This window comes from Serinus canaria, chromosome 1A (assembly GCF_022539315.1).
Source record: "Serinus canaria isolate serCan28SL12 chromosome 1A, serCan2020, whole genome shotgun sequence".
Lineage (NCBI taxonomy): Eukaryota > Metazoa > Chordata > Aves > Passeriformes > Fringillidae > Serinus > Serinus canaria.
The window spans coordinates 50843593-50987771 of record NC_066314.1 but is presented as its reverse complement, the minus strand read 5'-3'; the positions used below and the strand labels follow the sequence as shown (position 1 = coordinate 50987771).

Here is a 144179-nt window from a genome sequence, read left to right as displayed (position 1 = left end):
AAATCCAAAACACAGCACCATTACAGCTGGTATGAAGAAAATTAATTCTAAACCAGCACAAACAGGTATTTGAATATATGGCTTTACTTCTTAGTGTCAGAACACTTCCCCATTCTCCCAGTAGGTAGTCTTAGGTCATGATATAGCAACTCTTCTGATGGCCCAGGTATAATGAACATATTTAAGTCTTTTACTAGAAGGCAACACATTCTCTCATTGAAAGAGACCTGCATTTTTTCTTTGAATCTCTTTCAATTTGTCAACAGATAGTCACAGAGTGTTCTTGAATAGTGGAAGTGACAGGCTGTGATTGCTAACTCTTGGGTTGTGTTGCATGTGCCTGAAGCCTCAGTATGTCTGTTTTGGCAGACAAATTGTTCCATCCTTCCTTTTATCATGCTGATGACTGATAAGAAATAATGCATTTGGTTTAGTGGCAGCTGTTTGATCTTTCAATGAGCAAGGCTACTAAATTTAACACCTTTTGGCACAGCCTGAATTTGTTCTCATGCAGTCTAAGATAAATGAAATAGAACTGATAATTTCAGTCTTGAATTTCTTTGACCTGCAAGACTCCCACTATTGCAGTCATATCTCAAAAGAAGTTAATATCTTTTTGGTAAAATGGTAGTCTGACCATCTACTCTGTCTCAACCACTTTAAGACAAGTGTCAAGGCTTAATTTTACTGTTTCTTTATTGTGTTCCACTTAGAAAATGCTAAATGAGAAGGACAAAAACGAAATTGAGTAAGAACAAATGCCTTATTCGTTAGTGGAAAAAATAAGTGGCTTAAAGTGATTTAAACTCTTAACATTTTTCACCTTTGAAACAGTAATAAACTAATTCTTTCCACACCCAAGGTTCACGAACACACATACAAACACTCACATGGATTGTGTTGCCCAATTTGAAGCATCTCTACCACTTCAGCCAAGAGATGAGATACTCAACCTTCCTAGGGGACTGCTTCCAGCATCCACAGCCCTTTCAAAGGATCTGGGTCTAGTCAGACCAACCAAGCCTGGAAAATAACAGCACAGGCCAAGGCTTGCCAGGGAATATCCTGCTTGCCCATTTATTGTCATAGCCATGCTCTAGATCTTGAATATTTCTGAGCATACTTAGAACACTAGATGTAGCCCTAATATAACAGCAAGTAGAATTTCTTGAACAAAGTCGAGATTCAAGCAGAAAAAAATTAAGAGGGAATGTTGACATTTCTTGCATTCTGAAGTATGTAATTTCTCCTTTGGGAAGTAGGGCTTAAAAGCATTGAGTACCTTCATTCTACCTATGGAAAATTAAGGTATTAGGTGACTAAAAGCCATGCTGGGGCAAGGTCCATGTGGCCCATGAAAGGCTTCAAGGTTCTTAGCACATTTTCTTTACCTTTCTTACTCCTTCCATGCAAATTAAATTATTTGTTTAATGAAGAAACACAACTAATCACAGCTATTAAAAATGGATTAACATAGGCATGCTCTCTTTAAATGTTAAAAAGGGATGGGGCTCTCCAGAGCAGTCCTCCAGAGCATGAAAATAAAATGTCAAGACTTGAAATTTTATCTTAGCTCCAGTTACAGGAAGGAAGCACCAATATTTCAAGGTGCTTTGCAGAACTTCTGGGTAACAGGCAAACACCTGTCACTTAAATTTTGATGCTTTAATATTATGTATTTGAAATAATCAACTCTACTCACAAATCTTTGGGAGACTCCCTTTATCCTTCTGAGATCTTTGAAATACTGAAGAGCAACACCATCAGAATAATTCTTGTTGGATATCTAATTCCAGGCTACATTGAAATTGATATCAATTCATGTCTCCCCTCTAAAGTGGCTGTCAAGTTCATTGGCAAAGACAGATGAAACTTGCATTGCTTATGTTTATATGACATCGTATAGGATAAAGTTTCACACATCTGAACATGAGATCTTCATTTGGGAAAGAAAGGAATGTGTTCCATGCCAAATGATTCCTCTTCAGTGCAAGTCTCGACTTTTATAGGAGAGACCACTTTGATTTGCTGAGTATATAAATAACTGTAAGTTATTCTATCAGTCTTTTTGGCTATCTCATTCCATTTCCATTTCATGTGAGATCAAGATAACAACCTTTTTATTTTGTGAAGGCCACTGAGCAATTGCTAAAGAGAAATGGTCTTCTGTTTGCTGTCAGACTGACCAAGCTGACAATCAAAGCTTACAGTGTGAAAGCAAAAGACTTTATGGACACATTTCTATTCAGTCCTCTCTTCATAGCACTAGGAAGCCTTTTAGCTGGATTTCAGAGTGACCAAGGGAGTTGATTTTTTAAAATTGTATTTCCTTTCCCTGTGGATAAGGAAAGACAATCATGTGTTCAGTAACCTGATAGTCTCATCCGAGTCCTGGGTTTAGATCCAAGTTGTATTTTAAATTTGTTACAACTTGAGTCAGGAGATCTCTTCTCATTTGTGCTGTTCCTTCTTCTGTAAGTCAGGTAAGGGAGTGCTTATGAAAATAAACAGTATGTAAGGAGAATTAAAGCTAGCTACTTACTGTGCACTGTTTTGGTATTTCACTTTTTGAGGCTACTGGGTTTTTTTACATATCCACACATATTGGGTGTCCAGTGTGACTCATGAAACTGTCACATTTCTGGCCAACAAAACTTCCAGAGAAAAATGAGAAGTGATGACTTTGTTTTCACTTGGTACAAAGAAGGAAAACACTGTAAGGCTTGTTGAACAAAAGACAATATAGGAGCTGTCTTCATGAATACTGAGCATTTTGAAAGTGCTGCTTTTTACCCTTTCCCTCTTGCCTCAGTAAAGAACTTTAGGAAAAAGTAGAACATATTTTGAACATGTGACAGTAGTTGTTTTCAGGCTTACACCTTTGATGGGGCTATTAGAAAGCATGTGGCTACACAGATTTACCTAGCTTGTTCTGGGGTTTACATTCCTTACGTTAGTGGGTCATGTGTGCTGCCAATAACCTCAGCTGGGAAAATGGGCTTTTGTCTGAAAAGTGAAATAATTTCTTTGACCTGATACAGTTATTTTATGCTTGACCATCACTCAGTCAATTTTCCCAGCATGGAGTTATTGTGATTATGCTTGTCATTGAAGGTGAGTAAGTGGAGTAGGGTGAACCATGCCAGTGGGAAAGTGGGGCTCTAAGAGGAGAGGGTACAGTCAGAAGATGACACCTTTCCAATATTTAAAAATATCCCAGATTATCTGAAAGTCAAAACTAATTTCTCTGCTTGTCATATTTGAACACCAAAACTTGGAAGAGATTTTTATCTCTAGAGTGCATTTTGGAGTTACTGGATCATCATGGTTAGCTGACAAGGGGTGAAGAAGTGGGGGAGTTGATTAGGGAGGTTACCCAGTGAGAAGGAAGGAAAGCCAGAAGGAAGCAGGCTGTTTGGTGAGATGGAGGAGTGTGTTTCATAAAGCCAGTTTGCAACAATGGATGCCTGTGAGAGATGCAGTAAATGTGCTGTTGTTTTTCTACACATATGATACTTACCTCCCTCCTGCTGTCTTTGGAAACAGTTTTGTAGGCAGGAATAAGGCAAAAACACTCTGTACCTTACTTCAGCACATGAAGCTGATTTTCTCCTTGATGGCATTGAAAGTTCATTATGAATTCAGCTTTCTACTCTCAGAGCATGCATAAGTGAAATGACAAATTCACCACAACCACTGGGTATGAATAAGGTCTGGATAATGCTTTACAATCCCTCTAGTTCTGCAGCTGGCATAAGAAAAGAGGGACTTCACTGCATGCTACCATTAGAGAAAATTTAACTTCTAAACCCAAGGTGGGCCAGCTTAGATTTTTACCGTTTTATCAGCCTTCTTCTTGTTTCTTTTTTGTAGCCCTTACATGTTGGAAGGTGCACAAGTAACCACTGGTAGAAGTATGGACCAATAAACAAATTACTTAGGGTGGAAATAGAATGGAGAAGGCAGTTTTCTATACTTCCTGACTACTTTGGACATTTTCTGGGGGAAGAAAACAAGGAAAACAGAATGTAACTGTAGATCTGAATTTTGAAATGAATGTTTAGAACTTGTACCTCCTGGGCTTTTTGTCTATTTTTGCCAAGGATCGCTTTTGTGATGTGTGGGCTATATTTTTAGTTTTAAACTCCCAGGTGATTAATAGAATGGTCACAGTCCTTGCCTCTGCCCTCAGTTCTCCCGGTGCCTGCTCCTTGAAATGCCAGAAGACTTGTTGTTAGCAGGCAGAGACAAATGCCCTACAAGGACCACAGCAAATGAGCACTGTAGCATACATGGATCATCTGTGTAGTTAACACTTGCTAGAGGAATAGACTAGAGATGAATGACTTAACAGGAGGTTGGAAAACCTACTGCTGACTATAAACTACAGTCCTTTCAACTTCTACAACTTTTAAGGTAAAAAGGCCAATGTTTTAAAGTTATTCTTTCAATTTGTGATCAGTTACAGAAGAAGCTGGGAGAGGCCAGCATACTGTGAGAGAAATTTTGGTGAAGATTTAAGCCTGGTCCTGTATTGAAAGCTAAACAGTTACAACTGATGTTCTAACTGATAGTGAGTGAGAGCACTTATAAAGCAAAGCCCCCTTTCTGTATTACAGCCTCCTCTGAATTTAACCCTCTTTTGAATACTTTGTTCTGTAGCTATAGTTGCCATGCTGAACCCTACAATCCAACTCTGAAAATTTTGGGAGGTTTCTTGCATCCCCTGCTGAACTATAAATGAGCTAAAATGTAGGTCAGTCTAATTTAAAATTATGCCTGTATAAAAAGTTGTTGCCTGCTGGATGAAACAAATTAAATGACTGCTTTGGTACACTCCTGGATAGACTCTGAACTGTGCCTCTAATACCACATGTTGTTTGAGGTTTTATGTTAATCTTCACATAATTTGCATGATAGCTAATGCTTTCTCCAAAGGTCAGCACTAAGGAACTTTAATGTTTCCAAGTCCTATCTTATAGAGGAGCGTTGTTATCTTGAAAGAAAACATTGCAGGACCATAATGAAACAACTTGTGGTGTAACTTTCTTGTCTATTTAAGCTTAGATTTTTGTGGGAGAAAATATTTGAAAACACTACCTTCCACCAACCTCCCATAGTCCCAACAGAATAATTCATTCAAACATGCAACAAATAGGAAGAACTAAAAATCTATTACTTTATCAAAGTATCTTTTTTCCCATTTCTCTCAGACAATGGTGTTAGAAAGAGATGGCAGGAAGGGAAGGCTGTGTCCTATTTATGCTTATTGATGTGCTATTTGCCACAAAAATGGTGCCCCAAATTTCAAAAAGCTACATCCCCACTGATAAAAACAGAATTGACTCCATCATCTGCTTCTATGAACAATTTATATTAGCAAAAGCATGTTGTTTTTTTTCTCTTGTTCATACCCTCTATTCTTTTCCTGGCTCTCCCAAACACAGCTTCTGAAATGCTAAATCATATTCCCCAGAATGAGTCTATCTTTCCTTTTTTACACTGCCTGGAAGTACTTTGGACTAGTCCGGGCAAGACCTTGAGCAGCCTGATCCAAGATGGTCCTGCTTTAAGTACAGACTGGAACCAGATGACCTCTGGAAGTCTCTTCAAATGTAAGTTATTCTGTGATTCTAGTAACATTATTACTGTGGTTTGGTATTTAGAGTAGCTTAACTAATGGTCAGCTATGATCAGCGCAGGAAAACTCTGACTCCAGGTCTGCATGACACAGCCCAGCTTCCACCTTTCAGACCTGGACCTCACATGTAAATCTTTTACCTTTTGAAAAATCAGCTCTTGTACTGTCTCAGTGAATTCACAAATGAAACCTAGCTCTCAAACACCAGTCCTTGCTGCAACAGGTACCAACTCAGAAAGAGTATCTCCACACTGTTTTTCTTCATGTTCTCTTCTTCATTGGGCATTGTCAGAAAGAAGACAGAAAACTTGTGAAAAATGTCTATGCTTTTTGAACCTGCTTGTAAAAAGGCCCACACCAGAAAGGTGCTGCTTTATAATGTGTCATGTTTGCTCTAGCTCCTAACAGCTTTAGAAATAGGCAATTGTATAGATTTCAAATCTGCGTGAGAAATCAGAGTGAGCTATTGGCAACAGCATCCAGACCTGCTTACACTGTTAAGCCACAGGCTGCTCATAAGAAGATGAAAGATAAGTCTGATATGGAAGCATTGGTATTGACTTCCACTCCAGGGAGAGAAATCATTGTTGGGCCTCCTGCATCTTTCCCATGTGCCATGAAAAGGAGCAACATGCTGGCAAACCACTGTGGTTCTCATACTTTGGAAGAACACACTTCTAAGTCTGTGCTCCTCTTCACACCTTATTTTCTCTTCTCCTAACTCAGTCACGCTCTGTTTTTCTTCCTGCTAAAGTCCTGACCTAAAGTCCTTCCAACTGTGGCTGGGACTCAGGTAGCTGCTCTGTGCATAGAAAGATGTACAAGAAGATGTGAAGCATGCAAGAAGCTTTCAGAGTTGGTGTCAACATGTAGGTCTGCCTGAAAGAAAAGCAATGCTGTGCATTAACTGATCCACAAATCAGATCTGAGGAGTTTTCTCCAGTAACTGATACTCTTCAGACCAGACAAAGGGAACACAAAACACTCTGGTTAAAAGTGAGAGAGCTTCTTCTCTAAAGCCATGCAAACTGTGACATATGATGCACAGTGCCTTACAGGAAGACAGGTGGTCACTGAAGTGGTCCATTCCAGAGGGAACTAGCTGAAGTAGTATTGCTCTGAACAGCCCACCTGGAAAAGCCTGCAGCTGGAGTCATCCCCTGAAATGTGACCTGTTTTTATGTTGCAGTGCTGGCTAGCACAGGCCAAAATCATGTCAACATGTATTCTGAATTAAAGGACTAGTAATAATGTAATAATGTGCAATAACTTGCATTTGTGCCCTAACACAATCAAATAATAGAGCACACAACTTGCAATAAATAGAAATAAACATTCTACCAGGCCCTCTGGCCATATCCAAACAAAGAAACAAATCTACTGCAGTTAAAATATAATGCTGTTTCTAAAGACTTCTTTTGGCTAAGGTTTTTACCCTCAGAGGTCTAAAAAAGAAGGTTACTCCAGCCAGCTCTAATCTCTCCTGTTGCAGGCAGCTCAACCCTGACTCATAGTTTTTTCCTGAATTACTAATCCTGACAAGATAGCTTTCCTAGGTCTGTTGTCCCCAGCATTTTCTGCATGAATAGCTCATTTGTGCTTGCTGATAAATTTGTTCTATGTTGCAAGGGGGGCATTGTGAGAAAAGAGAATATCCATAGACAAAAACATAAACTACAGTGTTTTCTTGGCTTTAATCCAAATGGATGAGGCTGCTGGAAACCTTCTCTGAATAATCACTTACCAGATGACTATCAGTGCCTGCAGCTAGGTCACTGCTGGAAAAAATCACAGAGGCAAGTCTCCAACTTGCTGTGTAAAAGGTACTGAAAACAGTTCAGGCTGAGTTCTTCTACTCGCAATGTCTCTAAATACCAGGCACAGGAACTCCACTCTTGCAGTTAAGAAGTGACCCATCTTAGAGGAAAGACAGGGTTTCAAGTACTTATTTGCAGCTCCAACTTTAATTCTACTGTTTGGATAGCAGGGAGTTAAATGACATTTGCTCAGACATGTGAAGGGCAGCTCATCTTGACAGGGAATGTCTGTGATATCTAGGAAATGCAGTGTGTTGATCTGATTTTGCTTTTTAACAGGATGGAGAAAAAGATAGACAATGGATCATCAAATATATCCTTTGTTTTATTTTGTTTTCTTTCAAGAGAAAATCTTTGATCATGAAATGGAGATTCCTGCAAGGCAGAAACAGAAAAAAAGTTGGGTTTTTTTGCCTTTCAATAGGCTGTATTGAACTGGAAAAGCCGACAAGTTTTGGGATTTGGTCTGTTTGTTGGGTTTCTTTTCTTTTTGTTGAGAAATGTGTTCTGTTACCATTATGGGAACTGAGCTGCTGAAAAGCAAGTATTAGAAATCAGGGTAATGGGGCATCACGGTTTTTGCTGTGCTGGTTGAAGCTCTGAAGAAAGGCTAGAAATGAACACCAATTTATGGAGGAATTTCACTTGACCTCTTTGCTTGAGTACTTTGTGAATTGAGCTCAATTTCCTTCAGCCTTAAATATGTTTTATGACATGGATATTTTTCCTTTTTCCATGGCACAAAATAGCTCTTTCTTACAAGTTAATTGCCTAGGATGAGGTCAGTTGAAAAAAAAAAAAATCATGCTGAGAACAGGTTGCATTTTCTGTCTTCTTTTCATGTAAGTTCAGTGAATTTTAATTTTTGGCAAGTTTTTGCTGTTGCACAGCAACATTTCACACACAAAACAGCCACAAATTCTACATAAATATAATGCTAATAAACGAGGAGTGAAGAGAACTAATAAGTGATCAAGTTTACTTTGTAGAATAAGTTGCCTTTCTGGTTGTATTTTGTTGCTGTCTAATTCTTTATCATGCTATGTCAATTACATTTTAAAATCCTTTAAATTTAAGTATGGAATGTAACTGTAGACATAACTTTGAGATTCCCTCCCTAAAGGTGCACAGCAGCACCATCCTGGCACTCCAGCTAGCATCTCAGAATGTGTTTTGAATCTTAATTAATGTCAGATAATTGGAAATACCAAGGGCAGCTTGTCTGTGACAGGGATGGGTGAGTGTCCTGTAGAGACATCGGGCCATAAGGTCAGTGCACACATGCCTCCAGTTATGTTCCTGATCACTGCAGAGTACTTGCACACTTGATAAAATTATAAGCAATGTCAGAAGCCATCAGGAGATACTTAAATCCTTTGTCTCCTTCTAGAGAACTTGTGCATTTGGCTGTCTGACAATGTCCTGAAGTCAGAACTGTCACAGTCCATCTGCAGTGCACCAGTGGGGATCAAATAATTTCCTAGCCACTGATCCTTCACCAGTGACCTTGTATGGCTTCTACTCAGTACCAGGAGAGCAGCAGTCCCACCCTGTTCTCAAACAGGCACTTCTCAGTTTCCTCCTGAGCCTAAGTGTGAAATTAGGCTGCATGCCTGGCATTTGCTATGCTTCTCTTGTTGGCATGGCCCAATGACTAGAACCTTTATTTATCCTTCTCTTTTTTTCTTTTGTGACTTGTTTTCCTCTGATGCTATGCTTACATCTTCCTCAGAGCAATTATGGTCACTACAAAAGCAACATCTGAACCTGTAATAGGACAACCCTGTAAAAAATCTGAGCCATGAGCTCCTGGCCTGTGCTGTTCCATAGGACTGTCATGTTCCAAATGCAGAATGAAGCATTATCTTCTACTAAACTTCAGGAAACTTCTGTCTGACCATTTTCCTGCAGTTTATCAAGAATGACAACTCTGCAGTCTAGTGTTTCAAGTGCTGTACACAACTCACCATCAGCTGCAAACTCAGCAAAATTTATTCTGACCCATTACTGGGGTCATTAATGAAAATAATAGAAAGTATCTGCCCTGCTATTGACCCTCACAGCTGGTAACTGACAGTCAACTGCTCAAAACTGTTCAGTTTTGAACAGCTGACACCTAAATTGAACTCAGCAGTCTGGGTAGTTTCTCACACATTTTTTAAGTCATGCATTAAAACCATATTTCTTTATAAAGATGGTATTTCAAACTGTCAAATGTCTCACTGAAGTCAAGGTGAGCAACCAGTAGTTCTCTCCCCTCATCCATAATCAAAGAAAGCAACCAGTTTTGTTGGGACAGCTTGTCCTTGGTAAATCTGTGCTGGCTGTTCCCAGGGACCTTGTTGTTCCTATTTCTGGGTATACCTTCCAGAATAGTCTTCTCCATAATCTTTTTAGAGACTGAGGACAGACCTGCAGTTCCAGGTATACAAGGTTTTTCCTTGTTTTAAAAAAAAAAAAAAAAATCTTCTTTCCTTTCTGTAATCTTAAGGAACTTCTTAGATCACTGTGACCTCGCAAAGAGATAAAGAGTAGCCTGCTCAGCAGCCTTGGAAGTACCCCATCAGGATCCACAGACTGTGTATGTTTACTTTGCTTAAGGGGTCCTTGTCTCAGTCTTCCTCTGCTATGGATAATGTTATTTCCCCACCTTCCTCCCCAGTCTCTGCCCTAGGCGTGATTGTCTGGGAAGTCTCAGGCAAAAATCTGAGAGTAAAATAGGGCTCTCCAGATACAATGACCATTTCAATTTCAATTTTAGGCAAGATTTGACCTTCCCCATCCTCCATACATGCTGCTCTTCTGTATTCTTCCTGGATTGTTTGACCCTATTTTCACCTTCTGAATGCTTCCTTTTCTGGTTTGGGCTCAGTCAGAAATTCCCACTGCAGCCAGGCCACCCTCCTGACACACTTGCTCATTTTCCTGTGAATTGGAATGAACCAGTCTTGGACTTCAAGAAATTGTCTTGGAAGACCAGCCAACTGTGCCAGGGCCCTTTGCCTTGGAATGCTGCCTCCCAGGGAATCCTTGTGTCAGTTCCCTGAACAAGCTGAACTTTGCTTTCATGTAGAGCAGGTTGGTTATGTTGCTTCTGGCTCTCATTTATTGGGAACTTGCATTCTACCATATTATAATCACTGCAGCTTTCATCATAAAACTGCTTTTTCTTCCTGATCATTTTTGCTCTACCCATCTTTTCTGTTGGCTTGTCCAACATATCCATGAATAAATTATCCTTACCAGTTCTGGAAATTTCCGGATTGTTTGTGTCCAACCATGTTGCTCTCCAAGCATGTGCTGGGTTGCTCCCCAGATAGTCAGCCCCTGCCTGCATTGTTCCAAGAGGTTTTTGCCCTACTGATGCAGGGCTTCGCCATGGTCCCCACTGGCTTATTCCTCCACCCTGCATTATCCCTTCTGAAAAGCAAATACTTTTGCTTCAGAGGTACATGGAATGCTCTATTAGCCGTGGCTACTGCCTTTCTCCACATGCCCTGCTCTCAGTCTCCCTCTAAAAAAGTTGAAATGGAGATAACAAAGCAATTCCCTATGTTCTGATTACATATGACCTCATTAGCACATTTCTTCCTGCAAAAGAAAATTCTCTTGAGACAAAGAAATCTACTTCTGGAACAAATAAGTCGTTATTTTATTTTAAAATGCAGTGTAGGGAAGGGGATTTAATTTTAGGAATTTTTTACTATTCAGTGGTTTTCTGAGTGAAAAAGAAAAGAAAAGAAAAACAGCAAAATTACAAGAAAAATAGAACAAGAAGAAAAATTGCTGTATTCCAAAGCCAGTGAAAATTAGACTAAGCCAAATGGAAATCATAATTCTTCTATTTCCCTGGTTGCTCAGACATGGGTAATAGGCTTGACAAAGCATCAGGAAGAACAGGGGCCAAGCTGTGCTGTGTTTAGAAGAATCAAAAGGCTGTTCAGAAGATTTCAGCACACCTCAGAGGAGAAAAGTCTGAAGTTTATCTGCAGCTTATTCCTTACGAGAAGGATAAAGGTGAGCAAAACTCATACAATGCAAAGACACTTTTTCAGCTTTGGAGAGGAAGCTAAGGCAATCGAGCAGTCTGGCTAGGTATGCTTTGTTTCTTTTGAGATCACATAGTGTGCTTTAAGCCAGAAGTACATGGCAAAATTAAAAGCATTAGCACGACAACGAGCTTTAAAAGCTGTAAAATGTGGGCTCAGTCAGGTGACAGTGAAACACAGAGCATGTAATAGCATGCAAAACAGATGTGAGAAAACACACTGTGAATACAATTCTCTTCCAGAAGGTGCCTGCCAGAAATTATATTGGCAGAAATTGCCAGGTCTTTCATAGTTCTTGCATGCTTCCAGCAGAGGAGCTGACAGGCCCAGAAAGTTAAGGTATTTCACATTCTTTTTGAGAGAAAGCCCAGGCTGAGAACTTTGCTATCAAGAGGATCTGAATCCCAGGGCCTCATTACTGATGTATCTTTAACTTCAGGAGTAGAGGGCCAGTATTTTAGTGTCATATACCATCCTTCCACTACTTCCAAGGTTATTTCACAATGGAATAGCACTGTATTTGTTCACACTTCTCATGAAAGTGTGCTGCAAATATCAAAGGGCACAGAAATTATCCAGTGTCAGGAAAAAACAAACTTACACAGTGGGAATCTTAAGGAGGTGAGCAACTGTTCACCAGAAAAGCAAAGGTCTAGAAGTAGCTTTTGGCTTGGGAAATCCCTGCATATCTTGTTGCACAAAACAGGAGTGATACACTGAGGGAAGGATAATGGTTTACCCAGTTTCTCTGTTCTTTCCTTCACATGCCACAGGATGACAGCGAGTACCTGTGGGTTAGTCAAGGACATGTTCCTAGGATCATTGCAAAAGGGCATTCATGCATGTAAAGACGTTATCATGATGGAGCTAAGTAGAAAGTATCCTCTGAAACAGATTCGTTTTGGAGGTTGAAAGTAACCTTGCCATTTTCTAGCAATGAGGTCAGCTAAACATTAAAGTAGCTTACTGAGCAAAGAAGTTAGATTGCCTTTGCTTGGGCTCCTTCAAGTCAGATTTGATACATTTCAAAAAGATGTTCTATTTGTTTGGGATTTTTTTTCTAACTGACTTTGAGGAGAGAAAATTAATTTCTCAGTATTTCAGAGGTCAGAATAATTGGTCAAGGGAGTAGCACTTCAGTGCCTAAAGGACGGGAACTTAAGGTCCATGACAGCTCATTTAGATTTTTTTTAAATAGCCAGCTTATTATTGTTAATATGGGCTTAGTCAGGAACTGATACAGTACAGTTCACGCAGTGAAACAGTGACTTGCAGCTGGGCCTGGACAGAAGATAGAGTTTGGGACACCAGAGCCACACAGACCACATCTGTAATATTCCTTGTCATGCTCTATAACACCACATCCTGGACCCCTTTCTGATCTATTGTTCTCTAATGTCTTCTACCATTTCAGTTTTGAGTTCTCCTCCTCTTCTGACCCTGTACACCTGAGAGACTTTACACAAACTACTTTGTTTAATTCAGGTCCTTTATGGTATTTTAAGAAGGCAGTTCCTCACAACTGTTCTGTCAGAGGGAGCGGAAGCCTACTGTTTCAAATATATCACCATTTGAGTATGAAACAAACGGTTGTCTTGGTATAAGAAAAATTGCAGGAGTTTGCAAATGAGTTGCTGAAAATTTATGAGGAGGAGAAAAGAGGAAGAAAACATAGATACTGTCTTTCAATTCATGCCTTCCTTCCCTTTCTCTCTTTCCTCCTCTTCTTGCTTTTTCCCTTTTGGATTATCTGATGTATAAACAGCTTTTACTATGAACTTTGCTGAGAATATTAATGTTATCCTTGCACTTTGCTTGACACATAGCAGCCTTCCAAAAGGAAAGACTGCAGCACTCACAGGAAACTGTAGGGGTTCTTGGGCTTGCCTTTACGTTTGAAGTCCTGACCCATGTTGTTGTAGCATGTCACTTGTGAGTACTTTTATTTAATTAGCAGACAATTCATGTTTGGAAGTGATTTCAGAGGTGAAGTCCCATGCAGAGGGCATTATGTTGGTCTGTTCGTACCGTGTGATAAAGGTACCAGAAACTGCAGCAAGGTCTGCAGTGGAGAGAAAAGGTCACTTTTTCCTTACCAGCAGCACAAGAAACTGCTGCTACCTGGGAATCTGATGAGTCTGCTAAACTGCAAATAGAAATATAAGAAAAGCCAGCTGAACACCCTGAAGCAGTTTTCCTTGTAGACCCTTCACAAAATTCCAGTAGCTAAAAAGAAGTTTAATTAAACCACATCCCTAAAGAAGAAGATATTTGCCAGCAGTGGAGGGTCTGCTGTGACCCAGCTGCTCCTGGCTATGCAATGGCCTCCAGAGGATCTGCCACCAAATCCTTGGCCATGTTCTTTAACTACAGGCTGAGCTTTTCTGAATTACTATGAACATTGCCAAAATTCTCTTTTATTCCATTGCCTCTTCACAGTGTGAGCTCAGTTTGAGGTGAACAGGAAAACCAGCCTCTCAAATAGAAGAAATCTAAACAGAGAAATCCAGGGTCTGCTGTTCTACAGAAGGTGCAATTTCTAACTTACCTGTCTTGTTTCTCAAATTACACCCAGACTCCTATGGCATCCACTGCAAAGAAGTGTTGCTGGAGTAAAGCCAGGCAGTGCTAGGTTTGATGCCACTGAGGGCTGGCTCCAGCTGCCAGGTGCTGGCTGCAGCCACACTGCAGAGCACCTGCATGGAACCTTTCTGCCTGTGCTGCTGCCTGGCTGCACCACAGCATTTCAGAGAAGACTCACATTGCACTTTGTCACCCCTGTGACAAGGCAGTATTACCCACTCGTACTGAACCTACTTTTGGTCCTTTTGACAATGTTCTATTTGCTTTTTGGACCTGGTAGACTTTCATGTGTTTCTTCATTGTCCTGGGGGAAAGCAAACCTCACCTGCCCAATTCATCATAGATGGTATCTGGATAATTTGTCTGCAGACCAGAACAAGACTTCTGTCAGAAATGGGCTACCAGATCAGTGAAATTAGATGTCACACAGCCTCATTTCCCACCTTCCCCCATCCAGTTTATTCTGAACAGATAACCTGCAAGAAAATAGACTTTTACAATAATTCCTGAATTTCATTTCACTTTTGAATAAGCTGGACTGCAGCTCCATCTCCAGACATTCACCCAGACTTGTCAGCATGGAATATCTTGGCTCAGAGCAGATAATTCTGTGATGGAAGATGTGGTGGAAAAATGCAGAGCAAATCTGAAGGAGGAATAATTTTGGGGAACCAAACTATAATCCCCTTTCGGTATTTCTCAGATCCAAATTCCAGATGTGCATAATTTGCGTCAAAAGAAGGAAGCAGCCAGAGAAAGGAAGAAATAAATAATTTACAGTAATAAACAGCAATCACTGCACATCTTAAATATACTTCCTCCTTCACACTGTCACAGAGAGGATTTATTCAAAACCAATTCAAGGCCTAAGACAAATTCTTATTTATCAGTCTAAGGGCTTTCCCTGCTTTACCTCCCCCTTCCAGGCTGGAACAAAAGTCTCCTTGGTAGGGAACTGCTGTTTATATCCAACCTGTGCTAGGCATCATTCTTTAAATCCGTGCTTGCACAAAGAATCTCCACAGTCTGAAACCCTGAACTCTGTGTTTATCCTAAACACACACATTCAACTATTTGCATGGAGAAATCCTTTGGAAGACAATAGCCACAGGTGATGTTGAGCTTTGGAATGGATGGGCAAGGGAGAAGCTATACAGTTTAAATGCATGCTGTTTTCTCCTGTAGTTTCTGAGTGCTATAAAAATGTTTGGTGCATACTTGAATGGATATGTGCAATGCTGTTCTGTAGTATACCTTGAGCTAGAAGAGAGCTAGAGGGCCATTAGATATGGTAACAGAGTGCTGTCTCAGCTGTAGACTTCAGCTGAATTTCCTAGTACTCTTTGAGAGAATCACCACTTCAGATACAATGTACAGTTTTCATCTAGAGGTTTTCTTCCACTGCTTTTTTTTCAACCTTTTTTCTTTGCTTTCCTTCCTTCTCTCTCCCTCATGGAAAAAGACACATTTGTCTCTGTCTAAAATTAAGATATTGTCTGTGTGATTCCTTCCTCTCTCCCTGCTTGAAATCTGCATTTCCAAATTAGGACTGGCATGATTTAATTAAGAGAGACCTAAGAGAGAGAGAAAGCTCCAGAGAAAGGCTAGAGTAGGACTAACTGGAGGAGAACTGTGATGTTTTTTCAATCCTGCTCAGGCGTAATCTTAAAGACATGAAGCAGCACACATGCCTACTCAAACAAGTTGTTAGCAAACTAATTGTGCATTACAAGACAGCAGAGCCACACTGTGCTCATTATACTCTGCTTAAAGATGGGTTTAGTGTAGTCAGAAGGCAAATCAAACATGCCTAGACATAAGGCTGGATGGGGAAGATTGCCTCTTTCCTTTTAAGAGGCAGAGGATAAGTCATTTGCTTTAGCATAGTCTGTCCTCATGAAAGACTGAATTCAGAGCCTAAATGGCCTATCTGCTCAACTCAAAGGGGCCTTTGAATGAGAGACTCCTTTTCTGAGTTCTCAAGAAGAGAAGGTGAAGAGGGACTTGCTCAATCAATCCATTCCTCTGCCTAGATAGAATGGCAGGCAACAAATGGCTAAAGGCATGTGGTCATTCTGGTAATGGATATTTGCCAAAAAAAAAAAAATACCCAACAACTTTGAGGTGAACAGAAGTCAGAGATTGTTTGAAGATTATCCACGGAGAGCTTCCATAGTTATTAAACATAGACTGAACATGTATGGGAAGTGGAGAACTGGATTGTCCATGCATATGGTTAGAACACATGTATGAATATTTATCCTAAGAGACTGAATGACAGGTATTTTATCTCAGAAGGTACTTCTGTACTAACACAATAGCCCAAATTGATGAAAGACTCAAACCATTTTGTCCATGAACAGCAGACTTCATGTCCAGCCTTGGTGATACAGCTAGTCTGCTCATTTCAAATGGATAAAATTAATTTTGTAGATTTGCATGACCTTATACTAAAACTACATCAGCCATAACAGGTTCCAGAATTTCTTTGAGAAAAAGAAAAATTAAATTTAAAATAAAAAGTTAATTTAATTTAAAAGAAAAATTAAATTTAACATAGCTGTTTTGCAAGCATTTGGTACATAAGATGCAGTCTTCCCCATTCTAGGTAGCATAGTGATCCTACATGAGGATGTTCATACTCAAAGAGTTAAGCTTTAGTTTGTTAAATACAACCCTGAAAGAACTAGGAATTTTACCATAACCTGTGACTCCCTTAGATATCTTCCTTCTGTACATTCTTTGGTATATGTGTACTACTTTTGCAGTATACTCTAGAGGCTACAAAAATCCCAATGAGTATTATTGTAAACTGTATTATAATGTGTGATTTGTCCCTTAAATGAAGGCATTTAATGCTGTCTTAGCCATTCTATGGCATGAAAAATTTTTTGGTTTTTAATCAGAATTTTCTCTATCCAGCTATCTACAGCCTCACAGCATTGAAATTTATGTAGGATTCTTTTACATAAAGTGCTCCATGCAAACACCTGTGCTTACAAAGGCATTCGCATTCTGCTTTCTTTATACTTGTGGACCGAGCATGTGCAACAACTAGAAATCTTAAACTGTAGATTCCCTGTCTGTACATGTACTGCTAGGCAGTTTAGGACCATGACTACTCTAGACAAACCTTGTCAGAGACAGTGAGATGGACTGGGAATAGGATTGCTGGGAAGGGTGTGAGCAGGACTGTGTTCATTGGTGTTCCTTCACAGCCTTCCCTTGGTACCTCAGATGGCCACTGATGAGAGGCATTCCTCTCCTTTAGCCTGACCATTTAAAGCTACATTATGCATGTCACTGACTGATTTCTCATGTCTGCTCCCGTGTCCTAGGGTGATGCTATGATGCTTGTATCTCCATTCGTGTGTTCTGTTTATGCTATGTTCTGTGCCTTCAAGACTGGCTCTGAAGAGTGAATGTTTTGTTTTGGTTTTCAGCCGCTCCCCCAGGGCTGGCAGGACACAGACGGGGCAGTACATAGTGCTGCTTTTGCTTTTTGCCTGGCTTTTCACTTTGCTCTTGCTCTTGCTCCTGCTCTGCTCTTGCATTTTGCTTCTGCTCATTAGTTAGTTTAGCTAAGCAGTCCGAATTTTCTCCTGGACTGTTTTTTGTTTCCCTTTTTTGGAACTACTCTAACCTGCTCCCGACTGGAACCTGGGAAACACCAAGAGTTTGCACCTTGTGGCTGCAGCAGCTACCGCCGGCACTAGACGGACTGATAACAGAGCAACCACCCCCAAGAGAGACTTTTTGATTTGTCATATTTTTTAGAGTGGTGAAAGAGTGTTGTCATCTGGTATTGTTCATGTTGTGTGCTGGGGGTTGCTGTGCCTGTTAAATAAACAGGTTCTTTCTGCTTCTCTCTAAGGAATCTTTCCCAAACAGGTTGGGGGTAGGGGCAATGTGGGTTTGCTTTCTGGAAGGGCCCCCTTTTGGAGGTTTTCTCCCAAATTTGCCCTAAACCAGGACATCCAGACAAGCTCCAAACTGCTTAAATATGGAAGGCTACAAGAGAGACTGTCCTGAACCATTGCTTCTGCAGCTTCCAATGCAACCTGGTGCTCCATAGAGCTGGGAAGTGCTCATGGCTTCACGGTCTGTTGTGTAAGTGCGAGCAGTCTGTACACAAAGACTGGACTTGCACTCACTGTGTTCTGCTCCACTGAACAGCATTCCCCAGTCTCTGTTGCTGTCACCATGCATTGAATAGGCAGAGGAGGCTGCTATTGAGGAGGAGGATTATAAAAACTTGACAACAGAATTGCTGTCCTACCTGATTCCCAGCCCCCAGCACATAGCTGAGCATGAATCAAGGGTCAGTCCATTACAAAGCTGTTCCCTTGCACAGCCCCTCACAACTGATGGAGGATATCTTACTTGTCAGTACAAATGCTCAGAGAGCCCATATGATTGATGCACATGGCCTAAAAAGATTCAGTACATTTTTTTGGTCCATTACATCATTATCTTTCAGAAGTTCCCATCAGATAAAAATTTCAGAAAATAGGATATGTTTTGTTCTTTCCTCTTCCCCTCAGATGATTTTCTGGCATAAATGTCAGCTCAGTTGCACTAAACAAAAAGCCAAGGGAAAAAAAACCAACAAACAAACAAACAAACCACCCCCCAAAAAGGGACCCAGGCTGTTGTTTAGTCTTCTCTAGTCTCTTTCTTGCTGGCAGAGAACCATAAGGCTTTCTTTACAGAACAGGTTATAGACAAATGTGCAGTGTGACTAAATATGGAAAGAGATTGTCATCTTGGTTACCAGCAGTCCTAGAAGCCCTAGAATTTGTATAACAGCATATGGTAAGACTATTTTCCCTCACAAGACTCGGTTCATCATCACCATGATCCTGTTAACAGAAACCTCATTACACCTGTGTAATTTCACCAGACTCCTGGAGACTGTCCTGTTGCATGGCTGCTGGTCCAGCTAGAGATTTTATTTTTACTGATGATCTCTGGGACCTCCAAGCCTTGATAAAACTTCAATGGTGCTCACTTACTCTGAACATGCACATCTCCAGTTCCCTACAGCAGACTTGAGCCCAGAAGAGAATGCTCCCAGTGTTAGATATCTTTACTGCAGTCCCAAGGTACAGTAAGCAAAGCCCAGTTTCTTTCCCCATCCCTCTTTATTTTCTCTTTCCAGACAGTGCTGCTCAAAACTTTCCAGCTGAGGTTCTTCACCTCTGTAGAAACAAGTGCACCTGCTCCCTTGAGAGAGTTATCCTGCATCAGTTCAGGCTAGAAGGACAGCTTTTGGTGGGCCCTAGAGACAGCAACCACCATATTCTGGGTACACTGCATGCAGCATGATTAGAGCCATCTCCTTGATCTTCAAGAGACAGAAGAGCAGCTTGAGTTACTTTATCTGACACGATATATCTGCTCCAGCAATTTGACCATTAATCACTTTTTAGCAACATGAGTTTAAATAGTTTGCACTGAAACATAGTCTTTTCATGCGACTGTGACTCCTGGTTTGGTTTTGGGGTTTTTTTCATAAAGCACGGTAGTGCAAAAATATGCCAAAACAGTAGCCTGTTGAAAAAGGCTACTGAAAACCAGCCAATCTGCATTTAAATTTCATATTACCAAACTACACTTTATATTCTGGGTTATCATGTGCTAGTATCTAGTTTCTTAAAATCTAGGCATTACAATTTTGAGACATCAAGCAAACATGTCAAAGAGTTCAGAATCATTAGGTCCTGCAGATACTTTTAAGGAGAGACAGGGTTTATAGGACAAGAAGCTTAGCACAATATGAGAGTCTTGACATAAATATTTCTTTAAAATATTGTGCTTATCCAGTAAGGGACAGATTTTTCCTGAATGGTTGTGAGGGGGATTGTAACTAGATGAGCTTTTAGGTCCCTTCCAATCCCAGCCATTCTATGACACTATGATTAGCTCAGTCAAACAGCCAGGACACAATGGCTTTGTGTTCTGTGCTAGACACCTGGGTGCAGTGGCAGTACGCACAGATGGGACAAAAAGTGTTTGAAGAGGACATAAGGAAACTCAGCAGCAATTGAATGAGGAAACAGCCAAAATGCAAGTGCAGATTGTTCTTGATGCCATTCTAAACACTCCTTTCTTCTCAGGGAAGGAGGAGGCTGTGCAGAATCCTCCATGCTGAGCAGCTAAATGAATTTTTCCTCATGAAAGTTGGGGGGAATGAGGCTGCCACTGACTCCCATCCTCAGCTATGGAGTGTAATTGTGCCCAAGGCCAGGCAGCTGCTGCCTCCTGCCTCTAAATGGAAAGAAGCAGTGCTCGTATTTTTAAGGAGGATTTTGACTGAAGCAAACTAGAGCAGTTGCAAAATATATAAATAGAGTTAAATGAGAAGGCTCTTGATTCTGTTCTTCACATTGGAAGGAGACGGAAAAGCTGAGAGTCAGCCAGCCAGCTGCAGCTCAGTCTTGCTTTGAAAATACTTACTGGGGCAGGAGAAATTGGAATTAGCTGGAGACAGGAAGGTTAAAAACCTTGAGAAGACCAGGAACTAATTGCTATTGGGGAAAGGGAGGATCCATGTCCCGTTTCTTCTCAGTTTCAGTCATCCACAGGGACTGCCCATCCCTCCTTCTGCTCTGAGGTTTGACCAAGTAGTGCCATCAGGATACCATGCTGTCCTGGTTCAGGGCAAATTTGGGAGAGAACCCCCAAAGGGCTCCTCTAGGAAAGCAGATTCAGTCACCCCTCCCCACAACTGGTCCGGAAGAAAATACCTCCTTGGAGAAAAGTGGAAAAAAACTGTTTATTAAACAATAAAACCTAAACAATATTAAACAATAAAACCCCTTGCTGCTCCAAAAGAGATGACAAACCCAGAAAGTCCCCTCCCCAGATTCCAGTTCAGCTCACTCAGTCCCTTATCAGTCCCTCGGGCGCTGGAAATGCCGTGGCCCAAGCCCGGCCTGGTGGCCACCAATGCGAGCTGCCGGTGCTCTGCTGGGTGTTCAGTCCAGAGCAGGTGTGAACAGGTCCAAAGAAAGGGAAAAAAAGAAAAAAAATCACAGTCCAGGGAACTTCTTTGCCTCAGCTAGCTAAACTAGCTAAAAGCAAAAAAGAGAGCTCTGTCCTGTCGTCTGTTCATCTGCAGACAACGCAGTCCAGGAGCAGGAATGTGTAGGAGAGAGTTCAGTGTCTGAAAACAAACTGCGCGCCTCCTCTCCCCCCCTCAATCCTTGGAGCAAGTCTTAAAGGTGCAAAACTTACTATTCAGCATAAACGGAACAAGACGATTGGGGATAAAAGCATCATATAGTCAACCCAGGACACATGCTTGTCCTTACTGACCAGGTTAGCAGTCACCATGAACAAAAGCCTATCCCGAAAAGTGCCACTCCGCTCAGTAATGCTCTGTTTAAACTATTCTTACAAAATGTGTATGTAAAATACTAACATTTTGTCTGTGCTGTATCACCTTGTGCTGTGTGTCCATGCTAAAGAGGCTTCGAAGCACTCTGGGAATGGGATATCTGTGCCTTATCCAATGTTTTCTTAACTCCATGGCTCATTTGTCATGCCTGGTCGATCTGCCTTCCACTCAGGATGGACTCTGCCTCTTCCTGCTCTCTTCAATTCTTCACTAACACAAACAGAGAAATGCAACCCTGAGGCCATGGTAAAGCATTTATAACACTGACCCTAAACCAGAAGTGTCCTGAGTTGGTGAAAGACTTCCTTTAAAAGAATGTATAGGGAAATGATGTCTGCTATGGCTTAGTAAAAAGTAAACCAATAATCATTTAATATCTGGTGATATGTAAGTATAACTGTACAACCTCTTCTTCTCTTATTTATCAGTACTGTTGAATGAGCAATCAGATTTATCATTGAACTCCTATATTAAGTTAACACAATGCAAACTCTTTAGTAAATGGTTTTAAATAAAATATTAATACCTTCCAGCAAAGTGACCTGCCCTGATAATTACAGATATTGGCCTATCGGCACATAAGTTATTTGCACCAACAGATGACACTCATTCATTCAAATACAAGAAACACAGCCATTTCAAACAGGAAAAGAGTAGAAAAAGTAATTGGTTTTGAATTTTCTTGGTTATTACCCAACAATTCTGAAGACCGGTTTGTTATTGTAAGAAATAGTGAGGCAGATTTGGGGTACCTAAACTCTTATGAAAATTTATTCTAAATCCTAATATTGCTAGAAGTCCCTCTCTTTCTGAAAAAAAATGTGGAACTCCTTCTGATAATCTTTTAATACCAGGTTGTTTCTTATTGCACTGAAAAATAAATAAATATGAAGGTCTACATAGCTTTTTCCCTTTGTACTTTGATATCAGATATTTCCTGAAGGTGAGGCCTATCTCATTTCTGTACTGGCAAATCAATATCTCTCCTTCCTTCACTCTTTAATTTCTGTGGCTTTTTGGTTGACCTCTGATTTTTCACCACAAAGGCTACAAATACCAAAAGGTTGTGACAAATTTCAAAAAGACACTGCTATGCCCTGTGTTTGGGACCAGAACCTGCAGCTTCTCTGTGTCTCCTCTCTCTACAGGCTCCTGGAGGGGCTGCTGGATCAATGCCCTCACTGCCAGGGCCGTGACTTCCTTCTCTATTCTGGGCTTTGAAAGCTCTGAGGGGAATGTGAACAGATTGCCAAAATTCCCTGCAGAGGCTGGGGTTACACATAAAGTGGCTTCACAGTTTTAGTTCTCTTCCCAGCATGTGTTTCATCCTGATGGATTTGTGACAACTCCTGCCAAAACAGCATTCACATTCCTTTCAATTTTCTGGGAAAATAGAAAGGAATGTGAATGCTGATCTGGCAGGATCAGCCAACCTGTCAGCCTCATCACTGTGCCTGGGAAGATCACGGAGCATATCCACTTGGAAGTTGTCTAAGGCACATGGAGAACAGGGAGGTGATTCAGGACAGCATGGTTTCTCCAAGGGCAAGTCTTGCCTGACCAGCCTAATGGCCTTCAGTGACAGAGTGGCCCAGTCAGTGGGCAAGGACTACAGATGTCATCTGTCTGCACTGCTCTATGGCCGTTTACACAGTCCCCTCCAATCTGGTCCTTCTGTCCAAAGGTAAGGAGAGACAGGGATCTGATGGATGGACTGTTGGGTGAATAAGGAATTGCCTAGGTGCTCACATTCAAAGGGAATTGGCCAAACATCCTGGTCACCACAGTTTCCTCCTGCAATATTCCTCTCTTTTTCCATATTACTGTTAGAAATGTGTACCATGACTTCATTTTTTCTACCCAGCAAACAGAAACAACTTCAGGTCACAGGAAGTAGTCCTTTGACAACCATAATCCACTCTATATGTGACAACACCTTGACTCCTTCTCATAACTTACTGGATAAAAAGAAATTCTTTTTGCCTCCAGCCATCCTGAACATGCCAGCCTTTTTGCAGGTGCAGTGGATTTTCAAATTGTCATCACAACATTTACAGAGGAAGATGCTACAGCCCCTGATTCATTTCTTTATTTACGTTCTGTGACCTTTTCCCACTCCATTTCCATGAATTCCTCTTCCCTCTTCCTGTTTTTCTCTCCAAATGACACCAGTCATCTCTCTGTGCCTTATTATGCTCAAGCTGTAACTGTTGGAAAAGCCTTTTCCCCTTGTATCTCCTACCATCTGGAACAGTTCTCTTTTCCTGTTGTTTCTTTCTGCCTCACCACTTCTCCATTTATTTTCAAATCTCATCCGAAAACATCTCTGCTCCCATGCCTGTGCCTCCTAATTTCTCTCTCCCTCTGCTATTGTGTATTATTAAACTTTGATAAATACCTTGGGATACCATCTATGTGAAACAAATTTAACTAAATAAAGCTGAAGTCTACAATCAGCAGAGCTTACCCAAATTATTTGCTTTTCCACTTGGTCTTCAGCAAACAGTAGATCCCCCCATGATGATAACAAACAGCATTATGCTGATGACCATCCAGTAATTAGAAAGAGGAGAGGTGTCTTTCAGGTTTGTGAGGAACAGAGGTGCTGCTCTCAGACAGAGCCCTTGAGGTGGCCCACAGCTCAGCAGGAGGAGTAGGAGCAACTCCTGGGAATCCTGGGGGAAAGCAAGGGAGCAGTGCAAAATGTTGTGAGATTGCAAAGCTTATTAATTATCAAGACTCACTGATTAGCTCTGCTTTCCTCAGATCTCATGTACACTTGTAAATATCCAAAGCAGACACCTGGCACAAGGTGCAGATCTGACACAAACGGCTGCAACAAAATGATCTGAGCATTGCAGCAAATCAGCTCAAGGGAAGCCAACTGAGGGGGAAAATGCAGAGCTATAACCTGCTCAGCTCAAAATTGCAGAGCCAGGAGAATTTCACAAAGGGCAGCTTGATGCAGCAATGTGGATGGTGGGGTTATTCCCTTCTGTGTATTGACTCTCCTCATCTGCTTTCCTTTAGCTGTGAACTATTAAAACAACCACCAAACAAAACAAAACAAAACAAAAACAAAAAACCAAACAAAAACAAAAAAAACCCAACCAAAAAAAACCCCCATATATTAAAAAAAAAAAAAAAACATATATTTTGGGGTCCTCAGACACTTCATGAAACAGATGTTGTTTGACAGTGGCTTTCTCACACATGTCCTGGATCCTGAAGGAATGTCTCCTGTATCCCTTGTGTTGTGCACCTACTGTGGCTTACTGATTTAGAAAAAGATAGCTTACCCAGGGGATCTGCAGAGCATGACATTAATATAAACTGATTAGAAACTACATCTCAATAATAACAACTCCTTTGAGAAAATAAAAAAATTGTTCCTGAAAAAAATGAAGAGTGAAAGAGGCTAAATTTATTGAATAAATAATTCACTATGAATTATTCACTCAGCTTTAGCACATACAGCTATTAAACTAAAATACTCACCAATATAACATATAATGCAAACAACTAACAATTAAAGTCAGCAATGGAGGAATGTTCTCCAGCAGTGGAAGACTGCTATGTAGTTTAGTCACATAAGGATGGCCATTTGCTAATATGCAAACATGTGAAGCCTAATTCATTTCAAGACAGGAAATGAAATCTTGAAATTTCAATGAGTATCAATTCAGAGAAGTTCTGGCCAATTCCTGCACTTCATGTCATCACATTTCAATTTATTACTTTCACTTTGTTTCAGAATTATTTTTTTAAATTGTATTTAATTTCTTCAGTTTCTTCTCCAGTCTCTTTGTTTCACTTGGTTTCCAGATTTTGAGATTTCAATGAGTATAATTTTTGCAAGTTGCAGTCCTTGCCACTGCACCTGATGTCATCCCAATCCATTTCATTCTATTCACTCCACTTCCAAATTCCTTTTTTTTTTAGATTGCATTTTTATTTTATCATAACTCCTTTCTAGAATGTTTATTACACTTTGTTTTCTGATTTCAAGATTTCATTTCATTTCCTAAAATGAAATCTACCAATTTCAATGAAGATCAATTCAGCAAGGTTTGGTCCATCTCTCTGCACTTCATGTCATCCCATTCCATTTCATTATTTTCACTTCTATTTGAATTTTTTTTTTCATTACATTTCATTTCAACAGTTTCTTCTCCTGTCCCTTCACTTTGTTTCCTGACCTCAAAATGTCAGTGAGTATAATTTTGGCAAATTTCAGTCCTTTTCACTGCACTCTATGTAATCCCAATCCATTTCCTCATATTCACTTCATTGCCAAATTTTCTCTTTTTTTTTCAATTGCATTTGATTTTATCATATCACCTTTCCAGAGTGTTTGTTACTCATTGTTCTCTGATTTTAAGATTTAATTTCCTTTCCTGAAATGAGGATCAATTGGGCAAGCTTTGGTCCATTTCCCTGCACTTCACATCATCCCATTCTCTTTTACTGTTTTCACATGGTTTCAAAATGTTTTGCTTTTTTTTTTTTTCTAACATTTCATTTCTTCAATTTCTTCTCCTGTCTCTTTGTTTACATTTCTTCCCTGATTTGGGGATTTCAATGGGAATAATTTTGGCAAGTTTCAGTTCTTTTCACTGCACCTCATTTCATTTCAGTACGTTTTGTTGCAGTCACTCCATTTCCAGATTTTTATTTTCAATTGCATTTGATTTGATCATATCTCCTTTTGTTAGACTTCCTTCTCCTATTTCAATATTTTATTTCCTGCAATGAAAGGGAATTCTCCACAGACAGAACCCTAACCCTAACGCTAACCCTAAAATGGCATCATTAGTGGTGGTGCCCAGGGTGTGGTTAGGGGTGCCCTAGGTGTGGAGTGACAGGAGGGGAGGGGACAGTTTGAGAGTGGGTTGGCAGCATAAGGATGTTGGTGCTTTTGGCCCATGACCTGTGAGCCTTAACCCCTGACCCTCTATCCCTGTAACACTAGCTCTGTAACCCTGAAATGGCGTCATTAGGGTGGTGCTGAGGGCAGGCTTAGGAGGGGCACTGGAGGCAGCCTGAGGGAGGGTCCGTGCTGGGGGGGTGCTGTGAGTGGAGGAGGCAGTCTGAAGAAGAGGGGTGGCAGCGTGAGGAGGGTGGTGCCATTAACCCTTGACCCTTGAGCTTTGATCCTTGACACACGACCTTAATGCCGACCTTTAACCCCTGGCCTTTGACCACAGACCCTTGACCCCAATGTCTGACCTCTTGACTTCAACCTGTGAACTGTGACCCTTTGACCTTATGACACATGACCTTCACCCCTGATGTCTGACCCTTTCACCTCTGACTTATTGACATTTAACATAATGACCTTTGACCCATAACCTCTGACCCTGTGACCTTTGAACTTCTGACCCATGACATGAGACTTTTGACATCTGCCCCCTGTGAGCTTTGACCTCCTGCCCTCTTGAGCCTTTGACCCCATGACCTTTATCTTCAACCCTGTGACCCTTTAACTTTGACCTCCTGATCGTTGACCTTCAATCCCATAACCTTTGACCTCTGACCCCATGACTTTTGGTTCTATGACCCTGTGCTTTGAACTCTGACCCCATGACCTTTGGCTTTTGACCATGTGACCCTTGACCTTTGATCCACACACTTGGAACTCCCTGACCTTTGATCTTTGGCCCCAATACCTTTGACCTATGAGCACTATGACATTTGACCTCCTGACCTCTGAAAATTTACTTCAATGGCCTTGGACCTTTGATTTCCTGACCCTTGACCTCCTGACCTTTGTCCTTTGACCCCTGACCTTCTACCCCTGACTTTTGACCTAACTGAGGTCATTTGGGCTTACTTGAGGTCTTTGTAGTCCTTGGTAATGGTTCCTGGAGGTAATTTTTTACTTTTGACCCATGACCTTTGACTTTTATTAATTGACCCTTGACCCTTGAACTATGACCCTTGACCTCTGGTCTCTGATCTATGATGTCTAACCCCTGACCAAAACCTGACATTTTTTAATTTAACAATTTCTTTTTTTCTCTCTCTCTTATTCTTCCTCTTTTAATTTAACAAAGAGAAGAAAAGAGAGAGAGAGAAAAAAAGAAAAAGAAAAGAAAAAGAAAAAGACGAAAAAGAAACACGAAAAAGAAAAAGCAAAGAAGAAAAACAGAAAGCGAAAAGAACAAGAAAAAGAAAAAGACACCTACACGTAGAAAAGAACAAGAAAAAGACAGAAAAATGAAAACAAGGAAGCAAAATGAAAGAATAAGAAAAAAGCCTCCTCGCATCCTCCTCCTCCTGTCTCTTACGTATCCTTCTCCCTGACTGTCCATTCCTAAGTCAGACTTCAGGCCGTTACTTCCTTAATGCTCCTTCTGCCTTATTATACTGCAGGAATTCCTATCTCTCGGGGTCTTCGTACTTCTCTACCTTCCATTCCTTCCTTAAGTCCTAATCTAACTTCCTTCCTTCCGGTCCTTCACTGTATCCTGCCGTCCTCCCTTCTCATTCCTTCCTTCAAATAGGAACATTAACCTTACCATGTCCTTTCCTGATCCCTCCTCACTTCCACATCTTACCTTCAGTCCTTCCATCCGATATCCTTACTGCATTCAATTAATCCGTCATGTCCCTTACTTCTAACCGCGAAACCCGCTCCTCCTGTGCCTTCCTGTCCTCCTTCCCTTCCTTCCTCTCCCTTGCCGTTCCTTCCCTTGTTCCATATGTAACTTTCTCTGTTCGCTCCCGTCCTTCAGTCTGCCCCGTATCACCCTTCTGGAGGTCCCAACAACATCTCCTTGCTCTCCTCCATCTGGTCTTCTGCATGGTGAGGGTCCTTGCCAACGTGGCCATGCCAAGATACATTGAACCCGATAGAATCCAGTGTATAATACACATTTTGGGCAGATGAGAGCACCCAGATGCCTCCCTTGTGGGGGGCCAGTTTGACCCTGTCCCTTGCAACACTGTGGCTCTGTTGCATTGTGCTGCTGTGCTCTGCCACAGGATCTGAGGACCCCTTTTGGGGAGGCCTTTGATGGGCCATGACACTCCTCTGTCCTCCATGTGAATGCAGCTTCTCCTGGGGTGAAGGGGCCCCACAGATGAGCTGGACTGCACAGCAGAGGATGGACTGCCTCTCACCAGAGGCTTCTTCAACACACACCCAAAGCCTCTCTCCCCTCCACCCTTTGGTGCGATGGTCTTGTCATGCCTTTTGCAGCTGCAGTGTCTCTGGAGCTCTGGGCTTTCTAGTCTTCTCAATCCTAACCCTAAGCATAACCCTAATCCTATCCTAAGTGGAACAAAAAAATCAGCTTTTTGCTTAGATGGCCAATACATGGATTGTGCCACAAAGAAAGGTGGGGAGGAAGCAATAATTGGGCAGTAGGATGTTCTTTTTTTCTAAATTAAATGGACTGAAACCTGCCAAAATATACTCACTGGAATCTCAAAATCAGGGAACGAAGTGAAACGAAGAGACAGGTAAAGAAAATTATTAACTGTAATTGAAAAAAAAAAAAAAAGAGAAAAAAGAAAAAAATAGAAAATTCTGAAACAAAGTGAAAACAATAAAATGGCACGGCATGACACAAAGTCCAGGGAAATGGACCAAAGCTTGCCAAATTCGTACTCATTTAAATCACAAGTTTTGATTTCCATTCATGAAATGAAGAATTTGCTTTCATGAAAGGAAGTGAAATCTTGAAATCAGAGAACAGTATCAGTTTGGCAAGGTTTGGTCTATTTCCCTGCACTTCATACTGTCCCATGCCATTTTATTGTTTGCTCTTGATTTTCGAATTGGAGTTTTTTAATGGCATTTTATTTTACCCGTTTCTTCTCCTGTCTCTTCGTTTTACATCATTCCCTGATTTCAAGATTTCAGTGAGTATAATTTTGGTCCTTTTCACTTCACCTCATTTCATCCCAATCCATGTCATTGCATTCACTTAATTTCCAAAGTTTTTATTTTTTTTCCCACTGCATTTGATTTCATCATTTCTCCTTTCCAGAGTGTTTGTTAGACTTTTTTCTCCAATTTCAAGATTTAATTTATTTTCATAAGAGGATCCTATTTACAACCATCAGCCATTCAAAGTACTGCAATTTACATAGAGGTAATACAGGTACTTTTCACTGTATAGAAAATTCTATTTGTTCTGGTCAGGCATGTTGCCCACTGCCTGCCTTCAATTCACCCTGACAGATACACAGAATCAACTCTCTCATCCATTTAATCAGCAATGAATCTCCTCCTTATTACAGAGGAGCCAACACATCCCCCCAGGTTTCACCTTCAGTCTTAGATGACAGAAGATGGTCTGACCAAAAAGGGCCATGAGATAGATAAAATGTAGACCTTCTAGGCGGAGGCTTTGACGTACTTTTATTGAACTCCTACTGTGGTGTTGACTTGTTTCAAAGTAAATTCCCTTCAGCTATCTTTAAAGCTTGTTTAAAATAATCTCTCTTTGGGCAGTAAGTGGCCATCAGACCCATCACCTTCCTGACCCCGAGCATGGCAGATGAGCAGTTGGATGACCTGAGGGCTGCCCTCCTTTAGTCCAGTTCTACCAGATGAAAAACATTATTGTTCAGAGGGAAAGCCAAAGCAGTTGGTAAATAAAACTAACTCAACCATCTTTTTTTTTGTGTGCCGGAATCTGGAGATGGTGTGAAAGTGAGCAGAGGTGCTCTGGAGCAGCCAGGTAAGCAGATCTTTGTACTCAAACTGTGTTGTTCCCCACTTAGCTTGGTTTCACTGTATCCAGAACTAACAAATGCCAATTCTGCAGAAATTTATTCCCTATAAAAATTTCAGCCTTCAGCTTCCAAGTTTATTTAGCTCAAGATGTGGTAATTGCCAGCTCATAAACAGGAAGTATACCCTCCAGTACCGATCTACTTAATTGAACTTTATTGGATAACATTGACCATAATGATAACTAAAACAGATATACAGCCCCAATAAATGAGGTTTAGTCTTCAACAGCCACGACTCTGTCTAGCAGCTTTAGTCTCAGTTTTATCCCCCCTATTCCGTACTTTACAGTCTTTTGTTCTTTTCTGCCTCTTTTCCAGATTCTGGTGCTTTCCGTGTTGATGTTACAAAAGCACTTAAGCTATCTGAAAATACAGCACTAATAAAAAGTGCCATGAATAAAGGGAACATAAGGTCTCACATCATCATTCTGGTTTCTTGCCTTGATCTCTCTGAGCACTTCACATTCCCCTTGCTGGGTATGCTTTTGCTCAGCAATCATCCTTCTCTTCAGAAATAAAAAAAAACTTTTCTTGTTGATAGACACAAAATGTTATAGCTATAAGTCAGGCTGGACCACCTCCTCTTAAAGAGAGCATCAAGCAATGACAAGGGAAATAGAGCTTGGTAACAAAGATCAGTTCCTTGTTAGTGCAGCTTTTTGTGAAACCAGAGTAACTAGGTGCTTAAATACTTTAAAACACAAATTATTTCCCCACTTCCATAAGAGGATTGTGAGGATAAATACATTGAGATCATGAAATATTCAGATACCAGAGTTAAGAGGGTCAAGTGATTGCTGTGTGTGTTTTCTTTGTTTTCATATACTGTTTTTGGGTTTTTTTTCCAGTAGTTAATATATCTTCAGCCAAGCTCTGTTAAAGGAAAATATATTTCTATTTCTATGAAAGCTTCATCCTCATTTTTTCATTTATGTTTCACAACTTAAAATATATTTTTTAATCCAATAGTGAGAACACTATTGTACCTACATATTTTCCTAAGTCATATGGGTAACCACTTCTGTCTTTAATTTCATCAGTTCTCATTAACATCTTGTGACAATGAGATCTGTCAATCACTTTGGTTTTTTGTAGAAAAAAGATTTGGGATTTAGCAGTTTTACATATTTTACCTTCCATTTTTGCAAACTATCCTTTTATCTCTGTACACAGACCTATCTTCATATCTTCTTTAATTGGCATCTTGGTATTTTCTTTACTGTAATCCAATCCACTTTGTGAAGACAACCTCTCCTTTGTTTAAGTTACATTTGCTTGTCTAATTTTATTTACAAATTCGATGTTACCATAACTTTTGAGCAAAGCTCTATTTTTATTCTGTGTACTCTGAGGAACTCTAGTCTTCCACTTGCTCATAAACACTATTAGTTTCTGAGACAAGAAAATCTTCAGGTCTCAATACATTGTTTTAGACAGAGCTACTAGAACTAAACCACTTCCAGCCAGGATACACCATTTGTGCAAAGAGCACTGTAATAGTTCCAGTAATACTTCACAGCCCCTGCTTCACACCCCATTCATGTCCAGCTCAGCTTTTATAAATCACTGATCTGTGAGGAACAGAATTCTTCACTGGATCACCCACAGGTACACTCAAACACTCTCAGTTAGGTAGGTCTACTTTATGTATCCAGCAACCTCTTCTGGCTGTCTGTGGGTTATCAGGCTCTAATGCTGAGTGAACATGTCCTCTCCTCTGCAGTTTTCATCTGCATCAGGAAAGGGTGAGCAGGACATCCTTGCTCAGAATGCACATGTGCTCTTTTCTCCATCTGCAGAATTTTGGCAAGAGGCAGTCCCTGCTGGAGATTGTCAGCTGTATATTTTGGAGCCAGACATTCAACTAGTTCCATTGTTTGCACTAAGACCACCAAAGGAAAAAAAACGAACCAAAACCACCCAACAACATAAACCTGAACTTCTGCTCAAAAGAAGCATTCACAGTCAAAAATAGATTTCATTAAAGTGAAGTAATATCCTAAATAAAGCTAATGTACTCTCCTGTTCCAATGAGCTTCATGAATAATGGATAAACAAAGCTTCATCAGCTTTAATTAATCTGGTTTCAACATTAATTTGACCTAACACAAAATTAGCAGTCAATTTAGAGCTTTGGTTAGTGAACAGGTTTGGGTTATATAAAGAGAGTGTGTTAGCAGAAAGTGTGTGAACAGCAAAGGGCAGTATTTTATTCCCTGAAGTAAAAGGCCTGGTTAATTAATACACAGCTAAGGTGGGGAATGCATCTCCCTTGCCAAAAGCTAACTTTAAGGTTTTATTTGCAAATTCAGATTGGCACAGATCTTCTTGCCTGTTCCAGAAAATTCCTGAATTTCCTTTAATGGGTATCTATCCTCTTTTTGGATAGTCTTGCACTGATGCAGAACTGCTGCTGCTGCATTTTTTCATACAGTGCCTTCTTCTGCCATCAGACAATGTGGCTTGGATCAGCCTTGGAGCTCTTCTCAGTCTCCACACCACTCAGCAAAATTCCTGTGGCTGTCCTCCCCAGCAGCTGGGGGATCCTCTGGTAGAAAGATGGCTCAGCTTTTTCCCCAGCAGTGTCTGTGGCATGGATGATCTAAGACTCTAAATCCCCTAGTTTTTTTCATGTGTTTAAAGGATTCCCCAACCAAAGAAGACTCACAGTTCACATTTAGATTAGCTTTGCCCCACAACACATGAATAGAACTGTTTCTGTGGAATAAGATTCCGTAGAATTTGGAGTTAGAAAAATTAATTTCTACCTGCTTGTGTCATGTTCCAGCTGTCCGGTGTGAAGTTCTGTTTTTCTTTGTGTTTTTATGCAGAGTAACAGTTTCTATTTGAGCTGTTGCTGTATGGTGTCCTTGAGGTAAAGGGACTGATTGCATCCTTTACATGCCTTCTTCATGCAGTCAATCTCAAACTTTGGTGATAAAGTCTGGAGAAAAGCTGAAATTCACAGAAATTAATTGCTTTAGATTACTGGTGTCATAAGTAATCACATATAAATTACTTGCTATTGCAGCTCTAAAATAAATACTTGAAAGTGATGAGCCCTTGTTTACACTGATGCTTTTGGGAAAGAATTTAAATGAGTGAAATAGTATTATACTGGGGCCAGAGGACTGCAGTAATAAGTCCATGCTTCTTCAAAATTATTTTTCTGTAATAGCACATGATTCTATTACAAGGAAATAAAAGTGACAACTTTCAATATTTAAGAATAATTGTCACACAGTGCCATGTTTTGCACATGACCCTTCTTGGTTCAAGTGCAGAAGGGGATGACAGTACAGAGCAGAGCAACAGGATTGCAATCTGAAGAGGTGTCTAGCTCCAGTGTTCCTCAAAAGTCCCTCTATAATGGGCAATTCCATAAGCCTTACTGCCAACTCAGCTACGCAGCCTTGAACCACTGTCTCATAGATGGGGAGGCTGCACTTATAATTAGATTTTGCTGAAAACAGACCATGAAGAAAAATAAATCACCTGCAAGAGACCCTGTGCTTGGTGGAAACATCCTGAATGCATTTGAAGCAGCATCTGAGTCTTGGTTGGGCTTGCTGGATGAAGAAAAAAGCATTAGGACTGGAGGAAAGCTATTAAACTGTGCAAAGTGGCAATATTTAAGGGATCCATTTCTCTGTTGATTCATTGCTGCCACTGAAAAGATGAGATTGAAAGGGAAAGAAAAACTGATGGTTTCTCCTCCATAGATTTATGGAGCAGAAGATGTGCAATTCTGATGTGCTGCTCTACTGCTCTACACACACACACACACACACACACACACACACACACACACACACACACATTTGCTTCTGGTAGAAATGATACCCTGCACTACATAATGCTTGCTTGCTGATTTGTGTGTTTACAGCTGGTCCCTGCAGATCTTCCATCTGAAGAGCAGGTCCACCATGTGCATGAGTATGGCTGAGGGGCACAGGGTATATTGGGAAGGAAAGAGGAGAAGTTAGAAAGGATTATTTTCTGAACATCAGGTTGCATATGGGGAGAGCCAGCTCCCACTAAGTGTAAATTAAATGGGCTGCTCTGTCACACAGAGCAATTAGAAGGCTATTGCAATAGCCAATGATCAGCAAGGCACAGAGGAACCCTATTCCCATCTCTAATGGAAAGCAGCATCATGCCTCTTATCCCAGAACTGTCCCTCAAAAATATCCCCCTTCCCTGGAGAAGAACCAGCATAGCAAAGGAAACAATGTGAGTAAGTGCTTGGAGGGGCTATTCTGCAATGATGGCCTTATGCAAAATATCCTTCAGCCTTGGTTAGAAAATGTCCAAGATTCACAGGACACCAGTCAGACAGGATTTGACCCTATTGACAGAAATCATCCATGTCTTCTCCTAAGAAGGAGAAGGTAATGGTACATCTAAGGATTCAGCTGATGTCTGCTGATGGTTTCACCAGGCCTGGTTTAAAGAGATCTTCAGGGCATGTTCAGTCTACTACTGTTTAACAATGTAGGTTCTTTAGCATTTTGTTAGAAAGCTGTGGAGCCAATGACCCATCCTGGACTTCCTTGGAGCTCACAGAGTTCAGTAAAAAATCACCTAGGAATCACCTTTCAACACTTTCAAACACTTTTCCTTGGAGTGAGTATCAAGGGTAAAGGAGGAGATTGTGTTGATCTATTATTTGAGAGGCTTGGAGCTACCTGGAAAAATCAGCAATCTTTTTCAAAGACCAAAGTACTTTCAAATCTGCATACTTATGATGAGTTTGCTGGAAACACCTCACTTTCAAACAGGTAGTTTTGATCCATTTTTGATGATTTATTCAAACCTGTGGCTCACTTGAGACTTTACTACTATGACATTTGACTTCTTCACCTCATCATGATCCCTGAAAAGTAATCATTAAAGATTATTGACACTAGTCAGATTGCCTTTCTTTTTAAGTGCTTGATTGGAAGCTTTTAGTCTCCCGAACAAGGTAATAACATCAGATGATCCCTTGCCACGGTCTGTGTGCAGGGTTAGCCTGCAGCTAATAAAAGATAAGCTGAGCTTTGCCTCAGTATGTGAAGGCTGAGAGATCACACATTAATTCACACTTGCCACAGGGCAGGACTATGCATGAACAATTGCCTTGACTCAACTAGTGAGCCCCACAGCCACATTTAAAAATTTAGAAAAGGACCACAGCACATTCAGAAAAGGCACTTGCTGTAAGCCTCCCCAGATAGATCCCTTTATCTTGTGTTTCAGACCTCGATCATGTGTAACTGTCTTAAATCTTTGTTGTTCACTTACCTGTGCCTAACTTGTATCTCTGTGTCAGAATCTTCCTCTGGGTGTTTGTGCCTTTTTCCAGTCTGTTAAGGGCACTCCCTCTAAACATATCTGAATGAATTGGAAGCAGTCTTTGCTGGTTTTTTTTTCAGGATAATCCTTCTCCTAATGGCAAGTGTGATTTCTTTTAGGCTTATCAAAGCTTTCTTTGCAAATGTTAAATAGCACTGATATGAACTCTATACATTAGGTAAAACTCACAAGGAAGGGAGCAGTCTTAGGGTTTGAGGTTATGTGGGTTTTTTTGGGAACATTTTGGGTCGATAAGGAGAAAGGACTGGGTTAAAGGGCTAGGTTTAAAGGACTAGGCCAAGGCTTTTTGGTGCCAAGGGGGACATTCCACTTTGTGTTCCACAGACAGGGAGGATTCTGTTGAGGGAGTTGCTCAAACTGTTCAGAAACTCCACAATGGACAATAGAAAAAAATTCCCAACCTTCTATCAACCAAAACTAATAACTTTTGTTATGCTTTTTATTAGCCTATTTAAGCAGAAGAATCCCTGAAAGTAAGGTGGCAAAGCAATAAAGATGCAGAAAAGCTAGGTAAATAGGAAACAGAAAACTAAAATGCATAAAAGGCTAATGCATTAGATGAGGTATTATGCATCATTTTTCCTTTTACCACACTTAAGGACATGTCAAATGTTTGTGCAGTTCTGCAGACACCTCCAGCTGAACAGTCTGGCAACTTCTCCTTGTCTAGGACAAAGTTTCAAAAGTAGTATGTTCCTGGACTTATGCCACCTTACTCTGATTCCTCCTGGGAGAACAAAGCAGGTGACTGACAAGGATAATAAGACCTTGGTATTAAATTCTTGCAATTTTCAGACTTTTCCTAATACAGCACTGGGTTTGCTCTCCTGTTGAGCTTCTGTGTCCGTCTCTGGGTCTTAACACTGTTACCAATAATTTGCCAGGCTTTCTGATTTTTTTGATGCTATCACTAAGACGAAAGTCACAGAATATCATCTAGTCCTAAGTGGTGAAGATGGGGGAAGAGCTGTACATGCTAATACATCAGCAGATCCAGTGCATTGTATCTCTGGGCAAGAACCTCCAGCAAACGAACAGCTCTTATGCTCTGCTGAATTACATCAGCAATGCTTTCTTGTTCATGACCTGAACATTTCTCCCAGCATAGAAAGGACATGCAGTTGTTGTTTAGGCATTCACTTCTTGTAGTTAATACAGTTGCTATTAATGGACATTTCCCAGGATGTCCTAATATACATCTCCCATTCTGTAGCTTGTTACACTGGTTGGATGTGGTGTTATTTCAGATCCAAGGCCTGAAGTCCATATCCTGCAATAAAGCATCACCCACTGTATTCCTCTGGGCCTAGCACTATGATGTTTGGTTTAGGACTGAAGATGTTAAGACTTTGCTCCTCACTAGCTCCTGTTGACTGCAATTTCAATGGTTCTTCCCTTATTTCTCCTGCCTGATATTGTCTTATGAATCCATGTGTACTGAGTCTGGCTGGGTTGGGGTAAAATTTCTTCATAGCAGGCTGTACAGTGCTGGGTTTTGGAGTTGTGATTAAAAACTTGCTGATAACACACCAGAGCCTTCAGCTATTTTTGCAGTGCTTGCACAATAGACAAGAATGCATCTTTTGCCCACTGCCTCCTTTGGAGAGTAGTCTGGATAGTTAATAAATTGTGAGGGGACACAGGCAGGACATCTGACCAAGACTGACTAAGGACATACTCCATGCAACATCATGCCATGCTCAGCAATCAAAACTCAAGGAGAAGAGGAAGAAAAGGAAAATACTTTTATGGCACTTATCCTCCAAAATTACCACTGGCATTCAAAGTCCTTGCTTTCCAGGAGGCAGCTAAACATTTGGCTGGTGCTGAGAGAAAAGTAGTGGACAAATTCCTCCTTTGCTGTGCTAGCACGTGAAACTTTGCTTCACCTACTAAACTATTTTTATCTTGATCCACAAGTCTCCTCATCTCCTCTCTATCTTCTCTCCATCCCACAGAAGACAGGAGGGAGGGAGTGGCTGTAGGAGCTTGGCTGCTGGCCAGAGTCTACCCACACCCCATGCAAATACCCGGTTTCCACAGGGAACAGCAAATTAGTTGCTCAAAGGCCATGCCCACGGCTGTTGATTGCAGTGAGCTGTCTTAAGTGCAAGCTGATATGGCCATCCCTTGACCTCCCTTTGTATTTTACACCTAGGATGATTTTTATTTCACATTTTTGTGTCCTGTCAGATACATGAGTCCATGACAGGGGAAAGTTCAAGCTCCTAGAATTATTTAAAAGAAGAGTGTTACTTCTGTTAAACTAAATATCTACTAATGGGTACAAGCTGATTTTGGTAGTCCAAACCATGTACTCCTAAATATTTCTCATATTTAACTAACACTGACCATGTCAATTGCTTTTAGTCGCTGCTGACACCAGATTTTACTGATACTAGTTGTGCAACGGTTGGTGTAGAACACGTGACAACTCTTCTTGTGGGTTTGGAGAGAGAAATGTTTGAAAAGTGATTCTACTATGCTGATGTTTTCAATGCATTGTCCCAGGTGCTTAGCATGGTCAAATAATCAGGAAAATTCAAATGCAATGATTTTCTTTTCTCTGAACTAACAGTACCCACCCACAAATTCGAGTGAGGGAATGAATGAATGAATGAATGAATGAATGAATGAATGAATGAATGAATGAATGAATGAATGAATGAATGAATGAAATACCAGACTGAAGGCTTAGAAAAGGAGCTCTTCCCTTTTAATATCAAAGCTGGAATTTAGCAAGTTGATTACATGCTTCTGCCTTTTCAGTTTTGAGTATGTACTAACTAAGGCCATTTCCTTGGAGGGCCCTGGAAGTCAGTATATGGGACACTGACTTTTTCTCTGTAAATGGCCATGAATCCCTCTCTTAGGGACATTATCTTTCCTGGTCTCTTTGATCAGTTAGACATCCCCCAGGTTTCCTGCATAATTTGCTATTTTGACTAAACCAAAAAAGCATGTTTGCAACTGTCTGTGATAAAAACTACAGCACAGTAGACCCAACTACAATTATCCTTGGTCTACTGATGTCCTTCAATTTTTCTGGGGCCATTCTGGTTGCTTTCTAAGTGTGGGGTCAACCACCAGTCTTCAGTGCTATGTAAAAACACACCTTCCCTGTGACCTGGAGAATTCCTCCAACCTTTGAGGTCAAAGTCCAAAAGAAGCTTTTGCTATTCTAGAGGCATTTCAGTCTCCTAAGCACAAAAGGGTATGTAAGGCTTTCCTAGGCTATAAACTTCAAAGTTCTCCTCCCAAGAGAGACCATGAACATTTTCAGAACTGTTATCTTGGTGCTCACTGACCAAAATGGTTTCTTTGCTTATTTTCAAATACCTTGTAATTTGTTTTGTTTTGTTTGCTTTGTTTTGTTTTGGGGGTTTTCTTTGACCTAAGAGTAGGCAAGCTTGTTATTCTTCTGTTCACCTGAGAACAACTTACCAAGATTAAGGCTACCTCCTCTTCTGGTATCTACCCCATCATATTTATGTGCTCACCTCCACGAGTTTGTCCCTGCCTGCCTGCCTGCCTTCAATGAGTTTAGCACTGCAGACTGCTGTGTGGGAAAGGCCAGTGTTTGTTTCAAGCTGCCTGGCACCAGCTTCGCAGGGCCAGGCTCCGTCTGGCTCTTGCAGTTGCCTCCACTCTGTGTTTTGGAACATGGGAGCATCTGACACACACCAATTACATCTAAGACAAATAGCCAGGGGCAGTGCTTTCTTACATGGCTCTTTCAGAACAGACAGAATAGGTTATCAGCTGACAGCCTCTCTAGGAATTTTCCGAGGGGGCTTTACATTTTACTGGGATGACATTCAGGACTATTGAATGCAGGGATCTTCCTTCATTTCATATGAATGAGGCACGTATTATGCTGTTTGGTGATAGATGAGTGAAACTACAAGTGGCTAAAAAGGGAAGATTTCCCCTACAACTCTCTTTTTAAAATATGTCATTCTAAATAAGTGATGCAGACACATTGATCCTTTTGGAGCCTTGCTGCAGTACTAAAAATATTTTGGATTGAATTTGTCTTCAGTGACTCCTGGCTTAATCATTTCTTTTTTTGCATATTTTCCAGACCTCATTGAGGAGGTTCAAACAATATAGCCCACTGGGTGTTGTGGGCTTTCTCATGGGAGAGACAGAAAGTCATTGAGGAAAAGCTTTGGTCAATATATCTCAAATGCAGAATTTTGACAAAGTTCCTAATTAGTCAAGTGCAATTTTGCCCAGAATGTATCTTTATAAGAATCTATCCCAAAGAAGAGCAGAATCTTTTAAATACTAAGCAGATGGATTTTATTAGACTATTAGAGGGATGGAGCACCTCTCCTATGAGGAAAGGCTGAGAGAGTTAGGGTTGTTCAACCTGGAGAAGAGAAAGCTTTGAGGAGACCTTATTATCACCTTCTAGTACTTGAAAGGTGCCTAAAAGAAATATGGGGATAAACTTCCTGGAAAGGCTGCTGTGATAGGACAAGGGCTAATGGTTTTAAACTGAAGGAGAGCTATTTAGATTAGATACAAGAAAGAAGTGTTTTTAAAATGAGGGTGGTAAAGCCCTGTCACAAGTTTCTTGGAGAGCTGGGAGATGCTCCATCTGTGGAAACATTCAGTCAGGTTGGATGGGGCTGAGCAACCTGATCTAGTTGAAGATATTCCTGCTTATTATAGTGGAGTTAGACTAGATGGCCTTTCAAAGGTTTCTTCCAATTCAAACCATTATATGATTCATGAATCCCTATACCTTTTTGTTTGTTTGTTTGTTTATTTGCTTTCTACTTGACTGTTTTCAATTTCTTTCTTGAGAGATATCTACCAAGTTTAGACTATTACATCTTCTTAGAACAAGAGAAGACTGTTGTACAGCTCTTACAGATATCAATTTCTCTTTTTAAATTTGTTCTTCAGCAAGAGCATGTTTTTAGATTCCTATTATTTTAATTCCAACCCTTGTTGTAGGAATTTTCCTCAAATAAATCTTTGTAGTCCAAGGTTTGTGCTCCTAGTCTGCTCTCTGGAGACTGTGTTTCCTAGTAACCAATCCCTGTACTGGGAGATCTTGCACATTTTTCACTATATCTTGAGAAGGGAAAAAATCAGTTTTATTCAATAAATAGATTCTGACAGCAAAAGTGACCTAGGCATCAAATAAGCAAGCTAGGAAAAAGTGTGCATACTATTTCTATAAAGCTGAAACAAGGAGGGTTACATGGGGTAGTTTGTTGAGGAAAAATGAAAAGAAATGTCAGTTGTTTATTGATAAATATTATAACACAGTAGTTTTCAAAAAGGACAAGATACCAGGACTCTGGTTTACAACCAGAATCCTGTTATAGTATTAGTTGAAACATATTGTTAAAGACAGTTTTGAAGGGAAACATTTTCTTAAAGTCTGAGAGTTGTTTCTCCTCTCCACCCCCTAAATATTTCTGGAAGACAAAGAATGCAATTTCAAAAGCAATTTTACATTTGACATAAGACATTGGCTCGTGGCTTTCCTTTTTCATCTCTTGAGTGTTGTGCCTGTTTTGGTAATTAGCTAGACATTCTGCTAAGAATTATAGACCCTTTTCCTTCCGGTGGAAATAGAGGCATCTGTGTCTAGGTTTTCATGTTGGGACAAGAGCTAGGATGATCATGCAAGTATATTAAACCACTGCATTTACTCCAGCTTAAGAGATTTAGCAGGTAATTTTGAGGTATGCCAAATCATTAACTATGCCCTCCACCAGAGTGCTCTGGTTTCAGCTCAGATAGAGTTACTTTTCTTCCTCGTAGCTGTCACAGTTCTGTGTTTTGGATTTCAGATGAGAATAATGTTGCTAACACACCAATGTTTTAGATGTTGCTAGGCAATATTTACTCTTCCTCAAGGACTTTTCAGCTTCCAACACCACCCCACCAGTGAGTAGGCTGGAGCACACAAGAAGCTAGGAGGAGATACAGCTAGTACAGTTGATCCTAACTGGCCCAAAAGATATTCCACACCCTATGATATCTTGCTCTGGATAAAGGGGGAAGCTGGGCAGGGACTGCTACTCAGGAACATTCTGGGCATAGTTTAGTAGGTGGTGAATAATTGCATCATCCATCACTTTTTTGTATTTAAATATATATATATATATATAATTTATTATTATTATTATTATCATCATCATCATCACTTTCTTTTTTACTCTGTTAAGCTGCCTTTAGTTCAACCAACAACTTTTACTTTTTCCCAATTCTGTCCCTCATTCCACAGGGCTGAAACAGGGAGTGAGTAAGCGGCTGTGTGGTGTTTAGCTGCCCTTCAGGTTAAACCACAACACAGAAAAAGCCATGGAAGTGTAGGTTTTGGGAAAAGAACATCTCCATTGTTTGTTTTCACAACATCTAGTTGGACAGAACTGTAGCCACAACTTGAGCTCTTACACTTACTATTATTTATAAACTCTGATAGTAGCAATGTTGTAGCTGTTTATAATTCCTTTGACAGTCTACTTTAAATGTAGACCAATAAGTTTTGTTGTAAAAGTTATATTTTAAAACTTATTTTCCCTTTTAAGTTGAAGTGTGAGTCTCTTCAATAAATGTACTTTTCAGTTCTTCAATTGAATTGCTCTTTATTATTTCTTGCACATATGTTAAAACTATGGCCGAAATGTGAGCAGTAAATCTAACAATAAAGTCTCTTAACTTTGGATTGTTTTCTAGCTATAAGGAATGTCCCTTGAAAGAAGGAGAAGTTTAATTTAATCTACCTTTGGATAACATTCTACTGATACATGTAATACAGCTAGATCACAAAAAAAAAAAAAACTCTGAGTGCTTTATACAGACAAAAAAATCGCTTGCAACCAATTCAGTTAATTCTACAGCAGGGATTCTCAGTCTGTTTTTATTATGTTCCTGTTTTGCAGCTGGATGATTGCTTCTGTTCCAGTGGGTCCTAATGATTTCCACCATAGACAGTGTTTTTGTTATAGAGGTGCTACATGAAGTAGATATATATATATTTTTAAATGAGCTCTTTGAAGGCAGAAGCTGAATTCCAACTTGAATGCAAGGCTCTTCAGTCCACTTACTGTCTTCAGCAAGGTAGGACCAGACTTGTCTTGCAATCTAACTCACACTTGTCTTCAACCAAAACAATGTGCCCTCACTTTCTCTTCCAGTTGGTAATTAGCAAAGTGCAGGGATATTGCTAGTTTCATCTGCTCCCTCCAGGGTTTCCAAATGCTGTGCTTTAAGCACCTCACCTAGACTGACTTCCCAGTTTCTTTGTCACAAGTTTAGGTCCATGAGCAGGTGAACCACTCCAAGTATTCTTACTTTCTTTTTGTAAAGTTTTTATGGTGCTTTTGGAAAGCTCATGCACAGAACTGATTCCAATTGATTTGAAAAAGAGCAAATGCTGGAGGTGAATGGAAAGGTTAATGGCAAATGACAACATATTGATTTAAATAGTGTGGCTGTGTTGCATTCTTACATGCCTTCGATTTCCAGCAGGTATGAGGAGCAGAGAGACTATCTCCATTTAGGACAGCATACTCATAAAATACGCACCAATTTTTGTAACACAAACTCATACCTCATATGCCAATGTCAGAAAATACCTGTGCAAACACTGGAAAGCACAAATGGAAGTGCTCTGTCACAGGACAGAACTGCAGTCCCTGTAAGAAGCTGATGAGAGCATAATGGGTACACTGGCTCCTGTTCTGGGCTTCTTTTTGTGAGGTGCATGCAGACAAGTTGCTTCAGAGTCTGCTTCCACGGGGATGCTCTAGGACTTCCTTATTACATGAGTTAATCAAAATTATGTAAAGGTATGAATTACAGAGTTGATTAGTTTCCTCTATCTTCAAACTCTCCTCCCCTGAAAAAATAGCATGCCAGAGGCCTGAGGGACATGAGAACCATCTATAAGCTTATTGTGACTGCTATTTTTACAACTTCCTGCATAATAGGGCTCTAACCTGTAACTGAAGTTGCTACCTAGTATAAGCAAACAAAAAAAAATGCTTTCTCTATATTCACAGCTATTAAATAAGAGGAATTATCTATCATATTCAAGAAGAGTGTGATTAGATTAAATGGCGCTGGAGGATTTCCAAAATGATATATGAAATATAATAATAAAGGACAGTTCCCTTAGCAGTGAGCTCAATTACTCTCCCCACCCCAGGAAATGTGGAACCAAATGCTGGAGATGGCTGTTGGGAGTTTCCAGGAGGTTTTGGAAGTAGGATACATGGACTAATAGAAAACCATAGAGTATAAACACAAGCTTTGGCAGCTCTCAAAACTTTAGAGTCCTTCACAGGATAGTGCTTCCTTTAGAGTCACAGGTATGGCTACTCCTGCTGACAGTGTATCCCTGGGCTGAATAGTACTACAGAGGCCATTTTTCCTGCTCATTTATGCCAGATACTAGGGATTCACCCAACTGAAAGGCCTCCTATGGAGTCCTAGAAAGCAGAAGTCAGTGAAACTCTTTTGCTTCCCAAGCACATTTCTGGCTTACAGCAAAGAATGCTTCAGACTTTCAATAGGACACTCAGGTGCATTAGCAGGTAGCAAACTGCTTTCTACTTGGGGCTCAGAGCAGAGGCAGAGCTGTGTCTTGGTTGCCTGAACAGTCTGCTTTGCTCTGCAGCCAGTTCTGCGTGCAAAGAGCTGTCATGCTTGAGCACAGCCACTGCCATCTGCTGGGTGTGTATGGCCCATTTGATGGTCTGGTGGTCACTGATCACTGATTAGAAAAACTGGCCAGAGCAAGTACTCAAGGGAGAAGGCCAAAAATGTTGCACAGGCAGCTTAAGTATGCCTGTGCTTGGAGACATCATTGTGAGACAGGCTGAGAGGTCAAAGCCATGGGACCAGGCAGGGCTCCAGGTTATTGTCTTAAGTCAGCTTTCCTGTATTTCTAAAGGTTGGTGGGTAATGATTGTGACAGCCTAATGTGTTACAGGTGCGTGAATTGCTTTTGGGTAAAAGCCAAGAAGGAGCAGCCAAAGATTATCTTAGATTTTGGCATCAGAAGCAACATTTTTAGCATTTTGCAATCCACTCCTACTTTTTGTTACACTCTCTGTTCTTCCTAAATCTATTGGGTGGAATTTGGATCCACACATGAACATGGAGTGGAGGCTCTCTTTTCAAGGGATGAGAAGTGCACTGGCAGATCCACTCGGTCACCTGGAATCATAGTTGGCAATGCAATGTGCTAAGCTCTGTTTAGCTCTAGAGAAGATTAAAGAGAAAATGAGGATGTCAGTCTCCTGCTGCCATGTGTACTTTCACTACCTGGGTGGAGCTCAGGAGCTCAGACCTTTAAATGTGACATGTCTAATTCCCCTTTGAGCATCAAACACTGAACATCTCATAGTGATGGCACCCAGCATTCCAGACCACTTCTAAAAATACCAGCTCTGTAACTTCCCTGTGCCTCAGTTTGCCCAGATGAGAAAAAGGCAGATGATGTGTGAATGATTAAGTTTAATGTATTCATTTTAATGCATATTTTTTTAAGTGCTTGGAGAACTGCAGAAGAAAGACCTTTTATTCTGTGAAAGTTCTGAATGATAGAATTACAGAAAATGTTATTTGATCTCTTAATCTCCTACTTAGGTATGAAATACCTTCTTGCAATTCCTGCAGCAATTCCATTGACACTTGGTTAGCTAGAAGGTACTTCCTAGAAAAGCTTTTGAGTGTGATTTAAAGTCTGCAGATCATCACAGACTCCACTATATTTTTTATAAATACTTTAGGGTTAAGCAGTTAATTAGTTAAGTGGAAAGTGGTTAAGGGTTAATTACCTCAATTTCATAATTCCTTAAAAATGTCCTCTTTCCAGCCTGATCTTTATTTCACCTCAGAAGTAAATTATCATGTGTTAATTCCTAAAGTTTTTTCTAAAAACTGTGTGGATTTCAAAATAGGCTATTTCTAGGTGATGAGAAATAGATCACTTAAACAGGAAATAGGGGATTTTAATGTGCTAAAGTTCAAACATACATTATAGTACATGATAAAAATATGCCTGTTGCTTATGCCAGCTACTATTCAATATGGTGAAATACTAATTAGCAAGTTGCCCACACACCTACATAAGCCTACCCTATAATCAACACCTCTCAAGCCACCAAACAGATCAATCATTTTAGTCCTCATAAGCAAATTCTTCTGCTTCACCAGCCTTGAACACTCTGAGAAAACCTATCACAGTCTGACATAACTTGATGCACCCTGGGATGTGTTTCTTTCAAAATATGTTCTACATACTTAATAAACAATGTATAATGTCCACAGTAGAGATTCAGCAGTGCATTTCCATCACAGTAGAAAACAAGAAGCAAGGGAAAGGCTGTGTGGGAGGTGTAAATAATGAGTGGTGGAGAATTATACAGTACTTGAAGACTGATTTGAACCTGTTAACTCTTTCTTTCAGACTTCTTTATATTTTGTTTTTGTGGGGTTTTTCTACTCTTACAAAGAATGTATAACTGTAGTCCAGTTTGGTTTTTTTTTTAATTTGTTTGCCACTTTTTTTAGCACCAGTATTTTTTACTTCTTTGGCCTTTTCATTTCAGCATCTTTTTAGTGGTGTTTAGCATACACATCCAAATGAACAGCTGGAAACTATTTGCAAGGGGCATACTCTTCTCCATTGCATCAAGCTATGAATCACTGGCTCCCTCATGAGTAGTTACTGGGCAGGTTCATCAATGGTGTAAATGTGTTATTTGCCTCTGTGACTGCTTACCAGTGACAGCAACAGATTCTGGGTAAGCCTGCTGTAAAGATCAATGAATCAGGAGCAGAGTTAAGAGAATTTAGCTTGAGTCCTAACAGACCAACAAGAAATAATTCAAAAAGCACTGACTCACTTTTTCCTGAGTCAAACAATGTCTTTCTTCCTATAGGCTTGAAAAAAAACAATCAATAGATCTGATTTTGAGATGTTTTTATGCTACCTGCATAACAACTTCTCACCAAGTTTCATGCAGAAATCCCAAATTATCTGGGCTGGAAAGCAGAAAGTGGATACAACCAAGTTGAAAATAAGATGGTAGTTTGGAAGACTGAGTATTGCTATCAGCTTGGAGCAATGAACAAGGGTTATGGTAAGTTCTTCACTTCAATTTTTAAATAAAGCTCAAATATTCTTCCTCAGTTCAAGTTGGAATCTTTCAAAGTAGTTCCACATCTCTAATCTGATGTCAGACTTAGTGACTTCCTAATGGTCTTATATGGTTGTGTGATTTATGAACATGTTCTCTACTGGTATTGTCCTGATATTGCTGTTCCCTGCGTAAAAATACCACATTTTTTCATCTTTCAGGTGAAATATAAGTTTATGTTCACCAAGATCAAAGCAGTGGTCAAAAAAAAAAAAAAAAGGAATGAAATATATATCATTATTATGCATGACTTTAATAACATTCTCAGACCCATTCAGACAAATCATGTTTGCCTTCACAATTCAGCATGCTCTTTGCAAAGGAGAAGTGTTCTTGGGTGACTCTTCCAATACAAGAAGACAAAAAGGAGCTTTTTGCTGGGATCCTTACAATGAGCTGTGACCAACAGGACAATGAAGCTCTAAAAACAGGAGGGCCAGTAAGAGAGTGTACCTTGACTGGGGGTCAGTGGCCATTATCTCATCAGTTTGCACACTGTCCTGCTAGACCTCTGTGGGAAAGGCTCATCTGCTTTCTGCTTGGAGATAGTCATTGCTATTTGTCTTTTGCTTCCTTTATAGACACCACATTGTAATTTTCAGTACATGATTTGGAAAAAATTGTGGATGATACCACTGCGAGATCTCATACAGGAGAAAAACAGTGTGATATGTAGGGCTGGAGTAATAAAAGCAGGAAAAGAAGGAGAAATAGTAGAAGAAAAACATTTAGTTCCTAGCAGTCTAAGTTAATAAAAGCACCAATTTGTCTGGGGTTTGGTGCCACTTAATATCAATATTAAAATTTCCAATGAAATGCTAATATTTCCCTTCCATCTCTTCTTAGCCTATCCCCCTCAGTAAATCAAGTTTTGTTAAGTAGCAAATATGATTTGAACAAAAGCTCTCAGAGACAGACTTTGTATAGAGTAAAGTTGACTCAATTTCTCAGTAATGGAGATGAAAAAGCACTTTGCTGTCTTTTTGAAACATGATAATGATGCTTCTTTGTCTTCCCCCCTGCATAAAAGCATTTAAAGTTATAAATACAGGGAATCTGTAATGGAAGCAGGATAAAAAGTTTCTTGAAAGAATTTTTTCATGGCACACAGGAGAACACAGAGATTTCTTTCTCTTGAGGGGCCTGAGTTCAAATCCACAGGTCATACTTGAGAATGGTGCTTACCACTCACTCAAACTTTACTTGCTCAAAGCAATGAGTAGCCCAAATAGTATAACTTTCTGCTTTCTCTGAGAAATTTGTCCTGGTGTAAGGAGGGACTTGCAGGCATCTTAATGGCAAGTCCAGCACAAGTCAGATGTGTTTCCTTGTGGGAAAGGCCAAACAGTCTCTGGACTGCATTAGTATCAAGGGAAGAGATTTTTCTACTCTGTTCAGCATTTGTGAGAGAATTAAGAAAATTCCAATTAGATACTGGGAAAAATAAATTCCTAATGGAATGATAGTGGTCAAAATATGGGGACAGTGGCCTAGAAGATACTGGGGTGACTGAGCAGTTGTGGAACAGTAGAGACACCCTAATGACACCCTGCTAGAAGTTCCCCATTCACTACCTTGCAGGCTTTCACAGAGTGTAGCTGGGCACATTTTTATATCCAAGGCTGAAAAGGCCAGGTAAATTAGTCATAGAGGTTTGTTGACTCAATTCAAAACTGTGGGAAAAGTGTAATCTTGCTTGACACTTGCTTTCTAGATGTCTTTCCTTCAGAAGGAACTTTTTTGATGTATTGCCTTTTGCTTTTCCTTCCTGTTTTCCCCCCAAAAATCAATGCTAAGTTTTATGATGTCCCATCAGATTAGTAAAATAAAACAAGCATGTAGGGACATTCATGAGTCTTTATACAACCAAACACCTTGATAGGCTAAAACCCAGTGAGAAAGGCTGCTGAACCCAGTTTCCTCTTTCCAACTCTTTGTAGGGAAAAGTCAGAACTGGTGCTCACACTGTTTGCCTAGAGATCAGTTCCCATGCCCAGCCTTCCTCCTAATTTGCTTGCCATTTCTGCACTGTGCCACCACAGTGATGGGGGTCTTGGCTTCCAGAGGGCTTGCATCCATCTTTATTCTGAGGATCTGCTAAAAGCTGACCCAGAGATGAAATAACCATTAAGATGCCATCGACCGCATTTTAGGAATTCACTAAATGCTGTGAATAAAGATTTAGATTTTATTGTCAGACTGCACAAACAGAGCCCTCATTGAGATATTGGAATTGATGCTGGCTGAATCTGAAATGGCTGGAAAAATAAGGAAACGTGGAAAGCCTCTGGTGTTTGTTTCAGAGATGTGAGGAGAGACCCCGGTGATAAATCATGTGTTGAAACAAATGAGAGTTAACAAAAGCCAGCAAATTGGCTCTGATTTGCCTTCCATGGGAGGATATAGATCTGTGATTCCTAAAGGGCCCAGAGGGTCTTTCACTTTATTCCTTATCTCCACCCAAGGAACTTTGTCCCAAGGGACTTATTTTACATAGGACAGATGCACATAAAAGGTTGGGAAACATTGCGTGCAATACATTAAAACAATAAAGAGGAGAGAGTATATAAAAGATAACCTGTTAAAGTTCAAAAAAACAAGAAGGATATGTAAGACATAACATCACACACTGAACTTCAACAGCTCATATGAGGAAAGTCTTGCAAGTGACTGTCTAAAGCAGGCTGTCTGTGACCCACCAGAACAAGAGGAGCAAACATCTGTGATCTCAAGATACATTGAAGCAAGGTTAATACCAAGAAATATGGCCTGGTAGCGTGTCCAGTTTTGGCTAGCTGTGATGTAGATGGGTTAATTTAAACTAGAATAGCCACAGAAACAGATTGCTAAAATACCAGGGGAACACTGAAGCCTTCTCCTGCATAAGACAGGAATCAAGCTTGGTTTATTTTGCTCTTATTTAGGGCTGATAGAGAATAGTGATTGCTGCCTAGCAATACATCATGTGGATAAACACTGCAGAAAGGGAGACTGCTGTCTGCCAAATCTAAAGGATATCAATACAGGACCAAATGGCTTTAGAGGATGGTCCCTTGTCAACAATGGGATGAAGGAAAGAAAAAAACATCATCCCTTGCTTGGTACTTGATCATTCATTCTATAAAAAGGAATGATGGCCTGCTTGCAAATGATGGATGCAGGGTAGATTAAATAATTCAGATGGCTTTCTGTCCAGCTTCCTCTCTGCTAAGGAAATCAAAGACAAACAGATGAGGCTCCCTTTGCTCTTCATGCAACAACAGTTAATTCCTTCATCTCTCCCGATGACAGAGCAAACCACATGTGCTCACTGGCTTTCTTCAAGACCTCTGAACTTTGGTTTCTTACAAAAGCCTCTTGTTGGCTTTCTAATACAAACTCTTTTGTCCTGGAGAGCTGAAGAGGAGACAAAGATCAAATGAGGTCCCAAGGGTGTAATACCATTCCCTGGGATCAGTGTTCTTTGTTTCAAGGAGTGTGTAGCAGAGCTGTGTCTCCACCAGCTTTAAAAAATGACAATGAATTAGAGTTCCATGTAAAGTCTATGTAGCATGATTAGCAGAGCCAGCCCCTGCATATGTTTGTAAGTACTACAGTATCTTCCAAAAGGAAAAATATTGGTGAATGTCAATAATGCAAGTTCAGCATAGGTATTTCACAGGCAACAAGAAAACATCTTAAAGGAAAGTAGTCATTCCAATCTAATACACTCTAAACTTATTTAACTATCAATTCCAAGACAAGAGAGAGTCACACCATAAAAACTCAGCTACCAGGCCGACAATTGCAAGCCCTAATTGCAATCTAATTTAAACCATTTAAGAGATATTTACTTTATCGTTCTCAATACAATAAGGAATAGGTACTTGACCAATTCTTTAGCCAAAATGAAGATATCTTTTTAATAAGTGTTAGGCTATTTTCTTCTCTCCTTTATTTCTCATCCATGTAAATCTAAGTTTGCTGCTGTTCTTAATGTAACTCCTGACTTGGACAAAAAAAAACAACATATAAAATTTCTCAAAGATACATCTACCTGCAATATTTATTGGATTTCCTGCCTCTGGATGGGGTAATCTGACATTTTGATGAATGGATGAAAAAGTAGCCTATTTTCACTATTTCTCTGATATTTGCCTCTGGTGAAACTCTGTGAACTAGCACTCTATCACTGCACCTGGAAAATCACAACCAAATTACTGTCTTCAGCAAGAGTCAACCTTGAGAAACCAATTTTTCTATCTAGGATAGAAATGGTTTCCTAATAGACTGATTTCCATCAGGACTTTGATTTCCATTCCTAAGCTTGTGGCTTGTATAACCAGCAGCATTTGACATACAAGAGTAATGAGGTAATCATGTTGTATGGTCATGCCAGAAGAGCATGGTCCCCTGCCTCAAAAGATATGTTGTCCAAGTTTGATAAGAAACAAAAAGTTTTTCACTTTTGAGGCATGGTTAACATTCTGTTTTCCCTAGTCATTTGTCAAAAAATAAGTATGGACCATCAGAATTCCAGAAGGATACCTTTGCATGCACAGTAATCATGAAAGGATAATATTATGTTTCTCAAAAAGGACCTGTGGACTTATGGAGCACTATATAATCTTATTCTAAAAATCTTAAAAATCTTTAGAGTCCCAAGACCCCTGAGTGTCCTGCCCTCTCGTATTACAGTCCAGTTGATGTGGATACTCAGGTGAAGAAAAAGCATAACCATGAATTGTTTTCCTTAAAGGAACAAGGAACTAAGTGAGTCTCTTTTACTGAAGTCTCCCTTTTCACTCAGTCTAAACATGGAACTGGATGGACTACACTTATTGAGTTCTAACTGCTCTTCCCCACATTAGTGGCTGAAACTAGGCTTCATGGCTGGGTACTTCTAAAAAGAGAAGAGTTTTAAGTGCCCTGCCATTGTAAGAATGCTGAGAAGGAAACCACCTTTTACAGGGATTATTTCAGGTTGATAGCAGCAGAGTCAAGCGCTGTGATTGGGAAGACTAGTTTCTGCAATGTCAATTCAGATAGATTATTACACACTTCTGCCATGTAGTCTGCATAGTGCAGAGTGTTATCTTTCAACAGAGTAAGAAAAACTGAATTTCGCAGTGGTTGAAGACTTGTGATCTTCATTCTTCAGCATAGAGAGGGAAGATAGGAAGGAGGATTGTTAAGGAAGAGAGAGCTCTGGAGATCTGGAATTCCTCCTGCCACCAGCACCAGTGACTGCTGCTCAGTTTGCTGGAGTAGAAGGTTCTGCCCACCATTATTGACCCTCCCCAGAATGGCCCACATTGCCCTTGGGGAATCTCTGGAAGAAATCAGTAAAAGAAAAGCGTTTGTCAAATATCAGTCAGGTGTGTAAGCAGTAGAAATCTTCAGACATGTTACCTTCCATTATATTTTGTGTGAATGGACAACTAGAAAGAGAAAAGAGCAATGGCTACCAGAAAGCTATGGACTATCCACTGCTGGGACCAAGGCTACCTGCACAAGGAAGAAATGTGTTGAAATCTGATGCTAAGCCTGACATGTGACACAGCTGAGAATCCAAGCAGAATTCCACAGGCTTGTAAGAAATACAGCTTCTTTCATTCTGGTGCTGACAGAAGTATTTGGTTTTGTCTTTACCAAGGCAGATATTCTATCAGCCTCAGGTGCTGGGCTTTTCAGAAGCACCATTCACTCTTGTATTATTTTCATTAAAATAGAAAGCACAGATTTAAACTATTCCAGCTGTTATTTACCTATAGAATACCAGGAAAGCAAAAATGACAGGACACACCATCCTTTTCTTGTCACAAAATGGTTCTTAAATGAGGTGGTGAAAAAAAAGGAGGAGGGAGAGGGAGAGGGAGAGGGAGAGGGAGAGGGAGAGGGAGAGGGAGAGGGAGAGGGAGAGGGAGAGGGAGAGGGAGAGGGAGAGGGAGAGGGAGAGGAGGAAAATAATAAAAATTGTGACTGTCCTGCATATTTACACACATGTGCAAGATGCTCCTTTATTCCTATTCCCACTAGGACTTTCCTTCTCATCCAATGCAGTCCCGAGACTCCTTCATTATTTAGCTTCAATTTATTATGTTTGGTTTTTATTTTTAAAAATTGCAAGAAGCAAATTGATAAGAAACAGCAATTAAATTAGCTTGTAAAGCACCAGAAATGCCCAATGCTTGTAGGCATCCTCCAGCAAATATACAATCACTAACTCTCATTTTGTGTCATATTAAACTTCATGTCTTCATGCCTGCTCAAGCTCTTCTCACCTCCAGTATAGTGTGCAAAAGCAAATGTACACACAAGCAAGCTGTGCAAACCTTGTCAGCATATACATCAATGCTCTCAACCCTCACAGGCACAAGGTGTCCTTTGTATCCTGTGCAACCTGCTTTTCAAAGCCTCATCATTTATCCTGTAAATCTGTCGCTGCTGCTTGCTCCAGAACACGCTCCCATCTGTATCCCCTTCTCTGTTAAGCACACATTTTTGAAAGTGTTTGCCTTATTGTGGAATAATGATTGGCTTGAACAGAAAATTAAAATTAACTTGCAGATATTTTCCAGGCTTCAAAATAGTACACAGGGACCAACCCATGTCTAGCAATGAGGTTTTGTGGTCTGTTATTGACCTGGAGTTTCTGGTGAGGCGTGGGATAGTTGTTGGAATTTTTGGTAGTAGTGAAATGTTTATCAGTTTTAGCCTAAGGGATTTCTAATGAAAAATTCATGCCTAAGTGCATTCCTTTTGACTTTCTGTCTTTGCATTCTTTTAGAGGGCATGTTTAGTGCTTGTTTTTGAATCCCATATAATATCTGTCCATCAGATGGTCATTACCCTTGCCTGTTCACTACCTTTTCCCATTGAGTTCATGCTCTTGCAGCATGCATGACTGGATTTTCCCCTGTATTTATGCATTAGCGTTGCAGTCATCTTCAGGCTATTGGACTTCAACATTTGAATAATATTAATTATTTATAAGCTTTAATTAAAAATTAATGCTTTGTGTGCTGTCCTGGATGCTTGCTTACAATCCTAGAGATTTGAAATGTGAAGTATATAAGTTTGAATTTTCTTAAATTTCCAAATATGCAAACTGGATGCTGGGCATGCTGACTTTGACTTAGGGAACATGGATCAGTCCAGTCTGATCTCCCTTTAACAGAAGAATGGAAAGATTTTAAATTGATTTAGGCACAATCTCAAAATTTCTAGGACCTTTGAGGAATAGTAAATTGACTAAAAGTGTCATGGGAAGGCTGGGAATCTCAGTGTCAATGACTGAATGACCACAGAGGCGGGTACGATTGATGTGTAATGAATATTTTCACCAGAAAAAAAAAAAACTAAAAAAAAAAAAAAAAAAAAAAAAAAAAAAAAAAAAAAAAAAAACCACAGAAAGGAGAGAGAAATTAGAGTTTTTCTGAGAATGACAGACTTCTGCCATCCTTTGGGGAGCAAGAGCTGGGATTGGGAATTGATGGTGCAAAATTTGTCTGCTCTGTGGGAAGCTCTTAGGGAGGGACAGAACTGTTTACAAAGTCAAATTGAAATGTTCTCCAAAACCTTGCTCTGCCTGTGTGGCACTCAAAGATTTCTTCTCCTATAAGATACAGAATGTTTTTTGCTCATCTGAGGGCTTTCAGAAACAGATGGTAAGTCCCAATGTGCCATGTAAAATTAGAGAGGAAAACTGTTTCTAGAAGAGAATATTCAGAGAAGGGAGAAAGGTCTTTATTAGTGATCTTGTCCTTCTCCTTTTTACTGTAAACCTGTGTAGGCTTCTGGGAAGGACAAGGAGTCACACAGCTCTGCATTTCTGATGAGATGGAGGGTGAGGGAGCAGTTTGACTCCGGGATCCAGGAATGTTAAGTTGTACCCAAACTACTGGTACTGGCTTGGTGAACCAGAGCAGCTCTACTCACAGGAAAAGTGTGGGGTTTGCTGGAGACTGCTGCTAGGGTTGGGTATTTTTGAGGTTTTGCTGACATACAGAGTTGTATGCATGTGACTGTTACCCCGTTCAGAGGGGTCCCAAGATGAGGGAAGAGACGACAAAGTTGACTCCATGTATCAGAAGGCTTGATTTATTATTATATGATATATAATATATAAAACTATACTAAAAGAATAGAGAGAAGGATTTCACTACTAAGCTATGCTAAGAATAGAAAAGGAATGTGTAAACTGAGGTCTTCTCAGACCGAGACCGGCCCGGACAGTACCTTGCGACAGTGTCCTCTGGGCGTCAGCAGGCTGCTCTGTGCCGCGAAGACACCCGGACATCTTGTCTCGGAGACTTTCCAAAAGGTTCTCTCTGTGGCCAGCCTCAGCTGTGAACTCTGTCCAATTTCAGGATCTTCAGTTCTTCAGCTTCTGGCTAGAAGCCACTTCTGTGGCGATGTCCCTTTATTCACTCGGGTTCACCATATGTTACCCCATTCAGAGGGGTCCCAAGATGAGGAAAGAGATGAGAAAATTGACTCTATGTATCAGAAGGCTTGATTTATTATTATATGATATATAATATATAAAAACTATACTATAAGAATAGAGAGAAGGATTTCACTACTAAGCTATGCTAAGAATAGAAAAGGAATGTGTAAACTGAGGTCTTCTCAGACTGAGACCAGCAGAACAGGTGTCCTGTGATAGGCTCTTAATTGCAAACAGTCTGACGGGGCCAATCACAGACACCCCCCCATTGCATTCCACAGCAGTAGATAAGAATTGTTTACAGTTTGTTCCTGAGGCCTCTCAGCTCTCAGGAGATGAAAGATCCTAAGTAAAGGATTTTTCATAAACCATGTCGGTGACATTTCACCCTTTTTATATTAAAAAGCAATTAAAAAGAAAAATGTTTGCAATTTCATCTGCTGGACCAAGCAGAGGAAAGAACAAACATCTGAGAGGCATTTTTTGTTATGTTTTGCCAATCAAAATATCAATCAAATGCTGGTGTAGAACCATCAGGGAAATTCTTCACCTGCATAACACCAAATTCCCATCACATCACCAAAACAATCTTAAAATAGAAGAAAATGCAAAAACAGTCCAAGGAAAGTCCATTGCTTCAAGTCCAAACAGCTGAGTTTCAGGAAAAAGTCCAAACTGAAGATGTTCTTCTTTGACGGTGCGTAAAGTCCCTTTTGTCCCGAAACAGGCTTGCAAAAACCTTTGAGCTGCTAGCTCTTTCAACCCTTTTTATTTAATTTTTAATTTTTTGGTTTTTTGAAAGAGCTGTAGCAGAGAGTGGTCCACTGAGACCCCAAACAGGCTGGTCCACCAGCCACCGTTTGCGGAGGCCCCGGCCCCCGTGGAGGGAACAGGGACCCCAGACCCGGCTCACAGAACGGAGGTCCAGTGCCCGACGGGGGAAGCAAAGCCCCCAAACCCAACAGGTGCTGGCTGGGCGACCCTGGCCCAGGGAACCGAGCCAAACGGCCCAGACCCGGCCCACGGAGCGGGCTCTGTGTTCTCTCAATCCGGCGCTCCGCTGCCGATATCCGGGCAGCCCGAGTGACCGAACGCTTCAGCCCTGCTGAACTGGTGCAGACCAGCAGCTGGGGAAGAAAAGCTTTCCAAGGGATCAACACCCCAGATCTGGGGGTGCTTTGTCCCCACAGCAGATGAGCGATGCGCATGCCACTGTGTCTCCTGCCTCTGCAACGCAAACGCAAAGGACGTTCCCTCTTTCTGCCCCTCGGTACCACCCCACCCCCTGCAGGCTGGGGACCAGAGGCAGACGGCTCAGGAACCCCCTCCCCCACGCCGCAAGGGCGCGCAGGGGGAGTCAAGCATTCCAACCCCCAGCGGGAAATCCCGAACCAGACCCGGGTCAGCCCGCGAAAAACACCGAGATTGAAAGCAAGCAGGCGGGCTGAGCCTGCGATCAGCTGCCTAGCCACACCCCTGCCACGGAGGGGCAAGCCGGAACCCCCGTCCCCTGTCCCAGCTCCTCTCTCAGGGGCAGCCTCGGGACAGCCCAAGAAGCTCGGGGGGGGGTCCAGACTGATCGCAGGGGCCGCGGTGGCCACAGCAGGCGGCTCCGATGATGGTTCCGCTGGGTGCCTCTCAAGCACAGACCCTCCTCCGGTGCCCCAGCCAGAGGCGATGCCGCCGTGGGGGTCGGTGGGGGCTGCAAAGCCAAAAGGAGCGCGTTCCCCACCGGGCTGGGGACCGCCGCCGCGTCTTCTCCGGGTACCGGAAGCTGCAACGCAGTCGCAGCCAGTGACGCCGGCGGAGCCGACATGGAAGACGGCGGGCCAGCCTTGGGGGGCGGCGCCGCAGGAGAAGCCACGGAAACGCTGACAAATTCTGCTGGAGGCGATGGGTCCACCCCCGCCGGAGGCGGACCCGCGGGAGGGGTGCAGGGACCGGCCCCTCCTCCAGGGCGGGCAGCGGCTCAGGCCGCGGCGCCAACCCACCTTCCCCCTGAGGGCAGTGAGGGGGGGCAAGCGGTTCTGCCGGCGCGTGATCCAAGGTCGCAGAAAAAAACATTTCTTCTGCTGCGGGCAAAGCTTCGCCCCCCCGCGCCCAGTCGGGGGGATGGGAAACTGCAGGCTGCGGTTTTGCACAAATTCCACTCTTCCCAGCTCCAGCGAAAAACGGCCTCTTGAAGACGCAATGTCCTCGAATGAATATTCTATCAATTTCAAAACTGAGAAGAGAGTTTTAAATGCTGGAAAACAGTAAGGAGTTCCAAATCCCTCATGGTGCAAAGCATCCTCGAACACCAAGGCCATGCAGTCCCATATGTAGGAATCAAGGGAATATAACAGATCAGGGAAAAAGCCATAATATTTTGTCCATCTGAAAAACTCATAGAAATGTCTCTTCACCATAGGGACTCCACATCGATGACCCCATTTTTGCCAGAGGTTAATAACTTCTTCATCTCCGAAAGAGAATGGAACCTCTGCCTCCGTAGGCACCCTCTGCCACATCCTAGCCCACCCTGCACGAAGGGCAGCATTTTTAGGAAGGGCAGTGTAAACAGTACCTTGCGACAGTGTCCTCTGGGCTTCAGCAGACTGCATTGTGCCGCGAAGACACCCGGACATCTTGTCTCGGAGACTTTCCAAAAGGTTCTCTCTGTGGCCAGCCTCGGCTGTGAACTCTGTCCAATTTCAGGATCTTCAGTTCTTCAGCTTCTGGCTAGAAGCCACTTCTGTGGCGATGTCCCTTTATTCACTCGGGTTCACCATATGTTACCCCGTTCAGAGGGGTCCCAAGATGAGGGAAGAGATGACAAAGTTGACTCCATGTATCAGAAGGCTTGATTTATTATTATATGATATATAATATATAAAAACTATACTAAAAGAATAGAGAGAAGGATTTCACTACTAAGCTATGCTAAGAATAGAAAAGGAATGTGTAAACTGAGGTCTTCTCAGACTCAGACCAGCAGAACAGGTGTCCTGTGATAGGCTCTTAATTGGAAACAGTCTGACGGGGCCAATCACAGACACCCCCCCGTTGCATTCCACAGCAGCAGATAAGAATTGTTTACAGTTTGTTCCTGAGGCCTCTCAGCTCTCAGGAGATGAAAGATCCTAAGTAAAGGATTTTTCATAAACCATGTCGGTGACATGTGACTGTGCACAGGTTGGGAATATCACCTGGGGAGAACTGCCAGAGCTCCAGGACAGGCCAGTATGGGCACAGTGCGCGTGATGTATGATCAGGCAAAGACTAAAGCTTCAGTCTTCTACTTCCCTTTAAAACTCTGCATGTAACTAGGCTTTACTCCTTCAAAACCAACAAAGCATTATTGGCTGTGCCACACAGTCTTTGCTGTCCTCCATAACCTGCCAATGATGCTTTGACTGGATAAAGTAAACTTTGCTGCCCAAATGGCTGTTTTGCTGCTTGGGTTGGTCAGTGCTTGTCCTTAGGCCTTTTTGACATGTTCTGGCCTGGAGGAAATTATTCTATGCAGAGATATGGATTTTTTTTCTGCTGTATGGGCTATCCTTTCAGAGCAGATGGGAAAGGTATACATAGCATTATATCTGCAGTGTTTTAAAGAAGCTGCAAGAGAGGGAAATCAGCATCAAGCCTGATTATATACAACATCTGGAGAATAAATCTCCATTAAACAAGGGTGAGGAGAGGGGAAACTAAAGGGGCAGCTAAGTCAAATAGCAGAAAAGACCTCACTTTTAATGCCTTCCTGGACAAGCTCATATAGACTAATTGGCTACCTCATGAGCTGGCTAAAATGCAAGAGCTGACACCTTTTTGTTAAGCATAATCATAGAAATATATTTTCTTCACTCTATTTTCATTATATCATGACTTAATACTTCAAGTCTAGTTTTACCTCAGGCTATATTCTCCTGCTCTCAGCCTTAAACCTAGTTGAGGGATAAGGGTCCCTAAATAATCTCTGTCTACCAGGCATAATCCTCCACTGGAAATGAAATGTTAAATTCAGAAACCAGCCAGGGGCATGGAATCACCAGAATATTGCTGGGAGAGGCAGTAAAAGCACCAAATCATACCAGATACATCTGGTAGGTTTCTATTATCATGAGGCTTTTTGTAAAGTGGCAAGCTGTTGCAGGAAGGAATTCAGGTAGCCACCATGAACTCTCTGCAGAGGATTAACCAGACCTGCTAGCATGGAGAAATGCCTTCCCTCCTGCACATCCTTGCTGCATAGAGAAAAGCAGTTAGCACAGGGAATTTGTCTTAATGCAGTTTTACACTTCAGTGTCCAATTTTGCTCAGAGAGGAGGTGCCTGGGGATTTCCAATACATCTGTTCTAAGAGGAAGGGCAGAGGGAAATCACTTTAATTAAAGTAACAGGACTACACTTTGAACCTTTACAATCTGATCAAACTGGAACAGAGGGAGGAAACTCGGGGGGAGACGCAATGGAAAGGATTTATAAAATATAAATCATAAAGCAGAGAGGAGAGAACATGACAAATGGCAGGCCAGGTGCATCTTTCCTAAGTGGTGCTGAATTTAGCCCAAATCCCTCATGCTTTTTTTCCCCTTGGCCATCTGAACAGATGTCTGTAGCCTTCAGATAAATTATAAAATATGGAGGGAGGAATTCTGCTTGGTGTTGTTGCCTTGCAAAAAATCCCAGCTGCTGGTTTTTACTGTGTTTACATCCACTGCTCAGGAACTAGAGGGAAAGAATACAGTGAGCAGCTGGTATTTGTAGGGGACAATGGGCTCTTCCATCAACACATTTACTCTTCTTTTGCCTTCCTGTTGACCTCCCAGTGAGCTATCAGCTTTACTTCCCTTCATGTTGTTTTAAATATAGGCAGCAGGGAAATAAAACGCTCTTTTTCTTATGAGTGTTCCTTTTCCTACTCCCCATGTTTACCACCCTAGGAGGAAAGTTAGATGGCAACTCATGAAAAGACTTGCAGACAGAGTGAATTCCATGCTACGCCTTTGGCTGATGCCTTCTCTAGGCTGCCCCTAGATGAATTCCTGCTCATCACTTCCATTTTAGCCTCTTAAACTTCTTTTCACTATGGTCTGCCTTTTCTGAAGACCAGGCATGGAGATTTATGAGGAAACTGGGATTAGCAAGGCCATAAACACATAACCTACCAATGCCATTAAGGATCTAAATCCCTTTGTAAAGCTGAACTTCACTGAGTCTCCTTGTTTCCTTGCTGTGCCTACTTCCTCATGCCATTGCCAGCTTCACAGTTTATGGCTGAAGGGACAAAGCCTTCAGGTCCAAGGGGGCAGGATGCTACAGTGTCATCAAGAAGGGACCACAGGGTTCACTGTTGCAGGATGACTGAGGGATGAACTGGGGCTTTGCAGAGCACTTGGGCACATTTTACTGACTGGGAGAAGAGAGACCATCATATTCTGCAAATGCAATTTAGTTCAGACATAAACCGAAGATGTTAACTTAAAATCTACAGCTTCAGTCATCTACACAGATTCCTAACCCAGTTAAGAGCTCTGCCTAAAAGCAAAATTCTCATGCACTTCATGCCTGTTCAAAAGCACAGGGAAACCACTGCACCCACCATGCAAGCTGTACAATGACACGTTGGTGTCTTGCAGCCTTGGAACAGGAAAGACAATATCTGCACCTTTCACTTGCTACAGACCTAGCAGGAGTTTTCTTTTCAGGTTTTGAGAGCAACATATCATGGCAACACATGTGGGAGTCCTTCCTGCTTATATTCTGGAAGTCCTTATTTCAGTCCCTGGTCACCATAATGTTATACCTTGCACACACACACACACAGAGTCACTCAACAGACTCCATATTTTTGAGTTCTGATTCATAAGATATAACAATTCTTTCAGCCTGGTGTCTGTGTCTGGCAGGCCGTCTGGTGAGCAGGTTGCAAGAAGAATCTTTTCCATATAACTACTTCCTAATTCTTCAAATTAGGTTTTTTTTTCCCCTACTTCACCTTGATGAAAAAATAATCTTGAGCTCCTCATGATGTCGATCTCAAATGAGCTCTAGTCTATTCATTTCTTCTGTGAAGCATTTATTAAACAGAATGTAAAGGGGAGAACACAATAATGAAGTTTTAATTGTCAAACCCTTTACCTTGTTGCTCTCCTGCACCCCAATGAAAACCAAGAAGCAGCTGATATTAGAAATACTAATTATTTTATAGATAATTAGATGCAATTAGTCATAAACGCACCTGATCTCACTTAATAATGGCAAGAGGGGGCAGTGAGAGGTGTGGGGAGAAGAAAGAACCCTTTTTAAAATGTTGAGATATGCAAAAGCAACAAGAGTAAGAAAATACACCTACAAATTAGAAGATTTGCCAGTGTCAGTCGTAGAAATTAATAAGGCTGCAGAAGAGGCAGAATTCTAGAAAAGTGATAAAATAGTTGAAACTTCAACTTTATGTAGTGAACTAAAAGAGGCTGCATTTTGGTCTGGTTTCCTATCAGAAGTTTACATCCTTGTGCTTTGTGAGTATAATCTCTTCCTCCACTCTCCAGCAAACAGAGTGCTGAATTTTAACCCACTCATTCTGACAGAGGTGACATCAAGTTTCACTGAAATAGTTTGCTCATATACAAGTGCATCTCCCTTGAAGTCGGAGGCAGAGATCCATCTGTGAATGAAAAGCCAGGCAATCCACATGGAGATGAGTCTTCGTTGGACAACTGGAAAAAAGTTTCAGGCAGACTTTGTACCTCCTTAAACTCCAAAGTCAGAGACCAAGTAAGATATCCTTACAGACATGATGCTCAGCTTGCACCAGAGCTCCCAGAACTCATTCTCTTTTCTCACTGTAGTTATCAGTGAGGAAAGAAGCACCAGCCCTCCTCCCTTTGCTCTGTGACATGCAGTGTGACCAGGAGGTGGTGGTGGGTCATCAAAGGCCACGTTCACCTCTGTGGGTGCTGTAGTGCTGCTGCCAGGGCAGGGGGCATGGCAGAAGGCTCAGGGGGAGCAGACAGGAGGCACATACTCTGTGTGGCTCCCAGACATGGCCCAGCTCTGTGACGCTACTGTTACTGCAGCAACTGCCCTCCCACATTCCATATTTGGATGTATCTTTATAAGGACAACTCTGCAGATTTTCTTTTGAGCTTCCCACCCTTTAAAGGAAGACAAAAGAAACTAGAAATTTTTATGCTATCTGGTAACAGGCTATCACCCAGGGGGGTATTGAATTGCCAGTGCTATTTCTTACAGTGAGTTCAACAACTACTGTGTATATACTTGAGACAGTACTTTATGGCCTTTTAAATCAATGTGCTCACAGATCTCTCTCAGCATCACCTATGGCACAAATTCTTTTTCTCCAATTTTCTGTAAGCTGCCATAATTAAATGGATTAGGGGAGTAAACAGTCCATCATTGACCTTCTTGAATGTAGTAGATGAAACTCTGCTATACAGCACCACATCCCATTAAAAGCCTGCCTCACTGAACACAAGCTATTTCACAGTGACGGAGTTCTTAATAACCATGCCTAAAGGGAAGTTATTATTGGAAAGAAATATCAGGCATATAAGCCATGGCAAATGCACGGATGATGTTAGGGATGGAAACTGACATCATCAGGTTGTGATCCAGGCCAGCAGACAGCAGAGCAAATATGCTGCTGGACTGCTGTGCATAATCTCAGAGTTCAGCATGTGTACCCCATGTACACCCCTGACTTATGTCCTGCAACATGCAGAAAAGAATTGAATTTCATTTCTGCCTGTAGTGCCTTTTGCCCTATACCCTTTCTTATTTATGAGTTTTAACCCAGAGCATGCCACACTACCAAAGCCTCTGTACAGTACAGAGCAGTGCCTTACATTCCTTTTTATTCCATATGCAGATGCTTTTGACAAGCCTACGTCCTGGTTTCTTTTCTTTGTACTCCTTTTACTCTTTTTTTTTTTTTTTTTGGCTTTCTAACATCAATGTGAGGCTTAGTTCAATAGCACAGCCTTGAAAAATTATCTAATTGCTTCTCTGATGGAGTTGACAGACAAAGCATTCTTTAGAAAGGTGAAATGGGCAGATTGAGTTACACCAGGAGAGGTTGCAACGATAACCCCCCAAAAATGCAAATTCTCTCTGCTATTTTTCATAGGACCCTCCTGTTCAAGCGCTTATTATTTTACTACCTTATTCACAAAAATACCAAATGTTTTCTGACTGTTAGCATGGATGATTACCATCTGACTCCCACAGTCAGACAGCAAATATTTTGTTGCTTCTTTCTTGCAAGTACTGACTTGTGGGACTTTTGAGGAAATGTGTTGCTTTTAACAAAACTCCCTTTTTGAAATATTTACATCCAGGATTAAAGCTATATTCATAGGTGGGTGAGACTATCCAAATGCGGATCAGCTCAATAACCCCATTAGTTCATCACTTATTTAGGATGTAACACAGCTACAAAATTCTGGTGAACCAAGATGGACAGGGATCTGAAATCCTCTACAAGAAATTGAAGCTTTAGATAATCCAGGATGTAAATTCCTCTTTCTACACTTATCCTCTTGTTCCTAACTCACATTAAAAAAAATATATATATATATAAACAGAGGGTAAAAATTCTCTATTACTCCCTAAAGATTGCTTACCTTAAAATCCAAAGGATGAAATTATTTCTCTTCTCATTCAGGCAATTTAAAAGCCTTTCCCACTCACTGAGCAGGTGCAGGGGGAGTCAGAAGACCACTCAGCTTTATACAGCATTTTCCTCTACTTCAAACAGTAGGTATGGAACATTCAGTTCCCTATATTTTTACTAAGTTCTTAGAAAAACAACAAGGGCTTCTGTTCCAAAGAATTCAGCATATTTGGTGAATACCCTGAATCAGCTGTCATGGCCACAAATCTGCAAATACTACAACATTCAAGTCCCAGCCTTAGACATGTAAAATGGAGCTGGGTGTTGCTCCAAATGGTTTAACGTGGAGACTGAAACATCATGCTGCCCTCAGGGAGTTTCTTGCTCAGTACAGCTGCCCATGGTCAGCCAACATGCCACACACAGCATCACAGAATGGTTTGGGCTGGAAGGGACATTAAAGATCTCCTTGTTCCAACTCCTGCTGCCAAGAGCAGAGACACCTTCCACTAGGTGATGAACAATTTAGAGTCAAATATGTTGGTGTTGTTTATCTACTGTTAATGAATAACAAGCACAGCTCTAGAATAAGGACTAATTTTCACAAAACCTTGAAATTTATCAATTCATTTTTCAGCTGAACCATTTATCCACCTGTGATGTGCTTTAAAAGAATGTATCTGTACAGTAGAACTGGACATCCTAGAAATGCAATAAGATCTTCAGATGTCTTAGTGTAAGCACAAAATAATGGAGAGTTTGAAATATATATTGTCTCCTAGTAGTTACAAAAAAATGCTGCAAGTCGAAATGAAGTATTTCTGGAAAAACAAGACTTTCAAGAAAGCACTCAAAATTCTGGGCAGCATGAGGTTATGGTCTTCCTAGTAATAGCATCTCTGCCAGTCAGTGTGGACTCTGGATCTACCTTTCTTCTGACTCAACAGTATGCCTTGGGTTAGCTAAGTCTGGTCCAACAAATAAGCCAAACCACAGCAAAATTCACAAATGCTGTGGCCCAAGATGATGAAGGGAAATGCAACATTTAGACATGATGTGGACAAACATGTACGTTTGGGAAATGGAGTGGGGCATGGAATGTGGCTGATTCTTTGGATCCTGCACAGCATCTGGGTATAAGCATGGAAAGGTCTTCAAGTGAGAGGGAGAGAGTCAAGGGAAAGGTGGAGATGAGAGGCAAAGTTAGGAGCACTTTTCTCCATGCTACTATTTTCAGCACTGCTGCAGCTAATTTGTGTTTAGATTTGATCAGCTGTCATCCCTGTGCCTTTTACATCTCCATAGAAGTCAATCACGAGCTGGCACAACTCTCTGCTCTCCCCAGGTCTGGCTGCTGCTGGAAAACATTGTTTCAGCCTAAGCATTGCAGTTCTTAGTATGCATGATTTTAATGTGAACACTCAGCAGTAATCTCATATCCTTTCTGTTGGACAGTTTTGCTTTGGCTCATCTAGTTTTGAATGTTGCTGAGTTTTATAGGGATGTTCTCAGTCAGTCTTTAATAAAATGAGTCCTTTAAAACCCAAGCATATTTGAGGTTCATCATGCCAAAATAAACATACAGTGACTTGTGAATTGCTGACATGATGCACAAAGAAGAAATTTTAAGAGATTTTATGCAAATCCCATACCAGAGTGAGTCTTATCCTAGATGAGGCGTAGATAACACCAGCAGAAGGAAAGAGAAGTGACTGGGCAGCATATCAGAGATGATGAAATATCAGTGGAAGTAGAGCTTTCAGAACCTCCATGATAATTAATTTGAAGATGGAGAAATGAAGGTCACAGACTCTTTCCAAGCTTGATTTTACAAAGAGCAACTAGCAGCAGGAAGGAATGCTGTGATTGGTGCCCACCAAAGCTGCAACCAGGTGCCAGGGTGTGTGAAGATGCTGCAGCAGAAGGATCTCATACAAGTTGGAGCACTGGCCCTCTGAATCAAACAGAGCCTGTCATGCTCAGGAAGGTGAAAAAGGGAAGCTAGAGAACTCATCAAACATCAAGTTTCTCCTCACTCCATCTCTTCCTCTAGATCATCCTTTATTTTTAATTGCCATAACTCATCTGCCATTACTTAACTGCCATTTCTCATCCCGAAGGACCAGGCATTCACACTGACTCCAGACAGAGCCCCTTTTCACAAAACATAATGGCAATGCTTTCAATTCACAAAACAGTCCCTCACACTCTTCAGTATGGACCCTGGCAGGAGGGAAGCAGGGCAGAGGTATCTGTTCTCTGTGACCTCGGAGCTCACAGTTTTCCACACAGTTCAGGAAAGTCTCTGATGTTTGCCCTGCTTCTCCTCATAGAGAGCAAGCTTCCTCTTGGAAACCAAAGATGATTGGAAGTGCTCTTCTAAAGCAAGGGGCAGGAATACAATGAACGGGAAAGGGAAACACAGTCAATCCCTTGGGTTGTGCATGCACAGGTATGGGTGTGGATGTGTGTGGGTGTGTGCTTCTTCCCTCCCTGCCCTTCCCCTTCCATCTCATTTCTTACAAAACAGGCAGGAACTGGAGACAGATAAAAGGATGTGGCTTGACTTTCTACCCCTCCCCTTTCTGTACTATAAATTCTTAAGCAGGTCCAAGAGAGAGAGTAAATTGCTTTTTCAAGTTTTATCAACAAGAGAGCAGCCCAGAAGAGTTACAGTTCAGTGCTCAAAGATTGCGTTCATATTTAGCGTGAAGCTTCCAGACCAGAAAATAATTAAATAAATTTTCTAAAAAAATTTTTTTAAAAATATATGCATATGTCAGGAGGGGTGACTCCCCGCTCCTGATGGTATAGAATTTGCATTTTGTGGATGTAACTCATATGCCTGATGCATTTCTAAGTTTCCAGTCTCATCTGAAGTAAATTGCCTTCTGTAATCAGGGTTATAATAAGATCTACCCCAGCCGGGACACAGGAGGGATGTGCTGGACCATGGAGATAGCTCCACTTAGAGCAAACTATTTCACAAGGCATTTTCCAAAAATGATAATTTGGGATTTTCAGATATGCAACATGCCCCTGAAAAGTAGTTTTTTAAGCCTGCTCTGTGGCACAGTTCCTTATTTTAGAAATATCAGATGCTATTTCATGAGTTCTAATTTTCAGTTAGTAGCAAAATTGAAAGATGGGGAATACTGAGAAAAGGACATATTTCCACATACATGTGCTAGTCTATGACAGAAAATTAGAGAAAAGGAATGCTGATAGATGATATCAGAAAACAACATGAAAGAGAACCTTTTCCTTGAAAATTAAGAATGTATATTTGCAACAATAATTTTTGTTTATTCCATTCAAATCCATTAGGTTTTGAATTACATTGCTCTTTCAGAAAAACTGACCCTCTTTTCTGAAAGCTCGGGAGAACCAGGAAGGGTCTAATCGGGTTTTGGTTTCAAAAATGAGCCTTGGGAAGAATTTTAGTCTCCCTGTGACAAATCTCCATTCAGGGGGTACAGCATGGCAATTTCTGGTTCATTCTTCTCTATCAAACTGGTTTCCCTCCCCATTAAAGTAATAGAATAGAACTTAAGAAGTCCAAAGCAAAGCATACCTCATCAGTTCTTTGAAAGAAGAGCTTTTTATAAAAGAAAACAAAAAAGCTTTGTTTATTTTTGACAAGCAGGTGTGCTGTGTTGCCAGCCACTCTTCCCACAGCTTTCTGTGGAGTGAGATGGTGAGACAGCAACAGAAGGGGCAGGCATGTTAGGGGTCAGCTCACAGCTCTGTGATGATCCTGATTATGAAGTCTGTGGTTGAACTCTCTTACTTCCTGCAGTGTATCTCCTGAAGCCAAAGGGAACTAACATGCACTAAAGCTCCCAGGAAGTTAGGATTAATAAAGTTCTCATCATCTGCTCCTGAAGTCATAGGCTTGGAATTAAACTCCAAATGTTCAGAGTCCTCCAAATTTCTGGTTTTGGCTGCTGTCATATTTAGGTTGACATTACTATGGCAATTATAATTTTAGTAGAACCATAGAATTACAGAAACTTTTAGGTTGATGAAGACCTTTACGATTATTAAGTCCAACAATAACACCACCGAGTCTGCCGCTAAACCATGTCCCTAGGTGTCACTTCTGAACAACTTTTAAATACCTCCAGGGACAGTGATTCAACCACTTCCTAGGCAGCTTGTTCCAATGCTTGGCCTTTCTTCCTTCTGGTGAAGAAATTTCCTGGTACCCAATCTAAACCTCCCCCGGTACAACTTCAGGCCAGCTTCCTCCCATCCTATCACTCATTACCTGGGAGAAGAGTGACTACCATGTGGCTACAGCCTCCTTTCAGACAGTTGTAGAAAGTGATAAGATCCCCCCTGAGCTTTCTTTTCTCCAGGCTAAACATCCCCAGCTACCACAGCTACTCCTCATGGGACTTGTGCTCCAGATCTTTCAGCAGTTCCATTGCCCTTCTCTGGTTATGCTCCAGCGCCTCAGCATCCTTCTCATTGTGAAAGGCCCCAGAGCTGAACACGGGATTTAAGGCATCAGTGCTGACTGCAGGCCTGCTCATGTTCAGTTGCTGTCGACAAGCACCCCTTTTCCTCCAGGCATCTTTCCAGCCAGGCTTCTGTGGAGCTCAGCCTGTGCCACTGCATGGGGCCATTGTGACCCAACCGCAGGACCCAGTGCTTCACATGCTACCAACAGCGTGGCAGCAACCACAACGTGTTTATCCCATTCATGCAGTGAAAAAGGGCCTGTGCAGTACTTTCATTCCTGGAACAAGGAGCACAGGCACAAATCTGCAAACTCTGATGTAAAGATCATTAACTAGCAATCCCCCCTTTCACTATAGGTGAGGCTCATTTTTACTGTGCTTTTGTCCACCTTAGTGGACACAGCAGAAGACCTGTCATTTTTGTCACTGACTACTTGTGTCAGTGCACTAATATTGCTATATAAGTGTTTAAAATAATAATTAGAATGGAATGAATAATGAATAATTTATTCAAATATATTGCAAAACTTGAAAAACTTAGTTGATGAATATATTTAATAACTCACTCTACCCCTATCTTTGTGAATAATATGTTTAAACTGGATGAGTAATTTGTTTTTAAAAAATTGTAACATTTGTTGTATAAATCATCCACTTAATATTGTTCAACCAACTCTAAATAATAGTTCATTACCAGCAAGTTCCTTCTTAAATGGTCACTCAAGGCCCAAATAATCATGTCTGAGCATTCTGGGAAGACTTTTTGCTTATAAAATACTTATTGTGATTAAATATGAACTTTCTAAATTAGGAACTAATTTTTACTTTTTAGTGGACTAACAGAAGACGAAGCAGTAGCAGAAGGGAATAAGGATGTTGTCACCGACATAGTTTATGAAAAATCCTTTACTTAGGAATTTTCCTCTCCTGAGAGCTGAGAGGTCTCAGGAACAAACTGTAAACAATTCTTATCTGCTGCTGTGGAATGCGACGGGAAAATCTCTGATTGGCCCCGTCGGACTGTTTCCAGTTAAGAGCCTATCACAATTCACCTGTTCGGCCCGTCTCGGGCTGAGAAGACTTCAGTTTACACATTCTTTGCTATTCTTAGGATAGCCTTGGTAGTGAAATCTCTAGCTTTATTCTTTTAGTATAGTTTTTATATCTTATATATCATATAATAATAAATCAAGCCTTCTGATACATGGAGTCAACTTTGTCATCTCTTCCCTCATCTTGGGACCCCAGAAAACCATGTAACAGGATGTCCCTCTTTTTCCTGAAAGCATATCAGTACACCCATCTTCAGATGGAATGAAAGCTACCACACATGAAGTAGTACAGGAGGACAGAAGTGAAATTATGCCCAAGTTCCTGTTTCCTCATCTCCAGTGTCAAACTAGAAAGAGAAACTCCAGAGAGAAAGCACTGAGCTCTACAGAAGGGATCCTGAAAGAGGGTACCTCAGGCTAGAGGGCTAGCAGTGCGTAATTGCAGAGTTAGCATCAATTCAAATCAAGAGAGCTTTCTTCAGTTGGGATATGAAGAAGGAGAACTCCAAAACAGAAGTGTCAAATAAGTAACCCTTTCACCCAAGGGTACTTCCACAGTGAGAGTCAATGAACCCACATTAAGGCCAAGAAAGCAGTAACTGTTCCTGCTGCCTGATAATCACCAAAGGTCATGAGTGAGAGAGTTTCTTGTCTATTGATCTAGTGTACTTTCCCCAACCCTGGATGCGTTTGTTCAGCTCTGATAGACTCTCAGACCCAGGACTGAGCTTCCCCAAGGAGCCATGCAGTATACTTGGTAGCATTCCAGCTTTGGATATTGAAGATAATATTTATTGCTCAGGGAGAAAGAGCTCATATTTTTTTCAACTCCTACCTGGCCTGACTTAGTTGGGTTTAGCCTTGAAGAAGAAATATATAGCAAAGTGCCCTTAAAGATTAAAATTGATTTTACTTTTTACAGCTTTGCTGTAAAGCCCCGGGCTGAAGTACAATTTGCAGTTATAATTATAGTATTTTAAACACAGAGTTCTTATTTGTAGCCTTTGTGGTTCTGGCTCAGATACCTCTGGACGTGTGACCTTAGGGGTTTAATTCAAGTTTTCTCTCCACAATCATCTCATTAAAAATTTTATCATGTAAAGATGAAGCTCACAATCCTACTTTTCTCAGTTACCTGTAAAGCCTTTTGTACAGATAAACCCAAGGGGCCAAGTACACAGCCTCTCCTAGGACTACTGGGCACTGCCATGCAAAGTGAAATTCACAGGTTGTTCTTATTCTGAGATGGTTCTTCAGGATCCTCCATGACAGGTTTATTGGTTTTGGTTGCCCACTTGTGATCACTAGTCTAAGTCTTTGACCTTTGAGCATCTATCTGAGGGAAAGTACAGGTGTCTTTTATAAGGTTTGAGAGCTGTGTGAAACTGAATATCTCAAGGCACCCAGGTCAGTACTGTGTGTGAAGACACAAGGCTGGAGTGCTGGAGCACTCTTGAGCTTTGCCTTAGTTGTCTTACCTATGGAGCAAGTTACCACATTCCAGCCTATAAGAAAACATTGTTAACTGAGGAGTTGGGGCTCCACTGTGCACCCATGTCTTGAGTTAGATGGAACCTTAACAGTCAATAGGTTAGTTGCCTGAACTGAAGATCATATTTTATTTAACATGCTCCGAGTAAGGACTGGAAGTCTCTTTATGTATCCCCACGTATACAAGGATTGTCTCTGCAGCATTTGGGGTTGAAGAAACATTCAGTCTAGCTGGTCCTGATTAATTGAGAAGGACTTGCAGAAAGAGCAATTTCTGTACCAGGCTCAGCTGGATATTTCATACAGAAAAACAAAGAACATGGATGGAAGAGGTATAAGATGTGTTAATAGCAATGCCTATGCTGGATTTATATTTATTTCCAGAGGGCTGAACAAGCAATTACAGATGGGAGAATGTGGAACAGCCATGACTCATGTTTTGGGGAAGGTTGACAAGCTTATAGGCAAGTCCTTCCAGCACTGGCAGGATGTCCATCACTACCTGGAGTCCTTGTCTCTTGCTGCAGGATACCAAGGGAATCTCACTGGCCTCAGTTGCTGCAGTTGTAACCAGTGGCAGGAGAATGGCTTTCCCTGACATTTCTTTCTCTATCTGTGAAACAGTGGGTTTAAAACAGGGACTCCACTATGAGCTCCCTTGTGAGAGTCACTGCTTTAGGACATGAAGACTGTGACCTCCTCATCTCTTGTTTTTATAAGCTCAACATTCCATCTCCCTTGCCTTAAGCCATTGCAAATGTTCTTGAAGATATCACTCATGTTTCCAAGTACTTTAAAAGGTTTAGCTCAGCTGGAACTATGCTTCTCATTTGTGTGTATATCCTGTACAACTTATCTGTTATTTGAGCACAAGAGGAATAGAACAAATTCATTGCAGGGATCAGAAAAACTCCCAGACTTCCTCCATGTGTGTGTGTCTCTGTGTGTGTGTGCACTTTCGTGTGTGTGTACATGCAGGGGCACATTTCTCTGTGGAAACTTTAATTGGACTCTCAGTCCCCTAAAAAGAAGTACAGCCAATGGATTTGTTTACAAAATTCAGCCAATGAATATTTAGTATAAGAAGAGCCAATTTCAAGCTGTGCACTTGCAAAATCAGGCAATGAACTGTACAGACATCTGCTATCTTGCCTCGATTTATACTGCAATGGAAAGCTCTGTAATGCAAAGTGATATTAAACTAGCTGGTGTAAAGTGGGCCTCAGCCTTTATCTGGCAACCTGGAATGGTCACAGTTCAACTTGGCTGGACTTCCAGGATTGCAGCCCATGAACTAAAGCATTGCAACCTCTCAGCTCCTTCTACAATGTTACTTCAATGTCATTTCACCTCACAAGGCAAAATAGGAAAGCAGTCCAATTTGCTGCATATATATACATGTTTGGGAACTTATTAAATCATTTAGGTTGTCTGCTTTTATGATATATAATCATGGCAGCTAGGCATATACAATGTTCTCATCTCAAGCACCTCTGCAATAGTAAATGTTAAATGTTTTGTTACAGTTGTATTACTGGCCTTTCCCATAATTTCAGAGAACACCTGATATGCACCAAGATTGGAAAGATTGCTTCATAAGGTTTGGTGCTTGTTTGCCTTCTATAGTACATAGTCACATTGTCAATAAATGACCAGAAGTGCTCCATGCTTCCTGTGTTTAACAAATCTGCAATTTGCTTTTTCCCCCATGTCTCTTTCTCTAGGTTGCAGAGTCCAAGTATATACTCCCTTGAGCATTTCATTTTTAGTGCAGTCAGAAAATTTGAGTTTTCTGCTATAATTTTGTTGTCTTTGAAGCCTCGTGCTCCTTGATCTTTCCTTAGCCTTACATAATAACTAACATTTCTGCATTTTTGTAGTTCATTTTTTGATCCCTCTTACTGAACATTCCCAGGCAATTGTTCCTTTAGGGTTTGTTTTGGTTTGGTTGGGGTTTTTTGTTTGGTTGGTTTTTGGTTTTAGTAGGACACAGCTTTGTATTTGTTTAATAATTCCTTCTTATTCCTTATAAAACTTCCTTATCCTTCTGCTAAGCTTAGCCTATCATTGTTTGGTCTTTCTCAAATGTTTATGGAAAGGTAGCGTTTGCTGTCACCATGCACCATGGCATCTTTGAAAAATTTCAGTGCTGTCCAAATAAAAAGATTTTTATATTGTAACCAGTGATTTTAGCTCCTTTATAACAAGGCCTCTTATTTTTTGTGTAGTTAGGATTGTTTAAAAATTCATCAGTACAATAGTAGACCTCTTGGCTCTTGCAGGAGGAATGAGGATGTTGGACATACAGAATTGCCACCCTTCCCAGCAGCTCTCTGACAGTAACCAAGTCCTGTACATTGGCGATGACTTCTCATTCCTTTTCCTTGTATTGTATTTCCATAGAAAAAGAAATTGTCATTGTCTGAACGTTCAGCCCACACATCATTCCCCACAGTGAAGTTTACTCAGTAAATGAAGACAATTGCAATCTTCTTTTATTGTTCTTTCCTGCTTTCCTGGATCCCCTTCAGTGTGTCAATCTCTATCACCGTCTTCATCAGGCAGTCTGTACTACAGCCTTAGTAATGTATTTTGCCTACATGGGACTGGATTTTGATTCATAGGGTTTCTGTTACATGCTGACAAGATTTTCTTGAGCGTTAATTTGGTTTGACTCAAAGTTTCTTTCAGGCTATGATCCATTCATCTATAGAGATCATTTTGTCTTTTCAGTATCATTTTTCAGATTAGTATTACATTGTCCATCTGCTTCTCCTTCTACAAAATCTCCAATATATCTTTTATGTATTTATATTCATTCAAATCTAAATATTCCTATCTCCCTTAACTGCTACTAATAAGGTAGTTGTATGTATAAAATTACTTTTCACTTTCTTCTATCTGTGTCATTGTGCATTTGTTTGTAACTTGGCAATTTCTAGGTTTTGTACTTTGTCTCACCTGAGAATGAAGAGTTATTCTAATGTCAGTATGTTCTCCAAACCTTGTGTTCCTCAGCACCCTCCTGGGAGAGCCCTCCTGTGCACCATCAGCAGCTGGAACTGCCCTGGACACACTTTCTCCCATCCAGACATCTCTCTAGTCTCGATGGGTTTTTTTGGTATCACTTATTTACATCATTTTCCAAACAGCATTACCTGTGCAAATCTGCCTGGCCCAGAGTTGATTACAAGAATGTGCAGGGGAAAGCTGCTAAGGAGTTCCTGCTCTTTTATCTCCCTATATATCACTGGGGATGGTGGCCACCAGCTCCTTCCCAATATTTCCCAGAACTCTAGCAAAAAGCATTGTGAGATGTGATGCTTCTCAACCAACAGGCAAACCAGGAAACAACTTTTGCTGGAACAACGAGCCCAAAGAGGGATATGTTTAATAAGCAGTATCCACAACACAGGTGCCCACTCCAGTCTCTCACATGTAACAGTTTCTTGTAATGTCACCCTCCTCACAAAACTCAAAAACAAACCTACTTCCCCTTCAGGAAGAACGTTTTCAGACCCACAGGCACACAGACCATGTATTGGGCTACTCAAACTGAAACAACTCCAAGACTTTGTAAATCATGGAAGAGACCAATTTCCCTTCCCTTCCCTTCCCTTCCCTTCCCTTCCCTTCCCTTCCCTTCCCTTCCCTTCCTTCCCTTCCCTTCCCTTCCCTTCCCTTCCCTTCCCTTCCCTTCCCTTCCCTTCCCTTCCCTTCCCTTCCCTTCCCTTCCCGTCCCTTCCCTTCCCTTCCCTTCCCTTCCCTTCCCTTCCCTTCCCTTCCCTTCCCTTCCCTTCCCTTCCCTCCCTTCCCTTCCCTTCCCTTCCTTCCCTTCCCTTCCCTTCCCTTCCCTTCCCTTCCCTTCCCTTCCCTTCCCTTCCCTTCCCTTCCCTTCCCTTCCCTTCCCTTCCCTTCCCTTCCCTTCCCTTCTTTGCCTGCTCTGCTGAGGCATTGAGTGTAAGAGCATTCCCTTTTCAGTTATTTTTTTTTAACTGAGGGGTGGGGGAAATGTCACATTTGGGAATACGAAATCTAGCAAGAAGGAGAAGAAAAGAGACAGGAAGAAAAGAATTATTCTGGTTTGTCCAAAAAGTTGCCTTAGGGGGTAAAATGGTTGTGTTGAAAAGGGTTCTGAACTGCTCTGAATTGGGAAAATTTTCATTGGCTTTACAGTTAGGCCCTTGTTGGCAGAAAGACCTCAGCTGTGGGAGTAAAAGTCCCATGTTTTTGAGGTTTCAGAAACTAACAGGATCCTCTCTTTCATCTCAAAAGGAGTGTCTCTTTTTTGTTTTACTCTCTGCACTACTGTGTAGTTTCTCCCTTTATCATCTGCTGCTCTCTGTAACAGGGAGATTCAGCACATCATTAAGAACAAGTAAACACCATTAAAAAAATTCCACCTCATTGTCACTGCATTGTTTTGAATTGGATTATTGACTCTTGAATATTTTCAGGGTTAGAGAGAAGCAGGCAGAAAGCTAGTTTTGAGCCCCTCTGGGTAAACAGTCTGCTTACAGCATCCAAAGAAATGGGTTTACTCTAACTGCATGCTCCAGCTGGGAGAAACTCAAGAGATTTTCTCAACTGTAGCTCACACTCAGATGGCCCTATTTTGGGCAAGTTGCTGCTGACTAGCCAATTTTCCACAAGCACCATAAGGAACAGGACATCACAGCACTAGAAATTCAAGGAAGGGGCTCCACAGCATCTGTAAGAACATGGTGGGAATTGAAACACTAGTCCTTTTTCTGCAACAGATAAGGGATCTCACAAAAATTCAGAGTGCAGTTGATTTGAGACTTTGAGACCATAAAATGGCTTCCTTACAAAGGAACTCCGAGATGGGACACTCTCAGCAATGCTGGGAAGATGTTGTTGTGTGAGTAGGAGGGAAAAATCACTTTAGTCAGGTAGAACCTGTGGTTCCAAGAGTAGGGGGAAGTACTTCCTCCAAGGTCTGATCTAAGGGGAAGATTCTCTAGTGTTTCCTTGAAATATTTCCCAACTCAGGGTGCACTCTCTTGGGTGAGAGGGAAGATGAGGTCTCTGTCAGACACTGCTACCAGGTTGTCCCTGGAGAGGTGACATGAGGAACACTGTGAAGAAATTAATCACTTTTATTTAAAAGTACAGAAAATAAAAACTAAGTAAATGTAAATTTGGGGGTAAAGTGGTGAGTCTATGAGTCTTTCACAGAACAAAGTTGGCTTATGAGGTCTTTTCTCACAGTTCATCTGTCCTTGAACTCAGGATATGATGGCACTTGTTCAAATAGCCATTCCCCTGCTCCTTTTGAATCAGTCTGCTTTCAGTTTTGGGTATAGAAGCTTTCTCTTCTTTTTGTATCAAGAAGCGCCATGACATCTTTTTAAAATCTGTCTTCAGCATTTTCTAGCACAGACAAGATGGGGTCACAGTTTCTTGAGAGATGATGTGCTCCTGCTGTTTATTCCCTACTTAATCCTCCAAGTGTGACATCAGTCATCTCCATGCAACTCACTGAGAGTTTCCAGGCACAGGATTATCAATGACACGGACTCCAGTGGGGAATGCACAGCAGGGCAGATGCATGGTAGAGGCAGAGAAAGAGAAACCTGTTTTCATCCAAACAAGAACTCATAATGAAGTGGTTTTTGGAAGAGAAAAAGTAGAGGCAGCAAATATGCAAAATATAGAAAATGTACCTCATATCCTGAAAAAAGGAATTGTCAGGGATCCTGGCAATTACAGTTCCATTAATTTAAATTCTATCCTTGGGGTGAAAATGAAGCAAATATGAGAGACAGGAGGAGGAAAGAGAATCACTAAACAGCTGGAGATAAAATTTTAGTAATGTAATTTCAGTAACATGACAATGAGTCCTCAGCCCAGCTGGATCCTCTAGGCGCCAGTAAAGTACAAATAATAAAAGAATAAATCTTCACAAATATAAGAGATCTTCACAGATATAAAAGGGTTTAAAATAATTAAAGCAGTTGTGCCTACTGGAAATTCAGTTGTTACACCACATTTTGGTTTTCCATAAAGTATTTGATATTGCATCTCCCATGAATGTACTTGAATAATTAATTGAGATTAGCTTCAGTAGGAGCACTGCCATGGGGTCTACAAATTGGCAGAAAGAACATTAGCAAATTGTAATGATAAATGGCAGTGTTTGGATTTGGGGGAGGTGGCTACTGGGGTGCCACAGGGATTGGTGTAATGTCCTACCTCATTTATCACCCTCATTAATTGGTCTGGAAGAAAAACAAACAGCACATTAATGATATTCACATTCAATGCTGAACTGAGGGGGAGTTTTAAATCCTTGTAGGGATTAATAAAAAGTAAAATCAAAAACATTCAGGAAAAAAGAGAGGTGCAAGGACAGAGAAATTTTTTTTCTCCTGAAGGAAGTAATGCAAGTGCTAGGTCTTACTTAGGATATTTATGGAAAAAACATTGACAAAAAACTGATTCTTTTAAGAAGCCAAGTATTCTAAAATATGTGAGAACATGTCCCCTGGAAATGCATCCAGACTTAATTACAAATCACAGGTGATGAGTTCTAACTGTATGTTAAAGATTTGAAAAAAAAAAAAAAAATACAACCTGAAAAAAAGCCCAAACTGACCCAAAATAATCGGTTTATTGAGTAACTACAGTACTGATTGATCAGTCATTAGTCAACGTATTTTATCACCAACATCATGGCAACTGTCTTGTTCTTGCGTTTTTTTCTTCTCTCTCCTATATGTGTGTTCAAACCTTAGCAATCCTGAAGGCTCTTATTATAGTTTTCCTTTATTTTTCTCTCATTTCTTTGTCTTTGTCTTTTGCCTATTTTTGATTCTCTTTTCCTGATATGATCTGCAATTACTCACTAAGAATTAGCTTCTTGGACAGGCCAATTACTTGACAGATTGCAATGTTTCCAGAAGCCAAATACACCTGTCGCTCAAGAGCCCTAAAAGAAAACTTCTTGTAAAATAGTGGTAGAAGCATAACAAGGCATTTCTGCATTTTCCTTTTGATTGTTCTTAGTATAATTTCAAACAGATTTTGATGCTAAACTTAGCACATGCTTGGGTTTTACAGGACTTTGCCTTAGTAATTGAATACTTACACTTAGGTATGACTTTCAGATTTATTTCTTACTAGTTTAAGTCATAAATGTAAATCAGAAAATATTTCTCAATGTGGTGTACTGTTTTAAAAAAGTCAAAATGGGTTTCGTTTCCTGCACAGAGACTTTGCATCATTGGCTGTTCAGGATTCCAGTGGTGCTACCACCAAAAGTTGACCAAAGCAGAAAAGAAACTAATCCATAGTCAGCATTATGTCATCAGTACCTTCCCAGAAATAGGCAGCATGTTCTCCTTGAGGGGTATAGCACTGTTTTTTAGGGGGAATCACAGTACAACACATCCAGAGGAATTTTCCATCTGTTTGACAGCTCTTCAGCACTAAAACCTCCTCTTCCTTGGCTCTTGGAAGTTTTGCATTGAAAGGTGGTAGAATAACAGAATCATCAAGATTGGAAGAGACCTTCAGTATCATCTAGTTCAACCACAAACCCAGCACAACGATAATCACCTGCAAACCAAACCCTCAAGTGCCACATCCAAGTACTCCAGGTCCTTCTGTAGCTTTATTGCCCTTTTCTGGACACCCCTCAGCACCTCCTTGCTGTGAGAGGCCCAGAACTGATCCAAGGTGCAGCCTCACCAGTGCTGAGTACAGGGAATAATCACTGCCCTGCTCCTGCTAGCCACACTGTGGTTGATCCAGGCCAGGATTCCATTGGTCTTCTTGGCCACCTGGGCACACCTGGCTCATTCAGCCACTGCTGGCCAGCACACCCTTTCTGCTGAGCAGCTCTCTAGCCATGGGGGCACTGTGGGCAATCTTGCTCAAGACACTGCAGCAGAGCAGATGAACAAAGATTCTTCTCTACATGGCTGCAAATGCAGCTGGCATCTCCTGTACTGTTCTGAGCACCACATCACTGGAAAGATACGGAAAAGCTGGAGGGCCTTCAGAGAAGAGCACAATTATTATTAGGTAGTGGAAAAGCTTGATTGATATGGAAAGATTAAAAGAGCAAACGACGCACGTCTTGGCAAAGCAACAACTAAGAGGAGATATGTTAATCATTTTAAAATAAATTCAAGGAAAATCCCAAGAGGAAGATACTTTGTGCAGGCTAAGTACAATGGGGCATTGCATAATAGGATGAACTTCAGGGAAGAAAAAGTTGTGAAGTTTGAATGTTAAGAAAAACTTCCTTTCGAGTAAGATGTGGAAGATCTCTGGAGAGACATTTCTCTAGAAGTGCTTAGACTATACTGGTCCCAGTAGAAGAGAAGAGTTCAGCAGCCATTCCACATGGATCAAAAGAGAGAACACTCTCCTGAAGTCAGATGGCCTCTTCCTAAGGCCATTTAGAGACCCTAAATGGCTAGCTGATAGTTTTTGGGAGAGAGGCATCCTCTTGTCTTTGAAGCTGCCATGGCATGTGTTATTCAGTGAGAATATCACTGGGGCTGCATGCACTGCCAGCCCGCTCACTGCTTCAGCAGGGTGCTGTATTCTAAGAGAAAGGCCATCTGTGAGATGTGTTCAGGAGATTCCTTTATTAAGAGTTGACACAAATTAGCGTGTAATAAAGAACAAAGGAAGTGGAGGTGGCATTGCCCAGTATATTACAGCAAAACTATTGAATTGCTTGTCAAAGAGAGACCTTGACTGAAATATTGCAGCAAGGACGTTTGAAAAGTGTCTGCTGGCTCACAGCTATTAGTCAGCGCTGGATTGGTAGTCATGTACAGTAAACTGCTGCACTAAAGATGTTGATTTGCCTGGAAGGGCCAAGTGGGAGGGGCTTTTTTTTCATTTATATAGAACAGATATACAGGATTGCAAGGCATCATTGTGTCAGATGTTGATCTCTGCAGGAGAAGAACTTGAAGAGCAGAGAATAGCTTTTCAATAAAAGAATCTAGGATATATTAAAACATTACTCGTTGGGTCATATGTCCATTTCTTTAGATGCAATAGTAGTAACAGCAAACTCTCTAAGCTTCTCTGCAGTTATAAAAGTATAACTCTCCTGGTTATACTTTTACCCCATGACAGATGAGGTAATTTATTTAGGGGTGGCCTTACAGGGAACGGAGGCACTGTAGCCAACTCTGCTAGGTCCCAGCACAGCTGAACTCTGCAGCCTGAGGATCCCAGTTTCCCTCTGTGCCTGAGCTCTCTCAGATCACCTTGCATTTATTCAGGCATGAGTGCAAAGGTTACTGGTTACCTCTCTGTCACTTAGTCAAGTGTCCATAACCCAGCTAAACACCATATTTTCCCAGAGAAGCTAGATATTTCCATTGTCTTTTTGTTCCTTTATTTACCTGAATATTGACTCCCTTCCTGAAATATTTACCTGAATATTTCTTCACCTTCCCTAGGCCTGTAGAATAACTGTAGTGTTAGCAATTATTTATGGGAGAGCTGCTGATGCATGTGACAAGAAATAGTGCTAATGGTGATGTCTGTTAGCCTGTAAAACAGCTCCCCCAAGTAAACTGGTGGAAGTCACATCACTTGGATGTTTTAAAACCATCCTGGACAAAGCACTGTAAAATATACCGCAGGGAGCAATCTTGGAATGGCAGCAAGATTAATAATAGATTAATAATTACTCTCTCATTCAGCCTAGAAAAAAGCCATATGAGAGTATTTAGAATACTCCAGAGATGGGCCAGTTTGGCTTGTCCTTTCAGGGATCTATATGGGCAGTGCTCCTCTGCAAACACCAGGTTAGATTTGTCTTTGGGGAGGCAGAGAGGTAGAAGAAAAGGGGAAAGAGCAAATATGAGAGCATGTGTTACAGATATTGCCCCGACCACCTTTTTTTCAGGACATTCCCCTTCACTGCCCCTGTGCTAGTCATCACTCTCACACTGCAAACCTTTACCCTAAAATTGAAACATTTATTTGCTCTGATCAGCTTCACAACCACCTGCAAGAGCCCTGAAAGTCCTGTTTTTTTCATCTTTTAGCTCCACATCCCTGTATGTCACTGCTGGTGTCCCTAGTGAACCAATGGCTGGCTACTGAGAAAAGGCTGATGTGCTCAACCCCAGAACACCACTCTGATGGTTTTGTACAGATTTGGCCAAAAATACACACCATGAAGAGGTTAACAGTTCATACAGTTACACCACAGTGCAAAGAGCACACTTTAAACGAAGGAGCAGCCAACATAAAAGTCATAGTGATTAGTCTCTGCTAACCTGACAGGGAATGATAGATTTGATAAGTGATGCTACTTTTTCACTCCCTGCTATATAACACACCTTTAAATCAGGTTAAGGCTCACCAGACAGGAGCAATCATTATAAAACATGTTTGGCTAGGCAGTGTCCTGCACTAAAATATCTTTCTGAGCCAAAAGTGGGGGTTCATTAAATTTCTACAAGAAGAGGCTGAAGGAGCTGGACTTTTCAGCCAGAAGAGGCAAGGCTGAGAGGATCTAACTACTACTACTCCACTACTACTCCAACTCTCCTCTACTACTACAACTGCAGGGATACTGTCCACTGGCTACCAAACTGGCTGGATAGCCAAGCCCAAAGAATGGAGGCGAGTGGAGTTGAATCCAGTTGACAGCCAGTCACTAGTGGTATTCTCCAGAGCTCAGTATTTGGGTCAGTCCAGTTTAATACCTTTATCAGTAATTTAGATTGGACAGTAGGAAAAATTTCTTCAGCAAAAAGATTGTTAAGACTTCCTAGGGAAGTAGTGGAGTCACCACCCCTGGAGGTATTTAAAAGAAATGTAGATTTGGCCCTTAAGAAGACATTTTTAGTGGTGGACTTGGCAGTACTGGGTTAACAGTTTGATTTGCTGATCTTGCAGGATTTTTCCAGTCTCAATGATTTATGGTTGTATGATACTAAAGAGTGTGCATGGTAAAAGGACAAGAAGCAAGGTCATCATTTGCAACAATGGAAATTTCAATTTAATATGAGGAAAGATTTTTACCATAGCTGTGGTGAAAACAACACAAGACTGGCCCAAAGGATTTGTGCAATCTGAGAGATTTTCAGTGCTCAGGTAGTAAGATCCTGAGCAACCTCATCCAATTTGGTAGTTGGCATTCCAGAAGCAAACCTTCTGATACAAATTGTTTTACTATTTTCTGATTTTGCATTTTAAAATGTGGCTGGCTATTTTGGTGTTCCGATAAAAGCTCCAAAACCCTTCTGAAAGTGTGTGTCAGGCACAGCAAACAGTGTCACTTGGGAAATTATAGCTTTCCATCTCTTCTGTGCCTCAGTTCTTCAGTTGTTGCACCATTCACAAAGCTCAGTGCTGTTGTGCTCCCCAGGTACTTGGGAGGAAGGAATTAAATACAAATGCTTTCCATAGAAGTGAAATTCTAGGTAGAAATCACAAACACATACACTCTTTAGACAATTTAAAGCAGAATTTATTATTCTATTACTTGGCTTGCTGACTTTTTGCCTGTCAAAATGGCTTTTGTTGATTCCACCTCGTCCCTGAAGACAGAAAACTAAGCTGACAAATGCCTGCCAGGCAGGCAGCACTAGCACTGTCATTTGCATTTTCTCAGTGGAAAACTGGAATTTGTCGTCAAACCTGAAATTTCTCATGACAAAATTTCAGTTATGCAAACACTGGTTTTAGGCAGGATGGTCTTTTGCTAGCTCCTAATAAGAATTTATCCTTTTCCTTTTCTCTTTCTCATCCACTTAGCCTTTAAATGATTACAGCTCTTGTTATAAACTTACCAGACAATGTAACATAACATTTATCTCCTGTCAAGGCCAGGGTATCTAGGTTTTTCCTTTAATAGCAATATTAAAAATAATGGCTCAAGTGTTCAGTTACAGCCAAGTGGAAGCTACTGCTTATTCCAGCTTCAGAGTTTGCTCTGTGACTTAAGAAAAACTACTTAAAACTGTTATTTGTAAAACGTGAATACTCTTTTCTATCCATAAGGAGAAGCAACTTCTTAGCCTGGAAGATCCAAGTTTGGTGCAGTTTGCAGCCCTGGCTGCTTCTGCCCTCTCTTCTCATGCCCTCACTGAATAAGAAGGCATCATTCAGCTGGGAAAGATAACGTAGATAGGAAGGTAAGGTCAGATTATGAGAATTTATTTTGCTCATATTTCTGCTGCAAACCAAAAGCTTGTTGCCTGAGGGTCTTACCCTTTGCTCTGTGGGGTCATTTAAACCTTGCTGAAAAAATTCCGCCTCCCTCTCAGCCCCCAAGAAACCCAGCTGCTGTTTTCCTACATCTTGGTCTCTGCTGCTTCATTTGTGATGTTGGTATAGCTGACAGTTACTTTCTTGCCTGTTAGAAAAGGACTAAGACAATAGTCTCCCTCCTGCTACCGTGCTCAGGAGTACTGGTATGAATGAAAATTTTCCCCCTACTATAACTCAGGCTGGATAATCTGACTTAGTTTCCAAGAATCCATCTCAGCAATGATCTCCTGTAGACCCCAAGAAAGCTGGTGATGCTCAGCTGGTGATACTCAGCTAGTGATGCTCAGTCTTGCTTCTCATCTTGCTAGAGTAAAGCTTGGGAATGCTCCCTAGAAGGAGGTGGTTAGGGAGGTCACCGTGGGTGTGCTCCCCTTCCAAAGCCATTCTGCAAAGACCTTGTGGTGTTTGTATTTCCCACCAAAATCTGGTTTCTATGGGAGCACTGAATTAGCCACGGGAAGGGAATGGGTTCTGGCGCAGCCCTCTTTGACTCACAGACTAAAAGGTTTCACCTGCAAGATGGGCATGGCTGGCTGAATGACAGAGTTGTCTGATAGTTCAGAGACAAACCTGAGACTCCAACTGAAATGCATTTGATGGCTGGAGTTCAGCCTCTATTAGGCAAGAATCCACATTGTAAAGTGAATCAGCTTTGCACCTGTTTTGTCCCTAGCATCTCTTGGCTAAGAAAGGCCCACCATTCTGGTAAAAGGCATTAGAAAAATATAATAATATTTTAATATTATTTTATATTTTATTAAATATTTTATAAATATTTTATAATAGTAATAGATCCTATTATAAATACTTTGATCAAAGGTCTTTCTAATTTTCTTTCTTTTTTTTCTTTATTTCTCTTTCTTTTCCTGTCCCCTCTATTGTCGCATTATTCTAGACAACTGTGTCTGATGACCTGGGGGAATTGATTGTGGTTGTAAAATGTCCATGAGGCTGGAGGGTAGGAGCCTATATAAGTACCAGATAGATAATGTGTGACATATATACATGTAAGGCTCACATGCCCTGGTGCTGGCTCACAGTAAAGACGGCATCTAAAATGATTAAGTACAGAATAGCTTTGGTCTGTGTTTCTCTTTCCAACTGCTGACTTTGCTGTGTCTCCTGGAGTCACTTGAAGATACGCACCTTCTGCAGTCCTCTCTCCTGACTCTCATCTCCCTGCTCCCACCCCTCCAGCAGCCCCTATGTGGCACTTAGACGATCTGTGTTCACGGCCCTGCTTGACCATAATCCTTTTGTACACCCTTGTTTGGGGGTTTTGTGCCACTGCCACCAGTGCATCAGCTTGCCATCTGTACAGAGAAGGAGCTTGCTCTGTGTGTGTGACTCCTAGGATAAGGGCCTACCTCCAGCTCTGAGCTGGGCTCACCTGGCTAAGCCCAGAAGCAGATCACCCCCACACCGTGCAGCAGGCTCCCATCCCACTGTGTCCCCTCTGTGGGGATGTGCCCTGAGTGACTGGTCATCACACTGACACAAACAACCCCAGCCCCTGAGGGGCTGTATGGCACATATCACACTGGTGATGTACAGCACAGCTTTTCTATTTCTGTAAAGTGGAGGTATCTCCCCTGCCCCTGCAACCAAACTGTTCATCTTGCCCTCCTTCAGAAGCTGCTCTGTGATCAAGGGAGCTTTGTGTCATGATTCACAGATGCCCAGTTGAGGCACCCAGGCTGGAATCACTGAAGAGAAAAACCTCCATTTGTTCTAAAGGCATCCCTCCAAATCTTGTCACAAGCAATCAGACAAGCTTGGCAGAAAGAGCCCTTAGTTTTGTGTTATAAACAGAAAAAAACAGTATATGATCTAAGCTCCTAACTATGCTTATATCTGTTTATTCTGATATTTCCCTCAGCACATATCATCAAAAAATATGTTAGCCAGAATATTTTTCTCTCTGACTATCTTCCTGTCTGCCTATTTTTAATTATATCAGAATTAGGAGATTGCTGCTGTGGATTATGTTTACCTGAAGAATTTGCACACTGATGACAGTATTTTCATACCTTAGCATAAGCCTTTTGGCTTAGTAAAACATTAGAGTTCTGAAATGCAATGTCCCAAAGGCAAAATACCCTGAGAAATAATGATATGTCTGCAGCAGCAACTTATCTGCACCTAGACACCTTCTAAATTTGAAGGTAATGAATTAACAAAAGCCTGAAGATGACATCTTATGTGTAACAAATGAATCTGAAACAGAAAACAGTTAATGTGTTCAAACTACTGTGGTTAAAATTTTGAACCTATTTTCTGACTGATGCTTGAGAGATTCCCTATCACAGCCTGAAGATTTGATTATCCACACAAAGAGAAAGAACTAGTCCTGGCTGTCGGTGAAGCTGTGGCCCCTTGACCCTGGCTGGACTTGAGGTGGCCACCAAGGCTGTTCTATCATTCTGGGCAGGTGAGAGAAAATAGAGCAGAAGGCTTGTGGTTTGAGATAAAGACAGGGAGAGATCACTCACCAGTAACCATCACAGGCAAAGCAGACTAACTTAGGAAAATTGATTTATTACTAGTCAAAATCAGAGTAGGGTAATGAGAAAGAAAACCAACTCTTAAAACACTTTCCCCTCATCCCAACTTCTTCCTGGTCTCAACTTCGCTGCCCATTTTCTCTACCCCTCCTCAGCTGCACAGGGAGTTAGGGCATGGCATCTGTTGTCAGTTCACCACACACAGTCCCTGTCATTCCTTCCTCCTCAGGGGGAAGAGTTCTCACACTCTTTCCCTGCTCCAGCACGCACTCCTTCCCACTGGAGACAGCCCTCCATGAACTCCACCAACATGGGTCCTTCCCATGGACTGCAGTTCTTAAACTCCAGTGCAGGTCCCTTCCATGGGGTCAGTCCTTCAGGAACAGCCTGCATGTGCAGCAAGCCAGGAAGCTTGAAGCAGACCTTGAATGTGGAAGCCCCTGCCTCTCCCTGGGAAGGAACACAGAGCTCAAACCCACTCCAGGTAAGGCAGGCACCTCCACGGTCCTTGCTGAGTCTTCAAAGCACCGAGGAGAAAGATGCCCTGTGCTGCAGCAATTCCTTGACTGGTGGCAGGGCAGCAACTGCTGAGTCAGCTCTGCCCCAAATCAACAACAGCTCAGAAGACACCAGAGCTCAGCCTGCAGCAGCTAACAGGTGATACCTGAGGATCTGCAAGAGTTCAGAGTCCAGAGGATTGCTTGGTCTGTTGGCTTTTGTTTGGATTGGTTTTTTTTTTGGTTTTTTTTTTTTTTTTACCAAAACAAAACATGATAACATACTGTTTACTATAAAAATACTAAAATTAAGAGTTCTGGCACAGTTGGTAACCCACTACGAACACTGCTGAACAGTGACTCTTGTTCTACAGCCTGCTTGTTAGAAAGGTACCACAAAACTGGACAGGGCAGTCACAAGGTGCAATTCAACGACTGGGAGTGGAGAAAGAATGAAAGAGCCTGCTGCCTTTCAGGGAAAGACTTAAGGAGCTCAATCTGTTTCAGTTAATCAAAAATAAGATTGAGAAGCGGTGTGGCTACAGGGTATAATTACCCACATGGGGAGAAAATACTGGCTACAAAAGGGATCTTTAATCTAGCAGAGAGACACATAAAAAGAACTAATTACCAGAAGGTGAAGCCCAGCAAATCTAACACAGTAATGGGCACAACTTTTTAGGAGCACAGATGATTAATCACTGGAACAAAATACCCAGGGAACCAGTGGGTTCTCCATCTCAGTGGTGAGGTTGAACGCTGCTCTGTAAGACTAAGACTTGCTTTCAGCATGAGATGCCAGATTCCCTAAGGACACTCAGAGTGGAAACCTGCGGCCCCTTTTGCACCAGAACAACAATTCTTTCACCTCACATCCACTTTACCTCAGGATCTCTTCTGCACAAAGGCCTTTAATTCCACCCAATAATGGTACTTTCTCACCTTAACTTTGCCACTTTTTCTGATGTTTCTTCCATGACCAGTTCTGGGAATAATTCTTGGATACCCAGCCTTTTATTGCTCCTGATTGTCATGCTCTCCTCACCTGGACATCTGCCCTCTTTTCCCCACACCATACTGTGACATCCCTCCACTTTTCTCCTGAGAGCCTGCTCTGTTGCATTGCATGCATCCTGAAAAAAAGCTGTGTTACCAAACAGCTGAACCAACCAGGGCAAGGAGCCACAGGACAAAATCTGTCACTCTCTGCTCTCACTTACCACCTCAGAACTTCCTGCCTACAGTGACAACTACACTTTGAGGAACACACAGATTCAGAAGGATTTCCCAGGCAGAGTTCTCCTTGTGCTACCACACACTTTGCAGCCTCTGGCCTTTGGAAAGTGTCTGCTCTGCCTCCCCCTTCCTACTCCAGCAGATGGACCCAAGGCACGGGAGTCAGGCTCACCACCAACCCGCCCTTACTGCTTCCCTGCAATATATTCCCTGCCACAGCTGGAGTGTTTGGAACCTGGCAAGTCCCTGCCACTCTGCAGACAGAAGGTTTTGCAGACTTGATGTAGTTTTGTGATGAAGTGGCCCACCTGCTGGCATTTCTAGGCCAAACAGGCTTTTGAGGGAGGCTCTATTGGTGAAGCTCATTTGCCAAGAGTGGTGCAAAGCTCCAGTCCCACCAGAATCCTCATTAAACTACTCTTTTTTGTCATCTTCATCTTGCAAGGCAACTTTATCTCTTCCTTCCAGGAGTGGACTTGGCTAATGCAATCTTTGGATTTATCAGCATTGGGGTGGATTATTAGAAAAAAAACAAAACTGGGCCTCAGTTTAAGGCTGCCACTCTATTTTGAATAAAAAAAAAAAAAAAAAAAAAAAAAAAAAGCTGCCTTCTGTTTTTCTGTTTGGCTGAAGCCTCAGAAGGCACACAGAGCTTCTTTCCTAGTCCCTTCTCTAGCTCTTCAATAGCGTCTGACATCAATTCCAAGTCCCATTTCTCAAAGAAGCTGAAAGACTGAATCCGTTCTCCAAGAAGGACCAAATTTCAATCCCATCCTTGGTGGACAGCTCCTCTGAGCCAATGCCTCTGAGAATGAGCAACAAAAGAGCTCTGATGGAAGGGAAGTAAATCTGTGTGGAAATCAAGAACACTCCCAAGCCTGGAGGTCTCTAAGGTGTCACTCAGCTTTCCTTGGAGGCAACTTGTTTGGCACCATTGACACTAACAATAGAAAAACCTTTATTCTCCACTCATGCCCTTATTCCCTCCTAAGACAACAGCCTTTCATAAGGAGTGCTGGCCCCAAAAGGGAAAATGCAGGAGAACCCCTGAATCCTGTGTTCAGGGGAATTAATGAATTTTCTTCACATGAAAATTGCTTGGAGGCTGCAGTAATGGATGCAATATAAAACTCTACATATAAGAAGGAGAACTTGACCCAGAGTTTCTAGGTCAGCTGTCAAAGCAATAAACCTAATTTCTTGCACTTGGAAATGAGTGCTGAATAAGGGAATTGCAGAGATGAGGACTGCAGCTTGTGGAAGATGAAGTCTAACCCACCCAACTTCATCTTAATTCTAACCTCAAATGCTGTTCCAGAGCTCACTCCACAAGCACTGTTACTAGACCTGCATCATTACCATTGCCCCAGGAAGATGTTGCAAATGAAGAGTTTAGGTGGAAGCCCAGGATTCTTCTGTGGCTTTCCTAACATCAAGATCCCTAAACTTACACTTTTTTTTTTCCCTCTAGAGTTGGAAGGGCTAGGGGAAGTAATGAAGGAGCAATAATTCAGTACATTAAATATACATGTATGTGTATATATATTTATAAAGAGAGAGAGAGAAAAAGAGGGTTAAGAAACTGCAAATCCATGAGCCAATCACAACTGACTTTCTCCCCTCTTCCATCTTTTTCATTTATAGTGCAAAATAGACCTTAAGCTCCAATTCCAAAGTAATCATTGCAGTAATTCCCTCTAGAAGATAATCACTATTTACTGCTTGCATTTTCATCTCAAATAGAAAATACCAAGAAGAACTGGGGTTAAAAAAATGTTTCCCCATTTTCCTCAGAATGGCATACCTGGAATGTATATTGTCATGTAAAAACTGAATTGTGTATTTCCCACTGAGTTTTCAGTAGCAACAAAGTCCAGTATTTCTGGATCCTTTGTCAGTGATACTTACATCTCCACAGTTATATGTCATGGAGCAAGGCCACAATCCAAACATTTTATCACACAATGACTGCATGTTGATGCACAGCAAGGGGAGGCTGTGGTGATGAAAAACAGAGACACCCAAAAAGAACCATCTTTGTAACAGGTGTAACATCACTGGTGATATCAGCAGCCAAACATTGGTGATAACCTACTGGAAGTTACCAGAAATCAAGCATCAGAAGATATAAAACTACATTAGGATCATGCTTGCAGATGCATTCAGGATAGCACAGGGATGTGTTTGCCATGCTAACAACACTAATCAATTAACAAACCTTCCAGGCCAAACTAGAACTGAAAAAAGAGATGCTAATCCAGTTTCTAAAGCGCAGCAGTGCACGAAGTGTGGGCTCACTCCATATGTTCTCTCCCTCCTTGCAGAGTAAACCTCAGTGTTGCTTTTGCATGTTTAATGACAGTTTTCTACAACTCGCTGAGCCTAGGAAATACTGGAGGAGCTATGAGTGATTAAATTCAACTGGAGCAAGGCCAGCTCATCTCTCCATTCTTCAAAGCTGGTGGAAAATGTGCACCAGTAAGAGGTGAGGGCAGTAAGTTCTCTGGCATAAAGAAAGCAGCCACCCTGCTGAAAGTTTGCCCCAGAGAGTCTGTCCTGCACTTGGTCATGCCTCAGCCCCTGCCAGTCTACCCAGCCTCACCCTCATCTTTCTACAATGAGACTGAATGTTCTGTACAGTAAATAAATAACCTCAGGCTATGAATCATGAGGCTATTATTCCTTCCAGGCTTTCTGTTCTAATCCAGAGCAGAAACTTTCTAATGATGCCATCAGCTGCAAGAAAGGAAGCTTGAGTTACCATAGCCTCTGGATAAAATAGTATGTGTGCAGTACACAATTGCTTGTTTGTTCAGATAAGGTGTTGTTAACAGTGAGCCCTCTGACTGCCTGTAGTAAGGCAAAATCAGTTTGATACCTGGCCCCACTGCCAGATGAGAGCCACTGGCCTGTAATGCACCCACTCTTTTCCTTCCACTTACGCCCTATGAGATTGATCACAAATGGCCCTTTGCCAATCATGAAAAATGAGCCTTATTTGTGCCCAGCACCATCCTATCACACATTTACTCCATCTCCACACACACCCCCCCCACCCATTTCCCTCCCTCCCTCCCTTCCTAGAAGATGCTATGTGGGTCAGGAATGTGACAGCTCACACATGGCTCTCCATTCCCAGCTCTGCCATATGGCTCTACAGGCCAGAACCCAGCGAGGTCATAGCAGCTGCAGCACAGAACTTTTGGGCTTGTATACTCAGACTGGCATCCAAAATCTGTGCTAAGAGCCCACAAACACTGTGGTGCATGGACAGAGGGGGCTGGTGTGTCAGAGCAGCCTGAATATGAGACTGAGCAATTTAGTGAGCACGTGCATGTGCCAGCTTTAGCACTTGGTGTGTCCTGTCTTTCGGGAGAGTAAGAGGGCTCTTCCCATCATTAAAGGAAGATGTTCCCATTCCTACTTTCCAGGGATGGAGAGTAGAAGTTTTGTCCCTATCCAGTGATGAGTTTGGGGCAATCTCTTCCTAGTGAGAAACCAAGTTTGCTTCTTTGCCTAGTGATGACAGACTCATATATCTTTTCAAACATTTGAGTAGTGTAACAACCTGCCCATCTTTTAGGCTTTCCCAACCCTTAACCAATTGTCAGACAGTAAGGAAATACTTTTGCTCTGTTGCTCTCTACTCCATTGATTGGAGCATTTGCCTCAGCAGGCAGAATGTCTGGGTTTGGCATTTTACCCTAAACAGTTGTTGAAATGTAAGGCAACCACTTCCTAGGCTGAGCTTATTAGCTTGTTCACATGAATGTGATTTGAAATCTTTCAAACTGGAGCATGCCTTGCAATGCACTGCTGCATTGAGGAGATACCCAGAGGGCAAAGGGCTGGCTCTGATCCCTCCAGGCAAGTCCATCATTACAAGAAGTGCCGCAGAAGAGCAGAGAACAGAGCATGCATGGAAATCCCAAGTGAGTGGCAGTGCTCTGATAGAAGATCCCATACGTGCTCCCAGAGCTCTTACAAAATCCTTGTTTACTACCTACCTTTCAACATCTGTTGCTAACATATTGTTTCCTGTCTTCACAATCTTTGGCAGATGCCTGCAAGAGTAGCTCAGAGTCTGGAAAGCAATGCCCAGTAGAAAGGGTGTCCCCAACATTTCCCTTCAGTGGGCAACTTCCTTATCACCTTTACTCCCTGTGAGATTGGACTCCTTTTTGTTTGCCAAAGGCTCACTGTCAGGTTCAGTGTAGGAATTGCAAATGTTCATCTCTTGATCAATTGCCAAATACTTCTTCAGGAACAAGGAGAGGGATGGCTGCTTATTGATGCCAGCCTGCATCCTGAACTAGAGATTTCCAGCTCCCACAATTTAGATTGCACTCTGTTTAGACTGCAGCGAAGAGAGGCCATAAATTACAGTAAGCTGTGAAGTCCAATCACAGAAATAAAATCAGAATAAAATTCAGGAGTATTTTTCTTCCCTGTCCTGTGTATGCTCCCTATAGATCAATATAGCAGTAGGAGGGAAATGTGTACACCCTGACAAGAGTCCTTCATTTGCTGGGAGTCTGGGTCCTTCCAACATGTTTCAAGTTGTTGAAGCATTTGAAATGTAGCCAGCTCATTATGCATTGAGATTAGTTACAAGGTATTTCAATAAAAAAAGTAGGGGCATGTAAACCTATTTTATAAAAATCTGCTCCCCACACAGACTGTACACATTGTGGTCATTCTGCTGGAACCACTCAAGGAATGCAAAGTTATCCATTTCTGTAGGTCTTTCCAAAGCTGGGGTTGTAAGGCAAAATTTAGGGTGGAAAAAAGCCTTTACAGTGCATGGTTGGTACAGGATTTTTAAACCTTTAAATCACAGCTAAAGAAAAATCAATTTCCTTCAAAGTAAGGCTGGGCACTGTGCAAAAGTACAGCTATTTACATGGCAAATCACAGTTTTCAGCTTTCAGCCATTTTGCTCATGGGTGTTTGAGAAGCGTCACAAGATACAATGGGAGAAATGCATTCTGCTTTTCATTCTCACTTACAAATAGTCTGAATACTTTGTATGTAAACTTTTCAAAACTATTCACCATGCATGGCACATTTTAGTCTAGAAGGTAGATACTTCACAAGCTACAACTATTGAAAAATACATTTTTTAATAAAGAACAATTTACCCTCTTAAATATAGAAATAGTTGTCTCTTACTTTAATAGCTGACACTGTGTCTCTCTAAACATAGACATAACACATCATTTTGCACCTAGTACCTTGAATCTAGGCTTTTAAGACTTCTAGGATGAAAAAAATGGCCAAAAAAAGGTGAAAAATATTAAGGAAATTGGAAAAATAATCAGGTTGGGTTTTTTTCTATTTACTATGGAAGCACAAGAAGCATGAAAGTACTCGTGTTTGCAGGTGTTGCAATAAGGTGTTGACTTACCTAGTTTTACAGTGAGATTATTCTGCTCTAATCTTGTAAGGATTTTTATTTGATCATTGTAAATGATTTTTCTCATGGCTTTTCCTACACTAAACGAGAAACCCATGAAGCATTTGGTAGGAATTATTTTTTAATTTTTAATGGAAGATACAGTATGGTTCCTTGTGGCAGCAGATCTGCTCCATGGGAAAGGGCTGATCCTTGAAATACAGGACAGGCACTTTCTAAAACAGCACATAAACTCTGGCTTCTGCCAGGACCAAAGCACCTATGGAAAGACAACAGAAATGTCAACAAGCTTAAAAGACTTTTCTGATAACCAGTCAGCACACAGTACCAGAGCATGCAATTCTAAATCTGCTCCCAAGAAACCCAGCTTGCCATTTGGTTCCTATGTCAGGAGAGAAGTGCTGCCTTCTTTTTTCAGATATGTAACTCCACCTGAACTGCCAAAGATTTTCTCATTTGTTTTTTGATTCCCTGACCTTCGGAATAAATGTGTTCTTTAATATCAAAAACGATGCAATTCTTGGCCATTTGCACAGCACATGCACTGTCCTGAATTTCAGTTTCATGCAGATATGTGTGAAATGCAGGAGCTGGCACAGTTGAGATGCAGCTCTGCCTAGTCCACTGTCCTAGAATGCACAGTCACAGCCAAAGAGACAGTCCCAGCTCCACCCTCACCTCAGAACCATTGCACCTTTCTTCCAATGCTGCCCCAAAGCTTCTGCGGCCACTGGGGGTCCCAGGCCCTGCCTGTACAAGTACTGCACCCCTCGGTTTTGTTGTGAAAACCCTGGTCTCCCAGAACCACCACTAGGTGACAGAATGGCAGGGAAAATGCCTTTGGAGAGCAGAAGTTCACAAGCAAATGAAAAGATGTCACACTGTACCACCTCAGTCAGACACTGTGGCAGCAGCAGTAGCACTACAGCTGCCTGTAGCATTTTCTTCCTTCCTGCTTCTCTTTGTACTGCTCTGGAGTTGCTAAGCTGATACTAACCATGCCTCTGTTGCCATTTGGGCATATGAGTGCTTCAGGACGTGGTAGATTTTGCAAGGATGCAAAGATACAATCAAATCAGATCTCACCCTAGGGAAAAGAAGCAGACAGTCAATTCAGGCAAATTTTTTCAAGGGATTTTAATACATTTGTTGTTCTTACTCTTTGGGGTAATAATGAGCAACAGCTTTGGGGACAATTGCACAAAAGGTGTCTCAATAAGGACAAAATATAATTTTGTAGGTGCACACAAAAAAAAAGGGATAAGGAGGAAGGGAAATTATACAGTAAAATTTATGATTTATTAAAAATTCTTCATTTTACTGCAAATCATAATGGACTCCTGCTGCTTATAACCTTATTGTAACCAAAGGGTTATATTCATTTCTTGCATAGTTACATGCACATAACTCTGATTGAAACTACTAAGCATTTTATGCTTCCTGGTAGGACAGAGGTACCACACAAATAATTTACTACAGCTGAATTAGAAACAGTGAAGATGGCCTAGAATGTTATAAATGTAGATAACATTGCTCAAGGATGTATAGCATTGTCCCTTTGACCTTTTCCTGGGGTTAAGCCAGAAAGGGTCACAGGCATTGGAGGCAATTGAAGGACAGGTTTCTTGAATACAGCAGTCACAGGGAACCTCAAAAAGAAAGGATAATGCAGAAATCAGGGGGAAAAAAATTGCTCCAAAGCTGAATTCTTCTGAAATTTTGTGTCATTTTGAGTTTAGACTGATTTTGAAGAAAAGAAACAGCAGCAAAACTATCCTTGCCCCTACTTCACCTAAGAGATCAGTATCATTTGTCTTCTCAAGTGAGAAACAACATTTAAAGAAAGAGCTTCTACCAATAATTAAAGCATCTTCAATGCTTACACAGCACACAGAAGTCATGAATGTTGCAATGTGGAAAAAAGGACAGCTATCCAAATCCCTATTTAGCTAACAAAATAAGTAGCACTTGTTCTCAGATGTGCCAGACCCCCCAAGGCTCCAGTCTAATTGCTCTCAGAGGCTGTGGACAAACATCCTTCTTCAGATCCAGCTGTGCTGCTGGGTGTTACCACTGCAGCTGCTCATCTGTGGTGTTCTCCATCCTCTTCCCACCCCTTCCCTCCTCTAGTGTTAAGCACCCTTTTGAGCCAGCCCACGCAGCAGTTTGTGTCAGCATTCCATAGTTTGCGCCAAGCCAATTCATTCAGCTTGGTTTAAGTGGTTTAAATAGGAGGTGGCAGTAGTGATTGTAGCCCTGAAGCACAAACTTTGGGCAGCAAGGCAAGGATAAATCATCATGCAGCAGCCACCTGGAAGCTGATGAAGAGAGCAAAGAAGATCAGGTGCAGAACAGAGGTCAAGTAGCAGTTCAGATCTAATAAGCCAGTTCAGATCTAAAAAGCCATTTTTTCATGATGGGAAAGAAAAAGTCCCATGGAATTATCTGGGTCACTCCCATAGGCTGGACATACGGGACCAACAGGTCTTGTGCCATCCTGTATATCTGATTTTCCAGCTTCTCCCCTGTTCTGGGATGTCTCACCTGCAATTAAAGGAAGGACACTGTTCAAGTATGGCTGCCATCTATCCACAGTACTTGGGTCACATTCTTTGTTCCTCTGCCTGTACATGCTGAAGTACCAGTGACCTTCAAAATCTTTGGGGTTTGGTATTTTTTAGGGATTCAGACAAATATTTCTTGTCAAGTATCTTTGTTTAGCATAATCAGTCCAGAAAAACATGAATTTTCTGCCTCTAAGATACGCCCCTAGCAGCTGTGATGTAAACAAAGAGTGTCTAGCTCCCGATACCTGATGTGTTCCCATCCAGGGAACCCCAGTCCAAAAATGTGACAGGAATACCTGGATGAAACACTTAAAAGGCTTGGCTGGTCCCAAAAACACTGTATTTGAAGAAGCAGCTTTTGCACCTACAACATCTTTTGGTCAGTCCCTCTAAAGAGCAAAACTTGCAGCCTTTCTCATATAGGAAGTGATGTAGGATGACTTCATCATCTCTTCTCTTTGCCCAACTCCAGCTGTTTGAAGATGCTGTCATGCAGTGTTTGCTAAATAATATGAATGTCTCAAAAGGGTGGCAAGACAAAAAAGTAGCACCCATGCAAGAGACAGCCCAGTCTCTATATCCCTGCCTTTGGGAAGCTGTGTCTACTGATGTATGAAACATCCCAGCAACTTTCTCATCAAGTGATTCTCAACTGCAGAGAAGTCGGGGATCCCCATCCAAATCAGCTGACCCAGCTGGGGAGGAAGCACAATCAGTAAGAAACCAAATCAAGAAAGTATTAGCTAAAGTCACCTTGCTCTCAGTGAGGACAGGTCATAATCCTCCCTGAGTCCTTCTGGGAACATGAGAGCTTAGATAATGAATCTCGAAGTCTCCTTTGTCAGGCACAGGAATGTGACACCTCTAGCTCTCCTCAACTCATCCTCTGCAGCTGACTGATTCCCAAGGAATAGCAGTGAACTTTCAGATTCTCCTCCAGCACACAGAGGGCCAGGGAGCATCCACCAAGGAGCTGTTCTTACATTTTCAGTTGCCTCCTTTCCTGCCCCAGTCAATTATGCAGCTGTAATAGAGACAGCTAGAAAGTGACAGTGTTCTGCCCCAGAGCTTGCTCCATTCATAGGTGTGAGCGAAATCTGGGCTTCTTTCAGTTTTAGCATCGTCTAGATTAAATTAAAGGGGATATATTTGTGTTAACTTATCTCATAACCTGAGGAAGGATTTAGAACAATTTGAAACCTCAGACAAGTTCAGAGAGTGATTCTCTGAACTGATTCTGCAGTTATGCCTCATAACCCTGAAGAAGACAGTGCAAAGCTTTATAATAACAAGCAGCTCTTTTATGTACAGAAATGCTGATTCTAATTCCCCTAACTTTAAAAAGGCATGGAACATTAAGGTGAAAGCAAATTCTATTTTTGCATAATTTTTCCTTGCTGTTACAACAGGGACAGACACAGGGAGAAGGGCTGATGAGGCCATAGGTCTGATTACAATATATACTGGCTGCCATGCAGTCTCTTAGCCACAGGTTTGGGAGTGGCTGCTTCTTTTTCCCCACTTTCTTAGATAGTGGTCACATTCCACTCAACTCTACACTACTAAAATTTGTTTCAAGACCTTTCTGCAAATGAGAACAAAGGGCTGTACACAGTTTCTTAGATCAGTCCCTCATTTGTTTTGTTTTGCAGTGAATGAAATTATTTCTACGGTACCTGACGTGTTCCAGAGTTCATTTTGGAAACTTTCTAGAGAGGGATTAGAAAGTAGAAATTATCTTCTTGTGGTCAATAGAACCTGCATGCTCGAGGGTGCCTCAAAGGCTTTTGTCCTCATTTTATGAATTAGTGACTAGTTCTTTAAGAAGCTTCAATAAATTATGTCCTCAAATAAAGACAAGTAATGTGTACAACGTTAGTAATTTCCCTTCTACAAGAAAGAAAAACACTCAGCAGTATGAAGGACACCTACAGTATCCCTCCTTTATGACTCATGTCCACCCATCTTCACTGCCTTTTATTCTGGACTTACTGTTTGAAGTCTTTTTTGCTCTTCCCTTTCCAGAAAATATTCACTCTCTGAATGGCTTGGCTTGATTTGTTAGGACAAATTAATCTAAATCACTGCTGTTAGGAACATGGTAAACTTCTACTCGTGTACAAAAGATGAAAGGTAACAGCTAGGAAGTGATTATTTCTATTACTAGGTTTCTATATCAAATTTCAGACAAAACATTCCTGCTCTTAATAGCTTGAATGTCTGAAAAGAAATCCATGGTAACTTCATTAACATTGTCTGAATATTTTCACAGACTGGATGTTTTCAAGAAATAATATTTTAATCATCTTTCTTAATGAAGAAGAGAAGATCAGTACAATGTGCCCATTCTGTTGCTTAGGCACTCAAAGTTGGCACTGGCTTCACACTAGGGCTGTTCACTTGCTCACTGCAGGATGCTGAGGCCCCAATCCAAGAATGTAATGAAGTTCTTGGGCCTAAACATAAGCCTGAAGGTAATTTTTCAGACTGTCTTGTGTTCATTGGCATAATCCTGCTCCAAACACCTTGCAGAAATGGTATGGCAAACCAGAAGGGAAGGGAGACGGCTGTTATTTGCAAACAGTTTTGACAAAAAATTCCAAGTGTGGAACAGCTGACACTACACAGTACCTGAAGTGGTGGTCTCCTAAGCAAATCCATGGGATGTGAATCATTTACATCAGTCTCCTTAACGTCCTGGGCAAAGCCATTGTGCTGAACTGTACTTCATTGGACTGCTGTAACTGGCACCTCTGAGCAAAATCAGCCCATTCAAGCAGGGATCCTGTTACTTGTTCTGCTCTTCTTCCTGTGACAATCAGTTCAAAATTACACCATTAAAATAATCTCTGCATCCACTGAGAGGGGGGAAGTGGGAACTACAGACAGGAATTTTCTAAGCCCAAGTTCACCCTCGGCCAGAGTCTGGCATGCTGTTCAGGCACCCATGCAGCAACCCCAGGCACGAGGACATGTGTGGGCAGAGAGGGGATTCATCTCCCTCCAGTTTCTCAGGATCAATGGCCAGCAGGATCTGATTTGTCCTGTCTGCAAGTCTTCTGTGTGCGAAAATAAGAAACTTTGGCCGAAAGGAATGGGTCCTGGCCACAAAAACCACAGACTGCAAGATTCCCACACAGAAAATTCTGTGATAATTGTCAAGATCTTGTGGCTCTGCCGAGCCACAAGTAAAGCTTACTTTACCCAGTAAAGTAGGCATGTGCCTGTGTACAAAAAGGAGGATGTGAGGGTTTGGGTGCAGTAAGCTAGGCACACCTCAATTTGTGGGGACAGTCTTAAAGAAGAAATTGTTGCATTTTATTTCAAGTTAATTGTGTGCATATTTCTCATCAGTACACCATCATCAGTCTAGACTATTGGAAATGGTTTTGGTTTTTTTTTTCCTTCAGCTGCATTCCTATTATTTGCAGAGGCAAAATTACTCATGAATCTTAAACAGCTTTTGCGCGGAATCAGCTTAGCTAATGAAAAAACAGAGAAGATTGCCATAATCTCTTGAATCTAAGGAGTAATATACAGAACTGATTCTATCAGGATGAGGAAGAAAGGAAGACATGAGAAAGGTGGCCAGGTGCATTATGAATTTTTTGCAATATATTTCTTTAAAATATGTGGGGGAGGGAGAGGTGACAGTATTTTAACAATACCATTATTTTACATCATCCTTCTCCTTATTACTTATGGACAGGCTGATGCTGAGATTTAGTACAGGAAACAGTTTTAAGAATCCATATATTCTTGGCTACAGTTCATGCCCTCAGACTGTGCCAGAACACCAACTGAATGTTAAATATCTAGCCTAGCTATGCATTTTTAATGCAGACTTTACCTTTATGTTGAAATAACACTAAGCACTAATGGCAAGTATTTTTCTTTTTTAACACAAATACAAGGCAGTATCCAGAAACTGTACTGAAACAGGAGTAGTCAGAACCAACATACACTGCAAAAACCTATGGTTTCTTCCCAGAGACAATGTGTCATTCACAATGACAATGGCATGAAATTAGATGTGACCACACTCATGAATAAGGTTTGCTGGACTGGGAGCTTTTCATTTAGAAGATTTAGGCAGGTCTGCAATTTATTCTAGTGCTGCCCATCTGTATGCCTCAGCTACGCCACTTGAGGTGTGTTTATCACTGAAGGCAAAATGAGTCATGGCTCTTCTGCCAATGCTCCACAGACTTGCTTTAGATGTAGAGGTGAAAGCCACATCAGCCTGTCAGCCCTCCCACACCAATGTGGTGGCCCAGCACCTCACCAGTGAGGCTTTTTTGGATCCAGGCTTTGTTCTAGGGTCTCTGCACAGCAGTGCCCTGGGGTGTTTTCAGGAACTAACTAGGTCAGAGATCTCTGACCAAGCACTGCTTAGAGTAAATGTTCCTTTAGAAACTATGAGGATTGTTAGATGAAAATAACCAGAGGAGACATCGCCTCTTTCTTTCCATGGCTTCTCTTGTTCAGTTAAGCACTGATGGCTTCAAGGCAGGGATTCTTCCAGTGTTTGTGTAGATAGGGCACCTGCACCAGTGCAATACACAATAATTAATATGCATTAATTGTATATACCAAAGAAATCAGCTGACTGGCAGGTTATGTACCCATTTCTGAAAAGATTATTTGGTCTTTATTATTCTCTTTGCCCTTAAATACACACATAACTATATACACATATTTCTTCTCTATGGAAAATATTTTAAAAAATGGACCATTTTAAAAATAAGGTATATAAGGCCTGAGATCTGGAAAGAATGAAAGGGATGTTCCTAAGCCATGAAATTTTCTGTATTTTGAAATGGTGTCTTCAATTTTTAAAATTATTTATGGAACAAACATACTAGGTTTTCATTACTGCACAAGTCTTTGATTCATTATGCTTTTCTATTGAAAACAGAAAAAAAAAAAAAACCTCAGTGTAAGGGGAAGAACTGGATATCAGCTGCTACATAAGCAAATTAAAAAAAAAAAAAGAAGGAGAGACAATCTATATCCCTGTAAAAGATTCCTAGTCTTCTTCTTCTGCCTTCCTAAAACCTAAAGCTTAAAGGATTCTTTCATTGGCATTGCCTTTTGCAATATTCTGCTTTGGGTTTGCCTGGTACTAATTTAAAACCTGCTTGCCCCAGTAGTCAAGACCAATTCTGAGACGTGATGCTCCCTCGCTGGCACAAGGTCTTTCTCCAGTAGACAGGGATGAAACCGTGCAGGAGGAAGCAGTTAGAGCTCTGCAGCAGCTCACCCATGGCCCTGAAGTGGGATCCCTTTTCAATAATCAGGCACCAAACAGAAATATTTCTGTTTCTAATGCAAACAACGTTTCTGGGTTTTGCTTACTCATTCTGTCACTGAGACACCTGAAAAGGATGGGTGGTCTGTTATGTACCAAAAGCAAACAGTATCACATTTATTTTCCTCAGAGAAGTTAAGTTCTCATCTCATGTCTTCACCCCAAGGTGTCCAAACACCACCTTAATTTCCTATTTCAGATGCTAAAGAGCAAGTAAGGTGCTCCTGATGCCTTAGTTGTTTCTCTGGAACATGTTACACATTTTGTCATTGTTTCCTCTGTCAATACTCATACCATGGATACACAGTGATAGGAAGAAGTACCTCAGTTCCTAAAGAACCAGCACCTAGTTCTCACCACCAGCTAAAGTTAGTTGAAATGAATCCCACTCACTGCTACTTTCTGGGCAGCTCAAAGATACCTGTTATAAGCTGCTCATGCTGTGCCAGCAGTCCTGCTTCAATCAATGCAACACCTCACACAGTGAGACATGACCCAGCTACAGGCAGAACTGATTTTCCTTTTCTTGAAATCAATGCATTCTGCCATTGATTTTCCTTAGGACCAAAATATTTCTTTCTCTTCAGGATAATGATATAAGTATGGCCTTGATGGTTAAAAGCAAAGGTCTGTGCAGCCCAACAGATTAAAAAAAAAAAAAAAAAAAAAGAGCAGAAGCAAGGCTGGGGATAGAGTGATTATCCCCATTCCTTTCCAGCAGCTAGAAAGTATGTTTTTACCTGAGCTTGTAGGTCTGTCTACATCACTCAATGCAAACTTTTTTTACCTAATGCCAACACATTTATTTAGTTGCTGTTTTAATTTAATTTCATTTGAGCTTTCACAATTTCCTGTGGCAATGAGTTCCACCGCGTCATCTCTTGAAAACATATGGTGCTTCTTGTAAACTAAGTGCCTAAGAAATTGTTCCCTCCACCCTGGCATTTAAGATGTGAACACTGCATTGGTTTGCATGGCAAAAAAAAAAAAAAGGTATGTTTTTATCATGTTATCTATTTATTTTCTAATAATTTCTAATACCCCATTTGTCTTTTTGACCGCTGCTAGCTTTGAGGTGATTGTTTCTAAAGAATTATGTGTAATGATTCCCAAATCTGTTTTCTGAGTGGTAATAGCTCATTTAGAGTCCATCACTGTGAATGTATAGTTAAGGTTGTTTTCATCCATGTGCATTACTTTGCATTTATTGACACTGAATTTAATCTGCCATTTTATTACCCAATCACTCAGTTTCTTGAGCTCCTTTTGTAAGCCTTCACAAACAGTTTTATCTTTGCCTGTGGTAAATAATGGGATGCCAGCAGCTGGATACAACAATTGATATTCACCTCTTTTCAAGGAGAGTATTTAGAGGCATGCTGCGCCTGTGGGACCACACCAACAATCTTCCTCTTCTGTGAAGAACATCTACAACTGCATCTCCAAAACACCCAATATCTCAGGAGTATCTAGGCCATGTGACTTTTCCCTGCTCCTTTGTAAAGACTCATGCCCACCCATAACATTTTTCTATACTAAAACTCCCTTTCACAAAGCCAGGCCTCCTGGTCCCAGCCCATCGCGGGGAGGTGACACTCACAGTTACAGTTTTCTTCCCACTGTGTTTCACCAGAGAAGCTCATCCCGCCCTCCCGCGGGCGCAGCCCTCAGCGCCCGCCGCCCTCCCGGAGCTCCTGGCCGGCGCAGCCCCTGTGACTCAGCCCCTCGGGGAACCTCCGGGCCGGCCGTGCCCAGGGCTCCATCTGGCGGTGACCGGCCGGCACGGTCCCAGATCCCTGCCAAGACCATCAGTCATTCTCTCCTGCTGCTCTCGCTGTCATAGTCCTTCCCAAGCCACGGCACTGTCACAGAAATTATGCAAGTCCCAGCAACAGTGGGATATGAATGCTTTTACAGGGTAAAAATGCCCAGAAAATCCTGTTTACTATTCTGTTCCCATCTTCTTCTAGGGGAGGTGAAGGAAGAAAAATTAACTGAAGGCCACGAAAAGGTATAGCTGATGAACAGAGAGCCAGGACCCTGCCAGGGTAGCACACTTCAGCTGGGAACTTACCTGATGTAACTCAGAGCTCAGTGCTTTTGTTAGCATGCTGCTAACTCATGGTAGACTAGCTGTGTCTGTAGAGTGCAGAGTCAGAAACACTGAAAAAGAAGTTGCTTTCTACTTTATTCTTCACTTGCTCAGAGAGAGGGCACTGGGAACAGGGGGGGGTTCATCTCCCTCACTCTGGGCAGCACTGTGTGTCAGAACAAAAGCCAGTACTGAAAAAAATAACTATCTTCTTAGGCTCACACCCGAGACTGTCACTTGTTTGGCAGTCTGTGTAAAAAGAGAGTTCCACAGCAGAAGCAGCATCATGGTACAGCAAAGTCCAGCACAATTCTACTTGGAGAAACCAGCGTGTTTGAAACTATTCTGTACATCTCTGAACTGCATGGTGCTAACATGCCCTATGCATGTAGAAAACAGTTCAGATACAAATATTTAAAGTACAGCCATGGTTTAGCTCATCTCAGTTCAGCCCAATTCCACAAATGGCAGTGTGAAGACATCACAAGATTTTTGTAGCTTTTTTTCCCCTTAAGATGACTGCATTAACTGGACACTTCTCATCTTACACAGAGAAGTGTTTCCTCGTGTTTCCTAGTTCTATACTTTTCCAGCATCTAGCACAAGGATGTTCTTAGGTGTTAAAAGACAGTAAGCTGCAAATTCAGTCTAGTGGCTTGAGAAGCCCAGCTGAAAGCTACATTTTGGAGCACTGAACAAGCACGGAACAAAAAAAAAAAAAAAAAAAAAAAAAGAATAATAAGACTACTGTATCTACGATTAAAAAAATTGAAGGTATTTCCAAGCAAACAGCTTCCAAATTTACTCACGTTTGCAGGCTATTGGTCTGAAGACACACACCTGAACTGCATGGAAAGGACCCACTGCAAGGTTGAATGCAGTCATTATGTGCAGGAGTGACTGGGAAGACTCAGAGCCATTCCCTTTTCCTCTGACCTAGCACATATACTATTTGGCCTGGGGGAAACTTCGGGTGCCAAATGAGGCATTAAATCAACCTCAATTGGAAAGCTTTGTTAAGAGCTGCAATTTTAAGCCAAAAAGCAAAACCCTCACCTGATCACTACTCCAGGTCAGCCAACACCTGAATCATATACATTGTGTTATAAAAAAGTGAACGAGGCCAAATTTCAGGATAGAAAAAGGCTCTCGTTTATTAAAACACAAGCCGGGGAGAACAGAAGATCTGGGATAAGCCCAGATCCCCACACAACAGCTCGAAGGAGGAACAAAAGAACACCACAGAACTGAACAGAACTATCCAGAACAGAAAAAAAACCCAACTGACCAGAAAACCCCCCTTTTTATATGCGCCCCGGTCCAGGATTGGTGGGTTTTGGATCCGTGCACCGATTGGTGGAATTCGGGCACTTTGATTGGTCCTTATCGATGTTCATTTTGGACCAATCATTTCTCCAGGGCGTCGAGTGATTGGTTGATGCTCCAGCCCAATCACTCTCTGAATTGTCCACCCTCTGCCCCCACCAAGTCCTGGACTCCTTCCCTTACCCCACAACAGATAACTCCCCTTTTCCCTTCCCCCACAACAAGTAACTCCCCATTCCCCAAACATTTTAACAACAAACTCATAACACATTGCACAATTTATAAATGTAAACTCTTTTTGTCTGTGTTCCTCCAACTGCTGCCCTGAACTTCAGTAGTGTGATCCAAAACCTAGTGCTTTTTTCAGCTGTGAACTAAGCCCATATGAGGAATGCAGAAGGGCATTAATCTTATTTCCTCCATGTGTAAAGGTCTTTATTGCCCTTGAAATCTAGTACTTGAGCTGTGTGTGGTCCTCGGATACTCAGCCATCATCTCAGGCAGGAAGCCTGACTGCATGGATCATAAAAAGCACACAGATTATTTGTTAGTTGTGTTTTGTCTTGCAGAGGGTGGCTAAGCATACCATGGAAAAGGACACCTACCAGACCAGGTTGTTCAAATCCCCATCCAGCTTGGCTTGTTACAAAAAATTACTTGTTATTACTCGATTTATCTCTCACAAAGCAAATAAAATACTCTCAAACTGCATTTATCACAGCTTCTTCAAGACAGACTCAAGGCTGTGCAAATTCTCTTTCTCTGTGTCTTTAAAACAAACTATCTGTATTTGGTCTTCTAAAAATGTTACCAAGATGAGTTATCAACAATTGCTTGTGGAAACAATAATGGGAGGAGAAGCTGACCATGAGAACTGAAAAGCAACTGCAAAGTGGGTAGGCATGAGCCAGGTTAAGCAACCAGCTTGTACTTAAGGTTTAACATGTTATTTCCTCATCTTTCTCCTTGCTGCAGCTGCAAATAGAAGAAATGTGCAAGCTAGTTTAATCTTTGTTATAAAAAAGATGGGAAGTCTGTCAGGGTCCACACACTAAGGACCCATGCACTCTCTCTGGATTTAAGTATTCTGGATTTGATTAGCTCAATTACAGATGGGGAAAAGTTCTTAGTAAAAAGATTTTTGTGGAAGGCAGAGACTATCCTTTTTGAGGATGAAGGTAATAAAAAGATTATGCTGCAGCTCTTCTTGATTTTCTGCAAGTCCATTATCCATAGGCTGGATTTTAACTGTGCAGTCACCTGTGGATGCTCCACACAAACCACTATGTGATTTCCACATCCAAAGGGAACATCAGCAGGGTGCTGCAGTGTCCCAAGTGAAACTTTGGTTCTAGTGGACATTAGCTTCAACATGTCTGCACTGGCAAGGTCCCTCACCACATCCTTTGGTCTACTGTCTCCTCCCTGTATGTTGTCCACACTATTTCAAATGCATTCAGTGCCAGCTGTCTTACTCCTTTTTGTGAATGTGTTATGCCTTTCTGTATCACTATTACCTTGCATTACCAAGAGAAAAAACTCCTTGCCTATGTAGGACTGCTTATGAATGTGTAATTATTTCACTGCTGTGTAGCTGTGTTGTAGTAAGGTGATGCCAACTGAATATTTAGTGATTTCGCTTGTTACGCCTGAGGTGGATTTTTATTGAAATGTGATATTTCTATTATGAGCTATAAGCCCCAAGTCCAAAATGTGCATCTTCAGAACTCTTCTGAGAATATTCTCAGAAACTTAATTTCAGATGTATTTGGCAGTTGTAACACTTCTGTAATAATGATAAAACACAAACATGCTGCAAGCTTGATCCAACCAGCATTTCAATCAAAGGAACTTTTTATTTTACGTTTATGGCAGTCAGGGTGGGTCCATAACTTTTTAAGAATATTTAAGTGAAACTGGAGGTCTTCATGTATAACCAGGAGGATGCTTGAATGCAGCATTCAAATTACTTGGCACTACACTGTGGTTTATGTAGCACAATTTCTAAATAACCATTGCCAGAACATGAAGTGGGATCTACAGATACTTCTCATGTCACTATTGTTAGTCAAGTGACATTACATGTGTTATTAACTGAGCACTGAACTAAATGTGACAGATTTGGAGATGTAAAAATAATGTCACTTTGCTCTCCATTTTCTTCATTGTTCATAAAGGAAGTAACAGAAACTTATTCTTTAAAACAGAGATAATAACAAGCTGATTCTTAACCACATTTCGCTCCTAGCATTAGTGTACTATCCTGTAAAAAAATTAGAGAGTATTTACCAAAAAAATCCCTACCAAAGCTGGCAGTGACTGCCTTGTGTCTCCAGTACAGGGATGGCAATTAGTATGTAGTCTGCACGGAAGATCCAGTGGATAGAGCACAAGGCTGTACCTGCCTTTGCAGATCCAAAGGAATAAATCTACATGATGCCCAAGACAGATTAATGCATAGCAGTGTGCCTGGAGCTCCAGCTCTGCTTTGATGTCAGCAACACTTGTGTTTTCCTTATTAAGAAATGCTTTTAGCCCTCCTGGCCATAAAAAAAAGCTGGAAATGACAACCCGTGTGTCATGGATAGAGCAACATCTGCTTGAATCTGCTGTCAGTGTCCAGCAGAGAGAAGGGCTGTACCTAAAGCTAAAAGGAAATCACAAGGACTTTATTTCCCCCTAAATAACTAAAGAAGACAGCGAAAATTTTTTATTTTTAAAAATACCATTTTCATGGATTCCATAACAAGATCACTGACAATCTGAAAATGTCTTCATTTTTCAAAGCTTACTCCCATAATAAGGCAACTAAATGGAATATTTCAGACAATTGGTTTTATTTTTGGCAACCTAAACTGCAAATAAGCTTCAGTGTTCAGCCAGAAAGGAAATTAACTGTTCTGTTACATTACCGCTATTGTAGGCAGGGGTGGGGGGAGAGAGACAGACCCTGCACAAGCTGCCCCAAACAACCCTCACCAATCTGTGACCAGATTTCTCTTTGGCTGTGCAGGGGCTGCTCAGTGCCTCGTTCTGGCCATGCTGAGCTCAGTTCCCCTGTGCTATGTTGACGAGTGGTGGGGGTAAATTTTCACTCTCTCCTCAGAATAGGCTGTGGAAATTCTTAGTGGATCATAAAATAACACTACTCTCATAGTCCTTTTCAGTGTCTCACCAGTGACTGAGAACTCATCACCAAAGGAGGCTGAATGAGTCAGGAAAAAACCACAGGGAGGGGTGACCTATCAAGCAGCTTTTGTCTTTTGCTTTCTGGGCTGAGAAAATGCCCAGAAATCGCCTCAGAAGTTGTCTGAACTAGACAATGCTCACCTACTTCCTCCTCTTCCTCCCCTTTCTCCATCTGTGGCAGTGCCATAGTCTGTGTTACAGCCACAGTGGTTTTAGCACCTACTGGGACTTGCTGAGAACACCGACAATGGACCAAAACGAGCACAGGGAAGGGGGCTGGGGGCCACAGCTGAGGAAGAAAGAATTCATGCAAATGAACCACTTTTCAGGTGATTCATCAGTCCTGCCTGTGAAACGGAACATCCCACCTTCTGCAGAGACTCTGGCCGTTTATAAAAGCTTTTAGTATGTCCTAATGCATCTGCCCCTTAATGTATGAGCAGAAGCAATCTCAAATCTGGCATTGCCTTAGCTTTCCAGTACTTAACTCTGCAGCCTCAGCTAATAATGTTCTTTAGGCAGACTTCTGGGATGTGATGTTGTGGATAAAAAGCAGACAGTTCACTTGAAGTGAGGCTGGGTTGGCACAAAGCTACAGAAATTTTGTTTTCCTATAACAAACTGCAAAAAAAGAAAAAGAAAAAAGTCCAACTATATATAGCCCAAACAATTTTCATAGTCTGTGCCAATGGCACATCAGAAAATACAGAAATATGTTTGAAATGTCTGTGGTTATAAAAACATGAGATGGCTTCTTGCAGGAAATTTATCTGAAGTGCGTGAAAGTGGCTGCGTTAGATGTCACCCAGAGGAACTAAACTAGGGCTTTTCTGCCTCAGAGGCATAGACAGCTTTAGCAGCTGGATCTAAATTTTGGCTGAAGTGTGGGCAGTTTGTGGGCAAGACCACAGAAGGATCTGCAGTTAGCTGCAGGTCAGAAGTGCCCACTTCTCCGAAGTTTGAGTTCTGGTGCCACTGCATAAGTGGAAATACCATGATTCAAAGAGCAACTTCGGAAGAAAAACCATGCAAACCATGCATTTGCCCTGTAATTGGACAGTTTACTTTGGTATGCGACTCAATTTCCCAGCAGACCCCCATGGGCCCATCCAAACCCTAACAGTGACTTGCTGCTCTCTTCCAAAGATCCTTGAGTCACAAGAGCCTCCTTCTACCCCTGCTTCTGCCACTTCAGCACTTGACCTTTCTCTGGAAGGAGGCAGCAAGGAAGGTCTTAATGGGTCCCCATGGGGCATCATAGGAAGTCCAGGAGTGAGGAAGAACATCCGGCACATAATTCATGACCTGCCTCAGGCAAAAGGGGGCAAACAACAACAGCAGCAACAAAAACAAAAAAGCTCTTCCCTCCAGAGTAGAGTAATAGGAGTTCCCACAGGAGCCCATTAAACAAAACAAAATGCTGAGATCCTAGGAATATTGTGCACTTCATCATTTTCTCAGGATCCCCATGGATAGGGCAGGAAAAGTTGCAATGCTGTCTAAGTGGAGGGAAGGAACCTGGGATGTGTGTGGGCTCTGCCAGGCAAGAGGGACTTGTACCTCCTTGGCAAGTGGAAGAATGTCTCCTTTCTGTGCCTGCAGGTGATATTTTTCCTTCTCTAGTCTGTACATGGATATCTTGTGCTCTCCCAAGATTTTGTACGGCCTCAGTGGACTGTTTGCTTGTTCTGCCATTTTGCCATCTGGCCAGCCTAACACGACTGTCCCTGGCAGAGGCTGAAATTTTGATGTTTTGTCTAAATTTGGAAGTGACATTTTCCTCAGGTTTTGTAATTAGAACTAATGAATTGCTACAGTGCAATCTGTTTTACTTTCTCTTCATGGAGTTTGACCTGAATTTTAGCACTGACAAAGATGATGTGTTGACAGGATAGGCTGCAAGGGTAATATCTACAGTCTGCTCTGCAGATGTGTCTTGCTCCTGCCCAAAATCTTCTCCTGCTATTAAGACTTTATTATCTATTGCTCTCACTCCTCTGTTGGCAAAGACATTATTCTCCTCTTGGGACTACATTTGTTATGGCTCTGAGGACATATCTTCATGCCCTCCTGGCATTCCTATTCAAGACCTGTAGAGAAATTAATACAAACCATCCCAGCTCATCCTGAAATAATACTTAAGGTCGTGTCAGGCAAGAGGATTCAGGACCAGTTCACTCCCTTCACTTTGTGGGATAAGTATGGTTTGGGGTATTAGACAGAAAAAAATCACAAATTATTTTAATCTTTCCTACTATAAACTTCTTAAAAAATGCATGTATGGGTGCTGCAAAGACTGAAGTTTAAAGAAGACAGGAAAATTCTCAACTTCTCTTGTGCTTTCAAGAATAAGTCACCTGAAAAACAGGTTTTAGCAACCAGCCTTTAACTGATTTTACTTTACTGGCTTTCCTTATAGATATTGGATGCTCTCTAAAGTTTACTGAAGAGGGGAAGTGGAGAAGAAGGTGCTGATCTCTTCACCCTGGTATCCAGTGCTAGGCTGTGTAGGAATAATTCAAAGCTGAGCCAGGGAAGGTTTAGACTGGACATTAGAAAGAATTTATTCACTGAGAGGGTGGTCAAACACTGGAACAGTCTTCCTAGAGAAGTAGTTGATGCTCCAGTGTTTAAGAGGCATTTGGATAATTCTCTAAATAACATGCTTTAATTTGGTCAGCCCTGTGTTGGTCAGGCAGTTGGTCTGGGTGATCACTGTAGGTCCTTTCCAACCAGAACATTCTATTCTATTCTATTCTATTCTATTCTATTCTATTCTATTCTATTCTATTCTATTCTATTCTATTCTATTCTATTCTATTCTATTCTATTCTATTCTATTCTATTCTATTCTTTCCCACCCTGAAAACTGCAGAAACCCTTTTATGCATAAAATCAAGGTTGCTCTTGGCTTATAAATCACAGGCTTTACTGTATGATATAACTGCAGGAGAATCCTTGCTTGCAAATCAGCTGGGTAAGACTACCACTTCTCATTCTGTGACATCTTTTCATCACGGGAATGTCTCAACTTGAAGTGGAAGATGAGGATGTAAAACAATTTTCACTTCCCCACCTGGGCTGTCACAGCCCTGGTGTGCTCATCCCACAGGACATGCTGCCCTCTCCTGCTTGGCTTTGAGAGGCAGAAATAGTTCAAGCAGTGATCCCCTAATGCTGGCTCTCTCAGCCTGAACATTGAATTAATTAGTGGTAACTAAAGCCCTGTTTCACAACACTGTTTGCAAAGCCCATCATGTGAAAGGTAGTTAAAATCCATGTAGGGTGTCAGAGCCAGCTGGGAACTTTATGACACGGTAATGCTCTTTCTTTGTGGAAATCACAGCAAATTTAGAGAAAGGTAAGGTTGGCAAATCCATACACACTGAAATCTGTGACCATCCCAGACATATAAAAGCCCTCTTACACATACAGTATGGAATTTCTTTATTCCCACATAAATTATCTATGCCGTGACAGTTTTCCAGAATTTGAGAAAAAATATCTACAAAAAAGGTGGGCTTAACAACCTAATATTATAGTTAACTATGCATCCTGTTAATCAGGACAGACAGTACCCTTAAGAAAAACATACATATTACAACTTTCCCTAAATGTTTTTTTGCATCTATGAGACCAGGAAACCGGGTCAGCTGCAAAAACGTGTGTTTGCTCTGCACACACAGAGCTCTGCATTACCTGGGGGTGCTGGGGTTGTTTGGATTCACTGTTCATTAAAATAAAATAAATTTTAAAAATTCTTCATGTTTTTGATACATGCTGTTCCAATAGTCTTTAAAAGGTCATTTTGCCATGTTCAAGATTACTGCTTTATTTAAAAATGAATTTATTACAGTGGAAAAATAATTGAAAGTTCAACAGCAAGACAAAACATTTTATTATGATCAAAATGAAATGTTTTTATTGAGCTGAGACTAATAGACTGAAAAAAAAAAATCCCAAAACCAAAAACGCTAACCCAAAACAAAAATTACATTCTTTTTTGAGTCTATCAGAGTTTGACTTTTTTTTCTGGTTTGGTGTGGGAGCTTACAATCTCAAAATCCTCCCAGCACGGGGAAGGCTGCTTCCCATGAAACTGTACCTAGGCTGTGAATTACTTCCAGACCAGTAATCTGTTGTCAGGAATGAGACAACAGATGCCAGCTCCACCCCATTACTGCAACATGAATATTTCCCTCACAGCCAACACACTGATGGTCAGCTAAACCTCGCTGACTTCTGCCTAAAACTCACTTGGTCTATCTGTGCTTTTTTTTTCATACAAACACACTGAAAAAAGCACATGTGGTTAAGAACACAGAACAAAAAATAACTTAGTTTCACACTCCCAATCTGTGCATTGAATGGTCAGTTTGGGAGTGGAGGATGTATGTAATGTACTCCAGGCATGTCACTTCTAGATAATTAATCTACACTACTTCTTGAGGCGTTTTCTCTTGAAAATATAGGAATCCTGAGGGGTGTTAGGTACATTTCCCTCAGACATTTGCCAAGGATACCTTTAATTGCCCATTGGCAGAGCCAGTCACCCCCTTGCTGGCAAATAAGAGAGTTTGTCATGCCACCATTTCAAGGAGTATCTTCTGCTGGCATCTCCTTATGGATTGTGCAGTGAAAGCCTAATCCTTTAACTGCAGGTACCCTGCAGGACAACAGCAGCTCAGCATAACACCAGTGATTCCTAGTAGCATTCAGTGCCTCCTCCTTCATCACCTGGATGATGAAGAACCATTCCAGGTCACCAGAAGTTCATTTCCATGCATCACCACAGACATATATTCACTACTAAGCCACAACCAATTTGAAATAATGAGCTGCAGGTCATGGACTTTATGTTTTACTCTGTTATTGATTCCTTGGGCTTTTCCCTCCCCTTTTTGTCCCTGGAGAATTGGTTTCATTTCTGTACATGTGGATGCTGTAGCCTTCTTCAGTAGGTGGGGAGAGAATTTTTGTTCTCCCCATGTTTGCAAGGATGGACCTCATTAAGCATATTCCTTCTTTATTTTTAGCTTTCCATCAGGCAAAAAAAATCAAAGCTTGTTTATAGCCATGCTGGACAGTTCTCCATGTCAGTTGCTGCTCCATGGCCTGAATTGTTATGAAAAGGACAACCTTTGATCTCTCCAGCCCCTTCCAACATATAACAGCTCCTGCTCCATTCAAAGCAAATTGCTCCCTATCATGGACTAACTAAAGATTTTTGATGGAAAAACCTCTGCAAAGGGCTATGGGGAGCGGGCAGTGGAGAAGAAGCATTATGAAATACAAGAATGTATTAAACAGAGGGTGAAGTTGTTAAAAAAACACCTCTAAATTATGTAATCAGTGACCTGGGCTCAAACTGTTTGTCTCCTTCCTCTACTGCAATCCTGCTGCTGCTGTTACAGGTTTTGGCTTGGGAGAAATATTTTTTTGAATCCGTTTCACCTTGATGGATTATGATGCCATTTTAAATGTCAATTGATAATAAGAGTGCCATTAAAAAAAATCATAAATGTTATCTGTTTAAACCTACAGTGCCCCTTTTATTAATATTTCTAATTTACGAGCACTTTGAGGAATCTACGGAGACCACGGGGCCAATAAAGCTGAGGTGACAGGGGCTCCAGAAGCAGGCTGGGTGAGCTTTACGCTAGATCACTGCCAGCTGCTGAACTTTGAGGAGATCAGAGCAGCTCAGATGTCACTGGGGAGATTGGAAGAGTCCAGTAAGGTGTGAAGGATGGAAGACAACCTGCAAAGACATGAGGCTCCAGAGGTGATGTGGGCAATTTGCAGGTGCAGGTGCACCGGTGTGTCTCTGGCTGCCTGAGCTCACTGACTTGCTCTGAACAGCTGGCTGAGCACAGGCCCTGGGAGATGAGCTGCTGTGAGCTGCAGCATCCACGCTGTGCATAAACACTGGACAGCTCTGACTCTGAGTCACATTTCTGAAGGGAGTTTAAATGAGATGCTTCAGAGGCATTGGGAGGAATATCATCCCATTACTGCCTTTATCCAGTGCAAGTGACCAGTGGGCCAGACCCAGTCCTTCTTCATGACTGACAGGATAAAGACAATTCTTCTTCCCCCTTGAGATAGACAGTATAGGACAAAAAATTCCAAAGTATTGATCCCAAGCTGATTTTAAATCTATGCATCCAGAATTTTTCACTTTCTGAAATTATTTAATTTATAAACCTCAGGGGTTCTGTGGACCTCTAGATTTGCCTGGCACTGAGAGGATGAGTTGGGAAAATCAACATGGCACAATTTTGTTCTAGACAGCCACCTTCTGCTGTAAAGGGTTTCCTTCAGAGCTCAGCAATCCCAGAGGAAGATGTGTTTCCTGCCTCAAGGAATTTATAGACTAAATTAGATGGGTAGCGCAATAATTGTAACAAATGGGAGTCATCTGCATTTCCAGGTCAAGCAGAAATATAAAAATATCCCCAAACTACCCTGCAAAAGCCAGCATATTAGAACTTGGCAGAAAAATAACTTAATTCTCCAGTAATTTAAAAGTAAATAATTTCTTGTTTTGAACTTAAATAATTTGTTACATTTCAGCAACTCAATCATTTGAGAAAGGGGGTCAACTGAACTATTTTAATTTGCAAAATGTTCATTTGCATTTCAAGGGCCTATTTTTTGCTACTCATCTTTATTTTAACATAATACAAAGCAAGGAAATTCTGGGCGAGCAGTCATTCCAAAGGCAGTATTTAATTTTTTTTTTTTTTAATTAATGAAATTGTATTTATCACTATTTTTCCACTTCTGTATAAAAAGTAGAAAAATGTTCAAGTCTTTTGGTACTACTTAAACATTTTGATATCAAACCTGCCTTTTTTCTGAAGAAACTTTTTACACAAAACATGGGATTTATGCATTATTACACTGCTGCTTTCTAATCCCCTTTCAAGAGCTGTCACTTATTTATCCTATTTCCTCCTTTGTGCTTTTTTTGTTTTCAAATATAGAAGAACAAAAATATATTTCTTAGTTGACATTGCCTTCAGTTTCAATAAAAAAGTACAATACAATCAGACAGAACAAAAATAAAGCCTTCACAAGGACACTTTCAAGTTGTAAATTTGCATATGAGCATCTAATTTAAGCACACACAGAAAATCAACTTGTCACTGCAAGCAGCAGGGAGGTTTAAAGTTGCAGACTGAGACAGACTAGTTATACAAACATGCACAATTTGATTTTGTGACATGGGACTACAGAATCATCTCAGCAGGTACCTGCACAGAGCGGGCTGGTGGCAGTGGAGAAAGGCAGTGCAGGCACTCTGAGTGTGGGGTAATGGTGAATTCACTCGTGACCATAGAACAAGTATTTATTCTATTCTGAGGTGGAAACTTGGAGTCTGCCTGTCTCAACTGTCTTTACTTCAGAAATTTTTTAACATGAATGCACATGTACTTCTGCCAGAAGGCTGTGTTTCTCCCTTTCAAAACTGTGTGCATTTAACACAGCAAAAATGGAGCTGGGGCAAGGACGAGGGATAGGAGGTAGATTTTTTACCCTGCAAGTCTCTAGGGTAATTTACTCAGCTATTTTATCCAAATATATGGATCCTCTCATGAGGAGTACTGGGATCTATCAGACTTTCCTGTGAAATCCTCCTCTTCCTCCTCCTCCTGCCCCTGCAGCAAGGTATGAACACCTAGGTTTTAATAACAAACCAAAGCTAAAGTTTTCCATTGCAAAGGAAAATGTAGCCTTGCTTCATTTAATAACTGAAACAGACAAATCCATAGGCTTCACTCCTGCACCTATATAGATCCTTTAGAAAAATGGACAGCAGGGAAGGTTTAAAACACAGACGTCCCTAGATCTGATTTTCCTGTGCCTAAAACTTACAGGTAAAAGGTAGCACAGTAAACATCAGAGAGTTCAGACTGAATTAATATAATGAAGGCTGGATCAAGGACTCTCAGCTTGAGGCACCTGGGAAGTAAGGTTTGAAGCCATTGCTCTATAGGAAGCCAGAAAGCAAGAAAAGTGGCTGTCTTCTTAATGCCTCAGGCAAACAGAGTAGGGAAAATAGGGTGTTAGTAAAAGAATGTACTAGGTTGCTCCTTGTGCTTTTTCATGGGTTTTGAATCAGGAATCACAAGTAAAAAAGGAAAACCCTCTTATTAAACAGGCAGTTTTAATCCAGGATATGGATTCAGAGCAGCTTTCTTTCCTTTCTCTCTGCATACAAGACAGCACACTCACCTGTTCTCAGCCCATAAATTACCCACTCTCTCATTCTGCCTGAGCAAAGAAAGGGGACACATCCTTCTTTGTGTGCCCAGCCGGGACTACGGACTCTGGCAGCAAAGCTGGAAACTACAAAGCTTGGCTAGAGGGACATTCCTCCATTCATCCTGCAGGGATTGAAACAGGAGGATGTTCCCTGCTTAATGGAGAGGGCCACAAGAACTTTTGCATCCACACAACAGCTGCCACCTCATCACACAGCCAGGAAGGCACAAGATCCTCCTTTATAGAAACAGCAGAGGGATACAAAGGGAACAAATGAAAACACTTCCCACTCTACGCCATGAGTTGCTTGCCTGTTTTGCCACTGGTACTATTGGAGGACTGGAGCATTTGGAGGGGTCCTTAAGCGGCTTTTGCCAACTGGAACTGGACAACCAGTGTTGTCAGTGTGAAAGACGCTCACTGGTCTATCCTGTCACCTGGGAAGAGGTTTAATTCATAAAATCAGATAATTAAACGTTCTTCATCACAACTGGCTGCATCATTTTGAACCTCTTCCATTGTTATTTTCCTCATCAGCCCCCACCCTTTTTCCAGTATTTAGAATCTGGAAAAAGCCGAAAGCCTTTCATCTTATCAGGTGTGGTTTATTGCCCCCTGGTTACACAGTAATTTTGGTCTCCACTCCATGAAAAGGTCATATGATGGGATATCAGCTCAAGAATTGTCAGTTCGCTGGACAAATAAGGCAGGGACTGCCAATGCAATTATAAGAGCCTGATAAGGAAGGCACAGAGAAGAGCCAGCAGGAAAGGGAGAAACGACCATAGCAATTTAAAAGGTGAGGGGCAATCCCAGAAGAAGGCAAGAAATGCCCCTGGGGGAAGGGAGAGAGAGGAAACAGGAGTGTATCTAACCACATTCTTCCCAAAATAAAAATTAACAAGAAGATAGAAGTGGCTCAGAGAGGAATCACAGGTATTCACCCTCATTAACCGGGAAATCTCCCGCTGTGCTAGATGCCTAATTGGGAGGCTTAAGCAACTGGTAGGATGATTATCAAGCTAGCTTGCCTCATAGCTTAGGATGGAAAGAAAATAATGTTTTCTCTTGATAAGTATAGGTGGGGGGTAGAAGGTATTAATTCCTATTCCTACACGTTGGCAAGGGCCATCTCTTTTTCTCTTGTGACTGATAAGATGGGATGATGTTGAAAAGCACTTGCTTGGAAAGTTCAAAGGGTTTTCACAATAGACGAAAAGAGAATCTGAACCAAAGTTGATGGCTAGGAGGGATGGCTGAAGGAAAAGCTGGGAACTGCCAGTGAGGAAGCTTTTCACATGTGACACCTCCTTGTATGCCAGAGAAGTTTACAGCTTGTCTCTCTTGCTAGTAAATGGCCTGAGGGTCAAGCACTTGTCCTGCCAATTATTTTCTTAACTCCATAATGGTACAAATCCAGTGGGTTTTTGCAGGTTTCAGCCTGAAAGCAGAAAAGGAAGATGATAACTACCCCACAAACAGGATTTACCAACAAGAGGCAGCCCTTCCCAGGGCATTTTTCTCCTGGTTCTGCGAGGAGCACACGTCCGCCTGGAACGGCCCTACGATTGTTCAGAGCTCCGTAAACACGAGAGGCAGGGGGAATGCTTAGCAGTGGGTGGGGTTGGTAAGACTTCCAACCCCCACTTCCAACACTGCCTTCCCCAGACTCAGGCAGCGCAGGTGCTGGTCCCAGGGTGATCAGCGGCGAGGAGCAGGCGTGTGTGCTGACTTGCGGGTGGCCTTTTTCTCCTCCCAGGCTGCCGCGGGTGACCCGGGCATGGGTGGGGAGGGACACGCACCATCCCCGCCGCGTGTCCCGCGGGCTGCTCCGGGAGCCAGGGCAGCGCCGCCGCACTCTGTGTCCCACGGCCGCTGGGGCAGGAATATGACGGACCCCCGGGTGTGTGCTGGACAGAGGAAGCCCAGCCTGTCCTTTTCCATTGAGGAAATATTAAAGAAACCTTCTGGCAGCGCTGTCCCGAGCAGTGAAACCGGGAACAGAAGTAGCCATGCTGAGAGACCTCCGTCCCTAAAAGCAGGGTCACCGGCGGCCTTCGGTAAGTTCCAGTCATAAAACTGAAGGAAAATGCTCCTTGCTTTTTGGTCCCGAAGGCTGTCAGGTTCAGTCATCTAGAATTTTAATTAACTTTTATAGGAATTTGGGATTTCCCTTATCTGGTCCAAATCATTCATTATATACGCAGAAATAATATTTTAAAAATAATTTGCTTTCAACCTCGCAGTAGATTGGACTCTGGGGTTTGGTACATTGTAAAGCCTCAATGTCATTGCAGAGGTGAGTATGCAACCTGAAAAGTTATTTCAGGTAGCTCTCTTCAGTGGGGAGTGCTTATTGTAAAAAATACAGCATCTTTCCTTTTAAAAAACAATACTCTTGTTATCTGGTAGGGGAAAAAAAAAAGACAAATAAGTGTGTGCCGTAAGGACAGGTATTCAGGCTCAAGAAGTGAGCCTAAGACTGCTGCAACTTAACAAATTTTTTTGAGTTTCACTTATACCGGGAGTTGACTATTGTCTGGAATTATAGCCAAATCTTGTATCAGCATCCTTTTCTGATAAATTTGACCACTCACCCTCAAGCAGGAGAAATGATCTGTAAGGGTAATGGTAGCTACTGGAGTGTTAGAACCCAATTGCTGGAATAAGAAAAGAGAAAGCATATATGTTTAATAATTTCTTTTTATCATCATGAACACTAGGTTCTTTCATGAACTAAATAAAAACAGCTAGGAGAAAACTTGCATGACTTAGATCTTAGCAAACCAGCAAGTGCATTAGACTTTTTGACCAGTTTTCACAGTTTAGTTACTCTGGCCTTGACTGAACTTCTACTCCCACAGAAATTGTCTCCTTCTTTCATTAAACAAAGAACAACGTCCAGCATTTTCTGGATTAAGTATTTTTTCATGTTTTTCGATATGCATTTTCCATAAAAAACAGATATGTATACAAACAGGTCCACTTAAACAAAAAATGACCTGTACTTGTGGCACAAAATTTTCACTCACCTGTCACTCAACTGTTTCAATAAAGCTTAATGCTACACTAATTTTTTTTAATATAGAGCAATACTTTCATGGACCAGGACCCCATTTCCCAGGACGCTGGATGAGCCAGCCTTTAGTAAGGGAGAGAGTCTTTTAAAAGCCTGTCAGTCCAAGAAACCATTCGCATAGCAAGCAAACAAGACCGAATGGTGAGGGAAACTACTCGCTACTGTAACATTAGTTACTGGGGTTGGGCTCAAGCACCCTAACGCTGGCTCTTACTCATGCTTTGCACAAGATTTGGACTTCTTTTTGTTCATCTGTGACTCAGGATGACTTGTCTCCTCACTGTGTGGAGTCAACCCACCGCTCACCTCACAGCATTGGGGTTGAACTGCTGCCTTTGTGGCAGTAACTGCAGCTTCCCGTGGAAACTTGCGTTTGGGAAAGAGAGATAGCATTGTGCTGGTTTTTCCCAGAATCATAGGATAACTGGGGTTTGGGGGGACCTGTCCAGGTCATCTGCTCAAATTAAAAGCTGTTCCAAAGATAAAAGGAGGTTGCTGAAGGCATTGGCAAGTGTTGCTTGCCTGTTTTGCCACTGGTACTATTGGAGGACTGGAGCATTTGGAGGTTTCCTTAGGCTGCTTTTGCCAACTGGAACTGGACAACCAGTCCTGAACGAAGCAAGATCTTGGTAGTTTGTAGAGGTGGGCAAGAGGTGGCTGATGCTGCTGCTGGTGCAGTAGGGCCCACATGCCAAGGGTTGTGAAGGGGGAGAAATGCTGCTGTGAGCTCTGGCAATGTGGTTTTGTGAGCTGGAAGTCCTTTCCCAAGGGCCCATGGCAGTCCCTTTGTGCCACTGGATCCAAAGAGAGACAAATAATACCACTGAAAATTCAGTCAGTGCTTGTTCACAACCAGGGCACAGAACTGCATTTCAACAACATGAGAGTGTTCTCTGGGAACACAGACAGGACCTTTTTGTATTAAGTCTTTTTCACAATCAATATGTTGAAGCCCAGTTTCACTGTGTGTCATAGGCAAGTGTGTCTTTGCCTCTGCAAGCACGAGGGTCTGACAAGCCTGCCTGCAGGATGTGCTGAGTTCCTGGGACTGCACCACTGCCCTGCCAGTCCAGCTCACCCCATGTTGTTCCACCTGAGTATACAGTCAGTTTTCCATCTTGAAAGCAATGCAGGCAGAACCATCACATCAGGCCTTGCCTTTGGGTTTTTTTCACCACCTTCACACCAGAGAGAGACTGTAGCTGTAGCAAGAGAATATAGTGACTCTTCTCTCCCCTGCTAGAAAGCAAGGCTGGATTTATAAACTTAAGTGAAGGTAGAATATTAATTAATGAAAACAGTATATATATGTGAAGATTCATTTAATTGTTGCTGGAAGTGGGAGAACAGGATGTAGAAATCTTCCAAAATGTTGTTGTACTTTGTTTTTGCAATTGATCAAGGAATTAAAAAAAGAGAAAGGAAAATAAAACTTTCACTGTTTGTTTCTTACCTAAGAATGCGGTACCTAAATTAATTACCCTTTGCTTTCCGAGCAGAATTGTTATTTATTCAGATTAGGTTTATTTATTTCAGAAGTGCAATACCCTGTGCTGTACATCTTGGGATAATTGTTGTATTCCATCTAAGTAATTCACCTTCATGCCATAAAACACTGTCATTTAAAAATTGTGTAAATAATCAGCCACATCTAGTATGGCTCAGTGCTGGCCAAGGTCAGGGAACTGAAATGAGCTAGGGAACTTGCTGTAAATTCCAGGATGGGACACAAATCCAGCTGCTTTCTCATAACAGTTCAGCAGCAGCAAAGAAGGGTACTACAGGTCAGGGGTTAGTTACATCTTACTAAGGATTTTAAGAACATTCCCCACAATCCTATATGGTATTTATCTGACCAAAGCTATGATTCATTTGAGAGACAGGAAGATCCATATGGCACCACATAGGCTACTGTAAAGTAAATACTGAGGCCAGAAATTACCATCTGATGTAGACAGTCTCAGTGCCAAGATCACACTTGTCCTGGAGTCTAAATCTACTTATGAGCTGAGGAGATGGGTAGGACCAGAAGGTGCAGAATGTCAGAAATGGTTGGACTTGGTGGTCTAATGTTTGGAGTCAATGATTTTCAAGGTCTTTTCCAACCTATGATTCTAAATGAGGGGTTCAAACCAAGATTCCCAAGAAAACCCAGGGTGCTGGATCAGATGACTTCTAGAAGTTGATTCTAACAAATTATTATGAGTCTTGACAAAAAGGATGTTGTGATCTACTATGCAAGCCTCTCACAGAATGGTGGGGCTTGATCATGTATGGGAAGATCTCTGGGCCTGACTCCTAAGTTCATATGTTTTTGTGAGTGTAATTCCAGTGGGACTTGGAATAAGGAGTGTGCAGTGTTCTCTGAAGCATTTGGCTTTCCAGTTGCAGTGTTATTCATAGGGGAGTTCACTGCACACAAACACAACAGCTGGAGGACCTGGAGCTGCAGTTACTGAAGCTGTTGAAATCATTGAAAGACTCTTACCAAATTAAAAAAAAATAATGTACAAGAAGACATTTTAGTATGTGTCTGTGCTTTTCCTTTCAACCTTTTGTCACAATGCATAGAAAAGGTAACCATGGCCTTTGCAAAGAACACAATTAAACACCCAGTGAGTGCTGATCTCCTCCTTTGTGCCAACTCTTTCATTTAAAACACAGAAGAATACCAGGCCTATTTCAGAAAAAAAAATTGTTCTGAAATTCCTGGGAACCTCATTTTAATGTACTTGAAATTACATCTGAAGTGATTGTTCATTACTCCCCTGGTTTCTGCCAGTGAGGTTTCACCAACAGGAGATCCTTTGTCAAGTCAGGGTAAGCTTGGGATGAGAGTGTTACACCTGGGAAATTAATAGTGAAGCTGTAACAGATATGGTAATTTCGTCATTCTGCCTGTGTTATGCTCCATCATGTTAAGGATTTGCAAATTAATAGGAATACAATCACCACTTCACACACAAATGTCAATATGGTGATTGTTCACCTTTAGCAACACTCCACCCATCTCTATCACTAAAGAGGAAACAAACTGAAGGAATCTAACTAAACAGATACCATCTGGCTAGTAAGACCAATTCACCCCACCTACTGCAAGGAAACCAATAAACCTGGAAAGCAAAAAAATAGGAAAGAAAGAAAAATATGTAGAAGAAAAGAAAAAAACCCACAATTCAAATATGCTTCGATTTCTCAGTGGGAGACTCTTCCCTGTTCGCAGCCTTAGTAAGACCCTAAAATCATAAACCTTGTGCCTCCTCAGGTCTGTCTCTCTCCAGTGATTACACAAGAAGGCTTAAATGGAACTTACATCATCTGAAATAACCTCTACTTTCAATGTGAAACCCTACTATCTTGCCTGAAATTGTCCATCCTTTCCAATGCAACTGAAAATAAAGACAAAAAAACAAAAAGACCATTTTGAGCAACAAGTCAAAATAATTTCTGTGCATGACAGTAACAAGTAACTCATGTGCTGGGCTGAAATGTCATTGCCTTCTCTGGGGGGGGAAAGAAAAAAAAAAAAAAAGAAACCCCTGCATTCTCTGGAGGAAGTTTTGCCTCATGTCAGTTTATAGCTGTTTTTCAGAGCTCCCTGCTGGAGTCACAAGAATGTGTACCAAAAAAAATCAAGCTGACCTAAAGAGCAACAACTTCAGGCAGGCTTTTTACTCGATCATAACAACAAACACCAGAGAACATTGTAATGCAAACAGGATTGAGGCTCCTAACTCTCAGCTATGTGCAGTAAACTCAGTATTATTAAACTCTGCCTTCAATCTTATTCTCCAGAAAAATTCCTTTATTAATTCAGAGGTTCATACTTTGAGTTTCATACATCTTTGATCTCAAACAACAGATCTTCCCACTCCTTTTCACCAGTTCACAGAGACATTGGCATTTTCCAATCTGCCTGGGACTGTCTTCCATTTCCTCCCTGTTCTTTCTACTTCAGTCTGTAATTGCTCTGTCTGTGCTTATACATAACTTGTGCTCATCACTGGGGTATGTGAGCATCTCAGGAAAAATATTGGGGAGGAAGGTTGTATGTGAAGAATAAAGACATGTGAAAAGTCTTCTATAATTTAGGAAATGCTAATGTCATTCTTAGAAAGCTTTAATCACTCCCTGTAAGAGCACCTTGCTTAGGTACCCTTACATTTTTTATTACTGTAGGATATAAGCATCATCACTTTTGTAACATATGAATTCTCACAACATCACATCTAGCAAAGGAGTGCAACTAGTCCTTAATTTAGGGATGGGAGACTAATATAGAAATCCTGGACTAGGAACCTCTGCCAGTACTGATATCCTTGGTCATCTGTTATTTAACCCCTGCCTCATGCTAGTGACAATTCCCAGATCTCTCCTTCTCCTTTACCCCACAAATATTATTCAAAACCTCACCTGTTTTCTCTCCAGAAAACTCAAAGTTAGGTGATACTAAAGGAATAAAATTAGTTCCATTTTGCACAATGTGTCCCAAACGCAGAGGTGGGCCAGGTTTTTAAGGTCCACCTGACTGTACACATGTAATTGTGATTAGAAGGTTACTCAGATTGGTGATATTTTAAATAGATAACATTTGAACAATTATTCTTTATTGAAATTGGGCTTTGTCTAATTTTTGGAGGTCTTATAACTTCATTTTCTTCATGCAAGTGTCAACCCTCTATAAAACTCCTATTGTGAGACCTCTTAGTGAGGGCAGAATCAGAGATAGGTACTTTGTCTCCAGATGTTATAATTATCATTGCTCCAAAGCTGCTTTCAAATAGAACTTGTTTGTTTGAGCAAATAAATCTCTGACAAAAATATCTAAAAAGTTAGATATTTTGCCAATGCCAGTCATGAAAACAAATATATATTATATATATGTGTGTATATATATATATATATATATATATATATATATATATACACACGTAAAAAGTATATTGAAAAGTGGAGTCTCTTCAAGTACAGCCTGTAGTGGTTCACACCTGCTGCCATTAGGAAATGAGAAGGGAGAGGGGACCACTCACAGGTGCAGCAAGCTTCAGAGCCCAGATGTGGGAGACTGCCCAGGAGTGCAGTCCATTATCACATTAGGATTTTAATGTTCTTTGGCAATAATAGCAGACAAACCTGTACTGTCATATTTGCTCCCAGGCCATTCAAACCATGAAACCTACATTCCACAAAAGGTACCTTATGTTTATGTGTTGCCTTTTACTCTGGCTTTCCAGGCAAAGAAATTCAGGTGGGGAGGAGAACTAGAGTAAATTCTGGGTTTGCCATTAAAGCAGCACAAACACAGATGTCTTCTCTCTGAAGAGACAGCTGAGCCATGATTGCAACTACCAAAGGCAGCACATCAAACACTCAGCATCAGGGTTTATGGCAAGGCTGTAATATAGAAAAGGGAGGTGGAGAGTGGGGTATTTGGTGTAACTCTCTTGGGGTGCTAACAGGCACAGACAGCCCACTGCCGTAAACCTCGAGGCTTCCCAGCATGTTTACATTTCAGTGCATGGCTTTGCAAGGTCTGCTTACGTTCATAAGGAGCAGTAAGAACTCATACTACATTCATGAGGGCAGAGAAGTCATCTGGAAGGTCTTTGTGGTGCCCCTACTACACAGCTGAGGTAATGGTGTTAGTAATAAGGCAACACTATGGCTGAAGAAAGATTGTGGCTTCTGGGGCCAATTTCCTCAGCACTTGGGGTCAGGTGTCCTAGCACATGGCATCACCGGTTGCTGCTGAGGTTACTGTAAAGTTTGTTTATAATGTTCATGCTCAAATTTAAGTTAATGTTACAGCTGCACTTAGTGAAAATAGGCCAGCACACGCTTCTCCTGTTTGTCCTGTCAACAAGAGCATGCAGGTGATTTCACAAATATGAGTTGGCTGTCAGTACCTTTCTAGATATCACCAGCATCACTTGTCACAAAGGCAGAGGGGAAATATGACAGCCTGGGCAGAGGCTGCCTTTAGAATTGTCCAGTGCCTAAATCAGAGGAGCAGGCAGCCCAGATGGAGAAACAAGGACAGAGGGACCTGAATTGGGGAAGACACTGACTTTTAGCCTAATCATTGGCCCATTTTCCTATAGGGTAGATGTACCCTATGCAGGGATATTTAAGAAAGGACCAGACTTTTAAAAGCATTTGGCATTCCATGGCAATCTTGTTGACAGATTTTCAGAGCAGCTCAATATCCACTTTGCTTGCAAGTTCTTCCAAAAAGGCAGCCACTAATTTGGATACTGACAGGGAAGCTGAGATTTCTTGATCTTTTGGTTATGTCTCCTTATTTTTTACAGTCCTTCTTAAAAAATCTCTTTATAAGGACCATTGAAAGTTTTAAGGTGAAAGGAAGCAGAAAACAGGAAAGATTTGGGGGTTAAATTCACCGAGATCCTGTGTCTGCAACATGGGCTAATCTTGGCATTGAAGTACAGCACAGAAGAATTAGGGACATTTTAAATATGATCAGGTTTGAATGGTACAATATCCAGACCACTTTTTTCATACAAACTAGAAGGTGTGCTGAATGGTGACTGCTTTATTCAAAGCTGACTTGTGCCGTGTCCTTCACAGATTCCAGCAGCCAGAGTCAGTCTGACTGTGACTTACCTTCAGCCAAAATGCTTCTTCCCACCACGTGTGCTACACCCATGGCCAAAGCAAGGAGAGTGCAGGCAGCTCACTGCAGAAGACCCACTGCCAACCCAGTGTCCTTCCTGGGTGAGGACACGGGACGTGAACGTCTGGAAGGCAAAAGAAAACATGAGGAAGATCAGCTATGTGGTTTCCCCATGGACCATCCACTTCACGGTGAGTGCCTCTGTATCCAGACTGTCCCCTTCAACGCCCCAAAACACAGCTGTTACCTTACAATTATGCACATGGCAATACCAAGCAACAGACAGCACGAGTGTTTCCATTGGCTGAGTCACAGTAGATGGTCAAAGCTCTTGGATGAGTCACACAGTCAGTTCTACATTCTTGCCATTAAAAGACTGAAGAGCCACTATTTGAGCTATAGTTCCAGCTCAGTCTTACCAACTCTACCAATGTTGGTGGTAGGGACTGCTTTTGGTGTTCATTGCCCTCCTGCTTGGGGTGTGAGGAGCTGCCACGTTCTGAGCCTCACTGCCAGGGTTGTGCAACTCCCATTTCCTGGAAAATGTGCATTGCACAATGTAGGGAGAGAGGCAGGTGAATAAGCTGAGTCAGCTCAATGTGTTCTGTACACCTTGTACCCACTGTAGAGGTGATGAAGAGGTCATCAGCATGCACACAGGCAAACTGGCAACAGGCAATAGATCTGGCAGGATGTGTCAGGCGCAATTTTCAATGCTGGCCATGTTGGTGAATCTGCTAATTTAATTAGTTGTGAGCATTGGTAAATAATGGTCTATCTCCTAGCCAAAGCACTGGACAATACAAATAACCTTTTCCAATATGTTGCACAGAGACTTTAGGCTAAGCAGGATACGTGGTACCTGAATAAGACAAGTTCCTAACAGACAGACAATTAATTCCTAACAGACAGGCAATCAATTAGCAGCATGTGACAGAAATTTCTCTAAGTTCTTTGTGTTTGAGGAAAAGTAAATACAGACATTCATACTACACTCCAGAAAACAGGTTTTCAGCAGCAGCAGAAAGGGTTTTTTGCATTGTTTGTTAATATTTACTCCAGTGAAAAGAAGTCATTTCAAGTCCATGAAGATGGCAGATGTGGGGTTACTCAGCTGGCTTTCATGAGATTCACACATCATCCTTGCTCCATATTCTGCAAGCTGGCAGGAAAAGCAACACTTTCTGTGAAATACATTTGAAAGAAAATCCTTGTTTCTGCCACTGCTGCCATGGTGTACATGAGTCTTGTGACAAGCTGCTGTCAACTCCTCCTCCTGCACGAGACAGCCATCAGTCTTGATGCAGGGAGAAGCCTTGTTAGATAAGTGGAAATTTAGCTTTCCTCTGCCCTGTAAGCTGCACACAACTCAAGACAGCAGGGCTAAATCATGTGACCTCCTCATAGAAGAGCCAGGGCTGTATGCATCTGGCTCTCAGAGTTGCCTCTGAGTATAAAAGTACAATTTTCACATATTCTCTATATGAGGCAGTCTCCAGCCAGGAGGCTTACACCATAGCTGGGAGGTGGCTATCCTGATTTGGCACTTAGCCTCGTTGACCAGCACCGTGGTGGGTACCAGCCTCATCAGTAAAGCAGGGGAGGAAGCATGCAATTATCTGCACAAAAGAGAGCCAACATGAGCAGCCCCCTTCAATGACAACTTGTATTTTAAAGGCATTTTAAACAAAATCCCTCTGTTCCCTGGTCACAGTGAGGTTTTGAAACCAAGCAGAGGTTTAATGATCTGCCATTTTCTAGGCTACTGGTTCCTGCAGTTGCCAAGCCTTTGATGGAAACTGGCTGGAGAAGGAGGGAGAATCCTAAAGCACTGGAATGACGTTTTCCCCATAGTGTGCAAACAATGATGTTTCAGATCCTGTTCATACACTATGTCATTCCTAGCAGAGAGCTGGAGGCCTGGGTTTAAAACACCTTCCTGTATCTCAAGTTTCAGCCTCCTTTTTCCACTTTACATTACAGGGGAAGAGCTGGCAGTTTTTTTCTCCTGCCTCTGGCTGTGGCAGGTATCACCTTTCTCAGACAAAGTCAGCAACAACACCTGCAGGAAGGGTAGACTGCATCATCCCTGGAAGCAGTCTGTAGTCCAGCTGATAGCAAATTAACTTCTGTTTATGCACCTGTCAACTGTGGGGGTCTTCAGACATGCTTTTGGCATGGCAGCTACAGGTCAGTTGCAGGTCCTCTGACAAGACACCTTGGCAGTCCCAAATGCCCATAGTGTACCACGGATGTGTCTCCAGGACCTCCCTCACACCCACACCAGATGCCTGTAAGCACTCAGAGGAACATCACCAACCTCAGCAGCAGGAGACCTTTCTGATGTGAAAAGACATCAGAAGTCTTTAGCGGGGCTTCTAAGACAGAGCCCTGACCTCTCTGTGTTAGAGCAGATCTATTGATGGTTTGTGAGGATGGGCCCTGGGCTCTATCTAGACACACACATCTGTTGTCAGGGAATAGAAGAAACCAGGTGTGCTGTACAATCACCTTGGAGGCAGGAGAGCTTGGCTTTGGGGCTATTTTGGCTGGGAGGAGAAAGGTGAGGAGGAGGCTTTGACAACAGTGTCCTTCATGGGAATGTGGTCTGAGATAACAAGAGCACCCCGACTGTGACCCTGAGTATGGGATTTGGGGCATATTTCCAGGAAACTCTGTAACAATTCCCTAAAATTTTTCTTTTCCCCACAAAATGGCGTCTGCCACTAAGCAGTTTATAAATGCAGTGTCATTTATACTAAATAGATTTATGCCCTTATCACGAACCACTTGCAGGAAGCAATGCCTCTTGTACTTTGAGCTTAGAGGCTGCATTGTAAGCAAAAAAAGAAGAGGCCTCATATGCTAAAGACATGCTGACACTGGCATTTAGTTTTGCTAAACCTTTACTTGAATTTGGGTGCCTTCATTCTGAATGCTGTATGCCTTCACCTATGGCCTTCTGCATGGAAAGCTCAGCAGAGCCTTTTAAGAAAACCTGGATTCTTGGAAAGCAGCACTGATAAAGCCCATTTTAGAAGGAGAAATAGCTTGGATAAAATGTGTTTTAGAAGGAGATATTTGAAAGAAGGCCTTACTTTGAAGCTGCAGGTACAGACTCTGCTTGGGCCAGCTTCTGTGAGATGAGTCATTTTGCCATGTGCAACCACCATTGCTGCCAAGGCATTCAAAACATCAGAGCAAGCAGGGAAAACTCCTGTGGTTGTTGGTCACCCTCTCAGCATCTGTCTGTGCAAACACCCAAATCTTGGGCTTCCACTTTCCTTAACTTCTCTCTGCTCTGACCTCCCTGGGACTCAGCTTGCCAGTTCAGAAGAGTAGAGCACTGGAGCCTGAGAGGGTAACACACCCCCATGCCTGCCTGACCTGCCTGCCTGCAGCAGCTCCTGGTGGAGATTGCAAAGTACAAGATCCCAGCCTAGTTTGGATCCTCCTAGTCACTCATTTTGCAATGAGTCTTTTACACGTGCTGGGTCTGATACATTGGGCAGGCGTGCACTGTAACTACATCCAAAGGCAGTGTGTGAGCATGCCCTGCTTTGCACACAGATAATGGTTCCAGTCTCCTGCTCAAGCAAAGGAGCAGCTGCTGCCTTGGAGAAGCCAGGTAGCAGCATCGCCTTCAGACACAGGTGGATGTCTGGTCCTGTGGGATTTCTTCTCTGGGCAGTTATTCAAGGACTGCATAGATCATGCTTCAATAAACAGAGCTGGCTCCTAATTCCACCAGAATCTGAGGGGTTCAGGCTATGAACCACTTGTGGTTCACAGGTTCATGTTCTTTCCTGCAGCTCATGTCTTCATTATTTGCTATAGAGGAGGCTGCCCTAATGAGGCAACATCACCCAAATATTTCCATAGCAAAAATCTTCTGCACTGTGAGCTCAGGGATCTTTTTATTAATCTAATTGTTTTATTGTTATGATAGCATCTGTGATCCCAAGGCATATTGATGAATTCTGGCGGCAATTTTCATAAAGACAACAGAATAGTATAGAGATAATCTCAGTTCTGGAGGAAGTCCAGTATAAGTCATGTTCCCTCTGTACTGGTTCCCATTGCAGACATCCTTTGCTCAATGTTTATGTTTTCTCAGAAGTCATAAATTCACTTGTACTGTTTATTTGTGGATGATATGGTTAAATCTGTGTACCCCTGTGAAACAGCATGGTTTATCTCTCATGGAACAGTCTTTTCCTCATTATGCTGACTTACCTTAATGCATTTCTGAAACACCCAAGAGACAATGAAGCACTGTGCAATCACAATCCCAGATAAATATTAGCTGCCCAGACTACACCAATGGGACTGTGAGAAAGGGCACAAGCATCTCATTGTCCTGCAGAACAAAAGAAAACAATTTTAAATGAAAAGGTAAAGCAAGAGGGAAAAAAAAAAAGGAATGCCCATATATATAATTTGGCTGCCATTAGCTGTCTTACCAACCTTTTGTTTATCTCTGTGAATAGTCCCTGCAGCCCTGTCTCTAAAGTGCAGTGTTCCTCTATATACACTTGGAAATGCCCCAGACCATTGACCTTGTTTAGGTGGGTTTACTTGAGGTATTTTTGAAGGCTGATTCCTTGTTTTCTCCCTCTTTGAAGACTGTCTGTTTATAAGACACCCTGGATGTTAAATGAAAACCTGAATCCTTTACTCTTACCCTTCAAACTCCATTCACATAGAAGTCTCACTGGTACAAGTAAGCACTGAATAAAGCAAAGCTGTCAGCAGCTGGGGACTATCATAAATTCCTTTTGTGTTGTTTCTTCATGGGTTTTGGGTTTGGAGTTTTATTTATTTAAAGCAAATGTTAAGATTCAATGCTTTCCTCAAGCAGTCCCTTCTTTCCAGGGAATTTTGAATCCAAAGGGTACATTACACAGGACCCAGAGGTTAATTTGTTCCTTCTAGTCGAATCTGTATGGTGTGACCACTTGTAAAGCTGATGGCACATCATGATTAGTTTATTTCAAAGGTTTTAATGAGTATTTATTGGCTTCTCCAAAATTGTCGTAGAACTTTTTATTAAAGCCCTGGGGTATGATACTGTTTATTACTGTTCTTTGAAATTGAGGGCAGGTCTTTTTCCTACTGTTTTAGCAAGCCCTTTATGCTTAAAGGGGAAACAGCAGAGGCAGGGATGCAAATAAACATTTCTGATTGGTGTCTAGATGTTTGCAGGTACAAATAATCACGAAGAGCAGGAATAAAGAAAAAAGCAGGCTGTCTGTGCTACCTGCAATAAACTCAGCTTTCTCCCTGTTGCAAATGGCTGGTTTCTCACAAGGGCTTTGGACCAGAGAGTGGTGGGGAACTTGTTTTCTTTGGTGAGAACCATTATTGGCTTAAGCTGGCCACTGCTTTTAAGGTGAGGTTTGACTATGGTAAACATTCACTGAAGTGAATGTGTCAAGTGTCAAGCTTGAGATTTAGCTGCATGGGGAACCTACACATGCATCTGCCCCAAATCCACATGGCCCTGAAGGAGCTCATGAAGGTGCAGGCCCTTTGGCCTAAGTACGGGTCTGATGGTTTGCTTCAGCCTTCAGATACTGTGCTGACCACTGGCTATGCCAGAGCTATGCACTCCATCATTTCAGGCAGCAGCATTTGTAAACACCGTCATCACTTTTCTGACAGACAGGAAAGGTTAAATTCACCAGGGGCTCAAGGTTGATGGTGAGCATGATCCTCCAGAACAAACTGTCCGCACGAATGGTTTCCTACATGCTGTCTACTCCTTGCCAAATCCTCTGACAAGCAGACTTAAGAAACTCCCCTGACCACCACTGTACAGCCTGCTTAAACAGGTTTCTAGCCTGGTATTTTTGGCTGACACCCCTTGAAGTCTGTACATCTCTGCATTTCAGTCTTGATGTCAGGTGATTAGGTGCCGGACTCAGTGCCAGGGTAGAAGCAACTCTATATTATGGGGTTCAGCTGTCCGTCTCTGCTCCCACACACGCGTAGGATGGTTCTTTGCACGCTGGGTCTCAAAGGACGAGTCTGGACTCTAGGTTTTTGGTTCTTCAGAATTGTTTATTATTTCTTATCTACAAAGTTCCTTCTCTGCTGGACCGGGATCGGACCAGCACGGCAGCCAAAGGCACTCTGACCACCCACGAGGTGGTCGCATCTTTTTATAGTAAAAACTACGTACATAATATTTACCTTTCATTCCCTATTCATAATATTACCTTTCATTCAATACCTATCACCCTTATTACCAAGTGCACCTTCACCACAGACCAATCCACAAGTGCCAACATCACTACAGAAGATGGATGACAAGAAGAAAAAAGAAGAACCTTATGACACGCCCTGATTCCTCCATCTTGTCTCTATAACCCCCCTGTACCAAAACCCTAAAATCTGTGCTTCACCCTATAATTATGTCTTCCCTTTACCATTCACACCCGAGTGACTCTCATAGGTTTCATTTCCTCATACACAGGTGGCACATCCCTAGATGGATCAAAATCAAGCCACCAAGTGCTTCTGGCAACATTCCAAGACTCCCAAGCCCCCCCCCCCAAGGGTTCTCTCGGTAGCTCTGGACATCAGGAGTGATGTGCTGAGTTCCCACACTATATGAAGGAGTTTTGAAGGGAGGAGGCCAAGACTTTAAAAGTTCAAGTTGTGCTTCTCAGAATTAACTTTGGCAATGCCTGAACAGGCAGCAGCTGGATGCTAAATGCTGTGTTTCACTAGCAGGAGGCTCTATCTGGAGCACATTGTACCCATCCAGTTAGGATCAGTCTCACTGGCTATGCCAGTCCTTCTTAGGCTGAAAAAACACTTTAATAAAGATTAGCCACCCTGCAATACTCATGCCTAAATAATGCAGCACAAGCTCTTTTGAAAGCCATGAGCCACCTCTTTAACTAGGTAAGGGACTGCCATGGGCACATCCCTTTATACAGACAAGCAGGTTTTGTCCTGATGCCATCAGCACGCTGTAAGAACTGAAGGTTTTTGCTGTGGGGCTGTCTGCCTTGAGCAGAATCTCACCACACAAAAACAACACTTAGAAAAGCCATGAGAAGGAACTGACTGGGGCAGCCACAGATCTGAATTACAAAGGAGAGAGAGAGAGAGAGAGAGAGAGAGATAGGAACTTCTCTGAAAAAGGCAAAAAAGGATGAAACAGAACTAACCCAGATATAATGAGGGTCTTTTTCAACACACCTGAGTTTCTTTCTGAGAAAAAATTATACAGTCAACTTTGTAACACAGAGAAAAATATATTTCTGAGAATATGTAGCTAAAGCCACTTGCTTGCTTATGTAACTGCTTTCTCCTTGTTAAAGAAGATGCAGAATCTTTGGATCTGTCTGTCGCATACTGTGAGAGAGTGTCTGTCCAGAAATGACAAAAAAGATTGCAGAGAGATAAACTGATCCTACCAGTTTTCATCTCCCTGGATTACCTACTTCAAGGCAAATACGTGGTAGTACTGATTTCCAGCCCTTCTCCTGTGTTTTTAATTCCTTGTCCCACCACTGTATGGCCAAAGTAGGCTTGATACAGTCCTAGCTGCTACTGGGGTGAGTGCAAATGGGGGGTGCAGATGCAGAGATCTCTCTGAGGCGGCATTTTTCTAGCTGGTTCAGATATGCAGCTAAGAAACAGGAGTGCAAGGTGTACCACAGGCTATTTGCCTACTACAGAATGTAGTCCAGAAGAAATTTGCCCCAAGTATAGCATTATTGCAGCTGCACAGCTTTTACTTTACAAACTGCAAATGTTAACAAACTTTTATGAGTAGTTATCAGTATTGATTTGCTCATACCTCAAGTTTCCTGGAAACTGTGTTATACTGCACAGTGGAAATAAGCTGCAATATGCTAAGCTAAAACTGTGTGTATAAGCAATTGTAAATCAGATGCTTTGAGCCGTGCTTAGTTTAAGGCCTTAATGCTGTAAGCTACTTTAATTTTTAGGGAAGGAATGATGGGGGAGCTTTACTTCATATGGTTATTTGGAGGTCAGAGATTACATAATCAAGTAAGTTGTGAGAGACCTCTGGAGACTATCTTGTTCAACCTGAAATCTAAGCAGGGCCAGCTTAAATCAGGTGGCACAGGCTTTTGACCAGTCAAGTTCAGAGTATCTGCAAGGACTGAAACTTCACAGCCTCTCCTGGCCCACATCAGACTACCCTCATTATGAAAACATTCTTTACCTATTATGTAACCAGAATTTCCCTTGCTGCAACTTGTAGTCATTGATCTCATCCTTCCACTGTGCACCTTCAAGAAGAATCTCTATTTCTACAAAGTTCCAACTTGCTTCAAGTCTGACCTAAAAATAAAGCAGATCTGCAAAGGACAAATGAGCCTGATACCGAATTTAAAGGAACTATCCTGCTTTATCAGCGTGGAGAATCTGGCCCTTCCAATGTCAACAGTAAGGCAATGTGTAGACAGCTGTATCTCTAAGCATCTGAAAATGCTGACATGTTTAGCTGCCTGTATTTTCAGGCTTGGTTTCAACAGCCAGCTAACCTGCAAATGACTTTCACGGAGGATAAAAGCACACTTGAATATCCCCAGCTTTTACATAAAAAATAGCTCAGGAAACTCAGACAGAGTCTTATTTCCCCAGAGACTCTAGAGCCACATTTGAAAAGCCAAAGTTACACTTCCAACACTTCCTAGTCTTACATCTTCCACATTCTTTATTAGACTGTAATTCTGAATGCTGTTGTTTGCTATGGGATCTCTAAGCTGTGGTCCCAAGGCAAAAGGAACTATCAAAGCTACAGTCAGAGAAAGTTTCATCTTGCAAGAGAAAATGTTAACATAGAGTCCCAAATTTTTTGCATTTCTTAATAGTTTTTAAAAAAAAATTTAAAAAAGAATGACTGATTACTTATTGAAAAAAATACAGATTTCTATATTCCCTAATGGCTAAAGTCTTGATTAGTTCACAGGAGTCTATTTTGTTAGCAATTTAATTTAATATATAGTCAAAATCAAATTTTTTCCTTCGGTCTCTACTGGCCCATAACTGACCTTGTGTAACTGTATTTTGTTCAATCTGATGAGTTTCAGCTTTGCAAAGTCTGGTTTCAGTAGGATTGATGCTTCTCAGCACTGTGCAGATCCTCCCCTTACATAAGAGTCTTGTCTGTAATACAGTTCACCTTTCCAGAAGGAAAAAGGTGGAGGATTTAGAGTGGACTGATAGGGAATTTCTTTTGGTCATCACCAAATTATAAGGGTCATTTTCATATCCAAGAAGCTGGTATGAGACACCAGAAACTCATGTGTCTCTCTGAAGCCACGTTCTCTAGTCCTGGACATTTCTCAGGTGCCAGCAAGACAGAATAGAGTAAGCCATATATGAAATGGGAGGTGAAAATCTTCCAAACAAGAACAGCATTATGAACTGGGAACCCTGTCTTATCTACAGGGGATGTAGTGTCCTAAGATTTCTACTGTCAGCACTGATATTTCACTTTTCTTGCATATAGCAGTAAACCCCCTTTGCAGTAATCTTTTGAGAAGGTTCAAGTAAATGTAATCAGGACTTCTTAGGAAAAGGTGCCCTTTATACCCACAGCATAAATGCACACAAATAATTCTCATCTCAGATCTCTGCCCCCATAGTGCCAGCAAGATTCAGCGGAAATAACATTTTTCTCTTGAGACTGAAGCCAGTGCTGCAGTTTAATGAGTAGTACTTTGATAGGCTGGTGGAAAGTCTAATGGTACGGATTTAACTGTGTTGGACATCAGCTTTATTAGGCTGTTTCTGAGACAGGGTAGTATTGACAGTCATGATAAATGACACTCCTCAGTTATTCTTGCATGTCTGGTTTCCTTTCAAAGTCCCCAAAAGGTTTAGAAAAGATGAAACATTCACAATGGTATTGTGTCTGGGCTCCTTCCTACCAAGCTGATGAACAGAATATTTTAATCCTTATTTTCTGTGTCCACAGAGTCACAATAAGGTTTTGATTACATAATGAAAAATGTAATTTTCTGGTTGGTACAGAGCCCACTTTATATTGGCCTAGGTGTTTAGTTACCTTTTCACTGTGTTAGCCCTCCAAAGGATGCTAATGGCTGAACAAAAGGGGGGAAAGGTACCAAGTATCTTTGAGGGACTAAGCTAATCTTGTCTGGTTAATTGTTCCCATTAGAAAGAGTGTGCCTCTAGTTATATAGTATGAATTCTTAGTTGTCATCAGACCGTGGAAGACCAAAAGCAACCATACAGAATAGCAATTTTTTCTAACAAGATGGTTTCATTGAGAATTACTTCAGGTCACTGAGTAGCAAGCTCATCACAGTCAGTAAAATAATATTAGAATTTTTGTGCACCCATCAGATGTAGCTTTCCAAGCTCAGTAGAAAAAACTCTGTGGTTCATAATGCTTGGGGTATGGCTTTTTTGTGCTGGTCACTCAGTGTCATCTGGAAGATACTCCATTTGTGCATCAGAGAAGATTCCAGCTTTGGGATGAGGCTGAACTCCACATTCTGCAGCTGCTTCTTCCTCTTCCTTGCAAGACCTTCAGCATCATTTCAGAGCAACTGAGACCTCATTCTAACTTACATCAAGTGCTATAGGAAGTTCGTGATCTAAATAAAATATCCTGGTGTAGGAGGGCCTTTTCAAAACACTATAGGAGTGTTTAAGGAAGTAAATTTTGTGATCACACTGCAACAGGTGAAGTAATGGAGCATTGGAATTCACAGCACCTAAACTTCTGCATGGGCTTTAAGGCCTTATTCTTAAGGTTAAGTTTTTTAGGTTAAGCTTGTTTAGAAAGTCCCCTGACCACAATGTCAGAAAAATACCTTTTCTTTGCAGCAGCAGAGTTAAACTGCTGGCTATTCCTGCCGCTGTAGGATCAGTATGGGAAGGGAACAGCAGTCAATCAGGGGTCAGTGGTTGGTCCAGCACTGAAGGACTTTGGTGACAAACTCATTGCAGGGCTAGTGTAGTTAAAATATATAGGCATTTGTAGCTGTTGACATGCAGTGGATCCATGGAATTAGCAGTACAAATGGGCACTTTTGACTCATTCCTTAAATGATAAAGGAGTGCATTCACTCTGTCTGCTAAAGAATGTCGGGAACCAGTCACCTATGATAAGTTCATGTCTAGAAGTAGTTGTAGATGCCATCCCAACTGTGGAGCAATTTACAGAAATTGCTGCATCTCTGAATCTTCTTGTGGTCCTGTAGCCTTTTCCTGTAAAAAGCAATACATCTTTCCTTGTTTTTCACAGCTGAGAGGAAAGGGAAGCGAAGAATCCGGACAACGTTCACAGCTGAGCAGCTCCAGGAACTGGAGAAAATTTTCCAAGTGACTCACTATCCGGATGTCCATATTCGCAATCAACTGGCAGCAAAGATAAACCTCCCAGAAGCCAGAGTTCAGGTACAGTGTGTCTCCAAAAGGCTATGTTCACTGCAATTCTTTCATTATTTGGAGTGCATTCTTAGTAGTTTATGCCTGGGTGGCAGTGCTAATGAGATACGTGACCTCTCTCTTACCCTACAGACAAGGCCACTGTCACTGATCTATGTTTACAAATAGGGAAAGAAGTATTTTTCACCCAGCTGTGACTAACCACATGGAATTAATCAAAGGGTTAACAGAAGTTCTAAGCATACTAAATGCATAGCAAATAGGAGTTGCAGATGGTTATGAGTAACCTGTTGGACTCTGTAGTGACAGAGCAGCCATTTATGAAAGTATTTACTGATCATTTATCAACCATTTATAGGTTAATACTCATCCAGTACAAACTGTCATCCACATCCATCTTCCACATGGTCTCAAAACACGTGAAAATAGTTGCCAAAATGGAAGTGCTTCTTAGTGTTCTGTATTTCGATAGGACAGGCTATAAATGCCCTGGCTGTAATTTCAGTGCGCAGAAACTAATACAGTTTCCCCCAGTTGTAACATAATGTTGCTGACTGAGCTAAAAATTGACCCCAAATTCTTTCTGCATAGGAAATCTGCTACACTAAAATATACATACCGCTCTGTATTGGCATTTGGTGTTGCCTGCAAGGCACTGTAGTGATGATTTTTGCATGAGGCAGTTTCTGCACTTGCTGCAATGCTATAACCATTGGTGTACTTCTTTGCATATATCCCTCTCTAACAATCAAAGTTCAACACAGGGCTGTTTATTGACTGTGACATGCCTGGGACTATTGACTAGCCACGATAATATTGCTTCATTGTTAGGTGACAGGGAGAACTAGACTGCATTGCCACAATATGCCCATTAGCAATACCAGCAGTCCAACAATGCATTTCCAACGGCATAAAAGACAAGCTGAGCTTCCAGTCAGTGTTCTCCACAGAACAATGAATCACATGAAAGAATAAGGTATTTTTCTGTTTAAAAAAAACTTGTTTATAATCTGTATGGGGAAAAATAAAAATTAGTTATTACAGAAAACATCAACCTGGGATGTAAATGAAAGAAGTAAAAAGTCCCTCATGTATGAAGTGCAGATGGCAAATTCCCAATTCAGACAGTGTTTTACATGACACAGGAAATTCTGTCTTTTACCTCGTCCTGGCTGATGAAGAGAAATCAGCCACAGAACTAAAAATTAGCAGTAATTTAGGTTCAAGTTACAAGTTACAGTTTCAATTGACTGCATTTGTCACACAAATCAAACAGCACACCGAGAATTTGCATGTGCTCTTGCTACTTTGAAATTTTTAGTTTTCACAAAGCTAAAAGCTTTGTGTAAGTTAAATCACCTTAGAAATATAACTTAACTATGGAAAAAGTAAGTGAACAACCATTTGGTAACCAAATGAAACCCTTCATAACTGTGAAAAATCTTGCGTCCTCCAATCAAGAAAAATTATGATTGCTGTGAAACAGCTTAAATGAATAGATGGAACTGTATAACTGCATGTGTTACACAGAAAAAATTAAGAATCCTGTATGAGTAAACATGAGAAACAAGAAATTATAAAAAATAAATAAGCAAAGCAGGAGGGTGCAGGCCAAAGCTTTGGTCAGAAAAATTAAGGATTAAAAATACCAATAAAAGTCAATTAAGAACAAAAAACACCCCCCAAAGTGATCAATTATATTGATCTGTTACTTTGCAGAAACAGTTGGACTGTCAAGGATAATGCATAAATGGCAAAGATGTTCAGTCATAATTTCTGCTCTATCCTTGGAAATATCCTTTCTAAAAGGATAATGTTGAACAGCAGCTGCTACAGACAGGTATTTTTTAATTTACACATCTAAGTAACTTACCTCCAGTGGTTCTGAAAAGCTGCTTGAGGAGTAGTTTAGGTCATCAGTGTTGATATTTAATCAGTTCTAGAGCATGAGAGACATTCCATTCCAGGGGCCTTGAAGAAATCTAATGTGTCAGTATTTAAAGGGTAAACAGGACAACCAGATAATGACTGGCCTGTCAGACAAACACTGATTTTTGGCAAAACCTGTGAAAAGAACTGTATGTTTTGTTAATGGAAAGTTAAAGAGAAGATAACATATTTAATGCTTATCAGCACTGGTTCATTAAAATAGACACTGCCAAACTCATCTTTTTATGGTGAGATTATTAGTGACAGTTTTAAACTGAAAGAAGGTATATTTACTTTGTGTATGAGGAAGAAATTCTTTATGGTGAGATTGGCAAGACACTGGAGCAGATTGCCCAGAGAAATTGTGGGTGTCCCATCACTGGAAGTGTTCAAAGTCAGGCTGATTGGGGCTTTGAGCAGCCTGGTCTAGTGAAATATGCCCCTGCCCACAGCAGAAGCATTGGAAGTAGATCTTCTTTAAAAGATGCATTCCAACTGAGACCAGTGTATGGTTCAGTGTATTTGGTTGATAAAGGTAGACAGAGCATGAGGAATAGGTTTAAAACACAATTAAAAGGACTCACACTGGGTATGGAGAAATCATTTTAGATGTAAGGGTGCTGGAGAGCTGGTTGGGAAAAAAAGAACAGTTTGGTCTGAGAAGTGTTAAAATCTTTGCCTTTAGTTAAATAAAGTAAGTCCATGAAGTGAGAACTTTACCCCATGTGCAGATCTTAGAAGGAGCACTTCAGAGACTGAATGTTGCCTGGAGTGCCCCCTTTGCCCTCTGTCACTTTGTGAGTGTTAAATGGTGCTGTTTTGCTGTATAACTCCTGCATGGTAGAAAGGGACTGGAAAGGTTTGTACTGACTAAGCAGTTTCCAGACACATGCAAACCCAGATAAACAAAACTGTCCTCTCAGTAACCCCAGATACTTCTAACTATCAGCAGTATAGCAGGTAACTATCAGCAATATAGCAAAGGGCTCCTGACATTCCCATTACTTGTGTGAGAGATGCAGAAATATCTGAGCTGCTCATTATTTGGCTTAAAATACATCTGTATTTACATCCAGTAGCACCTGTCTTCAATAGCCAACACTTTGTGTTCATGTGAACCCCTTGCTTACATTCAAACAGCAAGTCCCTTAGCAGGCTACAAACTACAATTGAAGGGGGCTTGCACTTTTCACAGCAGTGCAGCAAGATGCACAACTGCAGCTGCACAATAAATACATTTATGCCTCTGCCAGAAGGCAGACTGGTCAAATCAGCTGACAGATGAAAGGAACTCCCCAGAGAAAAGGAGTTGTCTGGTTTCCAGTGCAAATGAGATGGCTGACAGCATACTCAGATTGCTGAGTGATCCCCTTGGGTCTTTCACTTAGGTCCCTTTTGTGAATTTCCAAATGCTACCAGCTAAACATAGGTAGAACCCTGTTACTACATCTCCATTGGCGACACACTTTTATTGCAGCCCAGCAAAACATCTAGGTGGGTCTTTTCTCAGTCTGTTCACTTGGAAACAGGGTGGAAGAGCTCTCTCATGAGATGTCACATCTTCTAAAACAGAAGAAAACAGAATGCTGTGTGCATTGACCACGGCACAGCTTTATCCGCAGAAGGATCTGCTCTCCCCAGAGAGCGCTGGAAAACCTGCAATACTTTCTTTCCTTGAACAGGGTGATCCTATTTCTTCTGTGAACTACAGTAGAAAACAGATACAGAGATCCCATATGCTATGTAAAGTGTGAAAAGTGCTCTGTCAAACCCAGTGGTTTACTTTAGAGTCAACCCCTGCTTCTGCTGAGCTGGAGGTCAATGTTTTCTGATGCTCAGAGTTTAGGGAAAGTAGTTGGCTGTGAGAAGTTCCTCCTTTATATTCTGTTAATTTCCGTACCTTTTCTTTCTTGCCTTTATCCAGATCTGGTTCCAGAACCAGCGAGCAAAGTGGAGGAAACATGAAAAGTTCAGCAACTTTGGTGGCCTTCAGTATCTGACAGAAGTTGATTTCATTCCTGCTCCCAAGTCAGATATCACAGTGAGTATTGGACGCTTTGTGTCAAAGCCAGTGAGAGAGAGCCAGTTATCCTTTACCAGGTAATCACTTCACCAGTAATGCCATGGGACTATCCCAGAGAAGGAGCACTGGAAAAGACAAAACTGGCAATGTGATGACAGAAAATCCCACCAACAATCCACTGATCAAATAACACATTTCTTCATAGAATTAAACCTGTTTCGTAAATATTCTGTGAGGTGTCTCTTGTTAGGCAGTCCTTCCCCATTTTGCTTCTGAATCACTTCTCTGTAAATCATACTTTGATTCAGAATGTCTTTACAATGAGAAATTTCCTGAAGAGGAGGACCTAAGACAATTGCAGCCCCAAAGCCATGTTCTTTTAGAGACAGAATCTCTTTACAACATCCAGCCTTGGTTAGGCTGACCGGTACCTGGGCCTATGCTTTAGCAGTCCAGGACTGTTATTTTTTATGTTGCCACACAGACTCTTTCCCTGACAGCAGTTTTTTCATGGCTGGAAAAAAGAGTGTTTTGCTTTGTGTCCTGGGTGACAACACACCACTGGGTTTTAGGAAGTCTGTTTTTCTAAATTTTTCTTCTTAATTACTGATCACCAGGGAAACAAGGTTGATTGCAAATTTCATCTAAGTAGAAGTCCATATTGATTCACCTGAGACTACACTTTTATTCTTGAAAGGCTCCTAGCTCGATGCCAAGAAAGCTCTCTGCTTCCTGTCCTGCCGTGGGATACTACTCACCACTGCAAGGACAGCTGACAACTGCCTGGCTGCCCAGCACGCTCTCCTTTGCTCCCCACCACGTGGAGCTGCTGCCCTTCCCAAAGCCATACTTGCTCTTCAATGTCCTGCCCCCATACAGCTCGCTGCTGCCCTGCAAGTTGGAAAGGAGCAGTATCTGTGCCAGCTCCTCATAGAGGACCCAGGGCAGGGGAGCTTTGGGGCAGCCTTTCTCCTCGTGTCGTCCATGGAGGTGTGCGGTTCCTCTCCTCAAACAAACCTGCTGGGATGATGGGTGGCAGAAATGCCATGTCACCTTGCTGGAGGAGAGGTGCCAGGAGTTGCCACAGCCCAATGGAAGAGGGCAAGAGGCACCAAGGACCAGAAAGGAGCTCCTCATCTCCCTGAGGAGCAGCACGCTCTGTGGAATCCCAACCCTTCAACCAAGAGCCTCTCCCCAGCGGGACAGTGCACCAAGCAGCCCTGTGAAAGGATTTTCTGGGATTTTACTCAGCCATGAGACATTGGATGACCCTATTGCACTGATGGCTGGGGGCAGGAAAGATGCTTGAGGATAAAGTGTACATGGGCCTAAGGGCCAGCCAAAAGTGCTTTTCTCTGCAGATTTTGGTCGCTTTCCTCATACATTCTGGTCTTTGTGTACTGGGCTGCTGCAAAGAACATGTTTAGGTCAAAAATCAAACTTTCAAGATACTTTTTTTTTCTCAGTAGTCAAATGGGGGGGAGGGGGGTTGATTTGCTGTCTGTGTTTTTGACTTGAATAAAGGGGAACAAACACAATCTGAGCTGAAATATTACAGTCTGAGCTCTGGATTTGGTACTGCAAGTCTCTGGGGGCAAGAGAATTCTTCAGCTGGTTAATTAAAATGCTTATGAGGAAGCCTGTCATTTTTTGACCTAAATTAAGAAAGCTCCAAAACTCCCCCAGAAACAATAACAAAAAGAGACAGCCTGAGTTTAATCTGCTAGGTCTAATAGGATGATATGACCCCACAGTTTAGTTTAATTGTAGATAAATAATGAGATCAGCCTGCCCGTTTACAAAATGTCTCTATCCCTGTTATTTACATAATACTCATCCTCTTCCAACATATGCTGCTTTTCTCTCCCCTGCTTATTCAGAGTACAATCCTGCTTCCACTAATGCCTGCACTGTATATACTGTATCTGTACTCTTACAGGTCTTCCACAAGACCTTTCTTCATGCCTGCTTGGATCTGAATTCTCTATCATCTTCATCCCTGTCATCTTATCAGTCACCTGAAGGACACTGAGTCAGATACAGGGCTAAACTTCAGCTCCAGCAAGGAGCTTAAACACCTAACTGATTAAAATCAACACAAATCAGTTGTGGTGTTCACCTCATGCAACTTCAGATGACTGCATTGTAGCCACACACACACTCAAGGACCTTGAGCTTAGTTAAAAGAAGAAAAAGTGATCACACTAAAGTTTCTGAATTAGGTACAGGTCACTCATTAGTGCAGTTTCTGGAATGCGAATTGTCCTTACTCAATGATTATCTGGAATATAGGGATCATAATTATCTAAAGGTAAGGGGACATGACTGTGCACAATAACCAGCACCTGCATTGAGATAGCTCTTCCTGCATGAGTATTTCTTTAGCCTAGAGGAAGATTCTGGGATGATCACAACATGACCATTGTCCTTGGTCAGAATATGGAGGTAAGAAGCTTAGGATGCTACTTTTACATTGTTTCATACTCTGATATTTCCACATAATGCCGGGTTGGACACAGCAGTCCTTGGGACATCCTCAGCTCTGCAGTTCTTCAGACATACAGGTTTGCTTTGGGCAAACATGTCTTAAACCTGGCAGAGAGTTGCTTGAGGGAGAAGTCATCCAAGGAAGCTGACCACACAAGACATGAGTATAGAAATGTAGTCACATTTTTGTCCTAGATTTCTTCACCTGACATCAAGTGATTCAAGTGACAGGGTTTACAGGCCACCTGGGAGGAACTCCTGCAGTCTCACAGCTCTCCATGACATTCCACTTGCATTTTCCATATGACAGCTTCAACCTTTAATCTTGCCTAAAACCCCTTGTGACCTGAACAATTTCTCCCCCTGGCTTATGGCCCTGATTTCTGTTTTCACATTGACTTTTTGGTAAAAGAAAGAGAGGAAGAGCTAGAAAGCTTTCCTGTTATGGTTGCTGCTGTTGTTTTGTGGGGGTGGCTAGAAAAGAGAGCTGGGGTTTTGAGGGGATTGTTTACTTTTAAAGGTTTCTTTTTTTTTCTTTTTTTTTTATCATGTGTTTACCATGTGTTTTGATCACAGTCAAAAAGAGAGCATGCGAAGAGGGTGATGCCTGCTCTGTAATTCTGTGCAGGTACGCACTAAACCTTGGGTCAAAAACAGCTGTGATTCAAAGCAGCCAAACATCTGGTTCCTCATGCTTTTTGATCAAGCTCTATGTCCCCTTCCCACCCTATGCTCTGACCCAGCTTTGCTGAGTGATTGTTAAACATCCTTTCTCTGTTCCTTCACATCTCCCCTTAGCCTGAACAATGGGTCTCACCTAAGGGCCTACTTCTCTTTTCTTACTTTGCTCACATTTTGCCTCTGTGTAGTTTAATTTGGCTTTGGTGTGAGAAAACAATATCACTTCTAGCTCAGAAACCATCAAATGAGCCAATGTCTGTGCATCTCAGGGAGATTAACCCAAAAGACTTGGTGTAAATTAAGGGCTTAATTCAAAATAAAATGGTCAGTGAATTAATTCAGATGGGCTTTTATCCAACCAGGAGAAATTTGGCACTTCCAAGAAGGTCTCCTGTGACACTTCCTACCT

At 41.6% G+C, this 144179-nt stretch overlaps 1 protein-coding gene and 1 long non-coding RNA gene across 5 annotated transcripts; one reads left to right on the top strand and one right to left on the bottom strand.

Moving 5' to 3' along the window:
• Positions 1-23974: 23974 nt before the first annotated feature.
• Positions 23975-125736, bottom strand: LOC127061112 (uncharacterized). Of its 4 annotated transcripts, none has more exons than XR_007780581.1 (4): positions 125486-125736; positions 125229-125362; positions 33009-33195; positions 23975-24167 (listed from the first exon to the last, which is right to left on the bottom strand). It is a non-coding gene; the product is annotated as an uncharacterized LOC127061112 (long non-coding RNA). The 4 variants fall into 4 exon arrangements; XR_007780580.1 differs by lacking the exons at positions 23975-24167; positions 33009-33195 and adding exons at positions 92892-93028; positions 93767-93856; XR_007780579.1 differs by lacking the exons at positions 23975-24167; positions 33009-33195 and adding exons at positions 94256-95313; positions 97968-98145.
• ISX (intestine specific homeobox) lies at positions 117414-141536 on the top strand. The gene is made up of 5 exons (XM_018910463.2): positions 117414-117585; positions 125193-125429; positions 136508-136659; positions 140504-140620; positions 141300-141536. Exons 1-5 carry the CDS (start codon positions 117414-117416, stop codon positions 141534-141536), a joined length of 915 nt encoding a protein of 304 aa, XP_018766008.2.
• Positions 141537-144179: the final 2643 nt, after the last annotated feature.

Bases quoted from the DNA above. Each gene is read 5' to 3' on its own strand.
- ISX (XM_018910463.2), top strand. From the start codon at position 117,414: ATGACGGACCCCCGGGTGTGTGCTGGACAGAGGAAGCCCAGCCTGTCC. The intron at 125,430-136,507 runs GTGAGTGCCTCT...TGTTTTTCACAG, and splicing joins CATGGACCATCCACTTCACG to CTGAGAGGAAAGGGAAGCGA. The intron at 140,621-141,299 runs GTGAGTATTGGA...TATTCTTGAAAG, and splicing joins CTCCCAAGTCAGATATCACA to GCTCCTAGCTCGATGCCAAG.